General features: G+C 45.1%; 2 protein-coding genes across 3 annotated transcripts; one reads left to right on the forward strand and one right to left on the reverse strand.

Annotated features, from left to right (window-relative positions):
• Positions 1 to 41,287: 41,287 nt before the first annotated feature.
• MRPL22 (mitochondrial ribosomal protein L22) lies at positions 41,288 to 52,002 on the reverse strand. Of its 2 annotated transcripts, none has more exons than XM_083181719.1 (7): positions 51,858 to 52,002; positions 48,926 to 48,959; positions 48,215 to 48,350; positions 46,650 to 46,715; positions 44,415 to 44,492; positions 42,340 to 42,409; positions 41,288 to 41,639 (listed from the first exon to the last, which is right to left on the reverse strand). In XM_083181719.1, the coding sequence occupies exons 1-7, from the start codon at positions 51,877 to 51,879 to the stop codon at positions 41,428 to 41,430; spliced, it is 618 nt and encodes a 205-aa protein (XP_083037845.1). In that variant the 5' UTR covers positions 51,880 to 52,002; the 3' UTR covers positions 41,288 to 41,427. The 2 variants fall into 2 exon arrangements, with proteins under 2 accessions (XP_083037845.1, XP_083037846.1); XM_083181720.1 differs by lacking the exon at positions 51,858 to 52,002 and adding an exon at positions 51,816 to 51,834.
• GEMIN5 (gem nuclear organelle associated protein 5) lies at positions 51,914 to 121,677 on the forward strand. Its single transcript, XM_083181718.1, has 29 exons — positions 51,914 to 52,028; positions 54,204 to 54,359; positions 56,137 to 56,291; positions 58,063 to 58,244; positions 60,631 to 60,782; positions 69,489 to 69,608; positions 70,861 to 70,993; positions 71,820 to 71,982; positions 73,940 to 74,152; positions 75,577 to 75,662; positions 78,928 to 79,010; positions 79,988 to 80,124; positions 80,749 to 80,822; positions 82,250 to 82,431; positions 83,196 to 83,335; positions 88,183 to 88,354; positions 89,424 to 89,642; positions 94,448 to 94,567; positions 99,115 to 99,240; positions 100,748 to 100,843; positions 101,350 to 101,487; positions 102,029 to 102,176; positions 103,067 to 103,186; positions 104,745 to 104,955; positions 106,132 to 106,392; positions 107,608 to 107,770; positions 118,635 to 119,058; positions 119,136 to 119,226; positions 120,119 to 121,677. The coding sequence occupies exons 2-29, from the start codon at positions 54,215 to 54,217 to the stop codon at positions 120,305 to 120,307; spliced, it is 4,443 nt and encodes a 1,480-aa protein (XP_083037844.1). The 5' UTR covers positions 51,914 to 52,028; positions 54,204 to 54,214; the 3' UTR covers positions 120,308 to 121,677.
• The last annotated feature ends 219 nt before the right edge of the window (positions 121,678 to 121,896 follow it).

Below are 121,896 nucleotides of genomic sequence, written 5' to 3' on the forward strand. Positions count from 1 at the left end.
GTTTAGAACCACACTGAGAGCTTAGAGATATATGTACGGTCTTATTCAGTTACAAAATACGCTGAAGCTCAATTAATGGATGTAACTGAGCAGCTTATTCGCATAGAGATGCCAGAGACTAATAAACTAAGTGGACACCCAAGTGCTGCCTGGACCTCGGAGACGGTTTCAGCAAGAGAAAAATCTTGTAATTAAGACACCCCATTCAATTATGTCCAGATTGTAGAAGACAGACTAGAAACGACACAGTTGTGGATGTTCCCTCCAGTGGCGCCTTAAAGGAACAAAGAGATACAACCCTGATAGTAAAGGGGCGATCCTCTTCTCCGTATTCAAACAACTTGGATAGGAAGTGTCTAAGTAAATACTGCACGTTCCTCTCTCAGAGGTGGCGTCTCCTCTTCTCCGATGGACAACTAATCATGCAAAGGTGGCCTCGATCCACAGTACCGGTATCCGACAAGCTCCCCAGAAAGGTAGTTCAGATGTATACCCAAAAATTTAAATAAAAGTATATGGTGCAACATCATTTTATTATATACACACACATACACAAAAAGCATGGGACATAAGTGAAACAAAGGGCCAATTACCCCGATGGTGGAGAACTGAAATGAACAGCTCTCATAAGCGCTAGAGATGGAGGTAGTACCTGGGATAAGACCCCCAAGTCCGGCAAGGCAGGCAACTGGTCCAGAATCCACAACACCTCCCATCAAAGAGTGACTAAAAAGAAAGGAGCTTTCTATAATTGGATCAGCCATCCAACCCACTCGCTCAAGATCTTTCTATGGAGTTATGTGATTCCTCCACTTTGTTACGAGATCATCTATTATGTTCTGAATATTGCTGTTCATTGTTGTCACTGGGTATCACAGCAGTGAAACACCAGATTCTCAATATTGCCGGACACACAATATGTGCCGGTTACATCTGTTTTCGAACATGATTCTTTTTCATTTTTATTAATATTCGTTTTGTTCACAGATTCATTATTAACCTACACCACATGATGTGCATTCTCCTCCGTTAAACCGAGTGACCGTCTATGCGGATACCGCCGGTGGCCGGAGAGACAGACAGTAAGGACGGGCTTCCCCGCTACGTTTACATTGCCATGGTTACAATGAACACAGGTGAAACCACGCCCCCTGTGATGTCGGGCCGTTGTCGCTGATGCGCAGTGATGACATCACCCGTCTCCGAGAGCGAGCGTATACCCTATATATACTTGTATGTTTGCACTTTACTTTCATGTCTTGATAAAAGGGACAAGATCCCTGAAACGTTGACTTCAACGACTGTTGTGTACGTTATTTTGCACAGAGTGCCATCCGCATATTGGACTTGTATTGCATTTTTTTGGAAAGGCACCTTGAAAGTTGGTTTCAGTGTGGAGTGCCGGTACCTGGGGTTGATATATATATATATATATATATATATATATATACAGCATGGGTTCCCACTGTCTTATATATTATATATATATATATATATATATATATATATATATATATATATATATATAGCAAACAAATAGGAGCGGCACTCAGAGGATAAAGAAGCGTAGACAAAGGTTCTGCAATGTTTCGATGTTTATTCACATCGTCATCAGGCAATAATCAAAACGTACATACAAAGCTCACCTTATATCCCCCTCCATGTGCAAAACCGCGCGAACGGCCAGCGGTCCCGATCCGGACGCACATCTGTGACGTCACAGGACGAGCCCTGTTACCAACGCAACGAGTATAAACAAATACATACAATACGATACATTTAAAAACAAAATAAAAACAGCAGTAGCAATAGAATGGAAACAGCGTTACATGAAATAATCACATAATATATCAGTATTACAAAAATAGCAATACAAGGTTTATCATTAACGCACAATCTCCATCTGTTACAATTTACAATATTAGCTCAAATCTCAATGTAGTCCTGCAACCTGTAACTCAGATGTTGTCCGTATCAAGTACTACAAGAGAACAGATTAAAAAAAAATTCTTAACCCCAGTTGCTCGTTCAACCCCCTGGGCGCCAGCGTACCCAAGCGGTGGCAAAAAAATGTATATCAACCACAGAGTGTCATGTATGACCCGCTATATTGTATATTTGATTACATGCCCGTGTGGGCTCAGTTACGTGGGGAAGACTGATCGCACTCTGAGGGAACGAATGGCTACACATAGACATGCCATCAAAACTGCCATCTCCTCAGGTACAGGTGATCAGCCTATAGCCAGGCACTTTGTCCAGGCTGGACATGGACTGGCAGCGTTACGCTATATGATTATCGATCATATACCTCCATCAATGAGAGGAGGGGATCGATCGGCTAAACTTCTTAAACGTGAGGCTCGGTGGATTCTTCGCCTGGGTACGCTGGCGCCCAGGGGGTTGAACGTGCAACTGGGGTTAGGAATTTTTCTTTAATCTGTTCTCTTGTAGTACTTGATACGGACAACATCTGAGTTACAGGTTGCAGGACTACATTGAGCTTTGAGCTAATATTGTAAATTGTAACAGATGGAGATTGTGCGTTAATGATAAACCTTGTATTGCTATTTTTGTAATACTGATATATTATGTGATTATTTCATGTAACGCTGTTTCCATTCTATTGCTACTGCTGTTTTTATTTTGTTTTTAAATGTATCGTATTGTATGTATTTGTTTATACTCGTTGCGTTGGTAACAGGGCTCGTCCTGTGATGTCACAGATGTGCGTCCGGATCGGGACCGTTGGCCGTTTGCGCGGTTTTGCACATGGATATAAGGTGAGCTTTGTATGTACGTTTTGATTATTGTCTACGCTTCTTTATCCTCTGAGTGCCGCTCCCATTTGTTTGCTTTGATTTATGGTCTTCCTCCTGAGGACCGTCGGTGAAGGCACCAGACACTTTGTGTATCCTGATTGCGAGTGTGCTGCCATTACGGACTGTATATATATATATATATACAGCATGGGTTCCCACTGTCAAGTATGGTCTTTGACTTTATGCTAACTTCACTAAAATACCCTTCCCTGGTGCCATGATTGTGAATTTAAACTGGCCCTATAAAAATTTTCAAAACGTGTCCCCCTTACACTCCCACATCGCCAGCCTGCCAACTTCTACCCCCTGTACACACCCACATCAGTCTGCCACCTTCTACCCCTGTACACACCCACACTAGTCAGCCACCTTCTACCCCTAACACACCCACATCCAGCCTGCCACCCTCAACCGCCTAAAACCCTGACATCACCAGACTGACACTCTCCCAGCCTAAGGCAGCCCTGCAGGCACAAAAGTCCACCGTAGATCTTCCCTGTAAATTCCATAGCCAAGCCACTCCTGGATGCATCTCTTTTTAATGACCTTTTGCAGGAAGTACTGTCGCTTTAGTTAGTTACTACAATGAATGAAGGCTTCCATGTAAGCTCTTCTAAGCAGGGCCCTCTTCCTGCATGTGCTACACCTTCCCTCAGTTATTTTTCCATCTCCTCCCCACAGGCTGCAACTGCACTAAACTTTTGGGTTATATGTACTGCTTACTTGCAGCTGCACCTGTTACATCAACCCCACCTGCAGTGCACATGCTTCTGTCAATTTGAGAAAAAGGTGCTTTGGGATCAGGTCTGAATAGCCCCCCATAGTGCGTACACACTATTTCCGAACTCATGCTAAGGAGCGGATTTGGGCACCGGAGGGGGGATGTTCAGCGGGCAGCATTTAAGTGCTCACTAGGCAGTCTGAATCACCCCCTAAGTTTGGACAAGGCCTTCGGGGGTTATTCTGGTTCACTCGCAAAGGCACAATCACTCTCTAATGGACAAAACCATATGCACTGCAGGTGGGGCAGATGTAACATGTGCAGAGAGAGTTAGATTTTGGTGTTTTATTGTTTCTGTACAGGGCAAATACTGTCTGCTTTATTTTTACACTGCAATATAGATATCAGTTTGAAGTACAAACCCCGCCCAAATCGAACTCTATCTGCACATGTTACATCTGCCCCACCTGCAGTGCACATGGTTTTGTCCATAAGAGAGTGATTGTGCCTTTGTGAGAATAACCCCCTTTGTTATTTTCTGCTTATGTTTGCATGCTGCCACCAGTAAAAAAAAAAAAAACAGTGAATTTATATAACCTGGAAAAGCTGCATGTGGACGCAGATAACACCGCACTGGGCCCAGCGTCTGTCAACTACATTATCCACCATAATAATATCACTTTTATTGTGAATCGCTGTTAATTAAATCACTTATGTCACATCATTTTAGTGGAGAAAACTTTAACACTATCCGCTACAACTCAAGCAAAATGACACACAAACTGATCAGTGGCGTAAGTTGTCGGAGTAATAGTGTGAGTGAATGATTAATTACATGCTTGTTCATAGTCAGAACACTGTGCTGCCGCGGTAAGACTTTCATTTATGCCGTTTATAAAATGTCGTTGTAACAATCTACTTCAATTATCTGTGTCACTGTCTTTCAGCTACAGAATAAGTGCTGAATAGTGTGTCCTGGTTTCATGTACTGCCACTGTACATAGTAATTACCATTTCATTTTTTTTTTCTAATTACAAGTCTTTCGAAAAAAGAAACAGGCCGAATGAACTGTACAAAAGGGGGGAAGTATTGCCCTCCTACTCAGCACGGATTCATAACTTTGGAAAGTGACAGTTTTTTTATGTGGCAAATAATTAAATGATAGAAAGTACATAGAGATACTTGGTGACGATAATGGAATCTGGTGCACAGACACAGGTTCTGCAACTCACTGAGGGCCTGATTCAGTATCGCTCGCTAAGCATCAGTCATTCGCGGCATAGCAAGCTGCTTAGTGCCGCCGGCCAAGCCCCCTCCACCATGAAATTCCCTCGGTACTATGCGAGGGGATGTACTGTATACAAGAACAAATCCACTTGCATGAAGCCGAAGGCGAGAGAAATCATTTGCTTGTCGCCGACCATTGATTGATTTCTCTCCCCTTTGAAAATAAAGGTCCATACACACTGGGCAACTATGCCCAGTGCGGGGAAAGCCGCTCAGTGCATACACACTGAGTGGCTTTCCCCCTACCCGGCACCGACGGAGGGGGAGAACGGCGTTGCATAGCGCAGAGCTATGCAAAGCCGTCCTCAACACTGCTCATCTGCTGGTATTACCAGCAGATGAGCGGCTTTCCCAGCGATGATGCGGGAGCGCGCAGCAGCGCTCACGGCTCATCGCTGGGGCATACACACTGGGCGGCTTTGAGCTGAAAGCCGCTCAAACTTGCTGTTTTGAGCGGCTTTCAGCTCAAAGTCGCCCAGTGTGTATGGGCCTTAAGACAATCTAAACTGACTTTCATTTCTGTCAGTGTCCACCGAAGAGGGGGAGGGCACTGAGGCCATGTGACGTCAGCCACCCGCCCCCAGCAGGCATCGACCCACCTGTACACCCAGGGAAACACCAAGCGTTCCCATGCTGCCACCCCTGTGCGCCCCAGTCCCTCCCTCCCTCCCTTCAGCAAACGGCCCGGTGAGTCTGTTTGAACATGTACAGAAATGCACATGCGCAAACCCCGACCATCGGGGCTGGGGCCAAATTCGGATTGCAATGAGCCATCCTGAATCAGCCCATGAGACCAATTCTTCTTTCTTTTTCAGCTCTTTTCATGGAAGCGTTATTATAGTGCACTTTGATGAAGCGTCTGTGGATGAAGGCGAAACGCGTCAGCCTGTTCGGGAACATTTGTTACACTTGATTTTATGGTTTTACTCTGCAAAGCCACCTAGTTTCTTTCCATTGCTGGAGGCTATTTGGTTTAGAACCACACTGAGAGCTTAGAGATATATGTACGGTCTTATTCAGTTACAAAATACACTGAAGCCCAATTAATGGATGTAACTGCGCAGCTTATTTGCATAGAGATGCCAGAGACTAATAAACTAAGTGGACTGCCAAGTGCTGCCTGGACCTCGGAGACGGTTTCAGCAAGAGAAAAATCTTGTAATTAAGACACCCTATTCAATTATGTCCAGATTGTAGAAGACAGACTAGAAACGACACAGATGTGGATGTTCCCTCCAGTGGCGCCTTAAAGGAACAAAGAGATACAACCCTGATAGTAAAGGGGCGATCCTCTTCTCCGTATTCAATTAACTTGGATAGGAAGTGTCTAAGTAAATACCGCACGTTCCTCTCTCAGAGGTGCCGTCTCCTCTTCTCCGATGGACAACTAATCATGCAAAAGGTGGCCTCGATCCACAGTACCGGTATCCGACAAGCTCCCCACAAAGGTAGTTCAGATGTATACCCAAAAATTTAAATAAAAGTATATGGTGCAACATCATTTTATTATATACGCACACATACACAAAAAGCATAAGTGAAAAAAAGGGCCAATTACCCCGATGGTGGAGAACTGAAATGAACAGCTCTCATAAGCGCTAGAGATGGAGGTAGTACCTGGGATAAGACCCCCAAGTCCGGCAAGGCAGGCAACTGGTCCAGAATCCACAACACGTCCCATCAAAGAGTGACTAAAAAGAAAGGAGCTTTCTATAATTGGATCAGCCATCCAACCCACTCGCTCAAGATCTTTCTATGGAGTTATGTGATTCCTCCACTTTGTTACGAGATCATCTATTATGTTCTGAATATTGCTGTTCATTGTTGTCACTGGGTATCACAGCAGTGAAACACCAGATTCTCAATATTGCCGGACACACAATATGTGTGTCCGGCAATATGTTTTGTTCACAGTTTTGTTCACAGATTCATTGTTAACCTACACCACATGATGTGCATCCTCCTCCGTTAAACCGAGTGACCGTCTATGCGGATACCGCCGGTGGCCGGAGAGACAGACAGTAAGGATCAGCTTCCCCGCTACGTTTACATTGCCATGGTTACAATGAACACAGGTGAAACCACGCCCCCTGTGATGTCGGGCCGTTGTCGCTGATGCGCAGTGATGACATTACCCGGCTCCGGGAGCGAGCGTAGCTTGGTGAGGGGCACACGTTTCTGTAAGTATGTTACCCTATATATACTTGTATGTTTGCACTTTACTTTCATGTCTTGATAAAAGGGACAAGATCCCTGAAACGTTGACTTCAACTTGACTGTTGTGTACGTTATTTTGCACAGAGTGCCATCCACATATTGGACTTGTATTGCATTATTTTGGAAAGGCACCTTGAAAGTTGGTTTTAGTGTGGAGTGCAGGTATATATATATATATATATATATATAGCAAACAAATAGGAGACGCACTCAGAGGATAAAGAAGCGTAGACAAAGGTTCTGCAACGTTTCGATGTTTATTCACATCGTCATCAGGCAATAATCAAAACGTACATACAAAGCTTACCTTATATCCCCCTCCATGTGCAAAACCGCGCGAACGGCCAGCGGTCCCGATCCGGACGCACATCTGTGATGTCACAGGACGAGCCCTGTTACCAATGCAACGAGTATAAACAAATACATACAATACGATACATTTAAAAACAAAATAAAAACAGCAGTAGCAATAGAATGGAAACAGCGTTACATGAAATAATCACATAATATATCAGTATTACAAAAATAGCAATACAAGGTTTATCATTAACGCACATTGCTCGTTCAACCCCCTGGGCGCCAGCGTACCCAGGCGGTGGCAAAAAAATGTATATCAACCACAGAGTGTCATGTATGACCCGCTATATTGTATATTTGATTACATGCTCGTGTGGGCTCAGTTACGTGGGGAAGACTGATCGCACTCTGAGGGAACGAATGGCTACACATAGTCATGCCATCAAAAATGCCATCTCCTCAGGTACAGGTGATCAGCCTATAGCCAGGCACTTTGTCCAGGCTGGCCATGGACTGGCTGCCTTACGCTATATGATTATCGATCATATACCTCCATCAATGAGAGGAGGGGATCGATCGGCTAAACTTCTTAAATGTGAGGCTCGTGGATTCACCGCCTGGGTATGCTGGTGCCCAGGTGGTTGAACGAGCAACTGGGGTTAAGAATTTTTCTTTAATATGTTCTCTTGTAGTACTTGATACGGACAACATCTGAGTTACAGGTTGCAGGACTACATTGAGCTTTGAGCTAATATTGTAAATTGTAACAGATGGAGATTGTGCGTTAATGATAAACCTTGTATTGCTATTTTTGTAATACTGATATATTATGTGATTATTTCATGTAACACTGTTCCCATTCTATTGCTACTGCTGTTTTTATTTTGTTTTTAAATGTATCATATTGTATGTATTTGTTTATACTCGTTGCGTTGGTAACAGGGCTCGTCCTGTGACGTCACAGATGTGCGTCCGGATCGGGACCATTGGCCGTTCGCGCGGTTTTGCACATGGATATAAGGTGAGCTTTGTATGTACGTTTTGATTATTGCCTGATGACGATGTGAATAAACATCGAAACGTTGCAGAACCTTTGTCTACACTTCTTTATCCTCTGAGTGCCGCTCCCATTTGTTTGCTTTGATTTATGGTCTTCCTCCTGAGGACCGTCGGTGAAGGCACCAGACACTTTGTGTATCCTGATTGCGAGTGTGCTGCCATTACGGACTGTATATATATATATACAGCATGGGTTCCCACTGTCACAGTGGGATGTAGAGCACTCGCTGTTCACAATCAAAGGATTCCACTTCGTTGTAAAATTACGAAGTAGTATTTATTCCATCTTAAGTTACAAGTGAAATATAAACTTTCATTCCATCATGCCCCAACGTTTCGGTCCCCAAACAATGGACCTTTATCAAGGAGCTTTGTTATGATGATAGTATAGCCGTCACCATCGTATTTGGATAGGCCCTAAGGAGGTAGGACCAGTGTCGGACTTATTACAGTGTAGGGCTTATCACACATTATTAATGTCCTTATAAACATAATGTCCTTACACATTATGCCAACCTTTATTAATGTCCTTCATACACATAATCACACACATAATGCCCCTTACACATATGTTACACATTATTAATGCCCTTATACACATGACACACATAATGCCCATTACACATATGTCGCACATTATTAATGCATTTATACATGACACACATAATGCCCATTACACATATGCCGAGCACTATTGCACAACCATCCCACCCACAGACAGCACTCGCACAGCCGCTAACATTGTGACCTCTGCCTCTGCTTGGATACAGATGTTTCCTCATACATCTTGCCTCAATAGGCCATGCAGCTCCTGGCCAGCTCTGCTAACGTTGGGTGCCTTTTTTGCTGAAAATTCGTCTTATTTGCATTATGTGACCAGGACACACAAGGAGCTTCCGATGATTAAAATGATATGTGGCATGCCTATATTCTGTGTGCGAATGTGGCTGTACCTGCATACGGAATGCTATGTTACAGTGATTTCCATGAATACACTATTTCATATGCAGATACAGCCTGACTCACACACAGAATATAGGTATGCTGCATATCATTTTAATCAGCAGAAGCTGCTGGTGCCCCTAGGCATTCCAAATGCCCTAGGTATTTGCCTAGTTTGCCTATGCCTAGGGCCGGCTCTGTACATATAACTGTTATAGCCTACACCTCCTATAAATGACATTTAATGTAAAAAGAAATAGTTTTCATTTTGAAAAGTCCCATTTTCATGACTAAAATTCACACTTTATCGCATCACATCGCATTTTTCATGCCACAAATCGCAATCAATTAAATTATCGATTTCTTCAAAAAATTTGCGATTGGAAAACATGCGATATGGTGGTGCGATTTCAGAACCTTACTAAAAATTGCATCCTATTAAATGTCAACCTCTGTCATGCATTTGTAGGATTTCAGAAGCCTTCTATACAATTTGGGGGGATTATGCAATATAAAATAATAATAAAGAGGCAATATTGGCATATAAGTTTTGACTGCCGCAAAGCTTATATGTGTTTTCATTACACATCCCCATGCATGTTAAAGAGGGGAATCGTCGACAGTGGGGGGGGGGACACACTCAGGCGGGCGGGGGCGGTATCTCTGGTGCTCGGTAAGCTGCGATCCTCACAGCTTCACACCTTTTTAGATGGACAAAACCATGTGCACTGCAGGGGGGCAGATGTAACATGTGCAGAGAGAATTAGATTTGGGTGAGTTATTTTGTTTCTGTTCAGGGTAAATACTGGCTGCTTTATTTTTACACTGCAATATAGATCTCACTTTGAAGAAAAACCCCACCCAAATCTAATTATATCTGCACATGTTACATCTGCCCCCCTGCAGTGCACATGGTTTTGTCCATCTAAGAAGGATTTTGTCAGAAAGAGTGAACTAGAATAAGGCCCTATGGGGGAAATTTACTAAGATGATTTAGTAGAAAAAAATCGTATTTTCCTATGAAAATACGATTTTTTTCGGTGTATTCGTATTTTTGGCATTTACTATGCCAAAAATACAAATATTCGTATTCATATTGATGGGACATTCGTATTTGTATTTACAAATACGAATGTCTACACCATCGATAGAATACGACAGGAATCACCATTCAAAAGAATGGTGGTTCCTGATTTACTAAGCAGCCGTATTGAAAATACGGCTGCTAATTAGTGTAAAACTGCCACGAATATAGGGCAGGAAAATACACTTTATTTTCCTGTCGTATTTGGCAGAAGCCTGCACGGATCAGTCAGATCCGTGCAGGCTTTAGTGTTAAAAAAATTGTAAAATAAATAAATAAATGAAAAAAATCAGCGTGGGGTCCCCCTCCCAGCTGTAACCAGCACCGGGCTGAAAGAGCCGGGGGCGGTAATTAAAAATCAGGGAACCCGACAAATAGGGGTTCCCCGACTTTTAACAACCAGCCCCAGGCTCCAGGTCCGGGGCTGCTTCCCAAAATATGGGGGACAAAATGAGTAGGGGTCCCCCATATTTTAAGAACCAGCCCCAGGCACAACCAGCCAGCAGGGTAATGCCACAGCCGGGGGACACTTATTATATAAGGTCCCGCGGCCAAAGCATTAACCCTACCGACCAGTCAGCCTGGCCAGGAGAAAGTCGGTTCCTGATTGGCCGCTAGGCGGCCAATAGAAATCATTCTGAGTAGAGGCGGGGAAATATGAATATCTCTGCGTCTCTGAGTGTCCGAGCGGAGCGGGTACCACTGCAGCCGGGAGCAGCGCGACTTGAAGAGAAGATGCCGGGATAGTCGCCAGAGGACCAGGTGAGTAGGATTTCCTTCCACAGGTACCCCTTTGGATTACAACGGATCCTGGACCCCGGACTCTTCAGCCCTGGAGCCCCGGACCCGGACCAGCCCCGGAACCAAGGCCCCGGAACCAAGCCACCGGACCCAGGGACCTACTGACGGGCTAAAGATAGGTAAGTATCAGTGTGTTTGTGTAATGTATGTATTAAACTTAAATTTTCTGGGGTGTCAGTGTGTTTATTTAACTATTTCTTGTACTGTGGAACTACAAGACCCAGCGGGCCCTTTAATGCCCTGCTTTTTATTTACACCATTTTATCAGCCTGGTCAGGTAAGTTCTGGAGGGGGGGACCCCTTTATTATTATTTATTTATAGGGTTAATGCTTTGGCCGCGGGACCTTATATAATAAGTGTCCCCCGGCTGTGGCATTACCCTGCTGGCTGGTTGTGCTTGGGGCTGGTTCTTAAAAGTTCCCTTTGCTTCCTTACATTTTACCTGTATTGTGTATTGTGAATTGTGCTTAGGGATGCCAATCCCGGGGCATTTTTTCAATCCCGGGATTGAAAAATGCTCAACCCCGGGATTCCCGGGATCCCGGGATTGGCTTCCCTAATAATAAAAAACACCCTGGCCGCCCGAGCGCTGGGTGGGTGGGCGGGTGGGTGTCAGGGACCGCTGGGTGGGTGTCAGGGACCGCTGGGTGGGTGGGCGGGTGGGTGTCAGGGACCGCTGGGTGTCAGGGACCGCTAGGTGCCCGTGAGCGCTGGGTGGGCGGGCGGGTGGCCGGCCGTCAGCGCTAGGTGGGAGGGCGGGCGGGTGGCCGGGAGCGCTGGGCGGGCGGGCAGCCGTGGATGTGCGGCTGTGCCCTGCGCAGCGTGACCTTGCAGCGTGACCTCGTCACGCTGCGCACTGCGGGGTATGGGAGAAGCCGGGCAGCGTCTGAGTGCTCAGACGCTGCCCGGCATTAAACTGCGCATGCGCAGTTTAATCCCGAAATCCCGGGATTGGAAATTCCAATCCCGGGATTGAAATCCCGGCGTTTTGGGGGCCAAATCCCGGGATCCCGCCGATCCCGATCCCGGGATTGGCCACCCTAATTGTGCTCTATTTTAGCATTTTAGTTACTGTAATTTTAAGTTCTTTGTAGCCTGTATTGTTCGAATGTGTGCCGTATGCTTGGCATTGTGATCCACATGTAGCACCTTATAAGCGAAATGTAATAATAATAATTCTGAATATTCTTAACTGTTGGTATTTACAGAAAGTTACAGGTTTTCCAGACAGCGCTTGAACAGCAGCAACTTGGAACGGGAGTCTGTCATATGTCAGGTTACAGCACAGTTGGTGTAAGGTTAGTATTACTGCTTTATGGCACTGAGGACTTTGATTTGATTCCCACACGGCCCAAACAGTGTGGAAATTATCTCTGCTTCGAATGGTCCCACTCAGTGGTGGTTTTTAACTATGGGCTGCAGCCCCCCCAGGTAAAATCCGCCACTGTCTCTGCCTAAAGTGAAGCCAAATGCAGTCTGTGAGACTACACTGGCTTCCCTGTGACTGGCAGTGACTTCCTATTGGAAGTCTGACCTGCCAGTCACTCAAGGCATCCCATCGGGAGGTGTTCCTTCCCTCTGGGATGCCTCTCTCTGCGCAAATGTGCGTCCGCCCCCAAAACGGGTTCTGTGCATGCGCAGTCGCGGACCATACTGCGCATGCGCAGTAACTTCATACATACTGCGGTGGCCCAAGCCTCCGGGGGCTTGGGCCACTGCAGTATGTATGTAGTTACTGCGCATGCGCTGACCCCGTACAGGGGTGCGCGGAGTCCGAGGATGGCGGCAGTGGCCGGGGATGGTAGCGGCAGTGGAGGGGGGGGCCCGCATTGCCGCCACTGATCGCACCCACAATAAAAAAATATACTGGTAGGCTAATAGGCTCCTTATGAAAATCAGCCCTAGTGTTTGTTTACATGCAGTGCTGTCGAGAGGGGGAAGGGGAGCGGGTACTTTTTGCCGGGGCCTGGGTCCCGTTTCCCCCTCTCCCGTTGCAGGGAGCTGGGAAGTGGGGAGAGAGATGACAGGCTGTCACCACATCTCAGCCTCTCTCCGCAGTAAAGCACACGGTGCTCAGTCTCCTTCATTTATTGTTATTTTTCAACGGGGCGCTCCTGGAGGCAGTGCCAGTGCAAGGCACTGGAATGCCCAAGGTGGGGGGGTGCTCCGGTGCTCACCCGCTCCCTGGGGGGGTGCTCCGATCGAGCTGCGGGGGTGCTGGTAATTGCGGCAGGCCTCCCCGGCATTCCACGGGGGTGGGTTTGGCAGGGGGTGTCGGGGGTGATACGGCCGTCGGTGCTGCTAAGTGTGCCGGGTGAATGCGGCACACTTAGCAGCAGTGGGGACCTGCTGCAAACTGCCGTCCTCCAGTGGCCGACTGCCCGCCTCCTCCGATTAATTTGGTGCCTAATGTGTAAGCGCCATGCACGGATGCGTGGTGCCATCACCTGTGCACCCGCGCACCTCCGCAAAGCACTGCTGGGACCGGGCTTCAGAAGAAACTTCAAGCCCCATCAGCAGCCCTTGATCCCGTTCCCAGCAGCATTTTCGCAGGTACAAGCACTGTTAGCCTGTGGGCCACAAAAGTGGGTGGCAAATGCCTAGAGCTGCCCAGTTGTGGTGCCGGCCCTACCTGGAGGCTCACACCTGGCCAGGCCCACACCCAAGGCCAGTGCAAGCCCCGTCAGCGCCCCAGGCAAATACCACACTACCCGCTGTACTTACGCACGCTCCGGGGGGAGGGGGGGGTATTGTTGGGGGGGTGCCGCATGGGGAATGCCAGGGGGTGCTGCACGGGGATTGCCGGGGGTGCCGCACAGGGATTTCCGATCACTAGCTGTGCCTTGAATCAACACGAAAAGCCACCAAGATACATCACTTATTTTGCATGCTTTTACAAATGAGCCCTTTCATTTCCTCTGATGCCATTCCAAAACCATGATCTTATAGAACATCTTTCAATGGCTGCACTACTGTTTTAACAATGATCCCCTTTAGAAATGTAATTTGTATTGCAGCTATTGATTCCGTAAGAATTCCTATTATTAGAATGCCTGTGGCTAGCCTGGAAAGCTACAATTCTCTAACACTGCAGCTCCACCTAGTGATAGATGAAGATTACTGCAATTTTTTGTAAATAAGGAGGTCATTCTGATCTATTCGCTCCCCCGCACAGGGAGCAATGTTTTGGTTCTGTGCATGCGCATAACCATTAATGAGCATGTGCAGGCTCTGTTTGCAAACAAACACAGCAATTTGTATAGTCGCCGGCCCGTTTGCACAGTGCGGGCACGGGTCACGCCCATGGGACCACCCAGCATTTCATGGGCATTCCCATGCTAATGGGTCCATGACACGGGTGCCGGGGGCGGGCAGATGTCGTCATCAGATGTTAGCTGCCCGCTCTGTGCACTTAGCTGTGCACCACAAATCTGTGCAGGGCTGCCATCAGGGGGGTGCTTGGGGACAACTGTCCCAGGCCCCACCGCTCTGACAGAGGGTAGAGCCCGGGCAGCTCTATCCCCGCAGCCTGAACGGCTGCCAGTAACCCCCCCCCCTTTCACTTACCAGCTCACTGCATACCTCCCAACTTCTGGCCGGAGGAAATAGGGACACTCGCGCGGCTTCGCCGCGCGAGCGCCCGAAAAGGGGGCGGGGCGTATGCAAATGAGGGCGCGGCTTATGCTAATTAGCCGCGACCTCATTTTCATACGAGAATAGACGCTGTGCGCATGCGCACAGCGTCTATTCTACTAGATTGGGGGTCTCCCAACTGTCACCCCCCCCGCAGCGGGACAATGCCTGCCGCGGGTGGGACAGCGGGACAGTACCCGAAAATCGGGACTGTCCCTCTAAAATCGTGACAGTCCCTCTAAAATCGTGACAGTTGGGAGGTATGTCACTGCCACAGGTTGTCTCTGGCCTCCATCTGCCCACATCAACAGTGGCAGGCTGCGGGTCATCCGCAGCCCACAAACACACACAGCCTCTTCCCACGTCCCATCATTGGTGACTCAGCACCTGACCATCTGCCCTACTGCCTGCTGCCATACTTGCATGCAGTGCAGAAGGCAGCAGGAGCAGGAAGACCCCAGAAAAAGCCCCCACAGCGCAATCGCGATGTGATGTAATGACGCCGCGACGCACACCAGATGATGAGGAGCCGCCTGGAGCCGCTGGACGCCCAGGGATCAGTTGAAGTGTGGCGGACTGCCTATTTTGTCAGTCCCGGGCCCCACAATTTCTGATGACAGCCCTGAATCCGTGTCACCAGAGAGTGACTTCGATTTGCGAACGCTTGAGAAATCTGCAACCATCCATTTATTTCCATTTATTTCGAGATTTGCCGTGCGAGGGGAGAGCGGACATTCGTGCAGGTGGCATTTAGTTGGCAGCTTTGCGAATCAACCAGAATAACCTTTTAAATGTAGACCAGCAATCTTTTTTTTTTTCTGGGAGCTTCTGATCATGTCCCCAGCCCCTCTGCCTGCAGGAAGCACAGCCTCTATTCACCGCTATGGGCGGCTGTCAATGCTACCAGTTCTTCCTGGGGGTGGCTCAACAGGTGTACCGGTCCCGCGTGCAGAAAAAAAATGTCAGAAAGGACAGGTGGTGGCACGTGCCCAGCTGCCCCCCCCCCCACCCTCCCCTGAATCCGCCACTGCCTATACACGACAAGCACTAGTAAACAGTACTGTGCTAGTGTTCATTCTAGTACCCTAGATGCACCACAGCAGAGAGTGCCACCCCAGGCAGGGAAGAGGAACTGCACAGGTTTTTAAAGATGTAGTGTGCTAGAATGAACACTAGATTATACATTATAGTCTTCAAAGCTCCTCTTCAAGTATAGAATACACCTCTGGTGAACATTGCAGTAGAGCCTGTTACCTTGCGGAATGGGTCTTAAAATAAAAACACATACTGGGAAGGGTTATACTTTTTCGCTGCATCAGACGAGTCTCCTTGTAAACGTTATATGAGGAACAGTGTTGCAATGAACAGTTATAGAATGTTATGGTCCACAGAAACGCCCCCACCAAAAAAAAAAAAAACAGAATGATTTCTTTTTAACTTCCTAAAACGAATTTTAACGATTTTTGCTGAATTCCAGCTGAGCGAGAGCCTGGTCTATAAACATCCCTTTGATCTAAAAGAGGGAGTAAAGGGTTAATCTGACATGGTCATGTGATTATTCTGCCACTAAACAGGCCCGCGGGGCTGCGAAGCTCACGGGATAAAAGCTATTCTACGAAAATTCTGAATCATTTACATATTTTCAACCACTATCTAGATATGAATTAATAATTTTGTTCAATTTCACTTTGATGACCAAGAAACTCATTTTACACAAGTCTGTGGTTACAGTCAAAGTTCTGGATTTCGGAAATGAATCACAAGGAACTGGCAGGGATTCAGTTTACAGACTTTAAAAGACTTCTCAGATTGGCTATCTTCCAGAGAACACAGTGATCCTTGTGATACCTAATATATAATCACTTCTTATAAGTCGGTCAGATCAATGGTGATGCCTCTTAGGTGTCCCCATACCAACGGTGACTTCATTATTCCTACATAGACTTCCCTCTAGTTTGCTGTGCCCTTATGACAATGCACAGTTGAATATGCCTGCCCTTTGCCATCACCACCCACAGGCTGCAATATTCTGTGGTTGGGAAAAGTTGCAGTATAGTGCTGACCACCAGTGAATAAATGCCCTAGTCACAGCGAAGGGAAAGCATGGGGGAAGCTCAGTAACAGGGTTGCCTACCCTCCCGGAATGGTCGGTTGGGTCCCGGAAATCGGGTCCCACTCCCGGCCTGTCCCAGAAAGGGGAGCAAGCCTCCCGGATTGCATGCAGTCTCCCGCGAACCCCCTTGGCAGGGGGAGGTCCGTGAATCAAAGACACGAATCGCGTCCTTGTAGCCTCACCCACCGCTGTCCGATGCATGAATTACCGGCATTGAATGTGGAGGCGTTGCCACGAGGATGCGATCGTGCTGGCCACACCCCTAAACATGACAGTTTTTACGTGACCCTGCCACGCCCCTTTCCTGTCCGCCGGTGGACCCTCCCCCCCTCTGCCACACTGAACTGGTTTTATAACGTAGGCAACCCTGGGGATGGGGAACCTTCTGTCCTCAGCTGTTGTTGAACTACACATCCCAGCATGCCTTGCAACAGTTGTAGCATGGCCACATAGCAAAACTGTATCAAGGCGTGCTGGGATGTGTAGTTCCACAACAGCTGGAGGGCCGAAGGTTCCCCGTCCCTGCCCTAGAGTCAAGACTACTGTACCTGCAGGAAGTCCTCTTTTAGAGGATTTGGTGCTTAATAATTCAACATTAAGCAGGGCAGCATTAAACTGTAATTTCAGTTATACAAAAGGTTTACCTTTGGCCAGTCGACGAATGGCATTTCTAAGTTCTTGGTCAGAAATAGGGTCTACCAATACTGTTGCTCTCTGTCTGTGTCAATAATGGAATTTCAGCTCTCCTAATAAAGTTTATACCTAAAGAAGGGTTATCTGCGGGTGAAGCATATTTTGTATTTGTGTAGTAATCTAGGAATAAATTAGCTATATCAGAAGGTGTTAGGATGATAACATCTTCATGATCAGCTTATTCAACTAATACTGGGTACACACCAGCACGATGCAGCTCGTGAGTTACAGGAACGTACGACCCGCTCACGAGCTGACCCGCTCAGAAAATGCACCTGATGTGATCGCGATCCGATCGCGACCCGCACCCACTTCAATGGTCGTTTCTCAGATCCTACCTGCTGCAGGTAGGATCTCAGAAAAGACCTAGCGACCCGCGGGGCCGTCCATCGGATCGGAATCGCATCAAAAGGGCAGCGAAATGGACCCAAAACTATTGGCAGAGTGTCTATAAGTACGTGCAGGGTGGTTGTTAAACACACACTCCGAAGATATAACCAACTGGAGGATTTATTCAAGTGGCAGGCTTGTAGGATACAACAGTACTTTTGCAGTTAACTTCAGGCAGTAATACAACTGGTACATTGGCAATCACAGTGTCTGGTTGTTACTTAGCTGTAGCGTCTGGCTTATGCAGGGTTAATGGCTATCAACTGGTTTACGCTGGCGGTATCTCTCCCAGTCGTCGCTGCTGCCAATGATGATGGATCTCCCTGTGCAAAGGTCACGCTTGTAACGGGATTACAGCGGGGCTTGCTCTTACGCGCTCCGGTGCACGTGGAGCTACAAACAGCATGGATGGAGTCACACACGTTCTCTCTGAGGCACACACTACGCGGGGACTTCCTAACAGGAAAGGGAACGCTGCCAGCAGGGTCAGGGGTCTCTGCCCTGCTATTCGCTTAAGCGAGCTGTCACTCAGGGTGACGCCTAGCTACGTTGCTGCAAGGGGACAAGGCAGACTGTGAGCCTTACACTAGACAGTGTATGGAGACAGGCGCTGAGCGCTACAATCTAACACTCCCCCTCGCTCAAGGCTGTCTTCGGCTACATAAAAGAACTTAATACAATGCTTTGTCCTTTTGTGATACCTGTAACCGAAAATATGGTTAGAGAGAAAAGACATTCAGAACATCAAAACTTCAAATCAACATTTTGAACTTAGACAAGTCCACAGTCCTTCACGAACTTAATAAGCAAGTTTCTCGACAGTCCTTTAGTAAGCATGTCAGCGACATTCTGTTCACTTGCAATGTATTCAACATCGATGGACTTGTTCTCCACTAGTTCTCTGATGAAGTGGTGTCTTATCGCAATGTGCTTCGACCTTCCATGATGCTTGGTGGTGCAGGAAAGATCTATTGCTCCCCTGTTGTCACATGCGATACTGATAGTCTCTTCTTCATAAAGTAGACCTAACTCACACAAAGTCTCTTTGATCCAGAGTGCTTCCTTTGATGTCTCTGTAAGAGCCATGTATTCGGCCTCAGTTGTTGAGAGGGCAACGGTTGGTTGTTTTCTACTCGCCCAACTAACTGCAGCTCCGGCCAGTGTGAACAGGTAACCGGTGTGGGAACGACGATCATCTTCATCTGCTCCCCAGTCGGCATCGCAGAAGACTTTCAAATTTGAATTGCTTGTCTTGGCGAATTTTAATTTCAAGGAACTTGTACCTTTTAGGTATCTCAGGATCCTCTTCACTGCGATCCAGTGTTGTCTTCCAGGATTTATTGCAAATTGGCTCACCCGACTGACTGCATGAGTAATGTCTGGACGGGTTCCAATACTTGCATACATAAGACTTCCAACCACGCTCTTGTAAGGAACATCTTGCATTTCCTCTGCTTCTTCTGGTGTGGTTGGTGACATACCTTTTGTAATCTTGATGCTTTTGTCAATTGGTGTATTTACTGACTTGGAGTCTGCCATTCCATACTTCAAGATTGTTGCCTCGATGTACATTTGTTGGTCGACTGTGACTGTTCCCTTTTGCAAGTTTTGAACAATTCTCATTCCCAACAGATGATTGGCTGGACCTAAGTCTTTCAACTTGAATCTCTGCTTTAGTTGATCTCTCACACTTGTAATGTGATCTTCGTGACCTGCTATAAGTATATCATCCACATAGACTGCTATGATGAACAACTTTTCTCCCAGAGTTTTGTGATAAAGGCAGTGGTCAGTCTCTGATTTAATAAAATTCATTTCAAGTAGTACTGTGTCCAATTTTATGTACCAGCAACGACCACTCTGCTTCAGGCCGTATATGGATTTCTTCAGAAGACACACCTTTTCTGTCTGAAGTTCATCCTCATTATAATGATCTGGCGATTCCATATAGATCTCTTCAAGTAGTTCTCCATTTAGGAACGCTGAGTCGAAGTCTAGTTGGTATAGCAGTAAGTCTTGTAAGGTGGCGACTGCAATTACTAACCTGAGAGTGTTATACCTCGCAACAGGTGAGTATATCTCCCCATAGTCAATTCCGGATCTCTGTGTGTATCCCTTAGCAACAAGGCGGGCTTTGTAACGGGCAACTTCTCCGTCTGAATTTAACTTCTTGCAGAAGACCCACTTGTTCTTGACTGTCTTGCGATTGCTTGGCCTATCTACTATGGTCCAAGTATCGTTCTCTCTCAGTGCTGATAGCTCTGTGTCTATTGCAGATTTCCATTTCTCCCAATCACTGCACGCTTTCGCTTCTCGAATATTCTGAGGTTCACTGAAAGCAATATTCGCATATTCTTCCTCATATCTTCTAGCTGGTATGCCCTTGTTTCTCCTTATAGAAGCTCTGTTTGTTGGTTCGCTTCCTTCTTCAGTATTTTCTGTTTCAGGTATGCTTTCTATTTCACACACCTCTACTAGTGCTTGCTTTTCTTGTTCTTTTGCTTTTGTGGGTGATGCTGTTTCTTGAAATATCACATCTCTTGATTTCAGAAGACTTCTGTTCTCTGCATCCCAGAGTCTGTATCCTTTGCTCTCCTCACAATAGCCTAGCAATATGCACTGTCTTGATTTTGGGTCAAGTTTCTTTCTTTTCTCCTTTGGTATATGCGCATAAGCTCTGCTCCCAAAGACACGGAGATGACTGATGTCTGGCTTCTTCCCAGACCAGGCCTCTAAGGGGGTTTTCCCTTTCACGGCCACCGTAGGTGTTCTGTTTTTCAGGTATACTGCAGTAGATACAGCTTCTGTCCAAAAACTTTTCTCTAGGCCAGCATCATTCACCATCGCTCGTGCTCTTTCAACGATTGTTCTGTTCGCCCTTTCACTTACGCCATTCTGTTCAGGCGTATAGGCCATCGTCAGCTGATGCTTTATGCCATGCCCTTTTAGAAAGTCGGTTACTTCTCCATTTTCGTACTCTCCCCCATTGTCGGATCTCAGGACCTTTAACTTTAGGCCCGTCTGAGTCTCCACTAGGTTCTTGTACTCCACAATTTTCTTGATCACCTCACTTTTCTTCCTTATGAAGTATACGTGTGTCATTCTTGTGGCGTCATCGATGAGAGTCATGAAGTACTTGTAACCACTGGTTGACTCCTCTTCCATTTGTCCGCACACATCTGTGTGCACCAGAGCTAACTGTGTTTCTGCTCTGCTCGCTGACTTGGGAAATGGGTTGCGGGTCTGCTTGCCTTTTATGCAACTCTCGCACACAGGTCTTCCGGTGTCTTTCACTGTGATTCCTGTTGCCATCCCATCAGCTAGTTTCTGGACATTATCATATCCTAAGTGTCCCAAACGTCTGTGCCAGAGTTCCATCGACTCATTTTCAGCAGAGGCTGCCAAAGCTACACATTCATCTGTGTCTAGGACGTATAGTTGGTTGCATCGGGTTGCTGAAGCTATTACAGTCCCTCTTTCATTATGCACCATACACCTGCCCTTTGCAAACTGGACTCTGTAGCCTTTTGCCTCGAGTACGCTGATAGCGATGAGGTTACTTCCCAATTCTGGTACATACAGGACGTCTTGAATATCTGTGACTACTGTCTGTCCCTCAATTCTTAGTCTCACTGTGATTGTCCCAACATTTGATGCAGTAAGGACCTTTTCACCAATCCCGGTAACTGTTGTGGGTGTACACTGTGTTAAAGAATTGAACCACTCCTTGTTGCAGCTGAAGTGTCTAGAGGCTCCCGAGTCCATGTACCAGAGATCCCTCCTTGGCTTGTCTGTTACATTCAGTGCTGACTCGTTCTTCTTGTCATGCCGCTTGTGCATGCCACTAGTGTTCTTCATCCTGCATTCTGAAGCCTTGTGCCCTACTTTGTGGCACACATAACATTTGAACGTGCATTTCTTGGGTTTCGCACCCTTTGCTACTAAGGCAGAACCCTCAGTCATGGCATCCTTGTGGATTCTCTCTTGGAACTGTAGTAGCTTGGCTCTCACAACTTCAGTTGTAAGCTTGGTTTCATTTGACTCTAGTGCGACAACCAGAAAGTCAAATTCTTCTGTCAAGTTCTGCAGCATTACCATCGCCACTTCTTCCTCATCCACTTTTGCTCCTACACATGCCAATTGCTGAGCTATCGATAGTATCTTATCAATATAATCGTTCATGTCCTTGCATGCATTCAGCTTTGTTCCATACAGTGTGCGTCTTAGACTTATCCTTCTCATTAAGCCTTTATTCTCATAAGCACCTTGTAGAGTTGTCCACATGTCCTTAGCGGACTCCTTCCCACAGATAGTAGAATAAACATGCTGCTCCACAGCCAGGCCTATTGTGCCAATGGCCTTGTCTACCTCTTCTGGGTTTGGACTATCTCCTGGGGCTATTGTGACTTTCCATAGCTTCTCCCTCTTAAGCTGCATTTCCATAGCAAACTTCCATGTAGTATAATTCTCTGAGCCTTTGAGCTTTGGAAAGTTCATGCTATGCCCTGTACTGTGCATTCTCGTTAACTCTTCCACAAATGGCAATTCAGAAATAATTCCTTTGTGTTCTTTTATGTACTGCGCTAGCACTTTGTCTTTAGGGGGTTAATCTTTGCGCACGTGACGTGCTGGGCCCATAACCTATTGGCAGAGTGTCTATAAGTACGTGCAGGGTGGTTGTTAAACACACACTCCGAAGATATAACCAACTGGAGGATTTATTCAAGTGGCAGGCTTGTAGGATACAACAGTACTTTTGCAGTTAACTTCAGGCAGTAATACAACTGGTACATTGGCAATCACAGTGTCTGGTTGTTACTTAGCTGTAGCGTCTGGCTTATGCAGGGTTAATGGCTATCAACTGGTTTACGCTGGCGGTATCTCTCCCAGTCGTCGCTGCTGCCAATGATGATGGATCTCCCTGTGCAAAGGTCACGCTTGTAACGGGATTACAGCGGGGCTTGCTCTTACGCGCTCCGGTGCACGTGGAGCTACAAACAGCATGGATGGAGTCACACACGTTCTCTCTGAGGCACACACTACGCGGGGACTTCCTAACAGGAAAGGGAACGCTGCCAGCAGGGTCAGGGGTCTCTGCCCTGCTATTCGCTTAAGCGAGCTGTCACTCAGGGTGACGCCTAGCTACGTTGCTGCAAGGGGACAAGGCAGACTGTGAGCCTTACACTAGACAGTGTATGGAGACAGGCGCTGAGCGCTACAATCTAACAAAAACATGGCCAATTTACATACGGTCGAGATCATATCTAAATTGGCTCATTTTGGGCCAAATCGTCCTGGGGTGTACCCCACATAAGGTAGGGAATGCTAAAGCTGGCTCTAAGTGGTTATCGAAGCAACAATCGATGCATTACTGGACTACTGCAAGACAGGAAGCAAAGAGAGATAAAAGCACAGACCCAGTTCTCATTTTCCAGGAAGCTTAAAGGATCAGCGGAGATAATGAGGGTTTTACCCTTTCAGCTTGGGCACAATAAGGGAAGAATGGGAAACAGTGCAGAGATTGACTCCAATGCATCAAGTGTAGCTACAGTATCGCCAAGATTCCACAAAGTATAAGTAATGTAAACAAATCAGCAGAATTCCCTGAGCTGCTGCTGCTGGGTTAAGATCTACGAGAAAGACATTACACTATAGCACACCTCTGAAAGGAAAAAAGAAAGCAACATGGTTCTTGTCTTTATTCTGTCTCTGTCTCTCTGGCATATGCTGTGATCATTTGTCTCCTAATCTGCACTACTACAGTAGTTTAAATCAAACACGACAGTTCTACTTCAAACTTTCTTGGCCATCTCCAGTCCAAGACGAGTATTCCAGCTCAACTTTCATTCCTCTTTCAGACAAAAAAGCAAATTAACAGGTTCAAAATTTCTACCTGGTAAATTGTCGTTCAACACAGGTCTTTTTTCTGTGTGAAAGGGTAAAGCCAGGTCATATATTCCGAGTCTCCGAACTGGAATTTACCAGGGTCGAGGTCCTGGGATTTTTGGCCCGGGTTGACCCTTTCACACAGAAGAAATACCCATGTTGACCAGCAAATTACCGGGTAGAATTTTTTAACCCGGTAATTTGCTTCTCTGTGTGAAGGGGGGTCAGGCAAAATGACCTGGTACTGAAAATGCCCGGTAAAAGCTGGGAATTTCAGACTTTTCTGTCTGAAAGACTGGGGTATCAGAGTCCCATTACTAACTAGTGTAACATTGTGGTGTTAAAAACATCTATTTAAGTGTGTTAGATTTTGGTGAGTTTTTTGTTTCTGCGCAGGGCAAATACTGGCAGCTATGTTTACACTGCAATTTAGATTTCAGTTTGAACACACTCAGATCTAACTCTTACTACACATGTTGCATTTGCCTTACCTACAGTGCACGTGGTTTTCTCCATTTTGAGAACAAATTTGCCCTGGGATCAAATCTGAATTAGGCCCAAAATCCATATGATGTTTTCTCCACCATTCTGGCAAAATATATGTTTGGCATAAAGGAGATACAGATGCCGGCCTCATTCTTGCAGGGGCTGGCGATAGAATCGCCAGGCCCCGCCAGCAGCCGGCTCCCGGCAGGGGCGCGCGCGCATGAGACGCTTGCACGGTCCGTGACTACGGAGCTGTCTACGGGGCCCTGCCGCCTCGCCCGGTGCCCCTCGCCGCCCCGCTATCCCCCCTATCCCTGCCTGAAGTGGAGACGGGCAGGGACCCGCAGCGGCGCCGTCCTGAAACTGGGATGCGCGTGCGTGTCAGTCAGAAGGAGCGCCTCTGCGTCGGCGATCGCCAGCGAGGACATTCTGGCAATCCCCGGCCAAGAAAGAGAGGCGCTCCATCTGTAAGAAAGAAGACCCTTTGTTGCTGTACTGTTTTTGGTAGTAATACAGGTTGAGTATCCATTATCGAAAATGCCCGGGATCAGAAGCATTTTGGTTTTGGATAAAGGATTATTACATATTTCTGAATATATTTTCCATTTCAATGAGGTATCTTGAGGCACCTTGCATCTATACTGTATAAACACATCAAACACATGAAATACACACAAATATAATTTATTTGTGAATGAAACAAGGTTTCAAAACATAACACAAAGTTTGTGTACTATATCAGTACCTGAATGTGAATGCCAAACAATAATTTTCTCGCACATATTTAGGGCCAGTTACATATCATGTTCCCAGTAGTGCCAGTTGCATATCATATCCCCAGTACTGCCAGTTACATATCATGTCCCCAGTAGTGCCAGTTACATATCATGTCCCCAGTAGTGCCAGTTACATATCATATCCCCAGTACTGCCAGTTACATATCATGTCCCCAGTAGTGCCAGTTACATATCATGTTCCCAGTAGTGCCAGTTACATATCATGTCCCCAGTAGTGCCAGTTACATATCATGTCCCCAGTAGTGCCAGTTACATATCATGTCCCCAGTAGTGCCAGTTACATATCATGTTCCCAGTAGTGCCAGTTACATATCATGTCCCCTGTAGCGCCGGTTACATATCATGTTCCCAGTAGTGCCAGTTACATATCATGTCCCCAGTAGTGCCAGTTACATATCATGTTCCCAGTAGTGCCAGTTACATATCATGTCCCCAGTAGTGCCAGTTACATATCATGTCCCCAGTAGTGCCAGTTACATATCATGTCCCCAGTAGTGCCAGTTACATATCATGTTCCCAGTAGTGCCAGTTACATATCATGTCCCCTGTAGCGCCGGTTACATATCATGTTCCCAGTAGTGCCAGTTACATATCATGTCCCCAGTAGTGCCAGTTACATATCATGTTCCCAGTAGTGCCAGTTACATATCATGTCCCCAGTAGTGCCAGTTACATATCATGTTCCCAGTAGTGCCAGTTACATATCATGTTCCCAGTAGTGCCAGTTGCATATCATATCCCCAGTAGTGCCAGTTACATATCATGTTTCCAGTAGTGCCAGTTACATATCATGTCCCCAGTAGTGCCAGTTACATATCATGTCCCCAGTACTGCCAGTTACATATCATGTCCCCAATAGTGACAAAGAATATCACCACTGGTGATTATAGGCGCTTTTGTGAAGGGGAGTCTTGTCAGCAGCTCAACACCAAAACGAGGGTGGTCAGACCCCAAAACAAGGTAATACAGACAAAAAGGGGGTTTGTGGAGCACTCCAATATATCATATATGGTTATTTAAATAAAATCTTTTACGATTACTTACGAAGGATCAATTGGGTATCACACAAATTCAGAATCTATCCCATATAGGGAATATATAATCAATTTATTACTATAAAAAATGTATCAAATAGTAAAATCAATTGTAGACAATGTAAAAAATGCACTTAAAATAAACAGTTAAGGACAATGGAACCAATTATGCAAGTATACTTATGGCCAGTCCCGCTTGTTCCTATTTATCTTTCCACAATACTGTTGGATATGATGTGTCACAGATTACTCCATATTTGCATGGAATACTGGGTGTCCATAAACCTTTAATGGATGCCTATTTGATGAAATAGCCACTCGTGAGGATGCTGATTGACGACTCACATTTGTGGAAGGCTCCAGCATGGTAGGTGTTGGTATCCCAGGAAAAGAATCCAGAATGTGACTTGGTATCGAGGAGGAGCTGGTCCAAGTGGGTTGGTGGCAAAGTTTCCAGAGTCCAAAAGAAGGGTACAGTTTAACCTGATGCGTTTCGTCGATGCGGGAGTCTCCCGAAAATCGGAACCCCCTCCCGGCCCCCCGGAAGGTTGGGCAACCCTCCCGGATTCAGGGGGGACCCCCACTGTCCCCCGGATCGCGGCATTAAAATGCCGCAATCCTCGGGTCTCAGAGAAGGGGGCGGAGCTAAAACGGCACAATTGCGTCATTTTAGCCCCGCCCCCTCCACGGAGATCCGTGAATTCACTGCTTTACCAGCATGGGGGTGGGGCTTAGTGATGTCACTCGTAAGCCCCGCCCCCTGAGCGGCTGCTGAAACTCTCCTCTCCGGGCTTCTCCTGGAGAGGAGAATCTTAAAGTCGGCAACCCTGACTTAGCATCACCCCTGGACTGTGACGGCACACTTAGCAGCACCCCATGAATTATACAGCAGACTTTGCAGCAACCCATGAATTATATGACAGACTTTGCTCACCCCAGGAATTATGCGTCACACATGCGGGCATCCCTGACCTGATACAGCACACATGGAATTATACGGCACAGATGGCGGCACCCGTGGTCTGATACGGCACACATGGCGACAGGCATGACAAATTCCTGCAGTTAAAATAAAGATTTGTATTCTTTTAATTATAAAAAAGAGCAGCACACCTGGAATTATATGGCAGACTTAGCAACACCCTATAAATTATACAGCACTCTTGGCTCACCCCTGGACTACAGCGCATTTAACAGCCCTTGCAGTAAAAAAAAAAACACCTTATTTTTATTTTCATTAAAAATAAGGGCAGCTCCCCTGGTCTGATACGGGACACATGGGGGCACCCATGGAATTATATGGCACACATGCGGGCACCCCTGGACTCATACGGGACACCCATAGAATTATATGGCACACATGCGGGCACCCCTGGACAAATACAGCACACATGTGGGCACCCCTGGATGGATACAGTACACATATGGGCACCCCTGGACTGACACAGCACACATGTGGGCACCCCTGGACAAATACAGCACACATGTGGGCACCCCTGGACAAATACAGCACACATGTGGGAACCCCTGGATGGATACAGCACACATTTGAACACCCCTGGACAAATACAGCACACATGTGGGCACCCCTGGATGGATACAGTACACATGCGGGCACCCCTGGACTGATACAGCACAAATGTGGGCACCCCTGGACAAATACAGCACACATGTGGGCACCCCTGGATGGATACAGTACACATGCGGCCACCCCTGGACTGATACAGCACAAATGTGGGCACCCCTGGACAAATACAGCACACATGTGGGCACCCCTGGATGGATACAGCACAAATGTAGGCACCCCTGGACAAATACAGCACACATGTGGCTGTGGGCACCCCTGAATGGATACAGTACACATGTGGGCACCCCTGGACTGATGCAGCACACATGCGGCGGGCACCCTGGGCACTGGCAGCAGTAATTTTAAAAAAACTTTTTTTTGCTTTGATTTTTTGGTACTTGTTTCCTAGCACGGCGCCACCGATTTTGATTGTGAGCATCACGTCGGAAAAAATTGCGTCGATCGCATCGCATGCCAACCAAATTGCATGCGATGCGATCGACACGATTTTGCATTAATTTTAATGTGAAATGACCCAAAACACCCCATTGTAATAGAAACCCCCCCTGATGTTTGAAACGGCCCCCAATTTTAAACGCCACCCCACTATTGAAGCCAACCCGAAGCGTGGCGTCAAGCCCATTTAACATTGTCACCTATGTGAAATCGGGTTGATCGCATCGCGGGCCATTGTAATGGCCCGCGACGGACGCGATCAACCTGATTTTCACTTTAACATTGTTCCCTATGGGGAAATTGCGTTGATCGCATCGGTCGCATCGCGGCCCCTTTCACTTTTAGAGGCAATTGAGCCAGTTAAAGACAGAAATCGGGTCCATCGCATGCCTTAAGTACCTTAACTTAAGGCATGCGATGTACCACGACGGGCGCCGTGCTAGGATACAAGTACCGATTATTTTTTTTATTAAAATAATGCAGCCTCCTCTGTGGCATTAGCAGCCCCCTCTATGCATTAATCATTCCCCCCCCCCCCCCCAGCAGGTTTCCCCCTCACACCCCTCACCAGCCTGTTTGAAAATGGCGCCGACCGCCGGGAATTATATATCCCCAGGTCTCGATTTGGACTCGGAAAGATGGCGGGAATCGGCGAACTCCTTGGATCAGGTAAGTTTCTCTAGGATCTCTAGGATCCGAACCCGCTCATCTCTAGTATAAATACAGGGGCATGGTAAGGTAATGTGACAGTGTAATGCCATGATGCTATGTAAGCATGCTGTAATATGGGAGAAATCATTTTTCCTTTTCAGTTTACCCTTGATGTGGGCCGTTTCTGATCTGAGGCTTTAAGTCCACAAATTGCATCTGGCATAAAGTATGTAAGACAGTGCACGTATTGAGCAACCTGGATTAATAGGATCCTTGAAATTAGGGGAATTAGACTCCCAATCAGGGCCCCCCCCCCCCATTTTTGACACTGTTGGGGGCGTGGCCAGCACTGTGAGAGCTGCTTGCTATGCCTCCATCCCCTTTCTACAGTGAATAGACACTGTGACTCCCAACTGCCCTCCCCCACCGCAGGACGCAGCAGGCCCCGGGCGGGATGCGGGAACGACCCCCAAAAAACGGGACGGGCCCGCAAAAATTGGGAATTTTGGGAGGTATGGTATGCGTAGTACAATTTTATTAACCAAAGGAGTGATTCAGGTTGGTTTGCAAAGCACATTTGGTTTGGTAATGGAAAAAAACATCTACACTGCCGTTGGGGCAAATGTAACATACAGTAAGATTTAGATTTGGGTGTTATTTTGTTTCTGTGCAGGATAAATACTGGCTGCTTCATTTTACACTGCAATATAGATTCCAGTTTGAAGGACACACCCAAACCACACCTACAGTAACTCTGCACATGTTACATCTGCCCCACAAGCAGTGAACATGGTTTTGTGTTGATCAGTGATTAGGGCGTATTTAAATTTTGAAGGGCAAAAGTTTAGATGTGATGTATCGCTGCAGCTACAGTAACTGTAACGACATATCACATCTAAAACAGGGTTGCCGACTTTTTCTGTCTCCTCTCCGGGAGAAGCCCGGAGAGGAGACTTCCAGCTGCAGGTCGGGGGGCGGGGCTTGAGCTTTACATCATTAAGCCCCGCCCCCAGGATGGTAAAACCCCCAATTAACGGATCTCCGTGGAGGGGGCGGGGCTAAAATGACACGATTTTAGCTCCGCCCCCTCATCTGAGACCCGCGGATTGACGATTTCAATCCAAAAGGTATGGGGAAGACGCCGCAATCGGGGGGTGGCGTGGGGGTCCCCCGGAATCCGGGAGGGTTGCCCACCTTTCCGGGGGGCCGGGAGGAGGACCCGATTTTCGGGATCCTCCCGGTAATTCCGGGAGGGTCGGCAACCCTGATCTAAAATCGTGCCCTTCAAAATCAGAGCCTGCCAGGTCCATCTTAACGCATGCTCTTACAGGGCAGATGCCCTAGGGCCCCACAATTCTAGGGCCCTTTGATCAGGGGTTTGTTGGTGCCTATGGAGTCTCTTGTGAGGCTAGTAGAGATTGCTTTGGTTGTGAATTACACAAAATCAGAGCTGCTGGGAAACATTCTCTACCAGCTGCAGCCAAACAGTTACTGGCTGTAAGCTGCTGATTGCTGGATGGCTGATAGCAGGTGGAGAGACGCCGCAGGAAGTGATCATTTTTTCTTATTTAGTAGGGGCCCCAGTGCATTACTTTGCCTAGTTCCCACAATGTTGTTAAGATGGCCCTGGAGCCTGCACCAGTAATAGAAAAGCCTTGCGAGTCCACCAAACCCCACCCATGGAATGAACGCCCACCGACGCCTAAACCCCCCACCCCCCTAGGAGCCAGGATGAAAGTGTAGGAGCCATACAAACTAAAGAAAGTGACAGTACACGCCAAAAAATCGTGCAAATGGATGTTTAGCATAAAGGGAGGAAATCATTCGATGGCCGCCGACCATTGAATGATTTTTACGGTGCTCGCAGATCTGAAACACCTCTCTGGTGTCTCACATCTACAAGCTCCCTGTGCGGGTAGCAGGCGGGCAACTGATTCCCGCTTACGTCAGCTGCCCGCCCCCACACCACCGGGGATTGGCATGGGAACGCCCATGAAACGCTGGGTGTTCCCATGGGCTCTGCCCTCCTCCACAGCCCACACTGCTAGTTGCGAGATGGACGGTGAACAGGTAGTTTGCCATGTCCACTGGCACCAGGCGTCTGCACGTGCGCATACGCTAAAATCAGAATAACCCCCATTATACCCTTCTGCAGTCAAGGAAGCAGCCCCAGTTACATAAAAGGGGCAGTGGACTCACCAGAATGGCAGGTGGAGGGGTTATAGGAGTCCTGAGAGAACCTTACTGAACCTCACAGACAGTAGGGCCACTCTCTTGGTGGAATACAGTGGCAGCGGAGAACTGACAGGAGGGCAACACCCGTCTCAAGGTTCAGCAGCAGCCAGCTCTTGGAGCCCTCTCCTGGCAGCCATATTCCAGCTGCTGTCACAGGGTGCCACAGTAGACCATGCAGGAGACAGGACGCAGCCTCTGGGGAAGGAACTGCAGAGTGGGCAGCGGCCGGCGCCAGCACCCCCGGCTGGGAACTGCAGACAGTTGAAAAGGTCAGCGAAGGCTGAGGTGTGAATGCGGCAGGGGGACTGGTATGCAGCCGCGGGGATCCGGTGGCTGGTATCGTGTGCAGCAGGGACCGGCAGGAGCTTAGTGGAAACAAAACTCCTCTGCAGTGCACGCTGATTAGGCCTCGCCCCTGCCGGCTCGAGGCTTGTAATAGCCTCAGTGGACCTGCTCTCATACAGCCGGGTGAGTTGTCCACTGCTCTGCCCGACTGTTACCGCAAGCGTGACCGGCCATGACCAGATTCTGCTTCCTCCCCCCAAAAATCTGGTCGCCAGGAAGCAGAATCTGGTCGCCGGGGCGACCTGGCCCCCGGGGTTTGTCGAGCCCTGTTTTGCATAAACATCCATTCGCATGCCTCGGGTAACCGCCCACGTCTTTCGAAAGATGTGGTGCGTGCACGCATATAAAAGTGACTTTTAAGTCACTTACATATGCGTGCACGCTGGCACGGATATGGGCGGGCAGCTGACACCCGGTGATATCAGCTGCCTGCCCCCCGCACCCGCATCACTGCCTCATTTCCATGAGAACGCCCAGTAACGCCCAGGTATACGCGTCCGCTCGCCACGCTTCGGGGTCGGTGGCTTGCTGCGCTCGCCACACTATATAAAATCAACTCCACGCCGACGTGGATAGTAGGGGTATGAAAAGGTCGGAGGACGCGTACTGTTGCTATTAAAATGGGGGGTTTAGGGGCTTTTTACATTGAATTCAATGTAAAATTGGGTCTCAGGGACCATTTTACATTGATTCCAATGTAAAAATCGGGTCGATCGCATCGAATGCAATTTGGTTGGCATGCGATGGACGCGATTTTTCCGACCCGATCAATATAGTCAAAATCGTGAGCGCCGTGCTAGGAAACAAGTACCAAAAAAAACCAATGTAAGTGTTCTATGGCCCCATCTGCTGTCCATAACTGGCACTGAATAATTTATGTATTTATGGATGGTTTCTAGTCATGGAAAATTCTGTGCAGTGCGCCAGCGAGTAACACAGCGATATCCTACCCGCACATTACAGTGTAATACAGTAGCCAATCTTTGGTACCCTGATTATCTATTTGGTGGAAAAATAAACTATGTGATCATAAAGCGCCTACACCTGGTATATAGGTGAAAATAATTGGAGAAGAGGTCAGATTAGGTAAATTAGTTAACTAAAGCACCACTGCCCTCAGCCAGACCACTAGAGGCTTTGATTGGACATGTAGCTGCTGTCCCTGAGGATCTGCCAGATCTGTAATAAAGAGCTGTCAAACACTGTATATGTCACTTGTCACTATAAGGATTGTTGTGAGCTGAGAGTAGATCAGAAACTGAAATATCTTTCAGCCTCTGATGGCTCCTCCAGCTAACACTTCAAGCTTGGATTTCTGTCTGAAGGCAGCGCTGGTGACCAGAAAGGACAAAAGGCAATCATTTGGATTTTGGCTAAGCAACCATACCCTTTGGCTGGCTGACATATATATATATATATATATATATATATATATATATATATATATATATATATATATATATATATATATATGTTATTCTGGTTCACAAATTCTGGCAAATTCCTTCTTAGATGGACAAAACCATGTGCACTGCAGGGGGGCAGATGTAACATGTGCAGAGAGAATTAGATTTGGGTGAGTTATTTCATTTCTGTAAAGAGAAAATACTGACTGCTTTATTTTTACACTGCAATAAAGATGTCACTTTGAAGTAAAACCCCACCCAAATCTAACTCTCTCTGCACATGTTACATCTTCCCCACCTGCAGTGCAGCATGGTTAGAGAGTGATTGTGCCTTTGAGAGTGAACCAGAATAACCCCCATAGTGCATAAAAAGGAAGAAACATTGGCACTCAGAGGGGCACAAAGGAAAACGTTGTTTAGTCACTACAACTTTTTAATGAATCTTTACACACCTCAGAGTGCCACCGTTTGTTCCTTTCTTCGCATTATATATAGAGAGAGTGAGAGTTAGAAATTAAAAAAGATTATTCCAAATATTTTCCGTTTAGCAAAGTGGATTTTGAAATGTGGAATAAGTCGAGAATAAATTGCTCCCAGCTCTTTCTTGATAAAAAAAAAAAAAAAAAACATTATTTTAGGAAGGATTTTACCGCTCTTACACTTTTTACGACAGGCAATGAATGTGTCTCTAATGCACTACTGGTTCCTGTCAGTCACAAATAACAAAAAGCGAGGTATAACTTATACACTACAGTCACAAGAGGATGCTTGCAAACTTTAGCAAGTTGAATACCTTGTTCTGTTGCATTACAAAAAAGAATACATGTACACATCCAGGGTTTCTACTAAGTGTGCTGTTTGCTTAAGGAGAACAACTGATATAAATCCATTTACTCCCCTCCCTGAACACCCAATTACAATTTCTCTGCAAATTACTTCACTTCCAGTCACAGATTGAAAATCTCTCTTGGAAGCTGTGATTCCCGAAGTCTGTCAGCCTGTGGAATACAGACAGGAAGTGCGGAGATTCTCTCAGTGATGCACTGGAGTTGCAGGTTGTGATTATGGTGCCCGCTCACTATAGGATCGTATATACAATGTGATCTGGGCTGGGCGGGATCTACTGCTCCTCCCACCCAGGATTGCATCATAATATGCGATCCAAACGGCGGGATGCATGTTCCTGCAAACCCCTGGGGGGTCTGGGCATGCTCGGTCAACGCTCCCCACCCCCCCTCTGGATCCCACTGCCCTGCCGACAATGTGTTAAGCAGTCCAAAGGCTACTGCCATTTTGTTAAAAGTGGAAATCATTTACACTGTAAAACCTGGTTTTGTTCTCAATCTCCCACTGTATTGTCATTATACCAGAAGCTCCCCTGAATGTCCTGTTATACCAAATTACTCCTGCATTTCTGTTGAAATTCTATGACAATGCACATACTTTACCAGCCTATCCACTTTTCCTGATGCTCAATTCTGTTTATTATGTCTTATGCCTTAAGGCCCCCCGTACACTGGTCCGACTTGTCTTATGTAGCTTTCACATCACACTTTTAAAACGGTATATTGCCGTTTTTTTGCCTTTTAAAACGTTTAAGGCTGCAGTGTGAACAGCGGTGTAGCTAGGTGCCATGGTGCCCGGAGCAAGGGCATATTTCGCACACACCCCCCCCCCCCCCCCCCCCGGTAATGAATTGGGGGCGTGGCTAACATGTGTTGGCATGTTATATTTGAAAATAAAAAAATAAAAAAATAAGACACTATATAAGACGCTGTAACGGAATCTGCTGCGCTATATAAGACACTGTAACGGAATCTGCTGCGCTATATAAGACCCTGTAACGGAATCTGCTGCGTTATATAAGACACTGTAACGGAATCTGCTGCGTTATATAAGACATTGTAACGGAATCTGCTGCGCTATATAAGACCCTGTAACGGAATCTGCTGCGCTATATAAGACACTGTAACGGAATCTGCCGCGCTATATAAGACACTGTAACGGAATCTGCCGCGCTATATAAGACACTGTAACGGAATCTGCTGCGCTATATAAGACACTGTAACGGAATCTGCTGCGCTATATAAGACCCTGTAACGGAATCTGCTGCGCTATATAAGGCACTGTAACGGAATCTGCTGCGCTATATAAAACGCTGTAACGGAATCTGCTGCGCTATATAAGACACTGTGACGGAATCTGCTGCGCTATATAAGACACTGTAACGGAATCTGCTGCGCTATATAAGACCCTGTAACGGAATCTGCTGCGCTATATAATCTGTTCCGTTACAAGGCACTGTAACGGAATCTGCCGCGCTATATAAGACACTGTAACGGAATCTGCTGCGCTATATAAGACACTGTAACGGAATCTGCTGCGCTATATAAGACACTGTAACGGAATCTGCTGCGCTATATAAGACACTGTAACGGAATCTGCTGCGCTATATAAGACCCTGTAACGGAATCTGCTGCGCTATATAAGACCCTGTAACGGAATCTGCTGCTCTATATAAGACCCTGTAACGGAATCTGCTGCGTTATATAAGACACTGTAACGGAATCTGCTGCGCCATATAAGACAATGTAACGGAATCTGCTGCGCTATATAAGACCCTGTAACGGAATCTGCTGCGCTATATAAGACACTGTAACGGAATCTGCTGTGCTATATAAGACCCTGTAACGGAATCTGCTGCGTTATATAAGACACTGTAACGGAATCTGCTGCGCTATCTAAGACACTGTAACGGAATCTGCTGCGCTATATAAGACCCTGTAACGGAATCTGCTGCGCTATATAATCTGTTCCGTTATAAGGCACTGTAACGGAATCTGCCGCGCTATATAAGACACTGTAACGGAATCTGCTGCGCTATATAAGACACTGTAACGGAATCTGCTGCGCTATATAAGACACTGTAACGGAATCTGCTGCGCTATATAAGACCCTGTAACGGAATCTGCTGCTCTATATAAGACCCTGTAACGGAATCTGCTGCGTTATATAAGACACTGTAACGGAATCTGCTGCGCCATATAAGACAATGTAACGGAATCTGCTGCGCTATATAAGACCCTGTAACGGAATCTGCTGCGCTATATAAGACACTGTAACGGAATCTGCTGTGCTATATAAGACCCTGTAACGGAATCTGCTGCGTTATATAAGACACTGTAACGGAATCTGCTGCGCTATCTAAGACACTGTAACGGAATCTGCTGCGCTATATAAGACCCTGTAACGGAATCTGCTGCGCTATATAATCTGTTCCGTTATAAGGCACTGTAACGGAATCTGCCGCGCTATATAAGACACTGTAACGGAATCTGCTGCGCTATATAAGACACTGTAACGGAATCTGCTGCGCTATATAAGACACTGTAACGGAATCTGCTGCGCTATATAAGACCCTGTAACGGAATCTGCTGCGTTATATAAGACACTGTAACGGAATCTGCTGCGCCATATAAGACACTGTAATGGAATCTGCTGCGCTATATAAGACCCTGTAACGGAATCTGCTGCGCTATATAAGACACTGTAACGGAATCTGCTGCGCTATATAAGACCCTGTAACGGAATCTGCTGCATTATATAAGACACTGTAACGGAATCTGCTGCGCTATCTAAGACACTGTAACGGAATCTGCTGCGCTATATAAGACCCTGTAACGGAATCTGCTGCGCTATATAATCTGTTCCGTTATAAGGCACTGTAACGGAATCTGCCGCGCTATATAAGGCACTGTAACGGAATCTGCTGCGCTATATAAGACACTGTAACGGAATCTGCTGCGCTATATAAGACACTGTAACGGAATCTGCTGCGCTATATAAGACCCTGTAACGGAATCTGCTGCGCTATATAAGACCCTGTAACGGAATCTGCTGCTCTATATAAGACACTGTAACGGAATCTGTTGCGCTATATAAGACACTGTAACGGAATCTGCTGCGCTATATAAGACACTGTAACGGAATCTGCTGCTCTATATAACATGCTGACAGCTGTACATAAAGATAAATAAATAAAGATAGATAGATATATACAGCACAGCAGGCCAGGGCAGCAGCAGAAGCCTTAGATTCAGTCTCCCTCCCTCTCCTCCTCCTCCTCTCCTCCCCCCCCCCCCCCCATTCTTTAGCTGTAACAAAAAAAAAATCAATCTACCTTGAATAATGATAAGGCACGGGTGGCAGCCAGCAAGACACCTTCTCCTCCTCCAGGCTACAGCCAGCGCTTGGGAAGGCTGATGACGCTGCTGTAGCCAGGGAGGAGGGAGGGGGTCAGAGACAGCAGGTGATTCTGGCTGCCGCTGGGAGGAGTCTGTAGTGTGTCAGTGGAGTGCTGCCAGCTACGCTGCCTGCGCTGCCCGGAAGCCGGACCGAGCAGCAGCAGCAATTCAGGAGGAGGACTCGGTGTCTGTCAGCCCGCCACCCGGCCTCACCGCCCGTGACGCTTGGCCGGGCGAGCAGGGCAGGAGGCAGGCACCGGGCAGGGCAGCCGCCGGCGCTGCGCACGCTGCCTGGCCAATTAGTATGCAGACGTCACATGGTCACCACAGCAGGGATCATTTGCGGAGGGGGGGCGGGCCGGCGGCGCCAGTCAACCAATCGGCGCCCGGAGCAGGAGCTCCGGTGGCTCCCCCCTCCCTACGCCTCTGAGTGTGAAAGTGTCATAGTTGAAATACCATTTAAAGTTAACTGGTATTTCAACACGTTTAAAAAGCAGAGTCCTACCAGTTTTAAAGCCAATTCAGAGCCATTTTTTGTGCTGTCTGAATGGCACTGAAATGGTATTTAGTAAAAAATAAAGGTTAGAGCACTGTGATAGGCTGTCCCTTGTCTTGTGTCCCTTCCCTGAACCAGGAAATAAGCTGTGGGTAGAAACGTGTTCAGAGGTTAAACGGCTTGACTGGTGATGTGAATGGAACTTAAACGGTATTTTTAAATGGTAATCTGCTGCAATATGAACACTAGACCCGTTTAAAATACCATTTAAAATTACAGTTTTTCAAAACGTTTCAAAATGTTTTATGTGATGTGAAAGCTACATTAAGGGCAATGTAAGTGCTGTGTAGCATCCACGATATAAAAAAACAACAACGATCATCTGTCTCCAGCGCACTGAGGAGCCACATATGTGTTGACAATTGCAGATCCTTCGCGAGAATGAAAATGAGGGAATTCCCAGTAACGTCAGTCACTGGCTCCTCCCTCAACCAATAAGGAGCTGGCTCCAGGAGAGCTCCACACCTGATTGGCTCTGCATGGCTCTAAAGAAGCCCATGTTATGACTTTAACATGGGCTTCTATGGTGGGATCCGGCAACTCAGACTGACCGCAAGGTGACCCCATTGAGGGCACTTGCAGTCAGCCTGAGTTGCCGGTTCCCACCATAGAAGCCCATGTTAAAGTCATAACATGGGCTTCTATAGAGCCGTGCAGAGCCTATCAGACGCAGTTTATATAAAGAGTATAGCAGCGCTAGTTTTACAATGTAAAAAATTTATTACACAGTAAAAACAAGAATAAAATACATTAAATGAACCAAATGGTAAGAAAACAATGACAAGGTATATAGTGAGACTGGACCCAGTTATATTCACCAATACTGAATGATGTTGAAACCTGCTCTGATCCAGAGAAATTGAGGGGGGGGGAGTCCTTTACGGCCACTTGAATGGTATCCTGAAGCGGAGATGTTGGTGTGGACTACAACCGATGGCAAGAATGGAATTAGCCTGATCGGGAGTCCCGCTGATGTAAAAAGTCAAGTGTCCAATCAAGGAATGTTGGCTTGAGACTCTCGTGAAGGTTTTTACTGTGTAATAAATTTTCTACATTGTAAAACTAGCGCTGCTATACTCTTTATATAAATTGCCTTTTTCTATTTGGGAGCTGACTACTCCCTTAAGCAGCAGCTATTTGACCAAAGCCACTCCTGGTAAGCGCTCCACACCAACCTAGGTTGGTCCCTTTTCTTCCTATCAGACGCAGAGCTACCCCGGAGCCCACTCCTGATTGGCTGAGGGAAAAGCAGAGAATTCTTGTTGAGGGACTGCAAGTGTCAACACAGTCCGCCGGAGTCGGGTATTCGGTAAAAAAAATTTTTAAAACTACTTGGACCAAAGAGGATGCGATCTTCGCCGGATGCGATGGGGAGTATGATTTTTATTCACAGGTACCGATGTTGATTCTACTAGACAAGAGGACAGGCCTACATTGAACCATATAAGTAATAATGTATTTAAGTTTTATTTTTACAAGTGTGTTGTGTATATGTTGTTGGGGTATTGGTTCTGTACTACAATGTGAGTCCATTAATGCACCACATGCTGGGGACTTGTGGTTCTCCAAGTCCTAGCAAGCGGGGGAGGCTTGCTGGGCTCTGTAGTTCTACTGCAGAACCCAAAATCTATTTTTCACACTTTAACACTTTTTTTTCCCGACCAGTCATGATGCTCATGCTTTGGCCGGGGACCTTATGTAAAAAATGTCCTCCGGCTGTGGCATGACAGTGCTGGCTGTTTCGAAATATGGGGAACCCCTACTCCTTTTGTCCCCGTATTTTGGGAACCAGGAATGGGCCAAGAACCTGTTGCTGGTTATAGAAATACAGGGGGAACCCATTTTATTTCTGCCCCCTGTATTTCTGCAACCAGGACCAGCTCAATGAGCCTGCGGCTGGTTATGCTTGTGGAGGGATACCACACGTTTCTTTTTTTTTCATTTATTTTACACAGAGAAGCATCAGTCAGATCCATGCCGTGCTTCATGCCCGTCCGTATTTGGCTGCCGGGAAACACGGCAGCTAAATACAAACAAATTCACCATCATAAAAAAGGAGAATATGGTAGCATTGTAAATTAGCCGTATTCTTTGTTTGTATTTTCAGGCTGATCCCGGTCGTACATGGGATCAGCCGTAAATCGCCTGTGGTGGTTGCATTCCCAAAGCTGGGGTGGGCATGTCCTCAGCTTGGCACAAAAAGGCACATAGCTCAAGTGGGCAGTTTTTGTCAGCAACAGGTGAGGAGGGGGTTATGGGCAGGTGAGGGTGTCCAGTTTTTTTAAAGCGACAATCATTTACACTGCAAAATCAGACTGGTATTGCTGTGTAAATGATTGTCGCTTTAAAAAAACTGGAGATTTCTTACCAAATCTCTCACTTTCTGAATCTCTCATCTTATTAAATTTCACTTTTTGTTGTTTTTTAATTTACTGTAGTATTAAGGAACCTGCCTCTAGCAAGATGCACCTAGTATAATAGGTGGGCAATCACAGGCACACCCAGGTATCTGCTGCTAATTTTGATAAACCACAGATTATTTTCTGTTGAACTTTTATTATAAATTTTAATATATTTATCCCCAAATTACTTAGTAATTTGTAGTTTATTCTATTTATAGAGACAAAATAAATAGTAATTTAGATTTTAAATGATCAGTTCTTTATTCAGCTAGATTTGGCTAACGTACACAGCCCGAGGGACTCCAAAGGATGGAACCAGCTTGTTTGTCAGTGAATACTGCTCATCATCCAGAACCATGTATGTAAGTTCTATGGGGGTTATGTAATCCGGGATCATGGCTGTCGGTCCGTCCCGACAGCTGTGATCCTGGCCCATTTGCGTTTTGCTCAACATCAAATCAGCAGATGGGATTCAATATCCCGCCTGACGATTGTCAAAAAGGGGGCGTGGCCATGAAAAACGGCCACGGATTGTCAAGATCCGGCCATGAGCTGGACAATCTACGGCCGTTCTCAGCAGAAAGTCTTTAAAGTCGGGTTTGTTCTGCCAAGATGCCTCATCAATGCGGTCGGGAAAGACAGCATTGAATAGGCACCCGCCACTCTCTCCCCTGTTGGAAATAGCGGCAGGGATTGCATACCCCCCCTATGTCTCAGAAGTCTATTGTCATCTACGATTATTTACATATTCTTAGGAAGACACATGTAATTTATAATTGCTTTGATTACCATCAGTTATGAAAGCTTTCAGATATACAATTTAGGTACTTATGTATTATCTGGACTCCCATGTTAAATGCACCCCTTTTTTTCATACCCCTACTATCCAACTACGCATGGAGTTGATTTTAATTAGTGTGGCGAGCGCAGCGAGCCACTGTGCCCGAAGCGTGATGAGCGCAGCGAGCCCCGCGAGGGGACGCGGTCTCATAAGAAAAACGGGAGTCTAGATATTACATAAGTACCACAATTTAAAACTAGAATAGAATGTAAATCACAACAACCTTTAGAGCAATCTACAATTTGCAGACAGTTTTGTCACTCAATGTGCAATATAAAAAAAAACTAAAAAGAAAAAAAATCATCGTCAATGCAATTAACTGAAAATAATAGATATTAGTTTATTTGTAAATAGAAGTTGTTAAACACGTGTATAAATGTTGCATTGTCCCATCATCAGGTTTCAATGTGCGCCGTGCCGCCTGATGTTGCTTTGCATATCCGTAAAGCATCTGACAGCATCACAGGCTGTGGATAATAGTGCGGTTTCGAAGTTTCTGCACATATTCCTGTGCCTGCTGGAAGCCTGTGATTGGCTCTTCTTTCGGTGGCGGTGGGCCCTCCACCAACTTAACAAAATAATGGCAGTAGACCTTGTCCATGATTCCACACCTGCCCCGGCCGTGGTAACGAATCCGTTTAAGATATGTGCCTTTGCCTGAAAAGGAGTCCGCTAAAAAGAGGAAAAAAAACAAAACTTGTTATTATCTCTCATATCTATTGTTCTCCCTTTCCCTCATCTTATCCTGAATTTCCCTAACTGCTGGTCTTTACAGAAAGGTACAGGTTCTCCACACAGCACTTGTACAGCGGCAACTTACAAGGGCAGTCTGTCATATATCAGGTTACAGCATAGGTGGAGTAAGGTTAGTATTACTGCCTCATGGTACTAATGACCCATCACAGCCCAAACAGTATGAGCAAGGCAAAGGTTCCCGCTCACAATCAAAAAATATACTGGTAGGTGAATTGTCCCCTAATGAAAATAGTGTGGTAGGGAATATAGATTGTAAGCTCCACTTTGGCAGGGATTGATGTGAATAGATAAATATTCTCTATTAAGCTCTGTGGAATTGGTGCGCTATATGAATACCTAAAATTTCCAGCAAATTAATAGGCTACAGAGTCATGGATACAGAATAAAGGGGGGGGGGGGGAGTCTGCCTTCAGTGCACGAAGTCCACAACTACATTTTAGGTTTTCAAGTATCATGTTTACTGACTGGCAAATTAAAATGAACCCCCCTGGCAACACGATTTTGATCTGCACTCAGTAAATGGTACAAAATGAATCAAGCCATTTATGTGCTGATCTGACAAAGTTCAGATAGATGTACAGTATTCTTCCTTTTATTCTCTGAATTGAGATCTTACCTAAATGAAGGTTGGACTTGTATTCCACATGGTGGTTCTTCACTGCCATCTCCTGGGCTTCTAGCAGAATCTGAATCAACACGAAAAGTCATCAAGATACCGTCACTTATTTTGTGTGCTAAACCAACATCCCCTGCCACAAATGAGCCCTTACATTTTCCCTAATGCCATTCCAAACCCATGGTCTTATAGAACATCTTTTAATGGCTGCACCACTGTATTAAAAATAATACCCTTTAAAAAAAAAATAACGACAGAAGACCTGTTAGTGATATGTACCATAACAGGACGCAATACACACAGTAATATGCCCAGCAAAATGAACATGTACACACAATTTAATAGGCAAGCAATATTCCTAGCCAAGATGTAGTAGGAAAAAGGCACAAGGTGTAATACACACCAGCTACATCCAGTAAATGGCCCAGTGCTGTGACCAGCTAGATGCTATACAGATCCAGGTAGCATAATACAGCTTCATGTGCTGTATAGTGTTCATTCTAGCCCCTGCCATCTTTGAAAACCCATGCAGTTCCTCTTCCCTGCCTGGGGTGTCGCTGTCTGCTGTGGTATTTCTAGCACAGGTCTGTTTTGCATATCAGTGCTGATATACAGACCACACTGTGCTAGAAGTACTACAGCAGACAGTGACACCTCAGGTAGGGAAGAGGAACCAAACCAGTCTGACAGTATATGGTGCACCTCCCATGACAAGCACCAGTGAACAGTACTGCGCTTGTGTTGACATTATACATTCTACACAGGCTTCAAACCCCCTCTTCAAGAATATAATGCACCTCTGATAACTATGACAACATTGCAGGAGGGCCTGTTAACTTGCCAAATAGGTGTTAATTTAAACACACACACACACACAAACACACACACACTGGGAAGGTTTATACTTTTTCACTACACCAGACATATGGCTACAGCCAGGGCTGTTTCTAGACAATTTGTCTCCCAGTGCGAAGAAATAAAAATGTGCCTCCCCCCCCCAATACCTAATTTAATACAAAAGGAGGGGTGTGTGGCTTAATATAAGGGGTGTGGCCTAGTTATAAGGGGTGTGGTGTAGCGGGAAAACAATTACCTTACACCTCACTTTTGCACACTGCATGACCACACATTGGTTATCGTTGTCATCCCACGGTTAAGCTGGATGGCTGAAGGCCACATAGTGACATATAAACATAAAGGCCCACACAGTGACCTAGGGCGAGATGCACTAACAGCCACCACCCCTTACTGGCTACAATATCGATACTAATGGCATATGCTCTAACATATGTAATAAGTATCGCAAAGGGCAACTCTTGTGATAAGAGCTGCCCTTTGCGAAGCAGCCAGCAGGGGGTGAGTGGGTCCCCGGTGGCTCTCCCCCTCCTCTTGCCTGCTGCAGGGCTCTCCTCCTCCTTCCTTCACCCGGAAATGGAAGTATGGGGCTAGGGAGGAGGAGACTGGTCTGGGCAGCACACCAGGAGGCTGTCTGGACACAGGTGAGGAGGGAGCGGCGGTGGTCAGTGTGGGGCGACGAGGGATGTGCTTCCGGGAGCCGGTGGAGAGGAACTACTGTCAGCAGAGAATAGACAGCGGAGGTGAGCACCTCCCTCCCCTTGCTGACCCGGCGCTATGGCTTCCTCGGTGGGTCATGGGGGAGCTGGCACCTGGCAAATATAGCAGCGGCGGACATGCTGTGCAGTCACGGCACCAAGGCTGGTCTGCCTCCAGAAACAGCCCTGGCTACAGCTCCACACGTCAGTGTAAAAGTATTTGCCTTACCTCTGCTAATTTCATAAATTCTCCACTATACAAGACAATTCCTCCCTATACAGACGGAGCCCCATTCTCCCAGAAGCCCTGCACCAATACCGGAGTCCTCCGACCCAACTGACGGACAGGTACAATGAGATGCTTGCACGTCCCAGCCATCCACCAAAATGGCGCCATGGTGAGCTGGATGAGAGGGGCTCCATCTGTAGTTAGGATGCATCGGCCTATTCTAATGTTCATGGGTGGCCTGTAAATTCATAGGCCCACTCAAAATTCTACTTACTAAAATAATTCCATCTCACCTCTTTAATTATTTTTGCTCCTTTCTTGTCACTGAATTCCAGCTGAGCGAGAGCCTGGTCTATAGACATCCCTTTGATCTAAAAGAGGGAGTAAAGGGTTAATCTGACATGGTCATGTGATTATTGTGCTACTAAACAGGTCCGCAGGGCTGCGAAGCTTACGGGATAAAAGCTATGCTATGACAATTCGGAATCATTTACATATTTTCAACCACTATCTAGATATTTGATGACCAAAAAACTTAGTTTACAGATGTCTGTTTGTGGTTACAGTCAAAGTTCTAGATTTGAATGAACTGGCAGGGATTCAGTAAAACACTTCTCAGATAGGGGCCCATTGATACTGCTGCGATCTCTCCTGCACCGCCGCCAGTTGTATCCCCGCGAAGCTGCCTGATGTATCAACATTGGGCAGCTTCGCTTTGGGTCCCTGGGCTACTGCCATTCTGAGATGGTGGTAGCCCTTTGTAGCCTATGGGCTACAGAACAGACCGCACCACCGCCAGAGCAGTGTGGTCGGCAGGGGGGGGGGGGGGGCAGTGCTGACCATGCATGCGCAGACCACCCAGCACCCTTTCGAAACCCTGTCCCTGCGTGTGCAAGATCATGGGATTGATATGAAATCCTGGCGGTCAGAATCCCGGCGTTCAAAATCCCAACAAGGGGGGGGGGGGGGGGGAACGTGGATCGCCTTCCCTTGCGGGCTCGCTGCACTCGCCACTCAGCGGGCCCGGTGCCTCGCTACGCTCAGCACACTAGTTTATTCTCCCTCTATGGGTGTCGTGGACACCCACGGAGGGAGAAAGTGACGGGATTTCGGCAGGCGGGATTTTGAATGCCGGGATTTAAGATGCATCCCAGGATCATACATCCCTACGACAGGATTGCATATTACAATGTGATCCTGGGTGGTAATATTTCGCCCAGATCGCATTGTATTTGCAAGTGACACACTGTTGTTGACAAGCTGTTGTTGAACTACACATCCCAGCATTCCCTGCATCATTTTTACTATTTGACCATGCTAAAACTGATGCAGGGATGTGTAGTTCAACAACATCTGGAGTGTCAAGGCTAGCCATCACTGGTATATGCTATCCTTAATAAATGGGCCCCATAGGCTATCTTCCAGAGAACACAGTGATCCTTGTGATACTTTATATAGTCAGCCAATCAATGGTAATGTCTCTTAGGTGCCACCATACCAGGGGTGACTTAATTATTCCTACATAGTTTTCACATTACGTTGTTTAACGGGGTGTCTCGCCCCGCCCATATGGCAGTGCCTGGCTGAATTAACCCGCCCTTTGCATCCCCACCCACAGGCTGCAGTGTCCAGAGGTATTGTGCGGACCACCAGTGAATAGATGTCCTATTCACAGTGAAAGGAGAGAAAGTGGGTAAGCCCTAGACGACACACCCTTTTAAGGCAAGCAAAATTGTACCCTTGTCCGGATGGCACTGTGCCTCAATTTCACCCTAGACAGAACAGGAAGTCCTCTTGGGGGATTTCGTTTTGGTGGTGCTTTATACATTTAACATTAAGCAGGACAGCGGAAGACTACAGAGAACATATGAGATGTGACAGAAAAACAGGCGCTTTTGTATTAGGTAATCAAAACTTCTCATGGAACTAGAGATGTGTCCTTTTATACTGTGTGTCATGTTGTACCAAATATCCAGGTCCCATGCAACTCGTCTGCACCAATCTCCTTTCTTGCTCAAATGGTGCATCTTATTCACATAAAAGTGAAACAGTTTGAGGCAGTAAAACTACATTGCTGGATACACTGATCACTGGGTCTTGTGACATGTCTTAAGCTGTGTAAAAAGGGCTTCACTGCTAGTGGCAGACTTGGATAAGCTTTTCACTGCATCTGAGACTAAGGGCCTGATTCAGAGTACACTAGACCAATATGAGCAGAGTTCAACAATTATCTGTGCTGGTGTACGATCTCATGTGCCAAAGTCCATTACCCTAGTCGCTAGCAGTATTCATTCAGTGATTTACAGAAGGCAACCAATGTGTAAGAGGTTACTGGGAGTGATGGCAAAAACGCGGACATGTTGTGGCTACGTTCAGGGTTTGTCTCAGACTGACACTGTCCCCACATATATGGCTCCAGCATCTCAGATACGCTTGCTGTGCTGTATGACCACAGATTCACTCAGGGACTCAATGTTTTGGTGATTTAGGTCCACATAAGCACTTAGTGTAACGCACATGCCGCTTACCAGCTTTGCCAGATACCACATCTTGTCCTTGCTGTATTTGATTTGCCTGCGACAGTGGTGAATCTCCTAAGTGGGAAAAAAAGAACACACAACAGTGATTATTGTTGCCACCTGTGTCATGAAATCCAGCAAAGATCTGTTCTATATGTGTGTGTGTGTGAGTACATACGCATACACATATACACACACGTCTCATTTACTGCGACATATGTGAGCAATGTCCATTGTCCAACCGCTTCCATACAGAGCTAAACATATGTGCTAGTAAGGTGTTTGCATTTTTTGCTATTGAAATCATTATTCTCAACACCCAACCCTCCGCACGCCCAAAGAGACTTGGCTGGGGTCACAAGGAGTAGAGTTTGGGATTCAAACCAAGTCTAAGGGCAGTATTCAATGAGAAAAATTTGCTGTGTTTTATGGCGAGTTTGTGCTATTTTCGCGTTGGAAGGAGCATTTTGCTCTCCAAAAGTGAACCACCCTATTCAATGTGATATTTTCGCCGTCTTTTTAAGTGATTTTCGCCGTGTCTCTCCGTGTAGCAATTCTCCATCTTTTCATGGAGAACTGGAATGTGAACTTTTAAACTAAAAGGTTTTTTTTTTTAAATTTGGTGTCAAAAAAAAAAAAATCAAGATTTTTTTTTCTGTGAAGGGGCATGTTATTTTTATTCATGTGCTTATAGCACATGAATATATATTTAATAAAAATATATTTTTTTTTTACACAGAGCAGCCAGCAGGGGGCCGGAGCTCTCGAGCCGCTCATTAGATATTCATATATTCACTGCACCCGATCATTACATATGCACGGATCGGGTGCAGTGAATACTGGCTCCCCCGCTGGCTATAGGGGGGGGGGGGGCAGCTTGTGCTGCCTGGGTCCCGGGGAGCCCTCCTCCCCTCCACATATGTTCTGGGGCAGCCAGAGAGACTTTAATCTCCCTGGCTGCCACTGTCCCCCGGCTCCCTGCCGCAGACGCTCGTCCGCTGCAGGGGTTAAGACTCGCCGTGAGTGGCGGCGAGTCTTAACCACATTGAATAGAGCGAGCAGGAGTGGCAGCGAGCCCTCCGGAACAGGGCGAGTGCATGGCGAGAGAAAAAATCTCTCGCCATGCACGGAGAATTTTTCTCATTGAATACTGCCCTAAGGGGTAAACTTACTAAAAATTCTAAAAGTAAAAAGTGGGGATGTTGACCATAGCAACCATTCAGATTTTGTCTTTCATTTTCTGGGATGCAATAGAGAAATGATAGCAAATTTCTGATTGGTTCCCACTTTTCGATGTTTTAGTAAAGTTACCCCAAAGTGTCAATGTTATGCTGGCCACCCATCAGACCAACTTTCCTCCAACAGTTGCTTGGATGGAATAAAAATATGGTACTGGATGGGAGCAAATGCAATATTTACTTCAGAAATTTGCTCCCAAAATCTGGAAAGGGACAAAAAAACTGTCTCTCAGACACGGTACTGTAGTTGAACCTGTTTGATTTAAACAATTTTACTGAATGTTTTTGTAATTCAATGCAAAACACTATCTTCATATGTCAAAACACGGAACTTACTGCTGGCCGCCGAGGCTCATCCGGGAGCTGCGGTGGGTAGACAATCTTGTTCTTCATCTCCCAACTGCGTCTCTGCAAAGCAGCGGTTGTGTGGATACAGCTTTGTGATAGGACGCTGCTGGCGGCATATTGCACACTGCAATACAACACTTTATTTACTTTAGGTCCCAAAATAAACTAATTTGCTTTTTATATCTAGAAAATCTCTAACCTATGAAATCTCCCATCATTGGGTGGACACACGGGCTCGGGTAGGGAGATTTTCAAATAAGCGATTTAGCTTAGTCAAAATCAAGATGAAGGCACAGGAGATACGGCTGCCATCCCCAGCCACTTAGCGCAGGTGTAAAGCCAAAAACAGTATGCAGCGGCTAGTCAAAAGTCTATTTGGCCACGTGATGGGCCGCGCATCGCTATTGTCCGCAGCGTACACACGGGGAAATCACTGATATATAGGTTATAGATCACACAAATTAAGCAGAAGAAACATTAATGCAAAACTGTAATATCAGAACACTTGTTACCAGCCCTCAAAATGACGGAACAACATAACCTCAATGTCAGCGCCAGCGACTGCGCGCGCCTGACAGAGCAACACATCTAGTGGCTGCCGGCCCACAAAATACCAGAATTCCCCCATGAAGGTGGGAAGCAACTTTAGCCTTGTAAGCTTATTATATAGGAAGTATAAAAATGTTGCACTTTACTCACCCCTGCCGGATTCGGAATAGTGACCCCCATACAGCTGTCGGAGAAAGATTTTATAAATTCTGATTAATACATAGTCTAACCCATGATTTACACATTAAAGCAAATAGCCTGGGTCTTCCCACTAGGAATGGCAACCTGTGTGTCGCCTTTGAATCACACGGTGACGGCCAGCAAGCCTGTTGTAGTTCGCCCAGCTGATAAAGAGCCTGATTTAGAGTCGGGCGAAATTTAAAAAAACAAAACAGCAAAACTGTGACTTCTTTCTCACACATGCTGACAGCCGCCCAAAATGCTGCGTCCCTTCCCACGATGCAATTGCTATTTATTGGCAATCGCATCCATCGCAGAAACATGATGTGTTTGCATTTCGATGGTAGCCCACTACCTGCGCAGTCTGGCTAGGAAGGCAGGTGCAGGGCCGCCATTTTCCATCTCACAGCGGCTGCATGTGACATCACACAGCCGCAGCGAACCGCCCCATCAATGATCCGGACACATCTGCGTTGTCCAGACTGCGTCCACCCAATGCCGCCCCCACCGTAATTTTTCCTGTTGAAATCAGACCCTTAGTATGCAATCTAGCATGTGGGTAAAAGAGGACATCATAGCTGTAATTTTATGTTTCCTAAGTTAAAAAATTGCAATGAAATAAGGATGATGTTCTGGCCAGTCACATAAGGAATCAGCAAAACCCTGCAGCCGCTTTCTGAGTCGCACACAGTTCCGTATTCTGTTGCATTCAGAATGCATATATTTTGGACTATAACAATTTATGAATCACACCACCCAGTGTTTTCCCACCACTGGTATTGCAGCTTACAGCTACTCTGCATTGGGGCAAAAAGAGTTGTCTGAATTAGGCATCTCCTCAGCATGTACGCAATAGCAGCTACACATCCACAATTTAAAAAAACAAAACAGTTTTCTTCCCTGTGTCCACCTAGCTGATATGGGCCTGTTTACTATCATGTTTTAGACCCAATAATTAAAATTTCTAGTTCTTGTGTACTGTTGAGAAGTGGAAGGGGGGGGGGGGGGGGGGGGGTTGTATAGATGAAGTAAAGCCAAATTATTGCCTTGCCCCAGGGGATGAATATCGTAGTTTGAGCCCTGCAACATGAATAAACATATACTTGAAAATAATATGAGATAGGAGCCCATCCCTGCAATGTGTACAAGACATTTTGATTGGTGGCCATCAACGATACTACATGCCTGAGTGCCAGGTATGGATCCCACAGAAAATTGGAGAAAAGGGTTTTTAATTCCACACTGGGTGCTCTTACTTGTAAAGGTGGCCATACACACGCAGATTTATCTTCAGATCTGGCTGGTTGGAACAAAAACATGGTTCTGGATGAGAGCAAATGACAGTTGAACATTTGCTTGGAAATGCTGGAAAATTGACAAACTGTCACTCATCCATAACCATGTTTTTGTTACAACCAGGCAGATCTGAAGATAAATCTTACTAGTGTATGGGCACCTTTAGTCTTCCTATTTTTTACTTTTGTTTTCTTTTGTGTTGCTTTCAGTTTTTAAGAGAATATTTTCTCTAATTCTTCATATATTCTTCTAGACTACGGTGCAACCCCTCTCCTAATAGTAATGGATAAATATGAAAAAGAGAGCAAAGATTGGAGATTCTTGGGGTGCACTCTGAAAGTATATTATAGGAGACGTCCAACTGAAAAATATCACAATCTCTAAAATGTAACTTTTATTATTTTAGTTAAAAAGAGGTGTATAATTTGCATACTCTCAAATAAGACAATAGTAAAGATGTGCAAAAAAAGAAAATAAACTGTTGTTAAAACCAGGATGTGGATACTAGTATTCTGGCAATATTCATATATTAATGTCTATAGAACTCCTATTTTATTTTGAGGGATTAATTACTATTGTCTTATTTGAGAGGATGTAAATTATACACCTCTTTTTTAACTAAAATAATAAAAGTTACATTTTAGAGATTGTGATATTTTTCAGTTTGACGTCTCCTATAATATACTTTCAGAGTGCACCCTAAGAATCTCCAATCTTTCCTCTCTTTTTCATATTTATGGATCCCACAGAAACCTATCTAGTTAACATGGTTTTATGTAGCCCATAGACTGCAACGCCATCTAAGGATAGGACCCAGTGGCAAGCTAATCTAAAATGGGGTAACCGCTTGCCATTCTGGGGGGATTTTGAGCAAAATAATGCCCCTTCATACTAGCCGACACCGATATTGGCAGCGGGGAGACAATCGGCAAGTGCATACACACTTGCCGATGCTGGCAGGTAAGGGAGCGTCGGAAGTGTGTGTGTGTGGGGGGGGGGGGTGTCTTCTCCCTCGACTGAACATGCAGGACAAGGGAGCGGGTCATTAACGATCTTAAGTTTACACACTGCCTAGACTACTGTATATTGTTCACAATATCACCAAGGGTGTAGAGGGCTTTGGTTTAATAAATATGCCCTGACTCCTCATCAACCAAGTTTACATTATAAACTGTAAATACAGTACATTTCTCAGGCTTCTGTCATATATTGTACAGGCAATTTATTACAATACAACATATGGCGGGATGAGTATAACATAGTACAATCCACTACCCAAGCTGTAGCAGAATGACCTATTAAGGGGCTGACCATGCTAATAACCAGCAGGTAACAACCAATATGTGTCATACATTCCGTAGAGAAGAAGGCCAAACTGCTGCAGTACACACCACAAATGCACTACACTTCTGGAAATAAGGCAGCTAGCGTCTTTGCAGCTACTGTGGTACTACAGGTCCCAGCACGCCTGCTCCATTATACACAAGTAACAGTAATGATATAAAAGTAGGCGCACACTATATGTCACAAATTTAGTTGCTCCCTCCATAAACCTCCTTTGTACCTCTCTCCCCGATGTGACACTCTCACCCTTCTTTATACTCACACGCAGACATGGCCGCCGCCATTTTGGATGTCCTCCTCCTCCCCCTGCGCGCTTTACGGCAACTCCCACACAAACATTGGAGCCGGCTCTTTACGACAGTCAGCTCTGCAGCAGCAGTACAGTATGAGCGCACGGCGGCAGCGTGCTAGGTGATGGGCTGAGCTGGAGCAGGTAAGAGGGGACCCTTCCTCACTGACTGTATCACTCACACTTCTCTAGTAGGGCGCCATGTATGACGTGACTGCTGATATAATTCCTAGAGTATCATTACCATATATCCCCATTAGGAAGTATCTTTTGGAGTGTATCTCCCTTGTCCATATTTTGTATCTATTTTGTACCTTGGCGTGCACAGTAGAACAGAATATTAGGCATAGGCAGCTTGATTCTCTTCAGCATGACCTGACCTGTCACATGGTATGAATATGCAGTGAGTGTGAGGTGCTACGCTATGTTTAGGCGCACTACAAGTGCATAGTTCCATTATGTGTATGACTTAAAGTGACATATTTGTAAAGCGCAACGGAATCGGCTGCGTTTCATAAGAAAATGTAAATAAATAATACATGAATGATTGGTGATCTCGTCCTGGCCCCCAAAAATTGGCAAATAAGATCGCAGGGTGGTGTAGAAGGCTGTTAGAGCTTGCTACAATCAAAAAGCCTCTAAATACATTATTACATTTATTCTCCCTCTATAGGCCCAAACACACTTGGCAACTTTTAGCTGAAAGCTGCTCAAAACAGCATGTTTGAGCGGCTTTCAGCTCAAAGCCGCCCAGTGTGTATGCCCCAGCGGTGAGTATTGCTGCGTGCTCCTGCAACATCGCCCGGAAAAGCCACTCATCTGCTGGTAATACCAGCAGATGAGCTGCTTTGAGGACGGCTTTGCATAGCCCACCGCTATGCAAAGCCGTCCTCCCCCTCCGATTGCACCGGGCAGGGGGAAAGCCGCTCAGCGTGTATGCACTGAGCGGCTTTCCCCACAGCGGTGATTGTCATCATCGCTGTCCATACACGCTGGGCATAGTCGCCCAGTGTGTGTGGACACCCACAGAGGGAGACTGTCTGGATTGTGGTGGTCGGGATCCCAGTGTCGCTATTTCGACCACCGGGATCTTGACCGCATCCTGTCTCAGGGGTACTACACAAAGGGGTGTATTCAATGGATTCTGCGAGCTGTGACAGCGAGCAGTGCTGCCTGCTCCCTGTCACAGCTCACAGGGTCAGTATTCAACTAACTCACTGCACACGCTGTTTCCCCCTCGCTAGGTTTTTGGAGCAAGGGCGAAACGGTGTATGTGGTCCCTAAAACAGAGAGGGTCGTGGCTAAATGCAGCAGGCTCTCTGCATTAGCCACAAGCCTCACTGTTTGTGGGAATCCTCCCTGTCCTCTGACAGCGAGGATTTCCCTGGCGCGTTGAATAGGGTGAGCGGCTGGCGCGTGGGTTAAACAGCGAGGATCGATTGTTTTCGGCGATCACCACCATTTAACCCCCTCGCCGGCCACATTGAATACACCTACACTTCATGTTTGAATAGGAGTTTTGGTTTCTTCTGCTGTCAGCCTCTCTCTGTCTGCCAGCGGTGGAGGGCTAAGCGGGCACTCTGGGGAGTGGCAGACCCCGAACACCCCTGTTCATGGCCACACAGAAAGATTGCGTGTGTGTGTGAGTGTGTCAAGCTCAGGGGTGTACTGAATTTCAAGGGAAATTTGATAGATATCCATCCGTGTGTGGGCACCTTTAGTCTGCTGTAGTTGAGTCGGATCCACACATCAATAATAAACATGCATACAGAATGCTACATACATGTAGTAGACTCTTTTCAGCGCAGCCTCGCATCAAAAGTATGTTGTACATTCTGACTAATAATAATTTTTGCCTTTTGGGCTTTTACTCCGGCTGTTCTATTGATTTGAGTTATGAAATCTGCAGGCGTGATACTTTAAGGTGTTCAGGGGAAGATGTATTAAGCCTGATGAAGTGATAGTCAGTCAGATGCACAAAGCTTCAAAAGTGATCAAATGGAAAGTGATAAACAACCAACCAATCAGCTCCTGCCTGACATTTTTTAAACACAGTCTGTGACATGACAGGTAGGAGCTGATTGGATGGTTGTTTAACCCTCTCCATTTTATCACTTTTGATGCTTAGTGCGTCTGGCCCAGTGTCCGGTGATAATACAGCAGCCATTCAGCTCCTAACTGAAATATTTGAAACCCAGCCTGTAACTTCACAGATAGTAGCTGATTGGCTGGTGCTTTATCACTGACACTTTTGTCACTTCACCAGGCTTAATAAATCTTCCCCTCAGTTCTAATTCTCTGAATGTTTTGACTTTTCAGGTGACACAAGAATGGGTGACCCAGATCGGATGCTTAGCGCATCCCCCAACTGGTATTGCAGCCGCGCCGGTGATGCAGCTGGAGGACTCTTTGGATACGCTGCTCGTAACTCTGTGTGCTTGCTTCGTATAAGCCCCCAAGAGCCTGGATTCTATGGTAATTAGCTGCGGGATCCTATACAGCAGTGTAATGCACATACACTCATTTTATGGATGTTAGAATTTGGGTACTGTATAAAGTAGAGCCAAAGTATAGTATATATTGCTAGAAAGCTTAAATAAAAAATAATTCTTTCAAAACTCCATTATTAACGCTTAAAAGCTCACTAAAATGTTTTGTTTTGGCTATGGAAAAATGTATTACAACGTATGGTAGTAATTCTCTAATGACCAGCCAGGTAGGATTAGCATTTAAGTTTTTCCATAAGGAAAGAGAGAAATTTCAAGCAGGTTATAGGAAAATTTGGAGGGGTTCTCTAGGATCAGGCAAATGTATCCTTACTCAAGACTATAACATTTTTCGAAAACCAACAACTTTATAACTGACTGAATGGGGAAATGAAGCCCTGTAGACACCGATATAATGGTTCTGGAATAAATGAGCATGCAGCAGGCGATGGCCCCATCAGTTTCTCAACCACCTCTTTTCTGGCAATAGAAATAAGCATGGTCATGGGGCAATTGCTTGCATCTAGACAACCTGCCCTGCTTATTGTTAATCCTTTGTTCTGTTCTATGTCTTATATAGCCCCGCGCTAAGCGATGTAGCACAGCACACATCGCTGACACACATCGCTGACACACATGCGATGCACCAGCGATGTGTGCTGAGTGATCTGTACACCAGTGTTCCCACCATGAGAACACTGGCGATATAACTAGATTTATACTGCATGCAGTATGAATCTAGTCAGGCGATGATGACGCGCTGGACTATGCATCGCCGCCGCTGGAGTGGGGTTATAGACACGGAGCGAACCGTGCTTGATTTCTAAGTGATCTGGTCAGATCGCTTAGAAATAGCCATGGAATTGCCCATTGTGTATGCCCCATATGGCGGGAAAAAACAAGTTGCAGGTGGGGAAGTTGTAACAATACAGAGAGAGTAAAGGTGGCCATACACATGCAGATTTATCTGCAGATCTGTCTGGTTGGAACAAAAACATGGTTATGGATGAGAGCAAATGACAGCTGACCATTTGCTTTGAAATGCTAGAAAACTGACAAACTGTCACTCATCCATAACCATATTTTTTTTCCAACCAGCCAGATCTGAAGATAAATCTTACTAGTGAATGGGCACCGTAAGATTTGGGTGTGGCATACTTACTGGCTGCAACATGCAGGAGGGAACAACCATATCGGTACGTCAGGGGGAATGTCCTCGCCTTGGGTGGGTAGTGCCGAATCGCTACGTCGAAGCCCACTATTCAATGCCCAAATAACCGGATGGGGCTATGATGATGTGATTCAGCACAAATTGCGCCCTCGGCCGCCCTGGTCCACCCACCTTCAAGGACTCCTTTGGAAAGCTGCAGGAAGAGGGGCTGCTTTAGGTGAGGCCAGCTACTGGAGACTTGCCTACCTTTGCAAAGGGACAGGAGCACCACCAATTTTCAGGAGCCTCCTGGCTGATCCCGGAAAGTATGGGGTGGGGTTGGTTCAAACTGAATTCTAAATTGCAGTTCAAATATAAGGCTAACATTTGTGGGCTACATGCAAAAGCAGCCAATTTTTACTCTGCACATAAAAAAATTACCCGCCCAAAACGAAATCTCTCATGTTCCGTCAGCTCCACCTGCAGGTCAACATGGTTTTGCCCAATTTTCTATTTTTTATTTATTTACATTACATACTGTATGTGAATCAGGTTTATAGGCTCAATATTGTGTTGCCACTGCTAAGTATCTTTGTGTGTTATATTTGTCTATTAGGGGAGCTGGTTGGACATACAGACAGAGTATCCAGCTTTGCTTTTTCCCACTTCTCTGGTCAGTCTCACCTCTGCGCCAGCAGCTCTGATGACGGAACTGTGAAAGTTTGGGACACCCAGACAAAGAGCATTGTGACCGAACACAAGCTCCATCGGGTAGGTTTTGTGTGTATGATTAGGGCAGATCATAGGTTTTCTTGAATGCAGAGTGTAATGTAGTGTATAACCTGCTGTGTGCCAGAATGCACATGATGCGTTTACACACATTGGCTTCTTCTGATATAAAAGCACACACAACATAGCATCTATCTATCTTTATATATTCCCCATTTGAAATATTTCAAAATATATGGGGTGAAATTTCATTGGAGGAGAGAAAATGAGAGATTTGCTAAGAAATCTCCAGGCTTTTTTTTAAAGCGGCAATCATTTACACTGCAAAATCAGTTTGATTTTGCAGTTTAAATGATTGCCGCTTTAAAAAAAAACAGATATTTTTTTTGCAAATCTCTCATCCTATTAAATTTCACCCATTACTTTTACAAAAAAGGGCCTTATTCTAGTTCACTCTTTTTGACAAAATCCTTCTTAGATGGACAAAACCATGTGCACTGCAGGGGGACAGATGTAAAATGTGCAGAGAGAATTAGATTTGTGTGAGTTATTTTGTTTCTGTGCAGGGTAAATACTGGCTGCTTTATTTTTACACTGCAATATAGATCTCACTTTGGGGCAGATGTATTAAGCCTTAACAAGAGATAAATGCAAGGGTGACAAAGAGATAAACGTCCAGCCAATCACCTGTTAACTGACTTTTTTCAAACACAGCCTGTAACATGGCAGTTAGCAGGTGATTGGCTGGGCGTTTATCCCTCCTTATCACCCTTGCATTTATCTCTTGTTAAGTCTGAATACATCTGCCCCTTTGAAGTAAAACCCCACCCTAATCTAATTATATCTGCACAAGTTACATCTACCCGACCTGCAGTGCACATGGTTTTGTCCATCTAAGAAGGATTTTGTCAGAGTGAACTAGAATAAGGCCCAAAATGGGTATAACACATATCTTATGATGTGAAGAGTAAACATCTAGTGCAGAGGTTCCCAAATGTGGTACTCGAGGCACCCCAACCTTCCAGGTTTTACGTATTTCCATTTTGGCTGCAGGCGACTTAGGCCTGATTCAGGTTGGCTCGGTGAGCTGCGAACATCGAGTAAGCTGGTCACCGAGCGCTTGAGACGCTGCCCCACCACCATCACAACCACCACCGCCACCGAATCCCCTCGGTACCATGCGAGGGGATGTGTACGAGAACACCTCCCCTCACATGCCTCCACCAGCAGGAGAAATCATTGGATGGTTGCCAACAATGATGTCTCCTGCCTACACAAATAGAAGTCAGTGAAAACTGACTTATTTGCGAGCGCTACGATGAAGACAGGGCGGGCGGCTGACGTCCTGTGATTTCAGCCACCCGCCCCTGGCAGGCATCGACCCGCCTGAGGACCCATGGTAACGGCCAGCAAGTTCCCATGGTCCATCGCTGTCACTGCTCCTGGCCCACCCTCCCTGCAACGAACGGCCCAGCGATTTTGTTTATGACCGAAGCCATTCGTCTGCCACTGGGTCTGCACATGCACAAGTACTCGCTTGCGCAGACCCCCAAACAGCGGTACGGGGAAGAATTCACCCAGTTCCGGGTGTTACTGAATTATGGCCTTAATAAGTACCTCGTTCAATGTGATTTAACCATCTGGGCCCTGGATATACATAATCCTGGACTATTGGGGTGCCTTGAAGACCACGTTTGGGAACCTTTGGTCTAGCGTCATGCCAGTTACCTGTGTTAAAGTCTTTGTTCCTGCTTCACTGTACAATTCCGTTGGGATACATCTTACTGTGATGGCTGCCTCTTCCCCTTTACAGAACACAATAGCTGCCCTTCAATGGTCTCCCCTGGTGAAGGACCTGCTGATAACTGGGGATGAGAAGGGAATTGTGGTCTGCTTTTGGTGTAACCGGAATGATGGACAGCAGTTCTTTCCTGAGCCGAGGACCATTGTCTGCCTGTCCTGCTCGCCACACCAAGAGGATCTAGTGGCTGTGGGGTAAGCACCTACACTTTACCAACAGGCAGAATAGAGGGCAGATGTCAGCCAATATAGGGCACCGGACAGAGAAGTGGTATACAGATCTTCAATATCAATAGAGGCATTGCCAGTAAGGCTGTGGTGGAGACAATCATAATGAGACTTTACTTACTATACAGTTAAGAGGAAGACATTAAATCTATATCTGAACAGACAACTTTTACAGGATGTCTCAGCTATAACGTTTATTCTAGCTGAGGTACCCGGCGGTGCCCGGTTTTGATTGTGCGATTAGAATTACTTGATCTTTATCCTTCTTTTGTTTTAATCTTATCCGATCAACATGCCCATGGTGTGACTGGCATACACCTGTCTGTGGTGGGTTCCCGGATCTGACCACAGTTTTTTTCCCCTTAAACCCCCTGTCCTCTACCCCCTTTATGTTATGCAATTCTGCCATATCTTGCATCCCTGACCCACTTTGTTCCCTTTTGGGACCCCGGCGAAGGTTAGTGGCTGTGAACCTAATCTGAACCCAATCAATGTCCTCTATCCCTTCTGTTATGCAACGTTGCTACATGTTGCTTCCATGACCCACTTTGTGCAGTGACCGGACCCCTTTTGCGGCCCCGGGACCACGGGGGTAATTTTTTTTCAAGATTGCAAGTCATATGGTGTAAATTGCTCATACATACATACATACATACATACATACATACATACATTACAGTGAATCAGTCAATCTGGTGAAAACAAATACATATTTATTTGATATTAAAATGCCAATATTTTCTCTTGATGATTCATAAGACAGAAACATATCATAACCCAACGCGTTTTGTCCCTAGGACTTCATCAGGGGAAATGTATCTAGTAGTAGTATATCCTTAATTAAGGAAAGTGCTACAATCCTGTATTAGGTACATTATTTGAACTGCTAGTTTTAGGAATTCTGCAATGGAAAACCTAATTTGCAAAGATTTTTTAACAGGCAATTTTAGATGTTTGCACCACGGATCAAAATGAATGAGTTGTTCCAAACCAAATGCACATTTTTCTTCTAAGGGGAAATGCTGAAGGTCACTAGCTGCTGAGCTTTTTTATGCCTGGGAAACAAATTGTTGTTAACATTTTAGCATATACCAGTATTCTGTCCCTTACTACTGACCCGGCTTCACTGCTGCTAACAATGCTTTGTGTGAACACTAAACGAGTATATTCTTGCACCCCCCAAATATATGTCCCACAGTCTATGCAATTTTAAAATCAATTATAAGGTATACAATTTTGTTACATGACAATCCTACCCGGTGCTCTTGTTTTTGATTTCTGGAACATCACACCCTTTTTATGCTTTATATGCTGCCACAAGGGTTCCGCAGCACCTAACAACTTACTTAGACAATGAGCAGAATAAGACAACAGTGACTTACAGTGAAAGGACAAGTACTTGGTTTATTAAACATTCTGCCTCATTGGTCACAAAAATGTGGAGAGCATAATAAGGAGAGGTAGAGATTTCCAGAGGTAGGGAGAGGAATATGCAAAATCTTGGAGATGGAAATGGGAGGAAGCAATCAGGGGGCAGGAGAGGTGATGGGCAATTGAGGAGTGACGAGGCCCGACTGAAATGTGAAGTTAGGTGAGGTCATAAATTAAAGAGGAATAGGTGAGGACTTTGTGAGTGAGAAGTTTGAATTGGGTTCTAAAGAGGAAGATGAGCTGGGCAGCAGCATTGAAGCCAGATAGGCAAAGCCCCACCCATTGCTTCCAGACATAAACAGTGCATGCACTGTCAATCCTGCTTAGATCGCAGTGGTTTGCCTATAAGCATAGGCAAAACACTGCTCAGCACACATCACAGGTGCATTACATACAGCATGGATGCAATGTAATACAGTAGTGGTGCAAAAATATTAACACACTTTCTTAGACTTCAGCACTGTGCATCATCTTAATTCACTTCTATATGATCTTGTGTAATGCCAATCCATAGCATAGTTCTTTCAGTTCTAGGTGACATTTATTCCTGGTAAATGTAATACTGAAAGAGCCCAGTCTAAAGGTGCCCATACACTGAGGCGATTTGGTCCGATTGCGACCAATTGGCCCGTTAAATCAGACCAAATTGCCTCTCCCTGACATGCAGTTGGGTCCGATGCACGTTTCAGTGCGCATCGGACCGACTAGGTGGTTGGACCAGCTGGCCGTCCGACCACCCGTTCTGGGGCGGGCGGGAAGCAGGGACTCATACGATCCATCACAACGGTGGTTTGCAGGGGTATCGGGTGTCCGAACACTGCTGCGAGACGTCGCAGCAGTGTATGGGCACCTTTTAGTTACCTCTACATGTAATGTGAGAAATTACGGTAAAATGTAAGTCATTTGTTTCCTCTGTCTCTAGGTACAAGGATGGCATGATTGTCCTGATAGACATCAGCCGCAGAGGAGAGGTCACGCACCGTTTGCGTGGACATGATGATGAGGTCCACTGTCTGGCGTGGTGCCCGCAGCCCCGAGAGGAAGACCTAACCCAAAAGCTGGAGGGTGGACCAGGTATTTAATTGACCTTCTAGGTAAAAATGAGTGAGGTCCAAGTGTTTACATATATAAAATGTGAGCTGGACAGTGATTCTTTCATGCCAATCTTTGTCTTCAAAAATAATTGAGGAATAATAATAGTTTTTGTTATATTGATGCAAAACTGATGGGGAGAACCGAAAACATGATACAAGCTCATTTCCTCTAGGAGACTGTGCTCAATAACATATGGACCCAGTGCAATCGCCCAGTAGATTATCAGGTGTAGAGACAAGATGGACCTAGGACAGTGATGGGGAACTGGGATGTGCAGTTCCCCATCACTGTCCATGCTGGGATGTGCAGTTCAACAGCTGGAGGGCCTAAGGTTCCCCATCCCTGACCTAGGACTTGATTCCATGGGAAAGCTGCTATACAATCCCATACAACTAATTTTCTAATGCCGCAATGGACGTCTGAAGACAAAAAGACGCCTTCTACCATTGTCACAGATCTGAGTGCTGTAGTCATCGCACATCTTTGAATCAAGTGATTAACCCCTTCCTGACAGAGCCAGTTTTTGCGTTCCTGACAGAGCCCTTTTTTTCAAATCTGACATGTCTCACTTAAGTGGGGATAACTTTTTTTTGCTTTTACTTATCCCAGTGATTTTGAGATTGTTTTTTCGTGACACATTGTACTTCAAATTAGTGGTAAATTTGGGTCGATACAGTCTGTGTTTTTTTGTGAAAAATACCAAAATATCGTGAAAAAATGGAAAATTTAGCGATTTGCAAAATGTTAAATTTTCTGCTTGTGAGACAAATAATCTTACCACTCAAAATAGTGAATAACTAACATAGACCATATGTCTACTTTATGTTGACATCATTATTTCAACTTCCTTTTAATTTTTTGGGACACTAGGAGGCTTACAATATGAATAGCAAATTCTCAAATTTTCAAGAAAATTTCAAACACTGATTTTTTTAGGGACCAGTTCAGTTCTGATGTGACTTTGAGGGACTTGTATGTGAGACACCCCCATAAATGATGCCATTTCAAAAACTGCACCCCTCACAGTATTCAAAACAGCATTTTGGAAGTTTGTTAACCCTTTAGGTGTTTCACAGGAATTAAAACAAAGTGTAGGTGAAATTTCAAAATTTCTTTTTTTTTGCAGATTTGCAATTTTAATACATTTTTCTAAGGAACACAGTACATTTTACTAGAGAAATGTGACTGAAAATTGATTCCCCCAATTCTTTTGTTTTCATAAATATCCTATATGTGGCCCTAGTGTGCACGGTGACCAAACCACAGGCTTCATAATAGAAGGAGCACCTACTTGATTTTGGAGCCTCCTTTTTATGAGATTATTTTTTAGGCACCATGTAGGTTTCTAGGCACCATAAGATGCTAAAAGTTAGGAACCCCCCCACAAGTGACCCCATTTTGCAAACTACACCCCTCAGGGAATTCATCTAGGGGTATAGTGTACATTTCAAACCCCCAGGGGTTTCACCAATTGTGGTACAACTGGGCAGTGAAAATGAAAAATTATTTTTTTACACAAAAATGCAGTTCTGGCTCCAAATTTGTCATTTTCAGAAGGTATGAAGGAGAAAAAGCACCCCAAAATCTGTGCCCCAATTTCTCCCGAGTACGGCAATGCCTCACATGTGACCAAAAAATACCAGTTGGGTGCATGGCAGGACTCAGAAGGGAAGGAGTGATTTTTGGATTTTGCAGCACAGATTCTGGTGGAATGAATGGTGGGTGCTATGTTGCACCAATACAGTGGAACCCCCCCACAAGTCACCCCATTTTGCAAAGTACACCCCTCAGGGAATTCATCTAGGGGTATAGTGTACATTTCAAACCCCCAGGGGTTTCACCAATTTTGATACAAGTGGGCAGTGAAAATGAAAAATTACATTTTTTTACACAAAAATGCAGTTCTGGCTCAAAATTTTTCATTTTCAGAAGGTATGAAGGAGAAAAAGCACCCCAAAATATGTGCCCCAATTTCTCCCGAGTACGGAAATGCCTCACATGTGACCAAAAAATACCAGTTGGGTGCATGGCAGGACTCAGAACGGAAGGAGTGATTTTTGGATTTTGCGGCTCAGATTCTGGTGGAATTTTGGTGGGTGCTATGTCGCATTAGCAAGACCCCCCAAGCACCAATACAGTGGAACCCCCCCACAAGTCACCCCATTTTGAAAACTACACCCCTCAGGGAATTCATCTAGGGGTATAGTGTACATTTCAAACCCCCAGGGGTTTCACCAATTTTGATACAAGTGGGCAGTGAAAATGAAAATTACATTTTTTACACAAAAATGCAGTTCTGGCTCGAAATTTTTCATTTTCAGAAGGTATGAAGGAGAAAAAGCACCCCAAAATCTGTGCCCCAATTTCTCCCGAGTACGGCAATGCCTCACATGTGACCAAAAAATACCAGTTGGGTGCATGGCAGGACTCAGAACGGAAGGAGTGATTTTTGGATTTTGCAGCTCAGATTCTGGTGGAATTTTGGTGGGTGCTATGTCGCATTAGCAAGACCCCCCAAGCACCAATACAGTGGAACCCCCCCACAAGTCACCCCATTTTGAAAACTACACCCCTCAGGGAATTCATCTAGGGGTATAGTGTACATTTCAAACCCCCAGGGGTTTCACCAATTTTGATACAAGTGGGCAGTGAAAATGAAAAATTACATTTTTTTACACAAAAATGCAGTTCTGGCTCAAAATTTTTCATTTTCAGAAGGTATGAAGGAGACAAAGCACCCCAAAATCTGTGCCCCAATTTCTCCCGAGTACGGCAATGCCTCACATGTGACCAAAAAATACCAGTTGGGTGCATGGCAGGACTCAGAAGGGAAGGAGTGATTTTTGGATTTTGCAGCTCAGATTCTGGTGGAATTTTGGTGGGTGCTATGTCGCATTAGCAAGACCCCCCAAGCACCAATACAGTGGAACCCCCCCACAAGTGACCCCATTTTGCAAACTACACCCCTCAGGGAATTCATCTAGGGGTATAGTGTACATTTCAAACCCCCAGGGGTTTCACCAATTTTGATACAAGTGGGCAGTGAACATGAAAAATTACATTTTTTACACAAAAATGCAGTTCTGGCTCAAAATTTTTCATTTTCAGAAGGTATGAAGGAGAAAAAGCACCCCAAAATCTGTGCCCCAATTTCTCCCGAGTACGGCAATGCCTCACATGTGACCAAAAAATACCAGTTGGGTGCATGGCAGGACTCAAAAGGGAAGGAGTGATTTTTGGATTTTGCAGCTCAGATTCTGGTGGAATTTTGGTGGGTGCTATGTCGCATTAGCAAGACCCCCCAAGCACCAATACAGTGGAACCCCCCCACAAGTGACCCCATTTTGCAAACTACACCCCTCAGGGAATTCATCTAGGGGTATAGTGTACATTTAAAACCCCCAGGGGTTTCACCAATTTTGATACAAGTGGGCAGTGAACATGAAAAATTACATTTTTTACACAAAAATGCAGTTCTGGCTCAAAATTTTTCATTTTCAGAAGGTATGAAGGAGAAAAAGCACCCCAAAATCTGTGCCCCAATTTCTCCCGAGTACGGCAATGCCTCACATGTGACCAAAAAATACCAGTTGGGTGCATGGCAGGACTCAGAAGGGAAGGAGTGATTTTTGGATTTTGCAGCACAGATTCTGGTGGAATGAATGGTGGGTGCTATGTTGCACCAATACAGTGGAACCCCCCCACAAGTCACCCCATTTTGCAAACTACACCCCTCAGGGAATTCATCTAGGGGTATAGTGTACATTTCAAACCCCCAGGGGTTTCACCAATTTTGATACAAGTGGGCAGTGAAAATGAAAAATTACATTTTTTTACACAAAAATGCAGTTCTGGCTCAAAATTTTTCATTTTCAGAAGGAATGAAGGAGACAAAGCACCCCAAAATCTGTGCCCCAATTTCTCCCGAGTACGGCAATGCCTCATGTGTGACCAAAAAGTGGCAGGACTCAGAAGGGAAGGAGTGATATTTGGATTTTGCAGCACAAATTCTGGTGGAATGATGGTGGGTGCTATGTCGCATTAGCAAGACCCCCAAAGCACCAATACAGTGGAACCCCCCCACAAGTGACCCCATTTTGCAAACTACACCCCTCAGGGAATTCATCTAGGGGTATAGTGTACATTTCAAACCCCCAGGGGTTTCACCAATTTTGATAAAACTGGGCAGTGAACATGAAAAATTACATTTTTTTACACAAAAATGCAGTTCTGGCTCAAAATTTTTCATTTTCACAAGGAATGAAGGAGACAAAGCACCCCAAAATCTGTGCCCCAATTTCTCCCGAGTACGGCAATGCCTCACATGTGACCAAAAAATACCAGTTGGGTGCATGGCAGGACTCAGAAGGGAAGGAGTGATTTTTGGATTTTGCGGCTCAGATTCTGGTGGAATGAATGGTGGGTGCTATGTGGCATTAGCAAGACCCCCGAAGCACGGTGAAATTATGAACCTAATATTCCATAGATGTGTGGTATATTTTAAAACACTCCTTTATACATAGGCCGGGTTTGTCGGGGCAAGTGTCACACTGGAAAATAGTTTGCTTTCTTATTCCCTTTTTATAGCAAACTTTGCACCTTTTTTGTGTTCTGCCCTTTTTTCCAGTGGAGGGGATTTCATCAGGAAAATGCTGCCCTGGTACAATACGGGGGCCAGTACTAGAAGTACTGGGGCCCTCTGCCTGCTGGTTCCCAAATATTAGGCCCTTTATGACTTCCTCTTGAAAGTGCATAAATGTCCCCCTCTGGCCGGTAGAACGGAATAGCACGTAAGCGTTATACAGTGCCATCTGGATGATATACACGGCCACCTTCTTGTACCAGATTTTTGTTTTCCGCAGGGCACTGTACGGCTTCAGTACCTGATCTGAAAGATCCACTCCGCCCATGTACCTATTGTAATCCAGGATACAATTAGGTTTGGAGGTGTGGGTACTGGTACCTCGTACAGGGACGGAGGTGGTACTGTCTCCGTGAATTGTTGTCAGTATAAGGACATCCCTCTTGTCCTTATATTTGACCAACAACATATTTTCGTTGCATATTCCCCTGCTTTCACCCCTTCTCATTACTTGGGCAATGTGCGTTTTTGGGAGGCCTCTTTGGTTCTTGCGCACAGTACCGCAAGCTGCTGTACCTCTTGAACCAAGGGCCTTAAACAGGGGGATGCTAGTGTAAAAGTTATCCACATAGAGGTGATAACCTTTATCCAGGAAGGGGTGCACTAAATCCCAGACAATTTTCCCACTAACACCTACGAGGGAGGGGGGGCATTCTGGCGGTTGAATTCTTGAATCCTTCCCTTCATAAACCCTAAACCTGTGGGTGTACCCTGAGGTGCTTTCACACAGTTTATACATTTTTATGCCATACCTTGCCCTCTTACTGGGAAGGTACTGGCGGAATTTAACCCTTCCTTTAAAATGTATAAGGGACTCGTCGATACAAATAAATTTTTCAGGGATGTACACCTCTTCAAATTTGGCACTGAAATGATCAATGACCGGCCTGACTTTGAATAGCCGGTCAAAGGTGGGATCATCTCTGGGTGGGCACTGTGCATTATCGGTGTAATGTATAAATTTAAGAATTGTCTCAAATCGAGTCCGGGGCATGGCCATACGGTAAAATGGAGTACTGTACAGAACATCTGTACTCCAATATTGCCTAATTTCTGGCTTTTTTACTATGCCCATATGAAACACCAGACCCCAAAACGTCATCATCTCTACTGCATCTACAGGGGTCCACCTAGCAAATGATGACGTGGGGTTTTGAGCAATAAACTGCTGGGCATATAAATTAGTTTGGTCCACCATTAAATTTATAAAATCATCAGAGAAAAATAATTTGAAAAAGTCAATTTCTCTGAGACCTGTGGAATCAAATTGGATTCCTGGCATGGCCAAAAACTCAGGAACCTGGGGCTCAAAATTGTCTGGTGGTGGGGTCCATACGAGATCAATTATTGGGGGGGGGGTCTCAGCTGCTCTACGGGGGCGTCTTTGAGGGGGTCCCTCATCACTAGAGGAGGAAGATGAGGTTAAGGCGAATCCTTCAAATTCCCCGCTTGCATCACTGGCTGTGTCAGAGTCAGAAGCAAGCATGGCATATGCCTCCTCCACTGAATACATTCTCCTGGATGACTGGGAGGACATTTGGGAGGACATTTGGGAGGACATTTGGGATGCCATTTTTATTTTTGTGTTACTGGTAGTGAAATGTTTCAACACGTGTATAGTGTACTGGGGGGGTACAAACTTTATTTCAATCCGGGGGGTATGTAGTGTGTAGTGTGTATGTGGTGCAGAAAAAAAAAAAATACTTTATACCAATAAAAAAAAAAAAAATGAAGGGGTTAAAAATAAAAAATGTAAGGGGTTAAAAAAAAAAAAAAAAAGGTCCTGCGCAAAAAATTGAGCACAGATGTTGGTCAGTAACGTCTGTCACTGAACAGCGCTCAAAGGCAACAGGAATTTGATCAAAAAAAAAAAAAAATAGATCAACCCTGTGCCGAAAAAGATGATCAGTGATGTACGTCACTGATCAGCGCACAGCGGCCACAGGACACCCACAAAATCACAGTGTGTGTAAAAAAAAAATTAAAAAAAGACCCCACAGCACACACACAAAAAAAAAAGGTGATCAGTGATGCGACACTGATTACCAGTGAGGTGCAGCAGGTGCACAACCTTTGGTGCAACTGACAGTGCAACTGGCAGGTATATATAAAAAAAAAAAAACCTCTGCACCCCTAAAAAGTTGCTGATCACCTCAGATATAGTGATCAGCACAAAAGGCGGGGGCAGCAGACACAAAATTTAGCACTCTCTATCACTCTCTGTCACTATCTCTCTCTCTATCTCTCACTATCTATCACTCTATGACACTGCAGCAGCAGCACTGACAGGTATATCTATATATAAAAAAAAACCTGCGCCCCCAAAAAGTTGCTGATCAGTTAATTTATACTGATCAGCACAAAAGGAGGGGGCAGCAGTCAGTTATATAAAAAATATATAGCACAATCTGTCACTATCTCTCTCTATCTCTCTCTCTCTATCTCTCTCTATCTCTCTATAACTATCACACTGCAGCAGCACAAAATATAGCACTCTGTCACTAGGTATCTCTCTCTCTCTATCTCTCTCTCTATCTATAACTATATCACACTGCAGCAGCACAAAATATAGCACTCTCTGACACTATCTCTCTCTCTATCTCTCTCTATCTCTCTCTATCTCTCTCTATCTCTCTCTATCTCTCTATCTAGCTAGTACACTGCAGCAGCACAATTTCACAGGAAGGCACAAGTAGCAACAGGATCCAGGAAGCAGTGATGAAGCAGCGATCAGGTAAGTATGGAGCAAGTATGGAGCAAGGTTCTGGTCAGTATGGCGGCAGGGGGGTACGGTGACCGCACTGCACGCTATTCCAGACCGGAATGGCGTCTGCAGTGCAGTCACCGTTAGTTTAAATCCCCCTCCTTGGCTGTGATTGGTTCGTCGGACCGACGGACCAATCACGGCCTTTGGGGGCGGGCGGGGTGAGGTGGGGTGACACCAGTGTCACCCTTACACCCCGCGGTGATTGGTGCTGTACTTTACAGCACCAATCACCTCTGATCCAGTGTCACCGGCGAACGTTATTCGCCGGTGACACAGGAAAACGCTGTGAATGGCTGTTCACACTGAACAGCCAATCACAGCGATCGCCGACGGGGGGGCGGCATCGCAGCCCCCCCTGGGCATGCACGGACATGTCTGCTGTCAGGGACAGCAGACATGTTGAAACTGTCACCGCGTCTATAGACGCGGTGACAGTTTAAATCCATGACGTACATTTACGCCATGTGTCGGGAAGTGCTTCCCGACCATGACGTAAATGTACGTCAAATGTCGGGAAGGGGTTAAAAAAAAAAAAAAATTTAATTATCTTATTTTTTTTAATTTTTTTCTGTGAAAGTTTTTTTTACAAAAACCAGAACATAAACTGTTTTCCACAGGGGGCTTGGGGGTATAAAGGTGCAGCTCTAATAGAGATTGGTGTGAGCTATAAAACTATAATAATGTGGCAGTAGTAAGGGTTAAGCTGACATTGGAATATAAGGAGCTTTGCTGTTTGAAGCGTAATGCCACCTGTTATATTTGTGGCACTCCGAGACTGGTGGAGTATTTTCCTCTTGTATCCAATCTGGAGGCCAACTGCAGTGACTTAGGGTAAATGGTTGGACCAGGAGTATCAGCACTAAAAAGTGGAAAGCTCTGCCCCCTTTAACGCCTTTCACCTCCGTTGAGTGTTTTTGCACACGGTTGGCGGAAGAACAACTATTGTTATGGAAAGCCAACATAGTAAAAAAAAAACACAAAATCAGTTTTCAGATTCATTACTACACAAGTGAAGGCTGACATTCTGTGGCCTGAATGTAGCACGTATGACTTAATACGTCCTAGGTAATTTAGAGGGTGCATCTTCACAATTACTTAGACCACAAAAGGGCTGCCTCCGCTGTGGGCAGGCAACAGGTATCCATTGAATTGATTTTTCCTTATTCCATATGAGAAAAAAGCTGCAATGGTGTCTTTGGTAATTAGGGAAACGCACCGCTCCTCAGCCTCGCTACCCTCCCTGCTCATTCTGATACAGTCTGATGTTGCTTTTCAGGAGTCGAATGGAATTCAACCAATGGAGATCTCCTGCCAGAGACTGAGAACAAGGGCTGCTACCTGGCCTCGGGCTGTAAAGATCAAACTATCCGCATCTGGAGTTCCTCCACAGGCAAAGGTGGGATCCTTTGTACATCCTGTTGGTATTATACAAGCTATGTGCGCACACGGCTTCACGATACTGATACAGATTGAATTTGCAGTTGAATTCTTGGATAAATGAGACCTAAAGCCCAATACACTCGAGTATATGTTAAAAGACCTCGCTCAGAAAGGGTGTATCCTCTATATCTTAAATGATGAGCACTTACGCACATTAACGACCCCTCCCGTCTGCTCAACATGCAGGTGAATTTGGCATGTTCATTGGGTCGCGATGATGTCGCTGAACGATATCGTTTTCCGAAATCATTCCATGTGTATATGAAATATCTGCCACCTGGGGCCGATTTATTGTTAACTAGATCTCCCCTGGTCGGTATCGTGTAGTTTTTATGGGGCTTTAAAACTATTTGTTTTTCCTGTAAGACAAATCTTGAATTACAAATGCCCACTAGATGTTTCATTGGCATTCATCTGACCTATTGTAACCTGTGTAGGTCAATATAAAAATAAACTTGAAATGTGTAACTGTTAGCTATCAGACGTCTGTATATGTTGTAGTAAACCTATCCTTCTCATAGGTATGGTATTTCATTATATATGTCGACTGTGACTCAGACATTGGAAGTACTCCATCTGGATAGATACACATGGTTCCACTCCTAGTTTTTTTTAACCTTGGCATCTAAAAAACTTTTCTAGTTTTTGCTGGATAACTATCTCGTTTCTAATTGGTAAAGAAACTCACTAAAAAAGTGACTCTCTTCATTAAAATCTCCTGCCCTACGTTTTGACGTAGTGGTATCGGCTCCCCTGATGAAGTCATTATTGACGAAACGCGTCGGGTCTGTTGCCATCTTGCATTAACCCTACAGAGGAAGCCATGTCTGATTTGTGTATTTAATGTTTTAAATAAATTTTATATTGAACATCTATTCGTGCAATTTCACATAAAATAGGTGCTCTTCTAGCGCGCTCTATATCTATTTCATTATATATATTATATATATATATATTCACGAGAGCTATCTGTAATTCTATACTTGTACTACTTTTAATCGAACGTTCTACTTCTATACATTACCTGACTAATAATAGATATGATTATATATGGAGACTACTGTACTTAATAGGGGTTACTACTAGTGTATCCAATATAAATGATACTTTGCTAATGAAATTGTTATAGATGGAAGCACTTATGGGTAAAGTGATTACCGTGTGAGCATAATTTATCATAAGGAATGGTTCTGTGTTGTATCTTTTAGGCATTATGACCCTGAAGCTTCCCTACCTGAAGCGGCGCGGAGGGGGCACTGATCCAGCGTTGAAAGAGCGGTTATGGCTGACGCTGCACTGGCCTCCGGGGCGACCAACTGAGATATTGACCAGCTGCTTTGGGTTAGTGTTACGGTGCTCTTAAGGTGGCCATACACCTGAAAGATATTTGGTCCGAACGCACGATTTTGCACGATGGAACGCACGATCACTCCACTGATCATACATGCTGCACATAGAATTAGTTGGCTTTGTCTGCAGTCGTAAGCAGATCATATGTGCTTTTACGACCTGCATACAACCAGGTCCTATGCAGGTCATTGTGATGTATGGCCACCTTTAGACTAGTGTGGCCATAGACAAACGGTAGCCATTTAGATCATCTGGATGTTCACAGCAGCACATGGTATTTCAGGAAATGTGGGTTCTGATCATGAGGGAAGCAGTGACTTTGGCTATGCGTAAATGGAAGGGTATTGAGATATAGGGCCTTATTCTGGTTGACTCGCAAGGCTGCAAAATTTGCAGCCTTGCAAGTTCATCAGATGCTGCCCGCAGTGCCGGCCGCCCCCCCTCGCACGCCTGCAAATGGATGATTTACATAATCATCCATTCGCAGGTGGGGAAAATTCATTCGATGGTTGCCGACCATCGAATGATTTCCCCCGTGCACGCAGTTCAGAATGACCTATATAATCACTGTAATCTGCGGGCGCCATGCCCCCCCCCCCCCCCCCCCCGCGTGTCCGTCACGGCCTCATTACCATGAGAACTCCCGGCGTGGGACGTGTACAGACGTGGGTGCACACACCCTACGTCTGCACATGGCGCAGAAATGCACAGACACATTCTCACAGAGGACCAAAGCAATGACAATAACCCCCATAGAGTGTAGGTATATATGAAGTGATTGGAAACTGTGTGACCACTTTTTGCTTTGACGTTGCAGGGGGGAGGTGCTCCTGTGGGATTTAACCAGGTCTGGGAAACAGAAATGGAGTCTCCTGGGCTCCTCGGAAGGACAGAACCACACTCGGATCGTGTTTAACCTTTGTTCGCTTGTTACAGAAGAAGGGACAGAATTGCTGCTGTCTACCTCAATGGATCGGGATGTAAGTGCTGGGCAATCACCAATGTGTACATCACCAGCTAAAAAAATGGTACTTGTGTATTATTAGTTTACGTAGTGGTGTATTGAGAATACTAATACAGCACTATGCTGGTTACGTAAACTACGTAAGTGGCTCTGGAGCCCTAAAAATACACAATGCTTAATATCCCCACTATCCACGTCATACCCCCTGTATCTACGTCAGTGTGGAGTTGATTTTATAAAGTGTTGCGAGCTCACCGAGCCCGAAACGTGGCGAGTGCAGCAAGGGGAGGCGGATACGCGGGGCTTGCTGCGCTCGCCACACTTTATAAAATCAACTCCACGCCGACATGGATAGTGGAGGTAAAAGTGCTGGTCTATACTTACCCTCCTCCGGCCTGGGCACCGCGTCGATCCACGGAGACTCCCCGCAGTTGCATTCAGTCCCTCTGCTCCGGCACTCGCCACGGACACTGTATGCAATTAGCGTAGTGCCGCTGAGGTGATGTGCCACCAGCGGCACTACGCTGAATTACTTACAGCGTCCACTGCGATTGCTGGAGCAGGAGGACTGAATGCGACTGCCGGGGATTGTGGGGAGTCAGCGGGGATTGACGTGGTGCCCGGGCCGGAGGAGGGTAAGTATAAACCACCCCACCTTGCTGCCTCCTGTATTATCACGGCGCCAGCTACGCTGACAATGTAGTTTAGCCTACGTTGAAAACTTAGCGTAGCCGGGCGCACTGATAATACACAAGTACCATAGAAATTCGTTATGCAGCTTATAATAACTGTATCTTGTGGAATTATCTGACCTCAAAGTGACCAAAATATGTGGCCATCTAAATGGCACTCATTGACCTAGTATGTTCTGTTTCCTATTACCTGCATATACAGGTCTATTTTGTACTGACCAAATTCAGTTACCAACAAGTCCTATGGGTCCCTTCACATTGTGATAAGTCCCCCATACACCAGAATGACATTGGACCCAAACATCCAATCTTGACTGGCCGTGCAACGGATTGTGTGCACACAATGTGAGGTCGGCCCTCAGATAAGACGTGCTGCACATCTCATCCGTCGGCTCTCATTATGGTTGTAAGCAGATCGTCCTGATGTACGGCCAGCTATAGCATAGTACGGTTATTGTGTGACACAACCTCTGCGTGCTTATAGGCATATTCAGTTAGCGTGGATTCACCCGGGCATGAATCCCTGAGGGTGTACATTTCCTCCCAGCTTTACAAGCTGCAAGGAGAAGTCTGAGCTAAAAGGCACAATTGAGGGGTGCACACATGGGAAAACACCATTTTTCCCCCTGCTATTTACATGAAGTCACTGAGTTTCTGCTCAGTAATCCCCAATTTTAGGTGCAGGGGAAAAAAGGAGATTTATGTTCTTACCTGTTAAATCCCTTTGTTTGAGATCCATAGGAGAAAGGGCTATAGGTGGTGTGGACCTGGCAGGCCCCAAATGGGTTAAAAACTCTTATGCCTCCAGGAACTTCAGTAACGTTCCCGAAGCGTGCCCGTGAGGGGACGATTACGCTACATAAGTTCCGTAGCATAAGCGGTGGCCGCAAAGATGAGGAAGTACCGATTTATCTGGTGGGAACAAAAATTTGGCAAAGTATGGGAGCAAATTAGAATTGAACATTTGTTCCCAAACAGACAACGGTCATTCAGATAAATTGGTTAAATCCATTTGATTTAACAAATTTATACGCACAATCAATTGGTACATCTCCTCCTAAGTTTAAAGAGACCGATGGTTGTTACTTCTCTATAGTTGATGCACAATTCAATTGAAGGAGTATATTATCTTTGTTTTATTGCTTTGGTGAAATGGCCATATACAACTTGCAATTTAAATTCATTGGAAGTATTTGTATAGTTTGTAAGGGCATTTACATAGTGCTGAAGTGGCTCTCTACTTATCAGTGTAATGTATTTCTGCGCTTCTTGTGTGTGCAGGTGAAATGCTGGGACTTGGGTTCCCTGTCCTGCTGCTGGTCACTGAGTTCATTAGGTGGCTTTGTGTACAGCCTGGCTTTCTCTCCTGTGGCAGCCGGATGTCTGGCGGTCGGTGTAGGCGACAGCATGATCCGTGTGTGGAACACGCTCTCCGTCACGAATGCATACGACGTGAAAACACTATGGCAGGGCATCCGGTCCAAAGTGACTGCGGTAAGGGCGTGTAAATCGAAAAATGCCTTCATTGTGTTGATAAGCAGGGAAAGGGTGACTTTATAACCAAGTTACATATGATCTCATTGTAAATGTAGAAATGTATCTTTCACAATGCAACTGTGTGCTCCTAGTACTTTCATATTTATAAATAATAAATCATTAATTATGTAACAAAGTTGTTCACGTGAGACGGGTAGTGCTTGCTCTTCCACCCTGTACTTTTTTGTCCATGGTGTTACGGATTTGACTTGCAGTTACCGTACAAAATTGAGCTCCGGTGCATCTTATTTCCACTGATCATCCTTGAGATGTTCCTACAGCTTCATTGGAGTCCACCTGGGCTATATTCAGTTGATTGGACAAGAAAGACAACCAAGTGGCCAGATGGAAGTAAAAAGCACATGGCAGCCCACCTGGATTTTGCCACAATGCACTTGGACCATGAGAAAGAGAAAATTCCCTGGTATGATGAGACAAAGATTGAACTCTTTGGCGTGAATGGCAAGCGTTCTGTTTAGAGGAGAACCAGGCACTGCTCATCACCAGGCCAATACCATCCCTGCAGTGAAGCATGGTGGTGTCAGCATAATGCTGTGGGGATGTTTTTCAGCGGTAGGAACTGGAAGATTAGTGAGGATAGAGAGAAAGATGAATGTAGCAATGTACAGAGACATCCTGGATAAAAACCTGCTACAGAGCGCTCAACCTCAGACTGAGGAGATGGTTCATCGTTCAGCAGGACAATGAACCTAAGCACACAGCCAAGATATCAAAGGATTGGCTTCAGAACAACTCTGTGAATGTCCTTGAGTGGCCCAGCCAGATCCCAGACTGGAATCCGATTGAACATCTATGATGAGATCTGAAAGTGGCTGAGCACCGACGCTTCTCATCCAACCTGATGGAGCTTGAGAGGTGCTGCAAAGAGGAATGGGCAAAACTGGCCAAAGATAAGTGTGCCAAGCTTGTGGCATCTCATTCAAAAAGACTTGAGACTAATATCTGCTAAAGGTGCATCAAAAAATATAGACCAAAGACTGTGAATACTTGTGTACATGTGATTTCTTAGTGTTTTATTTTTAGGGAAAAAAATCTCCCCAAAACTTTTTTTTAGATTGTCATTATGGGGTATTTTATGTAGAATTTTGAGGGGGAAAAATGAATTTATTCCATTTTGGAATAAGGTTGTAACATAACAAAAAGTGAAGCACTGTGAATACTTTGCGGATGCACTGTATAGTATTGGAGGATTTCTTTCTCTGGATGCCCATACGTTGGATCCTGCAGCAGGCCACATAGATCCACAAACAGTGAGGAACGTTGTTTGCATGTGTCACTGGGTTATTTTTGTTTGTTCTTTTTCCATATCCAAGCTATGGGAAGAGATTCTTCCTCCCTCTTACTGGGTTTTTCTTCTTCAGCTTTCCTGGCATCCTACCAAAGAAGGCAGTCTGGCGTTCGGAACGGATGATGGCAAAGTTGGGATATATGATGCCTTTTCCAGCAAGTAAGTTACACAGGCACAGATGGGTAAGATCTGTGCCACAATGGTAGAGTAACTGCCATTATCTGCCTGGAATAACGGTAAACCTCTGTAGTATGGCATTTGTCATCAGGCTTGTGGAAAATAATGGCTTTAGTGTCCGTATAGGATACAGTCTATGGTGGTTATTCACCAGACCCCGCCTTGCGAATGGTGGTATGCCGGCCCACCATTCGCATGGCGTGTCTCCGCACAGCATGCGAGTGAATCACATAAACATCCATTCGCATGCCATTTGGGACCGTCCCACATCTTTCGATTATGCTCCTAGCTAGCACGGTGCCCCACACCCTCCACCCGCAAAGACAGTTTGTTCTCCGTGGGTGCACACACCCAGCACATGCGCAGAGATGGGCAAAGCACCAACATCGGTCCAGCAATGTGTGACAACATGCTACTCCTAGCGGGACATATGGGTTTTGTAATTCGGGATCTATTGTAAGAAAGTGGGTCCCAGACTTATCTTGAGCGGATAACGAATAATTATCTGTATACTTATGGCTGGTGCAGAGTCGAACAGAAATTGGGAGTAATTGCTTATATATACTTTGTATTGGATTGTATAAGTCTTGCAATGCCCCTGTTTTACTACTTATCACCACCATAGGCACACACTTGCACTAGTGTATACTTAATGCAAACTATACATTTGGGAACAGGCTTATTTACCCTTGCACCCATCTTTTAATAGCCTGCAGATGGCACTCCCCCCTCTGTGACAATGCTCCATTATGCCTCAGCAGTAAGTGGAGATGACATGCATGTGCCTCTGCATTGCACGTACTTGGATACATGTCCTTCCTGATCATGCACAGTGTAAAATACGCAAAATATGCTCCATAAACATGCGGTGTTCAACTATTGAGATTTACTTTCACACTGTCCATTACACAGCAAACAGAACACATCTAGGGTTCTGACAAACACTGAGCTCTTAAGGCCCCCATGCACTTGTGTTATAAATCGGATGAAAACAGGTAGAATCACATGTGTTTAAGCTCTGTCCCGATCCGAGTCCCACATCGAATCAGAGTCACTAGATCGAAAGGCCTACACTACAGTTATCAGATAGCGCAGCCCTTGCTAGGATCGTAAGCAATATATCTTATGCGGAAGGACCTCTTAAGATATATTGCTTGCTATTCTGCCACCCAGGAAGCTTCCTGGGCTGTTCTAGGGGATCGGATCCCCTCGCGGAAGTAGCAGTAATGTATGGGTAGTGTGGGAAGCGGTCATTAAGTCAACAGCATGTTGGTTGATGGTCATTAGGTTGACACCACCAGGTCGACATGGGACAAGGTCGACAGGTCATTAGGTCGACAGTCAAAAGGTTGACATGGGGTTTTTCACAGTTTTTTTGAGCGTACATGTGCCGACAGGCGGTATTTCATGCCCTACCATTCAATAGGGCGCGGTGGGAGAATAAAATAGTGTGCCAAGCCTAGCGAGGCACCGTGCCCGAAGCATGCCCAGTGCTGCAAGGGGACGCGGTGCACTATATCCTGTGTCCGTCGACTATGTCGCCGTTTGGGAAAAAAAAAACACACCCGGGTAGTGTAGTGCATGTGGATCAGCGACAGAGACCAACGGCTCGCTGGTGTGCGCATCAAGTCATTATGGTGCCCACACAAGGAACAGTTTTTAAACAATAGGTCGTTCCAGTCAGACACAAAATGTAATATCATTTAATATATCTTACCGTGTGTGAGCACTTCAAGTCTGTATGTTTAAGCTGGGTACACATGTAAAGATGTATCGGTCCAATCTGTCTGGTGGAAACAAAAATGTGGTAATGTATGAGAGAAAATAAGGTACTTGTGTCGTTTTACGGCGACAGCTTACGCCACGTTTGAAGCTACGTTATTAGCGTAGCCCAACGGCTGCCTTACTTGTGTAGTTTCATGGCGGCAGCCTAAGCTAAGCCTACGCTGCCGCCGTGAAACTACACAAATAACTACCGTACTGGTGCCGGGAACTGCATCTCTGTTCCTTGCGTCCTTGGCAAGCCTAGTGAGCGCCTCTCACACAGCGCCGGCGCCCTGTGTGATCCCTTCTCCGGCAGAGAGGGGATCATGCGGGCGCCGGCGGAGAGGCACTCCATCTGAGATGTCTGAGACGCTTCTGCGTCTGAGTAACTATTGCGGCAGGGTACAGCAACCCTGCCGACAGGGTTGGGGGTTCGGCAGCGTGTGCGTCTCCTGCACAAAGAGGGGGTGCGGACGCAAGTACATCTCATGCACAATAAAGGAGGCATTTGCCAGTGCTCCATGTTACATACTGGCAAATGCCTCCATTTGAAACCCCCACTATCCACGCCAGCCCAAAGCGTGGCGAGGGGATGCATTACGTGTCCTCCCGACCATTTCATACCCCCCACCATCCACGTCGGCGTGGAGTTGATTTTATAAAGTGTGGAGAGCGGACACGGAATACATGTAAAGTAATCCATGTCCCCTCGCTGTGCTCGCCACGCTTCGGGCTCGCTGCGCTCGCCACACTTTATAAAATCAACTCCATGCCGACGTGGATAGTGGGGGTATGAAAAGGTCGGGAGGACGCGTAATGCTTCCTCTTGTCATGACAGGCGGGTTAAAACGGTCAATGGTTCCCTCATAATGTAATAAGCGCAGACTGACTACGCTAACTACGTAAGCTCCGGCTGCCGCAAATGGGCGGGAACACGACGCTGATACTTACAGGGACGCCTGACTGACTACTTGTGTAGTTTCATGAAAACCGCTTAAGCTACGCTGTTAGCGTAGCCCAATGGCTGCAGCTGCGGGAACACAACACTGATTCTGACAGGGACGCTGACTATGCTGCTCGCGGGAACACTACGCTGATTCTGACAGGGATTCTACGCTAACTACGTAACTGCAGCCGTGAAACTACACAAGTACTGAAAATAAGTATTGAACATTTTCTCCCAGACAATGGTAAATTGTTTAAACTTATTTGATGTAACAAATTTATATCAACATTTTTTTGTTTGTTTTTTAGGGAGCAAATGGTTGATTTATTTACTTCCTACATTTTTTTTTCTTCCACCGGACAGATTGGACAGATAAATATTTAGGTGTGGAAGCTTATGCGCATTGTTGAGTTGAAATTCCACAATAAAGTTTGTGGTCTTCCGTTTTCTCTGTGTTGCTAGTGAGGAATGATTGCAAGAGGCAAGTACTGTATAAGGATGTATGATAATACTGTACTTTTTTATTTTTGTCTGCAGACCCCCTCAGATTTCCAGCACGTACCATAAGAAGACCGTGTATGCCCTGTGCTGGGGACCTCCACTGCCTCCATTCTCATTTGGTAAGATTGTAGCTACTGATCTCTGTTGTAAGGTGACTCGATGCTGCTGCCCATGGTGCATAGACGTGGTAGTGACACCGTAGCTCCACAACGGAATACCACACCCTACTCTACCTTATGCAGTGCCCAGTGCAATTGTGCAAAGCAGGCCTGTGAGTCTGTTTAGGCAATCTCCTCTTTCCATATACTGTAATCTGCTGCAGATAGCTGAAAGCACACCATGGGCATTTTAATAAACTATGTTAACTAATGAATAACCCCTTTTTAAGTTACAGAATTTGTAGTATTTAAAAAAAATTGTATAGCACCAACATATAAATTAGCACCTTACAAAGAATGTTCCATCATCCACACAAGTCCTTGCCCCAGTGGAGCTGACGATCTATACTATATACTATTGTCAAAAGCCATTAAACCTACCTGCATGTTTTGGACTGTGGGAAGGAACCTTACCAGCCATAGGCATACACAGCCCCAGTGCTGCAAAGCAGCGACGCTAACCACTGCAGCCCATTCTATAAACCTTGTATACACTGCAGTCCCATAGCACAGTTACTGCAGGTCTTGCCCATGTTCTAATGTGCCCACAGATTCTCATGGTCAAATGAAGCAGTTGGTACAACGTTCCTTGTAGCGAGGTGAATGCACTAGTTCTGCCATGGCAAAGATATGGATACAACGAGCACAGATTGGACTAGAACACTAATTTATCTTGGCCAACAAATGATATGGCAGCCTCACAGCCCACCCAGCTTTCATAAATGCAAATATGCAGACACAAATGTGATCTTTGCAGAACACTTGCAGTCTCGTTAAATATAAATGAAGGCTGCCTATGTAGCTTTCCTTTCAACCTTACTGATATATTGAATTCACTTTTCCATATATAGAACTGTAACAGATTGTATATCATATACTAAATAAAATTTTGTGTAAGAAACAGAACAAACCCCTCCTTTATTGTGTGTTTCCTTCAGGTGCAGAAGGGGACCGGCCCCCATTCTCCCTGTATAGTTGCGGTGGGGAGGGTGTGATCTATCAGCACAACCCCTGGAAGCTGACTGCAGAGGCACACGATATTAACAAACTCATCCGGGATACAAATGACCTTAAAGTAAGTCTTTCCTCCATATACTATTACTTTTTTATTATCTCCGTATTTATAAATGTGTCCATAGGCTTTCTGGTAGCAGACACTGGTATTATATTATTAGGGTAAACCGATACTTATGGCAATGTAAGAAGGAGATTATGACCCTAGGTAGATGTATGAAGCAGTGATAACGAAGAATTGGCCCATGGCAACCAATCCGCCACTCTGTATAATTTAATATTATACAAATTATAGATGCTATTTCAGTGCTGATTGGTTGCCATGCGCCACTTCTCCTCCCTTATCACTGCTTCATACGTTTACCCCTATATCAAGCAACTGATTTCACCATACGTTTCCATGGAGGAGATGATCTTGTAAAGCAGTGGGATTCCCAACCCTGGTCCTCAAGTACCCCCAACAGTGCATGTTTTGCAGGTCTCCACACAGAATCACAAGTGCTATAATTAGCTCCACCTGTGAATCTTTTCAAATGTGCCTGAATAATGAGTGCACCTGACGGGTGACCTGGAAAACGTGCACCGTTGGGGGTACTTGAGGACCAGGGTTGGGAACCACTGTTGTAAAGGTATACTTAAAACTATAGAAGCCCTAGGATTGATGGGTTGTGATCTCTTTCATCAGCACAAGTTACCAACACACACAGAGATGAGCTGGAAACCAGACTGGCAACATTTGGCCATTGGCAATGAAGATGGGTATGTGGTCTATGCCAAGATTACAAATTGCTTTATTGAAATGAGAAATTTGCTATATTGAAATGAGAAATGCCATATGACAGGATGACACAATATACGGTCATCTATTTGATCAATGTATCTGTAAAGCGCTTGGGATTTTCCATGTATCTTGTTTTCATATGATAATACTGCACTGTGTTGAAGAGTGATTTGAACTTGAGCCCTCACTTAACACACTGAGCGTTTTTTGCGATTTATTTTTTCCCCCAGGGTGGATGACTTTCCATAGCAGGATGCTAAGGAAAGCCGTCCACTGCGTTGCTCATCTGTTGGTAATACCAGCAGATGAGCGTCAGCCGCCGGCGATGATGCGAGAGTGTGCTGGGTGGCTTTCGAGCTGAAAGCAGCTCAAACAGGTAAACTGAGTGGCTTTCAGCTCAGTCGCCCAGTGTGTATGGGCCTTTATTCATTCTTTACTTGTATCTCTTAAAATGTCAGCCTTACGAAGTGCAGCGGTCACACTGGAAACCCTATAAGCCTGTTTTTTTTTCTTCTTTTTTGGGGGGGGGGGGGGCTCGCTCCCTAAAAAAATCCCACAACTGTGACTGCTGCCCGGCCCTGCCCCCAGCAACCCGGCTGTGTCCGGCGTGACTTTAGCACACAGCCGGGTGAAGGAGGTGGGACCGGGCAGCGGCTGAAGCTGAGCGCAGCACTGATCTCAGCACTCAGACGCGCTGCCCAGCAGTAGGAGCGCATGCAGTGGCACTCCCGAGAGTTTTCCAGGTTTGCTAGTCTGCGCACTAGAGCACAGCCCGAAAAATTCTCAGGAGTACCAGGGAAGGGGTTAATATAATGCCCCCCATCTACATCGCGTGAAGAGGGCTACTCTGACTAAGTAAAACAGTATGCGCTTGATAACCCTTATTTCATGTTGGAAGTGCATTCTTACAGTATGTTAATATTTAGCCTCCATTCTCTCAGCGAGCTACAGGCCCATTTTACAAAATCCATCCACCATTAGTTCCAGAAAAAGGTCCTTAAAATAATGAGCACTTTATGCGATTTTGGGTTCTGCTTATTAACGTCCATCTGTTTCCAATTTTAATGTGCACAATGTTGTTGGACAAAAATCTTATAATTTATGTTGTCAATTTAAGGTTACAATTCATAGTTTAGCAACTTTCCATAGTTTTCCCTCCTTAAAAGGAGATGTTTTACACCTTGTAAAGAGGACAAGCTGTTGTCTTGCACGTAGCAACCAATTAGATTGGATGCATGTGTTTTTATAAATAATAGCTAGTTTCTGGTTGCTAAGGACGACATCTCTACTTATTGTCTTCAGAAGGTTTGATCATCTCCCCTTAGTCCTCTATGGTGCTTCCACCTGACACCTTGATACCACATCTGCAGCTGTCATTCTTTATCATCCTGTCCTGCTATTCTAGGAGTATTGAAATCTTTCGGGCTCCGAGTCTTCAGCTAATCTGCACTATTCAACAGCATCATAAACTAGTGAATGCTCTTCGATGGCACCATGATCATAGCGAAGACCCAAATCTCCGCTTCCTCTTGGCATCAGGATCCAACAACGCTGTCATCTACGTGCACAACCTGAAGGGGGCACTGGGTGAGTTTGCTTGTTTCTTGCACCGATGTTAAGATGTATTGTACCTGGGAAACAAGTTTTAGCTTTGCATCAGATTTTATTATTGTCCGTTAATGCTCATTAGCAAAAAGAATCCTAAAGCAATTTAGGGGGTCATTTTAGTTTGATCGGCCTGTTGCATATTCGCAAAGGGGACCGATATTGACGGCATGCGCATGGGCAGGTCCTCACTGCAGGCGCCCTCGGAGACTTGCAGCAGGGGGGGGGGGGTCAGACAAGGGGCGTTCACATGCACAAGCTGGGTGTGCCCAGGAAACCGCTGGGTGGCTGACAGCACTGGATATCAGCTGCCTGCCCTGTTCTCAGAGCAGGGAGACACTAATCTAAGTCACCAGAGAATTATTTAAATTAGCCAGCGCTAAAGAAATCATTCGATAGTGGCCATCGGATGATTTCAGCCACCCACGCCAGACTGTGAATGGATGTTTATGCAAAACATCCATTCGCAGTGCTGCGGGGAAAATCGCTGGGGGGAGGGGGGGCAGGCATTCGGCGTTACAAGGCTCGTAAAGCAGTGAACTAATGCTACTTTGCGAGCCAACCAGAATGAGGGCCTTAGACCAGTGCATTGGTACCCAAAGTGTTTTCTGTTCACATTTCTCGTTGGATCATTTGGAGGCTACCTGCCTGGGCTCAGACAATAGAAACAGAACTCCACCGAATAGGATTCCTAAAAGATTTGAAAAGAGGATGAATCTCTCTGTTATTGTCTTGTGTTTTTGCAGAAAGCGGCGGCGATGCCCCCAGCACCATCACAGACCCTTTCCGCACTCTGTCTGGGCACACCGCAAAGATCACAAGTCTCTCCTGGAGCCCTCATCATGACGCCAAGCTGGTATCTGCCAGCTATGATGGAACCGCTCAGGTACAAGGGGACTTATGATTAGGCCTAACAATCTTTCCGTTTTATTTTGTGTGTGTACATGAGGATATTAATGGGGGAATCTATGTGATGTTGCTGCATTTAGTGATTGTGAGTAAATATATCTTTACCTTAGTAACTTATTACCCAACAGCCACCACTCCCTACCCCGTGATATTATTAAAAAAAAAAAAAATGTAATAATTAGATGGCATGTTGGTTGTGAGAACTTATAATACCTATTGAAATTCTTGCCAAATACCAAAGTTCCAGTTGAGGCTCTTTATCAAAGTGACTAATTCCAGGTCCAAGCCTGGAGGTGATTTATCAGTCACCACTGCTATAAAATAAAAGGTTTTCTGAAGTGATTTGGTAGATGAATCCCTGGTGCTGTGGGTTCGAGTTTTCACCTTACACTAGGGTGACCAATTCATCCCTTTAATCCGGGACACATATTAATTACACAGGTTCTGTGGCAGTTTAAAACCAGGTGAAATGGAGTCTTGAGGTGTGGCAGTTTAAAACCAGGTGAAAGCCAGCCACAGGACCTGTGTAATTAATGTGTCCCGGATTAAAGGGATGAGTTGGTCACCCTACCTTACACCGAACATCCCCATATTATGGGCGAAGGGAACTCCTACTTCCAGCTCTTCCACTGCACTCATCCATGTGTCATTGCCTCTTTTAAAGTTGCTATAAGATGAGCAGTTTGCGTGTTTTCACTTCCATCCAGGCTGGGGGCCACTTGGGATTGCTATGTGGGACTGCAGGAGCTTGGACTTAAATTAAAACTATAGCTTTAAGGACGATGCCCCCCCCTCCCATCGTGCCAGTGCAATTTAAGTGGTGGTCAGAGTAGACCCTTCCGGAAGCTTCTAGGCAGTACACTTGTAGTTAAGGCCCATACACACTGGGCGGTTTTGAACTGAAAGCCGCTCAAAACACCAAGTGTGTACAGCTTGATGAGCGGTAATTCGTGCTCCCGCATCATCGCCAGGAAAGCCACTCCTCTGCTTTTTATTACCAGCAGAGGAGTGACTTTGTTTGACGGCATTGCATAGCACTGCATTGCATTGCAAAGCCGTCTGCCTTAAATCAGGAATTGTCTTTTTGGGGTTTTTCAACTGTAAGTACACACAAATTCTCTTTTTGCAGTTAACTCCTCCTCCAAGAGGATAATGGAGAAAAATGTCAGTTATCTCTATCATTAGGTAGTTTTAGCAAGAGACTCAGACAGACATAGAAGATTTCTCATGTTTTGGAGAGGAGTTAAAATTGCAAGATTATATGGGTTTGGGTTTTTTAGGGAGGATGGTGCAACATACACTACACAACAAGGAGAGCAAGCAGTTGGCTAAACCTGACCGTACTCTGTTTAAGGGGAAGAAAATGCAGTCCTATTCCTTCCTTTCGTTTCTGAATTTGGATAGTTTGAACTACTAGTTGTGGACACATCCTGCCAGCAGCTGACACCTTAGGTCTTTCATGGCACCACAGGGACTTTCCTTCTGTTCTGTTTGCGTCCTCTCCAAGTTTCGAGGCTGACCCAGAGGCCAACCCTCTTCTGGAATTTCCCGTCTTCAAGACCCCATGTTTGTCGTCAAGCTCCCGCCACTTGGTTATTGCCGGCCTGGAACCCACATAGCTTTGTGTCTTTTAATATAAAGGACACTTACTTACACATTCCCATCTGGGAATCGCATCAGGCCTTTTTTTTCGTTCTGCAATTCAGTCTACCAGTTTGGGCTCTGTCGTTCGGTGAGACCTGCTGGCAGGTCTCTGTTTCAGCATTTGGGCTGGTGTTCTCCTGATCACGGATGCCAGTCCCTGTGCCTGTGTTGCGGTGGTGTTGGAGAGTCAATTCCTGGGTGGTTAATTGTGTCTTGGGGCTCTCTTGCCAATCAGTGTTCTGGAACACAGTCAATTCGCCTGCTGACTGGCCAGTCTATTTGGGTTTAGTAGACAATGCCACAGATGTAGCATATATCCACCGGGTGTGTGGGACTCCTGGCCATGCGCAGAGGTGGTCACATTCTGCAGTGGGCAGAATGACCTGACTAACTCATCAGAAGGTGTCCCAGAAACTAGTTTGCCTTTGGGGCATGTCCAGATAGACCTCATGGCCTCCAGAGGAAATAAATTACCCCGCCCCTGCTCCTGAAACCAGGATTCCGCAGCAATCGGCAATGCTCTGTGACCTCATTACATCATGTCTATCTATTTACGCCTTTTTTCCTTCTACCACACGTGTTCAAATGCACCAAGCACAAATCCACCACAATCATTCTCGTGGCTCTGGAGAGGCGTGGGTGTATTCCACAGTTGATTTATTTCCTCCGTCGTGCTCTGAGTTCCAAAGGCAACTTCTGCCCATTACATTGTATCTGTAGGTCGTACATGGCATGGTGTGAACAGTGAAGATTCCCTCCTGCATCGTTCTGATTTTCTCAGGTGTTGTTTCTACAGGTTGGCCTGGATGTGGGCCTAGCCTATTCAAATGGGCTTCTGCACTGTTCCTTTTTGTTTCTGGTTCTGATTTGCAGGTGGTTCTTCCTATTCCACTGCCCTTTGTCCTGCCTACATCACCCTGCTGGGACCTTTTTGTTTTGACCTTTGTCCAGTTGGCTGTTTTTGAACCTTTTGGAGACATTAAATTCAATTTCTTAGCCTGGAAGACACTACTCCTGTTGGCTTTGCTTCTATTCAAAGGGTCTCTGAGCTAGGAGCCCTGTCATTTCACTCTCCCAATCTTATTTATCATGATGATCGGCTTCTTTGTGCTTCACGATGATGCGAAGCGCCGCTTGCATGATTCTAAGGAGACACTGGCATGTTGGATTCATCTCCGAGCCATTAAATTGTTGCTTTGATCTGATGTCTATTACCCATGGCGTGTGCATATTTTTTTCAGAGGTGCGAGAAAATGTGTTTTTAAAGTCTAGTTTTTCCAGCGCCCAAAGCAAAAAAGTCTAGTCTGTAAAAACCAATCAAAGGCTTGTATTCTTTTCTAACTTGTACTAGATAAATCAAAGTTCATTGGTTAATAGGCTTATTTTGTTGGCCATTTAAAACCACAAAAGGCTATCTCAATCGTAGACTTCTCTAAGATAATGGACCGCTTTAGAAAGTGGTAACTTTCCCAGAATAAAGATATATATGTGTATATATGTATATGTATATGTATGTATATGTGCTATTACAAGCACCCCGTCATTCGACAGCACATCGAAGTATGGATGGATGTGTGTGTGTGTGTGTGTGTGTGTGTGTGTGTGTGTGTGTATGTATGTATGTGTGTGTATATGTATGTATGTATATGTATATATATATATATATATATATATATATATATATATATATATATATATATATATATATATATATATATATATATATATATATATATATATATATATATATATATGTATATATATTATTATTATTTTTTTCTTTCATCACATTTATGGATCTCCATTATTCATGGCAGCAGATGTGGAAGACTATTCTCCACCCTGACAGTTTGAGGACAATGCTTCTTACCAGCTGTATGTTTTTGCTGACAGTCCCAGGGTGCACAACCTGTAACCTTTTTATACAGCTGCAGTAGTGTTAATTATGGAGCTTTTAAAGTACTTCATGGAATTTTAGATGGGTGCACAACTATACATTTCTCTGGCCGGCCACATGGCATCAGGTAATCAGGCCGATGCTGTTATAGGTTAAGTATGCAGGAGTGTTAGCCAATAAATGACTTGCTCCTGGAGGTTGCATCTTAAGGTGAATAAATAAATCTGGTGAAATCGGGCCAAAATCGCATGTGTGTAACATCCGATCAGATGCCCAGTCCCGTGCGCATAGGACCGGATCAGGAGGTCAGACGGGCAGCACATAAGATCATAAGAAGCAGTGCGGCAGGTGCTGAGCGCTAGCGGGTGTTCAGCAGGATGGGCAGCGGCGGGTATTAGAATTTTAAAAGAATCTGTCAAATGACTGGCCGGCCTCTGATTGGCTAAGAGCTCTCTCAGCCAATCAGCGGTCGCTCAGAAGTAATCATGTGGTAAATCGCTTGCGATTTATCATATGTGAGCCCAACCCAGGAGAATTGGGTCCGACTTGTCCTTAGGACAAGTCAGTCTAATGTATGGGGGCGTTTACATGGCCCGCACACACGGCGCTAATTCTAGTTCAGTGTTTATAGGGGTCATAGGGAGTCTTGCAGCAAACATACAGTGGTATTGTACCTCATAGTTACATAGAAACATAGACTTTCATGGAAGATAAAAAACTACTTGGTCCATCTAGTCTGCCCATAGGGGAGTGGCATCAACAACACTGCTGGTCTGTTTAAAGCAGTGGGGGTTATTCAGACCTGAACTCTGGCCTGCGCACGCACACAGATCATAGCACGTATGAGCAAGGCCATCCTGTGGTAAAATCCGACTTTTATTTTTTAATTGCTCGACGTTCACCAGTTGATTGGCAGGAAGCTGGTATCTGGGGGTGTCACCCGGCCGTTTTCTGGGAGTGACAGGGAAAATGCAGGCGTGCCCAGGGAGAGTACATGACAGCTTCGGCCTCGTTCAGTCTGATTTTATTGCACCAGCCGAGTAAGTCCTGGGTTACACACAAATCATTCAATGGATTTGGAGCTATTCGCTGACCGGTGATATTTCCGCTGGCTTTTCACAGCATTGCACACGGTGTGCCGCCCTCTAGCAGGGCGGCAGCTATCTGTTTACAGGGGTCTGCAAATTAGCAGAGAAGCGATCAGGTCTGAATAACCCCCAGTATTAGGGAACAGAAGTGCATTGTTAAGCCTCAGAATTACATATTAATGTTTCTCCTTCCAGGTATGGAATGTACTCCAAGAAGAGCCGGTTAGTAACTATCAGGGTCACAAAGGACGGCTGCTCTGTGTCCAGTGGTCTCCGGTGGAACCGGACCAGGTGTGGACAGGGGCAGATGATTTCTGTTTGCATAACTGGTCCATATCGAAGCAGGAGCACAGCCGACCCCCAAAAGGTTTGTCCAAGACTTGATGTTTGTCTATGTTTTATACTTTTCAGAAAATGCGAACATTTAGTTTGGTACTTGTTTCCTAGCACGGCCACAATCTTAAGTAATCGTGTCCCTTAATTAAGGGACACGATTACCCCGATGGACCCGATTTCTTTTGAAATCAGGTCCATTTTGCCAGCTAGGAAACAAAAATCGGGGGCATCGCGTCGGTCGGGACCATTAACATTGGTCCCGACGCGACCGACGCGATGCCCCCGATATTTGCATTGACTTCAATGTTAAAAAAAATTTTAACATTGAAATCTTGTCGGGAACGGTAAAATATCGGGGGCATCGCGTCGGTCGGGACCATTAACATTGGTCGCGATGCGACGCGATGCACCCGATTTTTACATAGGATTCAATGTTAAAAAAATTTTTAACATTGAAATGGTGTAAAAATGTAAAAAAATGTGAAATGGGTCAATATGACCCATTTCACATTATAAATGTCCCCGTCGTCGTCCCACGATAGACGGCAACCCGAAGCGTGGCGAGCGCAGCGAGGCCGCGAGGGGCGGCGGTACGCGTCCTCCGACCTTTTCATGCCCTACTATCCACTAGGGCGTGGAGTGAGAATAGAATAGTGTGGCGAGCGCAGCGAGCCACCGAGCCCGAAGCGTGGCGAGCGCACGCGGATACCTTCACAGGAAAACGCGTCCCTTCGCGGGCTTCACAGGTGTCCGTGGCGACGCGGACACCTGTGAAGCCCGCGAAGGGACGCGATTACCTGTGAAGGTATCCGCGTCCCCTCGCGGGGCTCGCTGCGCTCGCCACGCTTCGGGCTCGGTGGCTCGCTGCGCTCGCCACACTATTCTATTCTCACTCCACGCCCTAGTGGATAGTAGGGCATGAAAAGGTCGGAGGACGATGAAAAAATCGGGTCAAAGGTCGGTCGCGTCGATCGCATCGCATGCGACCAAATCGCATGCGATGCGATCGACCCGATTTTTTTCAGCACGACCACCCCGATCTTAATCGGTGTGGCCGTGCTAGGAAACAAGTACCTTTAGTTTTTTTCCTTTCTTTCCAGGAAAGAAATCTTTTGAATTCGATAAGAAACGTTCTTTGCTACCTAAAAACAAGACAAAGAAAAAGAAGAAGACTGACAACGTACATCAGGACGGGTCAGGAGACGTAGTGAGCAGAGAACAAGACAGCCCTCTTCTCCCCACACAGAATGGGGCATCCGATCAAGAAGAGGATCAGGGCACTCCTGAGATCACGCCAATCAAAGCAATCCTGCAGGAAGGTATGACAGACTGTTTGTGTGGCCCATAAGACAAGACAATTGGTCAATAAAAAGTAGATTGTGTCTCGTGGGCATGCCTGTTTGGATGAACACTTCTGGCCATCTACTAGTCACATGGAATGATTGGATCTGTGAGGCTACATTATGCCCCTTTCACACCAGAAAATGCAGGTACTTACATGGGAAAATGGTCCCTGGGTCAAGCAGGGACATTCCCAGGTTGGCCCCTTTCACACCACCGTTGTCCCTGCATTTTCTGGTTTGAGGGGGGGCAGCGGGGTGCAGGCAGTAGGGATCCGGGCAGTGGCGGCTGGATGCTTGTGGCGCTATTTGTCGGGCAGCGGGGCTGCTGAATTTTGAAATTATTTTGAAAAGATATGTTTTCGAATCGAGCTCTTACCCAGGCTGCTGTACGGACCCCATTGCTCGCTTTTCACACCAGCCAGTAACCCTGGCCGGTCACGGGGGTAACCCTGCTAGCTAGCAGGGTTGAAATCCCGGCAAAATTTTCCAGGAGTTTGGCCCGGGAACCTTGCAACCAGCTAGTCGCGGGTTGTGTGAAAGGGGTATTGGAGAAGAACCCTGTTGCTCCCCTTTTAGGCAGAATGACAGGATCTGCACGAGTTAGGGCAGTGGTTCCCAAACTTTTTTGAATCACGGCACCCTAGAGTATCAGATTTTTCTTTCATGGCACCCCTAGGCCAAAAGTTAGATACCAAGAACTTCATAAAAAAATATTACATTAATTAAGTTGTGATTAAAAGTTGTCCTTAGGTCCAGTTATGTGGTGAGGAACATGGTTCACTTCTGTTTATCCACATATTTTATAATTGGAAGTCACAAGCACTGATTTTCCTTATTACATTGACCATATATAATTTGAATTTTTCCTGAACCATCAACCCAGGGCACCCCTGCAAGTGCTCCGCGGCAGCCCTGGGTGCCTAGGCGCATAGTTTGGGAACCACCGAGTTAGGGAAACAAGGTTTAATTTGCAGATAATAAATTCCAGATTTAATCAATTAGATCACATTTTTTTCTAGCCTTTAATTTACTTCTAGTATAGACCAGGAATAGTATATACCAGTGAGGAAGACTATTGCAGTCTGCAGAAGTCGTTTAATTTGTGACAGATTTTTGTTTTAACCCTTTGAGTGCCAACATCTGAGGTGCTAAAAAGCGTCTCTCACATTTGTTATATAAATTCAAATGAAAAATGATGTGTAAAACAAATTCTATTTCCTATATAAGGAAAATATTACAGGTCAAATGTTTGCTTGGCAATTTTCATACCTATTTTGACAAATTCACTTGGCACTCAAAGGGTTAAGCAAACCATAAACTGCACTATAATCATGCAAATTTGCTTATCACCTTACTGCTTTCAATGACTTGCTGGTGGGGCAGATGTAACCTGTGCAGAGAGTGTTACCTTTGGGTGAGTTATTTTATTTCTGTGCAGAGTAAATACTGGCTGCTTTATTCTTACACTGCAATTTAGAATTCAGTTTGAACACACCCCACACAAATGTAACTCTCTCTGCACATGTTACATCAGCCCCACCTGCAGTGCACATGGTTTTGTCCATTAAAGAAGGAGTTTGCTTTTGAAAACCAACCAGAATCACCCCCATGATCTGCTGCTTGCAGCAGTTAGCATATGTGATTCATAGCAATGCAAATGCAGGAGGAGATGCATAATGGCACCTGTCTTCATTCGCAATGCGCCTCTGCAACCTGACCTTGCTTGCAAGGCCACGGAAACTGCTCTTTGCCGTGGGTATGGATCATTAGGTCACCAGCATGTAGGTCGACATGCAGGAAGGTTGACATGAGTCTAGGTGAACAGGGTCATTAGGTCGACATGGGGTTTTCCACCTTTTTTGGTCCCGAATGTCAACACAGTGGACATGGACACTGAAACGTAGCAGCGCATTCCCTCGCTACGCTCGCTGCACTCGCCATGCTTCAGGCACTAATTTTTTCTCCCACCATGCCCTAGTGGATGGTGGTGCATGAAATACCGTCTGTCGGCACGTCGGCTCGAAAAAAAAATGTGAAAAACACCATGCCGACCTTTTGGCTGTCGACCTAACTTATGTCGACCTTCCTGCATATCAATATAGACTCATGTCGACCAACATGCTGGTGACCCAATGACCGTATCCCTTTGACACACAGTTTTCTGCCCTCCTTTTCCTGAAAAATGGGGGCGACCAGCCATCCCCATCCCTTTTAATCAAACGCATTTGCTAAACTACTATGTGGTTGCATGACTTTTCCTGCATGCACAGTTTCCCGATGACCATCACTTCTGCTTGCACGGAAGCCCTAATCCTGCTTCCATTAGTGATCCAAGCTACATGCGAAGATGCAGCATCTGATCATCTTCAACACCATCGGCCGGCTGCTTTACCCATGTGGTCACACAAGAAGGGTGCTGCAATTCCAACAAGGAGGCCTTATCCCTCCCTCATAATGGCAGCAACACACCTGTTTTGGGATACTGAGGCCATTGCCGCCACCTCCCTGACCCCAAATGGCATCAGACTGATCACAGATAGCATGCTGCCAATCTCCGTCTGACGCTGAAACCTGATTGGATTGGTTTGATTTGATTTTTAAACCTGTTTGATCCACCCTGCCGCCGTTGGGCATAACCTCTATACATATTACATGATTTGGAGAAGCTCCAGTTATTGTTCCGTCGGGTCTCCCCTTTTCCCTGTTGGCAGCATTATAGGGCCAACTTTTTATATTTTTTCAATAGAATAAAGGGATTATACATGTCAATCAAGAAGTGATTTGTGCAAAAGTAAATTAATGCTGTCTTAATTCTGAAAAATCTGTTCTTATGCTTACTGATGACAATTTATTCTGTGGTTCTGTTATCAGGGCATATTCTAATTTACAAATAACGGGGGGAGGGGGGGGGAATTCACCCCTTTTTTTCATACTTGCCTCGTCCCCTGATGTCCACAGCGTCCTCAAGGATCCTCTACAGCGGCATCTCCATTCCCAGGGGTGCATTGCGCCAGTGCGTGGATGCGCAATTCATCCCTGGAACAGGAGATGCTGCTGAAGAGGGTCCTGTGGACGTCGGGGGAGGGGGGGGGAAACCATCAGGGCACCACCAGGGTACCAGGTGAGTATGGGAAAAAAAGAATATTCCAAAAACTGAAAAAATCCCTTATCCAAAACGCTAGTGGTCCCGAGCATTTCGGATAAGGGATAATCAACCAGACCTTGGCAATCTCCTGTTCCAGTATATAAGGGAGACCGGTTAGAACTCACTCTTTCTAAACAAACTGAACTTTTGCTTCAGTAAATACTATTTAACCATTTAAAAGTTTTACGTTCAGGACAACTGTTTAGGCACAATGCCAGCCTTATGTAATGATGGGGCTTCGGGTAACTGAGGGCAGGGATTGTACCTCCTGACAACTTGTCTTATGACACACCACAAACACATTCATAATTTAGTGATCGGAGAAGAAGTTTGTAAGCTGTCAGAGTACAGCTGATGTGTACCCCGTAAATTATTCATAAAACTGAATTATTTAATCTACACCCCAGGTGCTCCTGACCTGTATCAGGCAGTTTTGTGTTTGTCTGCACTGGAACATCGAATGCAAACTTTTACAAAGTTCTGGTGTATACATTTCCACATCCATCTTATTTTATTATCGAGAGACTCATATGTTAGTTTGTATGATTATTTTTCTTTTAATCCAGTGGGTTGCTGTGGGCATTTTTATAAATAAAACAATACAAAGCATTATTTAGTATGACCAATTAGCTGATCGAGGAATATAATGAGTTTATACGTTTCTCATTTATTTCATTGCAAAAATAAGGAAATCAAAATGAACAGCTCACAAATGAAACAATTTTTCTGCACTGAGGAATTGAACATTAGGGCTGGAGGTATAGAGTAAATTTGAGACCTAATTGCTTGTCCAATCAAATGGGACATTCAATACTTGCCTCCAATTTGAAACCACCAGCTAGTGAATTACTGGTGGGGGTCCCTTACTTCATATGGTCACATCTTAAGCTGACAAGTCATATTTGGTCACTGAAGTACATAGAAGTCAAGTGATTGGTCACATGAAGATCACATACATGGTCCTTGCCCAACCACATTGTTGAGAGTCCCAACTAAAGGTCCCCATACACTATAGTGGTCACTCTAGGATTTTTTTTATGGCAGGGTGCTGACCACCTGGCAATTGGAAGGGCACACTTTATATTATAAATTTTACATTCAAAACAAAAAAATATATAGGTTTAAAAGATTGCACACTGCACTAGGATTACGCCCATTAAACATGGTTATACTCTGCTATGTCCATTACATATTCTGTCATAATGACCATTACACATTATGGCACACACTGTAATGCCTCTTACACATTATACCTCACACCATAATGCCCTTTACACATGATGGAACATGGCGAAAGTTCTCAGCGGCATGTCAGCGCGGCGGGGGCAGCGTAAGGGCGCACATGTATGTACGTAAGGGCTGTATGAGGGTGATCCACATATTTAGCACTGTTCTATTGTGTTGTCGGTTTTTGCTATGTTCTAATGGGGACTGGGTTTTATTATCTGAAAACGCAAACTCATATATACATTTTTGCTATTTAAAATCTGGAATTTATTCCTGGTATTTGTTGACCCCCCTGTCACCAAAGTTCTAATTGATTCATTGGTTCATTCATTGCCATCTTTATTTTGCAAGTTGCTAATACATACCTATGTTCTTCCTAATAAAATATCCTCTCTGCGACTATTACTAGCTGGAGCAGAATCACCTACTCCGCCAGATGTGTTCCCATCGTCCGCTATGGAGAAACAACGTCCCAGCCCGACCTTAAAGAAAATGGCTCTTAAAAAGGATAATCCCAAAGAGAAAGCAGGTGGGTTACATCACATTGGGGGATATGTAGGCGAAAGCGGGTCAGTTACATCACATTGGGGGATATGTAGGAGAAAGCAGGTCAGTTACATCACATTGGGGGATATGTAGGAGAAAGGAGGTGAGTTACATCACATTGGGGGTTATGTAGGAGAAAGCGGGTCAGTTACATCACATTGGGGGATATGTAGGAGAAAGCGGGTCAGTTACATCACATTGGGGGATATGTAGGAGGAAGCAGGTCAGTTACATCACATTGGGGGATATGTAGGAGGAAGCTGGTCAGTTACATCACATTGGGGGATATGTAGGAGAAAGCGGGTCATTTACATCACATTGGGGTATATGTAGGAGAAAGCAGGTCAGTTACATCACATTGGGGGATATGTAGGCGAAAGCAGGTCAGTTACATCACATTGGGGGATATGTAGGAGAAAGCGGGTCAGTTACATCACATTGGGGGATATGTAGGCGAAAGCAGGTCAGTTACATCACATTGGGGGATATGTAGGAGAAAGCGGGTCAGTTACATCACATTGGGGGATATGTAGGCGAAAGCAGGTCAGTTACATCACATTGGGGGATATGTAGGAGAAAGCGTGTGGGTTACATCACATTGGGGGATATGTAGGAGAAAGCGTGTCAGTTGCAGCACATTGGGGTATATGTAGGAGAAAGCGGGTCAGTTACATCACATTGGGGGATATGTAGGAGAAAGGAGATGAGTTACATAAATAAAATGGCATTAAAAGGAGAGGTGATAATCATGGGAGACTTTAATCTACCTGATGTAAACTGGGAGCTACTTGTTGCAAGTTCCACCAGAAGTAGGGACATGCTGAATTCCTTGCAAGGAGCATCCCTGCAGCAATTGGTGAGGGAGCCCACTCGTAAGGATGCAATATTAGACTTAATACTTACAAATGGTGACAGAATATCTGACATAAATGTGGGTGAAAATCTGGGATCCAGTGACCATCAAGCAGTATGGTTCAAAATAAAGACAGAGACTGACTCATCGCACACAAAAACAAAGGTGTTAGATTTTAGGAAGGCTGATTTTGTAGAGATGGGAAACTCTGTAAGGGATTCTTTGGCAGAGTGGAAGAACTTGGAAGGAGTGCAGGATAAGTGGGAAAAATTAAAAAGTGCAATTCTAAAAGCAACAGAACTTTGTGTCAAAAGAGTTAGGAAAAACACAAGAAAAAGAAAGCCATTGTGGTTTGCAAAAGAAGTAGCAAGTATTGTGAAAGCAAAAAAGTTGGCCTTTAAGAAATTTAAGCAGACGCAGAAGAATGAGGACAAAGAGGTGTATCTTGTTAGACAGAAGGAGGCTAAGAAGGTAATCAGATGTGCAAAAGCACAGGCTGAAGAGAAAATGGCCCAGTCAGTGGGTAAAGGGGGGAAAACTTTTTTTCGGTATATAAGTGAAAGGAGAAAAACAAAAAGTGGAATAATTAGACTGAAGACAGAGAGTGGAAGTTTTCTTGAGGGGGACAATGTAATAGCAGATAATATTAATAATTATTTCTGCTCAGTATTCACTGCTGAAAGAGAGGGGAAGGGGCCACAGTTAAGTTGCAAGTATAGTCAGAAAACTGAGGGAGAGACAAGTACATTTACAGAGGAGAAAGTCCTCACAGAACTCTCAAAACTGAAAGTGGATAAATCAATGGGGCCAGATGGGATACATCCAAGGATACTAAAAGAGCTTAAAGGGGAGCTGGTAAAACCAATAACAGAATTATTCAACCAGTCACTAGCTACTGGAGTAATCCCAGAGGACTGGAAAACAGCGAATGTAGTCCCACTGCACAAAAGTGGAAGCAAGGAAGAGGTAAGCAACTATCGACCAGTGAGCCTTACATCAGTAGTAGGTAAATTGATGGAAACACTCTTAAAACAAAGAGTTGTAGAATATCTCAAAACCAGCAATTTACAGGATCCAAAACAGCATGGGTTTACTGGGGGAAGATCATGTCAAACAAATCTTATTGACTTTTTTGACTGGGTGACTAAAGTAATAGATCAAGGTGGGGCTGTAGATGTAGCTTATCTAGACTTTAGTAAAGCTTTTGACACTGTCCCACATCGCAGACTGTTAAATAAACTTGAAAGCTTGGGATTGGATTCAAAGATAGTTGAATGGATAAGAGCGTGGTTGCAGGACAGAAAACAGAGAGTTGTAGTAAACGGAGTACAGTCAAAGGAGGGAAAGGTTACAAGTGGAGTACCCCAGGGATCTGTACTTGGACCGGTGCTTTTTAATATCTTTATTGGTGATATTGCAAATGGAATTGAGGGTAAAATGTGCCTTTTTGCAGATGACACAAAGGTATGCAACAGGGTAGACACACCAGGAGGGGTAAAACAAATGATTGAGGATCTAGGCAGATTAGAGAAATGGTCAAGAGAATGGCAACTACAGTTTAATGCCAAAAAATGCAAAATCATGCACTTGGGTCTCAGAAATCCAAAGACTCAATATAGTATAAATGGCACTATAATGGAAACTACTGAGGAAGAGAGGGATCTAGGTGTCACTATTTCAGGGGACTTAAAAGCAGGTAGGCAATGTAACAAAGCAATGAAGAAGGCAAGTCAGATGCTTGGTTGCATAGGGAGAGGTATCAGCAGTAGAAAGAAAGAAGTAATAATGCCACTGTATAGGTCATTGGTACGACCTCACCTAGAGTATTGTGTTCAGTTCTGGAGGCCATATCTCCAGAAGGATATAAATACATTAGAGACTGTACAAAGAAGAGCAACTAAAATGGTGCATGCCCTACATCACAAAACGTACCAGGAAAGACTAAAAGATCTTAATATGTATACTTTAGAGCAGAGAAGGGAAAGGGGGGACATGATAGAAACTTTCAAATATATCAAGGGCTTTAACAAGGTACAGGTGGGAGACATTCTTCACAGGAAGAGGAGCAACAGAACACGAGGACATGCACTGAAACTAGAGGGAGGAAGATTCAGGGGAAATGCGAGGAAGAATTTTTTCACAGAAAGAGTAGTAGATAAGTGGAATAGCCTCCCAACAGAGGTGGTAGACGCAAATACAGTAGTACAATTTAAACATGCTTGGGATAAGCATATTGATATCCTTACAAAAAAATAAGGATCAAATATGGTTTGAGGTAACATGTTTAAAAAAAGGGGCAGACTAGATGGGCCAAGTGGTTCTTATCTGCCGTCAAATTCTATGTTTCTATGTTTCTATGTTTCTATGTTACATCACATTGGGGGATATGTAGGAGAAAGCGGGTCAGTTACATTACATTGGGGGATATGTAGGAGAAAGCAGGTCAGTTACATCACATTGGGGGATATGTAGGAGGAAGCTGGTCAGTTGCAGCACATTGGGGGATATGTAGGAGGAAGCGGGTCAGTTACATCACAATGGGGGATATGTAGGAGAAAGCGGGTCAGTTATATCACATTGGGGGATATGTAGGAGAAAGCGGGTCAGTTACATTACATTGGGGGATATGTAGGAGAAAGCAGGTCAGTTACATCACATTGGGGGATATGTAGGAGGAAGCGGGTCAGTTACATCACATTGGGGGATATGTAGGAGGAAGCGGGTCAGTTACATCACATTGGGGGATATGTAGGAGGAAGCGGGTCAGTTACATCACATTGGGGGATATGTAGGAGGAAGCGGGTCAGTTACATCACATTGGGGGATATGTAGGAGAAAGCGGGTCAGTTACATCACATTGGGGGATATGTAGGAGAAAGCGGGTCAGTTACATCACATTGGGGGATATGTAGGAGAAAGGAGATGAGTTACATCACATTGGGGGATATGTAGGAGAAAGCGGGTCAGTTACATTACATTGGGGGATATGTAGGAGAAAGCAGGTCAGTTACATCACATTGGGGGATATGTAGGAGGAAGCTGGTCAGTTGCAGCACATTGGGGGATATGTAGGAGGAAGCGGGTCAGTTACATCACAATGGGGGATATGTAGGAGGAAGCGGGTCAGTTACATCACATTGGGGGATATGTAGGAGGAAGCGGGTCAGTTACATCACATTGGGGGATATGTAGGAGGAAGCGGGTCAGTTACATCACATTGGGGGATATGTAGGAGAAAGCGGGTCAGTTACATCACATTGGGGGATATGTAGGAGAAAGCAGGTCAGTTACATCACATTGGGCGATATGTAGGAGGAAGCGGGTCAGTTACATCACATTGGGGGATATGTAGGAGGAAGCGGGTCAGTTACATTGGGGGCTATGTAGGAGAAAGCAGGTCAGTTACATCACATTGGGGGATATGTAGAAGGAAGCGGGTCAGTTACATCACATTGGGGGATATATAGGAGAAAGCAGTCAGTTACCCCACATTAGGTGATATATAGGAATTTGCAATAAAGAAAAAGTGAATAGACCTTCAGCTGTGATATTTTGCTACTTCTATGCTTTTAATACATAAGTGAATGTTGTAAGGTGTAAATATACAGTATATACTTGTTATATTTAGGCTTGGCAGTTGTTTAAAATAGCCTTTCCCTATATTCTTACTTCACCAGACCCTCACAGTCGGAAGAAAAAGTCTCGGTCTCTCCTTCCAATTAGCACCAACAAAGATCATCGTTCCAAGGAAGAGCAGCATCGGGACTGTGTAAAGCTGGCGGCAGCTTTATGCTCCAAAGAAGGTACAAGTTCTTCTCTGTTATCGTGAGCCTTCATGAATGTCTCTTCTATGGATACAGCATTGTGATATAACAATCTGTTTGCTATAAAGACAGTCATACAGAGCACAGAATGAAGCTAGAAGGATGACGTTTTGTGCATATAGCTAAAGGGAAGAAGTGCATCTAGTTTTATGGATGCTTTCAGTTAATGGGTCAGACTCCCTTTTCCGCCACCACTCATTTCAACAGTGTTCCGTGATAGCATCCCAATGTTTTGATCAAGTGCAAATGAGACGATGCACAGCGCTAATACTGCCATGTGATTCGGTCTATGCTAGCTCCAGTAAAGCACATTCAATTAGATGGGATCATTTGGGCACAGTGAGTGTGCTGCTTGCGGAGTACAGTATAACGGTTGCTGGGTGACCTCCCGATAGTCAGTATACCGACATTGGAATCCCCCAAGTCATACAGTATAACAGGTAGGACAGTATAACTGGGTGACTAGCTTTTCAGAGTAGAGTAAAAAGCAAATGTCATTTATTGTGCAAGATTATTAAAATAATACCCCTTTTACACCGCCGCAAAAAAACAGGTTTTTCCCTTGTGGACCCGGGTCAGCGGTGGTGTAAAAGGGGTTAACCCGTGTCCCTTTACACAGTTCTTTTACCCAGGTCCTGACATGGGTAGGATCTGGGTAGAGGGCAGTGTAAATGGGTACACTGGATCATCCAATCCAGCTCTCGTTTACATTAATGGGGGAAGAACAGCCTCCGTACTGCAGCGTCCGCAGGTTGGGGGGGCACACAGTCTACGCTGCTGTACTGTGCAGACAGCAGCGGAGGTAGGGAGGAGGTGGATGGATGCCTGTGTGTGTGCATCCATTCACCTCGTGGACATGGGCTAGGGGGGGGCTGGGGGCAGCTTACCTTGGTCCTGGACTTGCCCCCAGCACCGCCTCTATTTACACTGCAGGTAGGCACCGCAGTGTAAAGGGTGCAAATCCTGGATCCGACCTGGCTTCAGTGTTCCAAATGCCAGGTCGGATCCAGGATTTGGGTGTAAAAGGGGGGTATAAGATGTAGAAGGCCTGTGAATAATCAGTGCTGGTTTCTTCAAGTACACTTAATAGGGTTCGTTCAGTACCTCATTCCTCTACAAGATACTTACATGACACATTTAATCAAAGTAATCCTCATGTCCGCTCCTTTGAAGCCATAAAGGAGTCTAACCAATATTAATGGAGTATGGTGATGGTAGGTAAGAGGATGGCTGTTGATGTGATGTTACACTGTAGTGGAGAATGCCTCTGGAGATTTTGTTTTTGCACCTCGCTGTAAAGCAGGCATCTCCTGGGGTCAGAGGTCAGGTGGTGTCCATCTGGGTATATCACTACAAAAATCTGACCTTTCACAGTGCAGCATAAAAGCATTTTGCCTATTGTTAACTTGTTTCTATGTATATGGGTATTTCCTCAGCTGTGGTTTACCAGAGTACCCATTACCTCTTCCTCCTTTTCTCTTTCCAGCATTAGCAGTAGATGCGCTTGCCCTGATTGAGGACTCTGCACATCTAGGTCTCTACAGTGACAGGACTACACTGCACCGGCTCATGGAGGAAGAAGGTCTATAGAGATACTTATCCCTACAGTAACAAAGTGCATGTATTGGCAGTAAACTTCCATCATGTGTACAAGAGTGACTGCTGATTTTAACCACTAGAGGGCGCGCTCGCTTGCTTTCTGTATTGTAGAGCGTAATCTAGACTAAACCAATATTCGCGCGATGCACCTCAATCCGTTGCAATCCTCCATACCAACCACTTATAACATAAGGTGTGTCAGAAACTGCAGCAAATATGTACATGTGAGGCAGAAGTACCAGCTACTAGAAGTGGGAATGGGTGGTACAGCAATAAGGAGCTCTTTCTATTGGACCCTTTGCGCTTCCGGTATTGAAGTATTATCTGCTGTCATATTGTGCTACACCAGTGGTAATGCCATATTAGCTGTGATGTCATGCCCTATACACTGCTGTGATGTCATGCCCTATACACCGCTGTTATCTGCTATCTTTTGTTTTGTTTTGGAGGAGTCCAGCAATCTTTCCTTTTATCTTTTCTTTCCCTCAGGGAAAGCACATCTGGAGAATGGTCACCCTGAGCTTCAGCATCAGATTATGCTGTGGAAAGGTGATCTGAAGGGTACCCTGCAGCTGGCCGCAGAGAGGGGAGAGCTTACAGACCAGCTGGTGGCTCTGGCTCCCATGGGTAGGTAAGAGGATGTGGAATTGGGTGACATTCTCACTTCAAATAAATACATGCGATCCCTGGGATCGTATTATATGGATCTTGTAGTGTAGTAAGATGGTGCTTTGGTATGTATGATGCAATGATCCATTTAACCTTAGTATTGGAGTTAGGGTGGGCACATTTACTGCTTTGCCTAGTTGGCAGTAGCATGGTGGTCTTCTCCTACTGCAGTAGAAATACAGAGTTGGTGCGTTTTGTTGTACACATTGCGTTGCGATTAAAATACATTTTTGGCAAAAGAGACGCAGAACATTAGAAGGTGTCATGTGACCTGGTATGCTGTTTGGCGTGACTAGCAGAGATGTATGTGGACATTCCTGCAGAATGGACATAAAAGTAGTTCAGTGGACGTCATTGGGGACATGGCGCTAGAGCGGACGTCATTGGGGACATGGCGCCAGGGCCAAGATAATCTGTAAATAATACTCAAAACTGCTTTTCTTGCTTTTACTCTAGTAAATAACCATATTTTGTTTGATTTCCGGCTTCGTCTCTTTAGCTGGATACAAAGTCTGGGTTTCGTCAGTTGAAGCCTTTGCAAAACAGCTCTGTTTCCAGGAACAATATGTGAAAGCGGCTTCTCACCTCCTGTCCATTAACAAGGTTTATGAGGCTGTGCAAGTCCTCAGAGGAAACCACTTATACAGGTTAGTTTGCGTTATTTCATATGCCAGATAAAGATTCTGTTTATCCTGCAGTCATATAGAACACCATAGAGTGTGTGTGGGGGGGGGGGGGGGGGGGGGTCGGCTTTGAAATATTTGAAATAATTATTCTGCATTGTACAGTACAGGAACTGACCTCCCATTGCAGTGTGATTACCTGTCTGCCAGATATCAACCCTCAGCTACCACCATGTACTTAAAGAAACATGGTGCCAGCGCTCCTACTGCTGAGGCCGGTTTGCTTGATCAGAGGAGGAGTTAATACTATATACTTGGTTATTGCGTTGGTGCTGTGTATGTGTACGCAGATGCTGAAGACTATGCAATGGCTCCCGTGGGCATGTGGTACCATATATGCTTTTGTGGGCACAGGCTATACTACAGTGATTAGCACTTCCATAGCTTGAGATATTGCAGCTGCTTAGGTGCGTACCATTACTGGCTCCATGTTATGTCAAACGTAAGTTGCTCAACCAATTTAGTAATACCCCTAATATTTCATGAAAGGGAGAAGATAATTCTAAGCAAGTAAAACACATAAAAGAGATTCCCCCCAGCACATTAAGGGGTAATAGCAAAATGTGAACATTATGTGGTGGTAGATAATTCCGAGATCTTGGTTACCTATATTTGTATATATCCTCCTGATACTGCATGATAACAGAACCTACTCTGGGCTATATAATTATCTAGTCACATGATAATAGCACATACAAAAATATACCTAAATTGAGAGCCAACCTACCCCTAGGTCATCCAAAGGGCACTACAGCAACCAGCATGCTCTCCAGATGCTGGTTTCAATTGTGCCCTTCATTTGTACAATGTTTGCCATGTCCCTAATGGCACATGGTGGTTTTTGCCTGTTACAGAGAAGCCATAGTTGTGGCTAAAGCTCGTCTGCTCCCAGATGACCCCGTACTGCAGGAGCTGTACACCAGCTGGGCCACCATACTGGAGCAGGATGGCCACTTCTCCATGGCTGCTAAGTGGTAAGTACCTGTAGGGGGGGCCTGAGCGCGTAAGTGTGGGATGACATTGGCTTGTACACAAACTGTTTTGTATTACTAATATAATTATTAAATTATTGCATTTTGAACCCAAAAATGTAATCAATAATGTAAAACTCTTGTTGACGCTGTTTTCCAATATGATATACACTATGTCCCTTACTCACAGCAGAGGTAGCCATTGTATGTTCTGGGCTAGTATTGCATTACCATGAGTATGATCAGGCAGTGCCATAAGCCAGGTACACACTTGTACAATCACACTTTCAATGCCATGGGTCGATCGACCGTACTCCCGTTCGGAAGTCCCGATCACATCGCATACATCCACATACAATCCTATGAGGCTGCGTTCTGGTTCAGACCACCTTGTACTGTCTTCAGATCAACTCTAAAACCAGATGTGCTGCTGATTATATGTAACGCTTCATGGTTATTGTAATTATTGGATGGTTACAAGGTACAGCCCTGTTTAGGGCAGTACGTACTATGTGCACCACTCTGGTACAACAAGACTTTTCTCATAGCCTCTAAGTGCTGCCTGATCCGAACCCCTTAATATGAGCCATTCAATTCCAAGTAATCTTCTTAACCCTTTGAGGGCCAACGTTGCTGCGAGAGATCCTCTAAATATCCACTAAAAATGCCAGCGCCGCTCACAGAGACTGTTCGTTTTTTGGGTGCAATATTTAACTAAACTTCAATGAATTGTCTTGGCTGTATTTGTATTTGTTTATACTAAAAGAACAGTCGCTGTGAGTGACGCTGGCATTTTTATCGTTTATTTTGAGGATCTCTCGCAGCAACGTTGGCACTTAAAGACTAAAAGTGCCTCCTTAGACTACATTAGCCGGTTACCAATGCTCTACAGCAGTGGTTCCCAAACTGTGCACCACAGCACCCCTTAAGGGCCATACACACTACATACTTGCCGATGTCGCACATGAGGGGAGCGACCACGGCGGGGGAACAACGGTCATGCTGCGGCTGCAGCATGGATGTCGCTGAGGATGTCATCCCTCATCTGAACAGGCTGGACGAGGAAAGGGGTCAGTAACAACGGGCAGGAGTGCGTATCGGTAATGAAGCACAGCGTACACACTGGCCGATATTGTTCACAAAGCCATTTCTGAACGATATTGTGACCAATATGGTCTAGTGTGTATGGGCATTTAGGGAACTTGCAGGGGTGCCCTGGTTTGGTGGTCCAGGACCAAATCAAAGTATTTATGGTCAATGTAAAAAGACAGTGCTAGTGGATTCCAATAATAAAATATATGGGGAAATATGAGAGCATCCTGTCCCTCACTACGTAACTGACCCTAAGGATCACATACACACTTCATTTACTTAATGTAATATTTTTTGGGGAATTGCTGAATACAAATATTTTGGACAAGGGTGCTATTAAAAATAAATTCCGGATACTCTAGGGTGGTGCCGAAGTGCAGTAAAGTTTGAGAATCTTTTCTCGATTGATTTGGGCTTTAAAAATGTTAATAGTAACGTACTGTAAGCAACATTGTCATCTCTATCTCAGTTACTTAGGGGCATCCTCTCCGTACGACGCAGCTAAAGTCCTTGCCAAGAAGGGTGACCTGCTGTCCCTGAGCACTGCGGCTGAGCTTGCTCTGATTGCCGGAGAGAAGAGTCTGGCGGCCTCGTTTGCTCTGCGATGTGCACAGGAGCACGTTGCCGCTAAGAACTGGGTCGGGGCCCAGCAATCTCTGCAGCAGCACCCGAGCCTTCTGGTAAACCATGCTAACGACCTGTAATGTGCAGGGCAGGTCACAGCCAGAGTAGTGGAAGCAATATATGTGAAATACTCATAAGTCACTTGGGCCAATAGAACATCTTCACAAGCCCCGCTTCCCTGACCGCTGTCATCACATAGGTCTTCACCAGTCATTGCGTGTTCTAAAAGTGCTCAATGGGTATGGGTCATTGGGTCAACCACTGCAGGTCGACAGGCTTAGGTCAACAATGGCTAGGTCAAAAGGTCAACATGGGTTTTTCACTTTTTTTTTAAAATTTGGTCCTGAATGTCAACATGGACACCATATTGGTGCACTGTGTCCCCTTGCATGGCTCGCTACACTACTCTATTGTCATGCCATGCCCTCGTGGACCGTAGATCATGAAATATCACCTGTCAGCTAAAAAAAACCATGTCGACATTTTTACCGTCAGCCTAGCCATTGTCGGCCTAATGCTTGTGTTGATTTTCCATCAACCGCATGTCGACCTATTTCATGTGTTGACTTAAGCCATGTCGAGCTTTAGTGGTAGACCCACTGTGTATCAACCTAATGACCATATATCTTCTCAATACACTTGTATTGTTGCCTGGAGAAGTAATCATTCGGGTGGGCACACACTACACCTATATCCGCATGATTTGTTGCACAGATACTGCAGTGTGTATACCCGATTGCGCGGTTCCACGGGTCCCATGCAGTATCTTCTTTGCGCGGTTCCACGGGTCCCATGCAGTATCTTCTTTTTGGCTGTGCTGCACAGCCAATCGGAAGATTTAGCATTTGGCAGGTTATTGAAGGACTGAACTAGGGATCACTCGTTTGTGCATACAGACTGCCTGATATATGCACAATATGTTGTTCCGATTTGGCCGTAAATGACAAATCATGCAGATATTACTGGAGAACTGTTAATAAGGGGCACGTACTATGCAAATGCATACAGCCACCAACCGCTCTGGTGCGTGTGGCCAATGCGATTTGTCATCTCATTGTTCTGTTGTGTATCCGGACTTAACCGACTAAGGTGGGGGTGAGTACAGCAAGGACCTGCATGGGGTTTGCACCCTTGAACCCCACAGCTTTGTTAAGGGGATGTAGGTTGTTTTATAAAGACTTTAATAGTTAACACACACACAGTTAATACTATGTGATACCCTTGTTTTACAGGGGCAGAGGTTGGTTTTCTGCACTAGTGAACTACTGTTTCATCACCTAGAGGAGAAGACTCCAGTAGATTGGAAGACACAGTCTGTACCTTCTTTTCATGACTGGATGGTGAATGGCAACCAGGAACCTTTCATTAGTAAACTCGCTGGCCTCTGGGAGAAAGAGTATGGGGTCTGCACAGCTGACCAGTATACGGAGGCCTATCAGCAGCTTTGTGCATCTGAGGCCCCTCCAACCACTGCCAACACCAGCCCCAAGCAGGTAATGAATTGCATCCTTTACCATCCCAAAATATCTTCTTCATTGTGGCAAGTTCTTCGATATCACAAACTGATGTAGCCCAGACATATTTGCAGTGTGTGTTGCGTGCACAACCTCCATTTGTGTATCTTACAGCTCTGGGAGAGTAATCTGGGCCTTATATCGTCCATTTGAGCCATTACATTTAGTTGAATTACAGCTGCTCACTTGGAAGATCAACTAGAGTATTCTACGAGGGTCAGGCTGTTATTTGGATCAAGCCTTTATTATTATTTTTTTCAGCCTTAAGTGGTCTCCTAATTTTATATTAGTACATTATGATTCTGGATCATAATAGATCTCTGGAAGAAGATGGCTGCTTACCTAAAGGAGAAGAGAAGGGACCCTTCCCTTGCAGAGCCCGACAGTGGGCAGCATGCAGAATAGTGGTGGCACGGTTTCCCATTTAAAAAATTCTTCATTCTTCCCCGGAGGGGCAGAGATCTTTAAGCTTGTTTGCATGGCTGCCGCCCATCCAGAACTTTCACGGCATCTATCTATCTATCTTCAGGAGCTCTTCATCGCTCCTTGTCCACGTCAGACTGCCTTCCTGGCCTCTATCTGTGTGAGATGGAGTGCACTCTATAAATGCCCTTTGTGCTTGGTGTGGAACAGAGGTCTGGTCTTTTACTGATTCCCCAAAACACCTTACACTCCGGTCACCTCTGACCTGTGGTTTGGAGGCACTGAATGCTACCAAAGCTGTCCTGCCTCTATAGTCACACATACAGTAGGTGGAACTAGATATTATTGCAGCCAGGTCAAGAAGGCAGTGCTGCAACTCCCCCAAATACTCCCTAATATATACAAGAGCCATGATGGGTTGACAAATGAGTGAAAGCCAATATTACTAGCAAAAGAATAGTATTTAAAGGAAACTACATATAAAGGAGCATGTGGAAGCTTATTATTGGTATTGCAGGGACATATGGAGGGGTCCTGTGGCATAGAAGAGGCATATGAATGGGTCTGATGGCATAGAAGGGCATGTAGAATGCGCTGATGGCAGAGCAAGGGCATATGGAGGGGTCTTGTGGCATAGAAGGGGCATGTGTAATGTGCAGATAAAGAGTGAGGGGAAATTACTTTTATGGTCTTAACATACAGTGTTGTTGTTTTTTTAAGGTGTTCTTTAATTAAAGCGGATGTAAATTATTTTTCTTTTCACACACACAGCTGCTTCTCTACATCTCCCAGGAGGTGGCGCTGTCCGCTCTAAGTTCCCTTCTGAAGAATTGGGATGAGGCGGCACCTGCTTTGCTCCGAGCCCTTTCCTGCTGTCATCAGGCAGGACAATTTACATTAATGCAGGAAATTTCCCGACTGCTGCTTCCAAGTGGTAAGTACTGGGCAGTACAGGATCATATCTCTGCATCGGGAAGCTCTGCAAATAATTTCTATTCCACAAACATTATTCGGTAAAAGGCTGATTATGTATTTTTCAGTGTGCTCTTTGCCAGCCATTAACATTTTGGTAGCATTTAAATACTGCCATTAACCTTGCATGTTCCAGTATTTGGAATATGAAGTGCTACTTCTCCTTTCTCCCATTTTCTCTGGCCCTCCAGCTGTTGTGAAACTACAAGTCCCATCATGCTTTGCCACAGTTTTGCTATTAGGGAATGTTAAAACTCTGACGGCATGCTGGGATGTGTAGCTTCACAACAGCTGGAGGGCCACAGTTTGGCAATGCCTGGTCTACAATGACTATAGATTGACAAGGACTATTTTTTTTTTAAGGCGGTAATTTATTCCCTACCATCCACTAGGGTGTGGAGGGAGAATAAAATAATGTGCCTAGCACCGTACCGTACCCAAAAACCTCCAATATGGCACTACAGAGATCAGCATTCCCCACTATTGATCTTATTTATACCCATCTGTTTTCAGAAACCTGAATGGGATCAGTAGCTGTAGGTAATTTCTAATACCAGTACTGCCATATTGTATGATTTGGGGTACCATCTCAGGAAGCGGGCACCCGCAAATCAGGTGTACAATAACCGGTTGTTTTTTTTAATTTATTTAGTTGAACGGTGTAGTGTTCATTCTCGCACCTATCAAAACCTGTGCAGTTCCTCTTTCCTGCCTGGGGTGTTGCTCTCTCTGCTTTGGTGCTTTTTTTTCACATTCTGGTTGGCATCTCAGTGCTGTGATACAGACCAGAATGTGCTGGAAGCACCAGAGCGGAGAGCAACACCCCATGCAGGAAAGCAGAACTGCAACGGGTTTTGAAAGATGCAGGGTGCTGGAATGAGCACTAACAATGTGCAAGAGTAACGATTGGGTCCCCTGACGTGACCATGTAGAATAAAACTGCCATCTATTGGCAACAAGTGAAACTACGTCTGCTAGATTTCAAACCATTTGCTTTGAGCGGAATTACACTGCCGTCTGTTGGCAGCAAGTGAGACTACATCTACTAGCTTTCGAAGCATTAGCTTCAAGCGGGCTTACTAATATTTTCATATATGGAGAGTGGAATGGCACAAATATTACAGCACCTGGTTTGTTACTGTGATGGTTTGTATTCTAATCTAACTTTCAGGAATTCCTGTGTCTTGTTCTCCTGTGATTGCCTTTGTGTCTTCATTATTTTAAAGTCTAGTTCCCAATTCTTGGGTATTCATTTAATGACTGTATTTTCTTTCTGAATATGAAAATGATTCCAGAGATGTTACTAGTACCCCTTTTACACCAGAGGTTGGACCCGGGATATTGCCGCTCCAGTCCGGGGCAGGGCATGGTGTAAATGGGCTGAAAAAAAATAACACGGGTACTGTTCCCCGGGAATCTGACCCGGCAAATGTTCAGGGTCGGACACGGGGCTTATCCGGGGCTCAGGGTGGTGTAGATGGTCATTATCCGGGTTATTTGGTGGGTAGAGGGGCGCGAAGAGCTGATTGGTGCTTCTGCGGCTCTGGCAGATGATGTCATCTGCTGGAGACCCGCACAGGGCGCATGTAGCAGCGCAGCAGCAGCGTTACCACGCTCTGTGCTGCAAGCACACTCCACACTGTGTTTACAGCCTCATCTGCTGCAGCACACACTGGCTGTCCAGTGTGTACAGTACAGTAAAGTATAGCACAAGGGACCTGACGGGGCGTGGCCACGGATAGCAGGGTGTAGACAGCAGGTCGCTGTGCTCTCCCGCCTCGGACATGAAGTATGACTAAGGAGGCTTCCCCACCGACGGATCCCCGGTTCCCTACCCAATACCTGTGAAACCCCGCGGTGTTGTCGGTGAGACGGCGAGGTGCTGTGGCCGCAGCCGTGTCTGGCTGCCGTGTGGATGCTCTGCCTGCGCTGCTGGACTAGCGGGGAGAAGTTTTGCTACCGGAAGTTTGCAATCACTGCCGGGTCATTGTGGCGGCGCGGCTCCGGCGGCAGGGAGAGAGCTGCTGTTTGCCGTGTTTGCCTCACCTGCCGTGGTTCCTTGGTTCTCCCTGCTGTGGAAGTGGATCCTGGGGTTTTTTTCTTTTTGCCCTGTAGCGTGAAGATCGGTCTTGGGAATTTTCATCTGGAATAGAGGGCTTATTGCCCCATAAGAGTCCCCTGATAGCAGCCTTTTGAGGAGGAGAGTCTTGGTCTGGACCCTTATGCGGGACGCTGCGATCTGTGAGTAACATCTTCATCTCCAGAACTGTATTGTTTTTCATACTCACCCTACAACATATAGAATTGGCTATCTACTGCAGGCACTGTTAACTGGACTGTGGTTAAACGTCGCTATTTGGACTGGGGGCTCCACGAGGCCAAATATATTACTGGTTATCTGGGGGTTCAGGGCTACCGGTGTGGAACAGACCGAGTGGCATAATTGCCAGATAATATGGGGAAAACACAAAATAATACTGCTGCCAACCGGCTGGCTAAGTATGCGCGCCAGCCAGAGACTCCAACTCCCCCCCATAGAGGAGAAGATTCTCCCCCAGTTACCCCCCCTCAGGCTGGAAAACAACAGGACCAGCCACCCCCAGCAATTCAAATGGTGCTAGATGCAGTAGCTGCTAGTGAAGGCAGACTGGCAGGGAAAATTGAGAAAGTGCAGGGTGATTTGGAGATAATTCATCAACTAATTAATAAACTGCAGGATCGGGCTAAGGAATTGGAAACTCGCACCTCGACGATTGAGGATATAGTCACCCCTCTAGTAGGGAGGGTGGACGATATGGCCACGCAGATCAAAATGATCAATGTAAAGCTCACCGATATGGAAGGGCGCCTACGTCGAAATAATTTAAGAATTGTAGGCCTACCGGAAAAGGCTGAGGGAGAATCACCAGAGCTTTTTGTCGAAAACTGGTTAGTAAATTCATTTGGCCGGGAATCCTTCTCGCAATATTTTGCGGTTGAGAGAGCCCACAGGGTTCCAATGAAGGCATTACCCCCTGGCGCAAAAGACCGCACATTTATCTTCAAATTGCTCCATTATGCGGATAGGGATACCGTCCTCAGACTGATCAGGCTTAAAGGCCCCTTAACGTGGAACAATAAAAAAGTGTCTGTTTTTCCCGATTATGCCAGTGGGGTACAGCAGGAGCGAGCCCAGTTCTATCAGATAAAAAAACGTCTGAGAGATTTGCAGATTCAATATGCAATGCTTTTCCCTGCTAAATTAAAGGTGATCCATGAAGGCAATGCGAAGTTCTTCCTCTCACCAAATAAAGCTGCAGCCTGGATTGACTTGAAATTCCCGACTCACCGTATGATGTCCCCTCGTGAATAAGTTCCAGAAGAAAGTTTTGAAGGAGTACAGTGCGAAAGAGGATAGAAGAAGGAGAATTTCCTTTTTTTTTTTTTGATAACTGCTGTGTATATCTATCAGATTTCAAGAGATGAGATGCCTGTGATAAAAAATGAAATGAAGCTTACGTCGACAAATGATTTAATTCTAATAGAGTGCTATGTTAACTATATCTACTTGGACATCTAAGCTATAAAAAAAAAAATTTCTTTTTTTTTTTTTTGGCATTATGTGAGTGATGACGACTGTCCCCACATGCCTACTATAAGTCAAGTACAAAAGGAGACTTAGGGGTTTACCCCAGACTACTACAACTGAAATGCTGTACTCGGTGATAATTGATCTAACAGAACGCTACTTTGCCTATGTGGACTCGAATGTTTATGTTATAAAATCCCCCTTCCCCCTCCTAATTTTTTTTTTTTTTTTTTTTTTTTTTATAATAAGTACTTATAGGATATTATGCACGTTAAATTGTCTCTAAGAATTTTTTTTAGTTATTTATCCACCCTGATAGGATTAATTGTTGTGTGCGATATATTGTCAAAGGGGTTAGGCACTAGAGAAATAAGTTTTCCACACTTAAATATTTGAATATGCACGTGAAGGATACTATTCATGTAGAATTGGACACTAAGAATTCCCTTACTCCACCCTCCCTTTTTTTTTTTTTTTTTTTTTTTTTTTTCTTTCTCCCCTTTTCTTTCTCCCATGGTTGAATGAGCACTTGAATGACACTGACTATGTAGAAAGGCCACTAAGTATTTCCCCTTTTTTTCTTTGTGACTGAAGATCTGAGATTTCTACAATAATAGGAGATTAATGGGGTTCTCCTCTATCCTATCGTAGTCGAAATGGAGGATGTGGTCACAATTAACTTAAGTACTTGAATATGCACTTTTAGGGCACTGTGTAGGTAGAATATGTTATAATAATATGCTATTAAGAAATATTTTTATTTGTATGTCTATCTTGGTAGAATCAATTGCCGCTTGTAGTATATTGATAAAGTTGAGAAACAGGCTATTGTATTTAAATATGTGAAAAAGTACCTGAATGACACTCTTTATGTTGAACAGGGTATTAAGAATTCCCCTTCCCCTTTTTTTTTTTTTTTTTCCCCTCCCCCCTTTTTTTTTTTTTCCTTTCCTTATGAGATAGGATTCAATGTAAGTGTCCTTACCAGAACAATCAATTCGAGTTATTGGTTATTGCTGCGTAATAGTAAGATACTAGTTGCTTGTGGTATATGCTGTTTATAATAAGTACTTGAATATTGCCGTAATGTTGAATCGTTATTCCCTCCCCCCCCCCCCTTTTTTTTTTTTTTTTTTTCTTCTCTTTCTTCTTTCTTTTTTAATAAGTACTTATAGGATATTATGCACGTTAAATTGTCTCTAAGAATTTCTTTTAGTTATTTATCCACCCTGATAGGATTAATTGTTGTGTGCGATATATTGTCAAAGGGGTTAGGCACTAGAGAAATAAGTTTTTCGCACTTAAATATTTGAATATGCACGTGAAGGATACTATTCATGTAGAATTGGACACTAAGAATTCCCTTACTCCACCCTCCCTTTTTTTTTTTTTTTTTTTTTTTCTCCCCTTTTCTTTCTCCCATGGTTGAATGAGCACTTGAATGACACTGACTATGTAGAAAGGCCACTAAGTATTTCCCCTTTTTTTCTTTGTGACTGAAGATCTGAGATTTCTACAATAATAGGAGATTAATGGGGTTCTCCTCTATCCTATCGTAGTCGAAATGGAGGATGTGGTCACAATTAACTTAAGTACTTGAATATGCACTTTTAGGGCACTGTGTAGGTAGAATATGTTATAATAATATGCTATTAAGAAATATTTTTATTTGTATGTCTATCTTGGTAGAATCAATTGCCGCTTGTAGTATATTGATAAAGTTGAGAAACAGGCTATTGTATTTAAATATGTGAAAAAGTACCTGAATGACACTCTTTAGGTTGAACAGGGTATTAAGAATTCCCCTTCCCCTTTTTTTTTTTTTTTTTCCCCTCCCCCCTTTTTTTTTTTTTTTCCTTTCCTTATGAGATAGGATTCAATGTAAGTGTCCTTACCAGAACAATCAATTTGAGTTATTGGTTATTGCTGCGTAATAGTAAGATACTAGTTGCTTGTGGTATATGCTGTTTATAATAAGTACTTGAATATTGCCGTAATGTTGAATCGTTATTCCCTCCCCCCCCCTTTTTTTTTTTTTTTTTTTTCTTCTCTTTCTTCTTCTTCTCCTCCTGTATATATATTGGGGACGGGATCGGTCGGGTGGGGGGTCTATGAGGGTTTAACGGAGGGGCGGGAGAAGCACCCCCAGCTAAGTGGTTAATGTTTAATTGCCCTAGGGGTATCTCTTGTTGGAGTATTATTAGGGAGGGTAAGGGAGGGAAAATGAGGCATGCCAAGGGGGGAGGTGGTCATGCAGGGAGGGAGGGTGGGGGGGTGAGGCGGGTGTTAAGGGAGGGACCAGGTAGGCTGACTAAACTGAATAATGTAATGACCTCATGGGGCAAAATACTAAGGTAAAACAAAGTTCTGTAAGCTATAAATTTCTTACTTGGAATGTCAGGGGATTGAACAATAAAATCAAGCGTTCTCTTGTAATGAATTATATCCACAAACAGGCAGTGGATGTCATTTGCCTACAGGAGACCCATCTGACAGGGGGAAAAATAATGGCATTAAGGAAACCCTGGATAGGGTATACTGCTCATTCAACACATACGTCTGCTTCTAGAGGGGTCTCTGTCCTTATTCGTAGGGGGATAGCATTCACTCCAGATAAAGTAGTCTGCGATCAGTGGGGGAGATTTGTTTTCATTAAGGGCCGAATGGGACCTAAGACAATAGCAATAATCTCTGTATATATCCCTCCACCCTTTGCGTATGATGTGCTGAAAGCAGCAGCTGAATTCCTGTCAGCCTATCCCAACATACCTGTCATAATGATGGGAGATTTCAATAACACCATAAACCCCAAAAGGGACAGGAAGCATATGGACGGCAAGGACGGGGCAACCCGTAAATCGGGTTTCTCTGAGGTGGTTCAAGAAATGGGGTTATTGGACGCCTGGAGGGTGAAGCACCCAACTAAACAGCAGTACTCATATTTTTTTAGTCCGGGTAACTCCTTTTCTAGAATTGACCTGGCCCTGGTTTCAGAGGAATTAATTCCTGACATCCAAGATATTGAATATTTAACTCGAGGAATTTCAGACCATTCACCTCTAAAATTTACGCTTGAGTCAGGCTCCGATAGGGGATACTCTTTCTGGAAACTGAATACCTTTTGGCTGACTCAAGCACAATTCGGGGAAAAGTTGGAAGGTATGTGGTCTGATTTCTTGTCCCTTAATGAAGGCTCCACTACAATAGACAATATTTGGGATGCCTTTAAGGCTAATGTAAGAGGCAGTTTGATAAGAGAAATAGCTGGCCTTAAGGCCTCTTATAGAATGAAAGAAGAGAAATTGGAAGCTGAATGTCGTACCTTAGAGGCAGCATATTTGCAAAATCCCACTGAGGAGTGTAAGTTAAGATGGAGGATGGCCCAAAAAAATTGGTTAGAGTGTTTGTCTCAAAAAGAGAAGTTCCGGGAACTTTACGCAGGACATAGGAGGTATTTGGAAGGAGATAGACCGGGTAGTTTCATGGCAAATATAATACGTACAGGGAGAACTGCTAATATAGTTGCGGAAATTAAGCAAAGAGATGGGGACTCGGAATATCAAACCCCTGGTATAGTGGAATGCTTCAAGCAATTTTATCATCAATTATACAGTTCTAAACAAAAGTATACCCCAGAAGAAATTGTTAATTATTTGGCCGGAATTAAGCATCCCTCCCTGTCTGATGAGGCTAGAGAAAGGCTTGATGCCCCTATCACTTTAGAGGAAATTGAAGAAGCTTTAAGTTCGATTCCTATAGGTAAAGCCCCTGGGTTAGATGGGATCCCCCAGGAGTTATATAGGAAGTATAGTAGTTTTTTTGCCTCTACCTTTTGGACTCTCTTTGATGAATGTTATAAACTAGGGAAGCTCCCGGCATCGATGTCTGAGGCTCTTATAACCGTAATCTTAAAAAAAGATAAAAATCCCCGGGAAGTGGAGTCTTACAGACCTATATCCTTGTTGACCAACGATGTGAAGGTGCTGGCTAAGGTCCTCGCAAACAGATTGAATCTGGTTCTACCTGAGGTAATTCATAGTGACCAAGCAGGCTTTATGCCTGGAAGGTCCACTACTATGAATCTAAGAAGGCTGTTTTTGCATATACAGGCTCATCGGGAGGGATTGCAGGAGGAGGCTGTGATCTCTCTCGATGCGGCCAAAGCCTTTGATACTATAGAGTGGACATACCTATGGGAGGTAATGAAGTGGATAGGGATTGGACCGGTATTCATCAACTGGATAAGGATGTTATATCAGTCACCCAGTGCGAGGGTCTTGGTCAACAGCTTTGTATCTGATGGTTTCGAAATAACAAGAGGTACACGTCAGGGATGTCCGCTGTCACCAGATTTATTTGCATTGGCCATCGAGCCTCTGGCGTGCCTCATTAGGGATACCCCATCCCTTCGGGGCATTTATATTGGAACAAAGGAGGATCGAATAGCCTTGTACGCGGACGACCTTCTGTTGTTTGTACATAATCACGTGGAGGCAGTACCGGTGGTGATGGGGCTGGTAGAGAAGTTTGGGGGATATTCGGGCCTCAAGATCAACTGGGATAAATCTTTCATTCTCCCTATGGAAGGCCCGTGTCCGCCAAACACGGCCACTCCATCCCCAATTAGATGGGTCACAGAGTTCCAATACTTGGGTATTTGGATATCCCGAGATAATAAGAAGTTCATAAATCTGAATATCCTCCCGCAGTTAGAATTTATTAAGTCAAAAATCGTAGCATGGGCCCGGTTACCATTGACCGTCTCGGGTAGGGTCAATTTGGTTAAAATGGTGATACAGCCAAGAATACTTTATGTTATACAGCATTCACCCATATACCTGCCTCGCCGAATATTCCGACAGATTGAGGGGCTTATCTCTTCTTTAATTTGGTCCAATAGGAGACCTAGAATAAAATTGAAAACATTGATGCGATCGAAAGATGAGGCAGGCCTGGGGTTAACAAATTTTTGGCTGTATTACCTTACAGGGCAGTTGGCTCATATTAAACTGCTGATCCAGGAAGATCCCGGAGAAAGCAATTTTATAGAAGTGATTAGGATTCTCTCTTTGGGTCACTCCCCAATACAGCACTTCCTCAGTGGGAATTTGAAACGCAGCTGGCCACCAATTCTGCAGCAGCTGGTGTATGTATGGAGGCATATGGAAAGTTTATTGGAAACAAAGGGCTTAGACCCTGATATTCCACTTTACAATGCCAGAATCCTACCGGAGTTGGAGAAAATCCAGGCGATGAGGATGTGGCGTGAGCAGGGCATTCAGACGCTGGGACAGATTTTTGAAAATTCACAGCTTAAAAATTTTCAATCGTTAAAACTTGAGTTTACTCTTCCCAATAAATTTCTATTCAGTTATATTCAGTTGCGCCACGCCTGCAGCGTACAATTTAATAGCATCACCTACATACCAGAACTATCCCACACCAAGAAATTGTTAAATCGATGCCCCAACATGCATCAGGTTGCTTTTCTACACAGGGCGCTTAACCAAGAATTTCAGAAAGATGAACTATTAGCCCTGAAAAACAAATGGGAGCAGGATTTAGGTCCCATTTCCATGGAAGGGTGGCGTCAGGCCCGGAATAATATTAGGTTAGCAACCTCACAAGTGCGCCTGCAGCAAATTCAACTATATATCTTTCACCGTACATATATGACATCAGAGGTATTATGTAGGATTGGTGGTAGAGCTGACTCTAATTGTCCTAAATGCCTGACAAACGTAGGGACATACTGGCATTTAATGTGGTCTTGCCCTAAGGTGACGCCTTTTTGGTGCGCCGTTATTCAAGAACTAGTATATAGAGGTGTTCCTAGAGAGTACTGCATACCATCAACTTGCATATTATCTATATTTAATGCTGTATTAATAGATAAATTTCTTAAACAATTTATTATCATAGCTTTTTTAGCCGCTAAGGCTTGTATAGCCAGAAAGTGGTTGGCCGGAGAAGGTCCTGAGGTGGAGGCTTGGAGGTCTATGGTAAATGAGATCATGGCGCATGAAAAGTTTGTCTATTTAGCTAGAGGTTCCGAACCTACATTTTATAAGATATGGAAATACTGGAGAGCCTGAATGATTTTAAGGTAATTATAATTTTTAGCTTACAGACGGTGTTGAGCTCTGGTCCCCCTGTTGAAGTCTTGGTTATAAATCAGCCTGCCTGGAACGGATTAGGAGGGGTGGGGGGGTAAATGGGTAGGTGGGAGGATAGGATGTCTATGTTGGTTTTAAATTATCTGGAAATGGTGGTTAAGGTTTACTTTAAGAGATGGGAAGAATAAGGTTAGCGTATCCTGAAGGGGGTATACGCCCACTTTGGCATGGGTCTCCAGGATGTATCATGACGAATGGAATATAGAGGGGTTCAATATGGGGACCTATGCTATGAAATTGAATATATGTTTGGAAATGCTATATAAAAATAAAATGTAAATCTTTGGGTGGATCCCCCCCACGCACATATTCTAGGATTGAATGGATACAGCAAAATCAGGTATATAGGAGTAAGCTATTAATCTGAAATAGACTAAAACATACAGGATGCATAACTAAATAGAAATTCATGCAATACGCAGGGAAGTCCATATAAACTATATAAAATAAACCTATACCCAGAAATTAGCATATCCCCTTAGTACGTAAAAGACTGTGCCTGAAGTGGGTGGGGGGCACTCGCCCAAAGGTAAAAACACGTTGTTGTACATAAAAAATAACAAATTCCCATGCGCTAAGATGATATTGTAAACCTTCCATCTTATCAAATGTCTGTCAAGATGTGTGTTGTTCTGTTTTTTTTTTATATATATATAAAATAAAAATAAAGTGGATTTAAAGTATAGCACAAACTGCAACACAGCTACTCCGTCTGCCATCTTTGCTGCAATGCTGGGAGCAGAACCCACTCCCTCCCTTTTCCCTTTCTTGTGACCTCATCTCAAACAGCCCAAAGGTCCATTTTTAATGACACCAGCAAGGAAAGACAGGGCTGATCCGTTTTCAGTGTGAAAGGGCCTTACCCGGGAATAACCCGGATTGAATTGCAGTGTAAATGGGGTCTGAGGCAGGGCATGCCCTGGCAATTTCCCGTGTTCGATTTCCCGGGTCCTACCCGGTATTCTGGTGTAAAAGTGGTATAGGTTATTTAGGAACACCTCCTCCCTTCACCATATAAGACCTAAAAATCATGTGTATTTTTTTGTGGATGGGAATAATGTTCTATTGTCTTCTGTTATCAGGCTGCAATGAGCTGAAAACTAACCTCAACCCAGACAACAAGCACAGTTCTGCTGCCTGTGACAGTCTGCAGGCCTTCATAGCCTATTTAAACCTGTATGAAGTATGGTGGAGCGAGCAACACAATCATCCTGTGCTGGAGCTAAAGATGGAGACCTCGGCCGGTGGAGATACAGACCTTAGTGGACCAGCAGAGGAGAACACTTCGGGAACGATGCCTGACTTCCAGGTGCTGTTATCAGAGCTACATGTGGGCTTCCAGAATGCTCAGCGGGAGATTGCAGATGTACAGCAAGCGCTCCGGGAGATGATACAGCAACATCAAAGGGCCAGGCAAATCCAGGATAGCTCTCTGGAGCTAGAGCAAGACTCCAGCCCAAACCCAACTCCATCCCCAGAGGAACAGCCTGACAGCAAGAACCAGGCGTAAGTATAGGCTCTAAGAGAATAACTATTGCTACTTTGTCCTAAATGGTGATTATATCCCTGCCCCCTCTCTGTAGTTGCAGCCTAAGTCCAATCTCCCTGACTGAGCTGATGAAGAAGCTTTCCACTGCAAACCATAAACTAGCGGAGTTTCCTGAATATTTAAAGGTAAGCGTCTATTTGTTACAGTGTAAAGCAATGTTAGCATAACAGACAGTGTGAAAACATACATTCATATTAGGCAGCTTGTTAATGTTCTGCCTACATACCATGTGATTCTGGGGTATGAATCAATCAGTCACCAGCATTATGGTTGACATGAATTAAGGTCGACCTGCAGGAAAGTTGACATGGGTAAGGTCAATGGGGTCATTAGATCAACATGGGTAAGGTGGCCGCTTTTTTTTCCCCCCGAAATGTCAACATAAACACTAAACGTAGCACTGCGTCCTCTCGCATGGCTCTCTGCACTCTCCATGCTTCGGGCACGGTGCCTCGCTACGCTCAGTACACTATTTTATTCTCCCACCTCGCCCTAGTGTATGGTAGGGCATGAAATACCGTCTGTCGGCACATGTCGTGTCAACATGGTCAAAGAAACGTACCACCGAGTCCCCTCGCATGGCTTACTACGCTGGCCATGCTTCGAGCACACTATTTTATTCTCCCACCACGCCCTAGTGCAGTTGTTCCCAACCCTGGTCCTCAAGTACCCCGAACAGTGCACGTTTTCAGTGACATAATTAGCTCCACCTGTGGATCTTTTCAAATGTGTCTGAATAATGAGTGCACCTGCTGGGTGACCTGGAAACGTGCACTGTTGGGGGTACTTGATGACCAGGGTTGGGAATCCCTAGTGGATGGTAGGGCATGAAATACCACCCGTTGGCACATTTTGGCTAAAAAAACAGCAAAAAAACCCATGTCGACCTAAATGCATGTTGACCTAATTGTGTCGACCATCATGCTGGTGACCCAATGACCGTATCCCGTGATTCTGTATTCCAGATAATGATTGGTTATCGGTTACTATTTCTGTACATGCTTTTTTCCCTTTTAGGTGTTGCCCTTTCCGGACGTGCTGGAGAGCTGTTTAGTGCTACTTTATCTCCCCCCTTCAAAGCTGTCTTCTGATCTACGGGCCCGAGCCATAGACCTGCTGCAGAGGCACAGCTCCGGCTCACCCGGTCACCAGAAAGTAGCCTGCAAGTTGCTCCCGCCGTCGGAAAGTGCAATGTGCACAGCCTAGCCAGAGGTGGCCTCCGTCGCTGCTTCCCGCTCTTCAGTAGTCACTGCACCAGTGTCCGGTGCCCAGCACCTGCCTTCTCTTATACCAGACACTGCAAACCACAATCATCCATCCATTCAGGACAGTGTGCTCCACTCAAGAAAGAGACATTGATGAGTGGGGGTCACAGGGTGCAAGGAACATGGCTCCTTTGTGATATATGGATTGTAGTCTTTATCTTATTGCTGGGTACTAGGCACGGCCTGTAACCATACATGTTACTTACATTATAATGCCAAGGAACCTTTTGGTTATTTTTCATTTCTTTTTTTTTTTTTATCATGTACTGTGCGGATAATTCTGCACTTTATATACTGCTGACACACGCAGTGTCGGCAGACATTTTGTGGGCTGGACCAGCATCCCTGTGAATGCAGCTGATCAATAAGCTGGGAATTACTACGTGTCTACATGATGTCCCCGGCTCCTGTTGAACAGAGTGGCTGCATTTTCATCAGTGGAGACAATGACCTATTTTCCTCAGTGATAAAATGTAACTCATCACACGGAAACATCTGCGGTTCAGGTTCAGCTTCCTCTGCAAGAAAACCGCTTTAAATGGTCTGATTTTTAAACGGCTGCTGAAGAGTGTAGGAGATACTGTAGACCAGGCATGTCCAAACTGGCCCTCCAGCTGTTGTGAAACTACACATCCCAGCATGCCTTGCCATAGTTTTAGCATTCCCTAATAGCAAAACTGTGGCAAGGCATGATGGGACTTGCAGTTTCACAACAGCTGGAGGGCCATGGTTTGGGCAAGCCTGTTGTCGATGGTGAGATGTGACCACTTATATTCACTTCTAGCAAACATATAAAATTCAGACCGTTTCAATCTTTTTTTTACAAGGAATGCAGATTGTTCCGGTATGCAAAGTTACTTATTATCTATTAAGAAAATGTCCTATTGTCTCCATACACTGACAGGAACTTGATGTAATGTTCTCTCAATGCCATTTCTCACTATAGTCTTCACACGACTCAGTGCTGTCCATGTCAATAGTTACAGACAGGAAGTCTGGCGTCCGCAGAAGTAATGTTTCCCCACAATGATATGAGGCCATGCTCCATGTAAACTAGCACTTTAGGGTTTGCTGTACGTTAGTCTGCATTCTTCTTAGTACACAGGGTGCGTAACTACATCTGACATTGACGCTCTTAATGATTCAGATCTCTGTTCTGCTGTGCTGTTCATTTGTCATGTGATTCATATGTGATCCAGACATAATAAAACGTTGAATGTTGCTCCTGTCACCTTCAGTGTCCTAATCACCTACCTACACCCATCCTGTAACGTAGGAGTCCTTTATAAAGTGTATCAGATTCTAATGTCATGTGGTATCTTGTTTATTTCTAAGGGATGGGACAAAGATGGACAGCAGCAACATGCTATGATGATATGTATCACTGCTACTGTAACAGCGACAAGCTTACTCCATCTCTCAAAAGTGATCCTTTTAATGTAACAGTACTTACCCCTGTATGACACTTGTAGGTTCACCATACAGAATTAGGGGGTATTCAATCCTGGGTAACAAGAGTCGATCTGTCCC

This window comes from Crinia signifera, chromosome 4 (assembly GCF_055691185.1).
Source record: "Crinia signifera chromosome 4, ASM5569118v1, whole genome shotgun sequence".
Taxonomy (NCBI): Eukaryota; Metazoa; Chordata; class Amphibia; order Anura; family Myobatrachidae; genus Crinia; species Crinia signifera.

Excerpts from the sequence above, each read along its gene's own strand:
- MRPL22 (XM_083181719.1), bottom strand. The coding sequence starts at position 51,879 with ATGGCGGCGGCCATGTCTGCGT. Across the intron at positions 44,493-46,649 it reads TGTGGTATCTGGCAAAGCTG|ATCAAAGGGATGTCTATAGA; the intron begins GTAAGCGGCATG and ends TCCCTCTTTTAG. Across the intron at positions 41,640-42,339 it reads CAAGTCCAACCTTCATTTAG|CGGACTCCTTTTCAGGCAAA; the intron begins GTAAGATCTCAA and ends TCCTCTTTTTAG.
- GEMIN5 (XM_083181718.1), top strand. The coding sequence starts at position 54,215 with ATGGGTGACCCAGATCGGATGCTTAGCGCATCCCCCAACTGGTATTGC. Across the intron at positions 56,292-58,062 it reads CCGAACACAAGCTCCATCGG|AACACAATAGCTGCCCTTCA; the intron begins GTAGGTTTTGTG and ends TCCCCTTTACAG. Across the intron at positions 94,568-99,114 it reads TAATCCCAAAGAGAAAGCAG|ACCCTCACAGTCGGAAGAAA; the intron begins GTGGGTTACATC and ends TTACTTCACCAG.